Source organism: Coregonus lavaretus (genome assembly GCF_964263955.1).
Source record: "Coregonus lavaretus genome assembly, chromosome: 1".
NCBI classification, from domain to species: domain Eukaryota; kingdom Metazoa; phylum Chordata; class Actinopteri; order Salmoniformes; family Salmonidae; genus Coregonus; species Coregonus lavaretus.
The window spans coordinates 46,186,959-46,311,844 of NC_139988.1; the positions used below are offsets into that span (position 1 = coordinate 46,186,959).

General features: G+C 43.3%; 1 protein-coding gene across 1 annotated transcript; it reads left to right on the forward strand.

Moving 5' to 3' along the window:
• Nucleotides 1-4,405: 4,405 nt before the first annotated feature.
• LOC311135360 (sodium/potassium/calcium exchanger 3-like) lies at nucleotides 4,406-120,353 on the forward strand (the record flags this gene model as incomplete). The annotated part of the gene is made up of 17 exons (XM_084169302.1): nucleotides 4,406-4,598; nucleotides 58,542-58,670; nucleotides 111,019-111,095; nucleotides 111,464-111,538; nucleotides 111,719-111,803; nucleotides 114,912-115,015; nucleotides 115,193-115,267; nucleotides 115,464-115,489; nucleotides 115,585-115,638; nucleotides 115,800-115,927; nucleotides 116,024-116,184; nucleotides 116,313-116,583; nucleotides 116,775-116,941; nucleotides 117,019-117,133; nucleotides 117,659-117,771; nucleotides 118,587-118,652; nucleotides 120,204-120,353. 17 exons carry the CDS (start codon nucleotides 4,406-4,408, stop codon nucleotides 120,351-120,353), a joined length of 1,989 nt encoding a protein of 662 aa, XP_084025428.1.
• Nucleotides 120,354-124,886: the final 4,533 nt, after the last annotated feature.

The following is a 124,886-nucleotide window of genomic DNA, read 5'->3' on the forward strand; positions in this document are numbered from 1 at the left end:
CTACACTGGACAACTTGTTACAGCTGTTGATAAGTCATTGATGATAATCTGCCAATTTTTTTCATGTCATTACATTAAGATATAATCGGGGATCATAGCTATATTCAATCAAATTCATGAGTTTATTTAAAAGCTATGTTTAACCCTTTATCATGATTGGTGTCTTGACGGATTTGTCCAAAATCGTGTAACAGAAAACATTACTTTTCTGTCCTCGCATTTATGGCAGCGTAAGTTGTTGTTATGTCATGTATTACGTATGAATCAGTTAAATTAGACATTGAACTTGAACCCTGTAAGAATCCTGGATCTAGCTGTCGGACAGTTTTTTGTATAGAGATCTCAGAAATGCAGTGTAACTACGTAACATTTCGTGTAACATTTCGTGTATCTTTATGTTACTGGTTGAAAACAGTTTTCATGGGCACACAAATCCAAAATAATACATGCGATTACAAAATCGAATGCTTCTTACCGAAACAGTCACCTTACCTTAATACTTAAAACCTAAACCTGTCATTAATGTGGTTCTTCAATAATTATGCATAATACTTGTTGGATGCGCATTTGGTGTCCAGCTGATTAGTTAATCCATGATATTTTCACACATCATCATCAAATCCAGGAAGGAATTTTCCAATAGTGTGCAACTGCAGCCCGCAATTTGGGGCGTTCCTGCATGTGGGCATTCCTGCATCTGCAGAAACTCCCCTCAAGCATCTCATTGGTTCCTTTATGAACCCCCCAGCACATCTTCATACATGTGACACTTTTGAATGTGGGTCAAAAGGGAAATAAAAGTATTATCTGAGTTTTTTCGCCCCCTTCTCCTGGAGTCCTCCTTGCTAGCTAGCAGGGTCGACACCAGTAGACATTGTATTTTGCTCCCACATGCCGTACACCTGCCTGTGTCGTTAACAGAACTGCGGGAAAACAGTGTCTGACAGGCGGGGATGAAGGACACTGTCTACTGGTCGCCCCTACCTCCCGCTAGCACAGTAAGTGGGAGGCTGGGGCGATACCATGTGCTAGCTTGCTAGTTAGCTAGCACATGTAGCTACCTAGCACCCGGTGTAGCCCACGCCCACCGTGTAACGGACTAGCTGGCTAAGCTAGCACAGTGTCCTTCGCTCCCGCCTGCCAAACACCTGCCCTTGCCGTCATTAACAGAACTGTGGGAAAACAGTGGCCGAAAGGCGGGGGCAAAGGACACTGTCTTCTGGTCGCCCCTGCCTCCCGCTAGCACAGCAGGCTGGAGACTGGGGCGATACCATGTTCTAGCTTGCTAGTTAGCTAGCACACATAGTTTACCTAGCACCGGTTTAGCCCCCGCCTGCCATGTAATGGACTAGCTGGCTAAGCTAGCACAGTGTCCTTCGCTCCCGCCTGCCGAACACTTGCCCTTAACATCATTTACAGGACTGTGGGAAAACAGTGGCCGACAGACGGGGGTGAAGGACACTGTCTACCGGTGTATGGCTAGCTAGCTACCGTTGTCACATCCGCCCCTTCTTCTGTGGGGGTTTATTGGCGGCTGGCATCCAACGTTATTGTGCATTAACACCACCTACTGTACTGGAGCGCCCCCACCTCCCGCCTTTGTCCTAGCTTAAAAATTAACCAATATAAGTATAAAGAGTAATTCCTGCAGATGCAGGAATGCCCACATGCAGGAACGCACAAATTGTTGCCCACAGTTGCACCCTTCTCGAATTTTCCGAATGACAGTCAAGTGAAGAACAGCTGCTGTTAAGGCGCATGCCCAAGGGCTGGAAAAAAGGTGTTTGTGAGGAATGTCCAGAATATTTTGGTCTCATTCATTATGCTGCTGAGACAGTTGTGCCTGGATCCACGTAGGATCTAATATCCCTAGTGAATTGAGGTTGATCATCTGTTGTTGTCTGCTTGATTTACAGCAGGGTCTCGTTAGAGTTAACAGATAAAGTATCAAGGTAATGTGTTAATTTTTTCATATGTTATTGTGCCCGGATTGGACACCAAGTCTACAGTGCGCAATTGTGTAGGATAGACTATAGTGCAACACCCATCACAATTCATATGAATTATTCTGGATATAATTACCAAAAATTACTTAGCCTAGTGGGCTTATTCCAATATTATCTGGTAATGAAATAACATGATAAATTAATGTTGTTTTCAATGTTACACCTGCAATTTTAAACAATACAATGGCATTAAAGTAGCCTACTTGAACTTTAATTTGGAGCTCAGAAAGTAAGTTAAAGTAAAAGTACTGGAATACCTTGAAAATCATTTCCTCAATTTGGTGCATGAAAAGTCCTTGTAATTATTGTAGCCAATGTATAAGCTCTCCTAATTCCTTATACTTATCCGTGCTTTCATTGTTGATCAGTTTTTGTGAGAGATGAATTTTTATTTAACCTTAACTTTAACAGGGATGACAAATTAAGACCTAGATCTCTTTTACAAATGCGCCCTATATATGCAACATAAATGTACACATTATACCCAATATATACACTACCAGTCAAAAGTTTGGACAGACCTACCCATTCCAGGGTTTGTCTTTATTTATACTATCTTCTACATTGTATAATAATAGTGAAGACATCAAAACTATGAAATAACACATATGGAATCTTGTAGTAACCAAAAAAGTGTTAAACAAATCAAAATATATTTTATATTTGAGATTCTTCAAAGTAGCCACCCTTTGCCTTGATGACAGCTTTGCACACTCTTAGAATTCTCTCAACCAGCTTCACCTGGAATGCTTTTCCAACAGTCTTGAAGGAGTTTCCACATATGCTGAGCACTTGTTGGCTGCTTTTCCTTCACTCTGCTGTCCGACTCATCCTAAACCATCTCAATTGGGTTGAGGTCGGGGGATAGTGGAGGCCAGGTCATCTGATGCAGCACTCCATCACTCTCCTTCTTGGTAACATAGCCCTTACACAGCCTGGAGGTGTGTTGGGTCATTGTCCTGTTGAAAAACAAATGATAGTCCCACTTAGCCCAAACCACATGGGATGGCATATCGCTGCAGAATGCTGTGGTAGCCATGCTGGTTAAGTTTGCCTTAAATTCTAAATACATCACAGACAGTGTCACCAGCAAAGCACCCCCACACCATAACACCTCCTCCTCCATGCTTTACGGTGGGAACTACACATGCGGAGATCATCCGTTCACCCACACCACGTCTCACAAAGACACGGTGGTTGTAACCAAAAATCTCCAATTTGGACTCCAGACCAAAGGACACATTTCCACTTGGTCTTTTACCAAATAGGGCTATTGTCTGTATAACCCCCCACCAGCCCCACCCCCCACCAGAACATCAAGATGAAATGTATTTTTTATTTTGTTCCAGCAATATGGTGCATTAAAACTAATGGGTGCCTGCTATTCTCATGTAAAGGACAATTACAATGTTGAATTTGCCATTCTTTGCCAGGTAGAGGTCTGCAAAACACATAATTTGTCTATAGCTTACTTTAGTTTATGTAGAGTCGGAGTAGTTGGTATAGGTAGGCCTATCTACTGCAATAGGCTACTGAAAGAAATTATGTTATATACTACATCCAAGAGAGGGCAACGATGAGCGTGTAGTTTGGCGTTCAAAATTAAGCCTGCTACTTGAAAAAGGTATCCCACTGGGCACAGACTTTCAGTTCAACGTCTAGTTTTGATTTACATTTGATTGAGTTGTCAACTAACGTGAATTCAACATGAAATCAACACAAATTTGAAGCATGTTATTGGATTTAAGTTAAAAGTTGGGCGCACAAAAATACATAAAAATCCCCACAATTCCTTAACATTGATGACTTTGCGAATCCAATCAGTTTTCCACATTGATTCAAAGTCATCCCATTACATTCTTTGTTGAAATATAATATCTGTTGAAATACAGTTTATGCACAGTGGGATTTTTCTCTTCGCTCTGTCCTTTCTCCACATCTAGCTGCAATGTTCAATGACTATTTCTATATACTTTTATAATCTCTCTCTCTCTCTCGCTCGCTCGCTCGCTCGCTCGCTCGCTCGCTCGCTCGCTCGCTCGCTCGCTCATATAAACACACACACCCCTCCCCATCCTCCTTTCAGCGCGCTGTCTTCTACATCCCCAGCCTCGAAGCAGACCGTGTCCTGCGAAAACTGGCACAGAACTGACGCATCCATGGAGCGCTCCATCCTATCGCAACATCCACGATGCACAGCAACACTTCCGTGCGTAGTGATATAGAAGACAACATCGCAACCGACTCAAGATAGCATACCAACATCATTTTTGTTCACGTCGACAACCCACTTCTCCCGTTGTGTAACTTTCCGAACACGTCTTTCTCCCCGCTTCCTTCCACTCCTCCGCGTTCCCTGTCCGGGTTTCCAGAAACTCTGTCCCGGTGAAAACGTCTCCATGGATGGGATAGCCTTTGGCATGATGCCCAGGACCGTCCGGGTACGGAGTCGGCCACTTCAAGTGATGCTGAACCAGCGGAAGACCAAAGCTCAACTGAAAAAGCGAAAGGAGTTGTTCGGTGGGCAGATGCTCTTCATAGGGGTGCTGCTCGCTCTTGTAACGGGGCTCTCGTGTTTGGCGGAGAAAGCAGGTGAGATGCTTCTTGTCAGAATGTCTTGTTGAACAGTTGATTATTTGCGAAAATTTGCGAGAGGTATGTTTTTTTTCAGTTTCACTATTTTGTGAGGCTCCTAAGAAGGGACATAAAGCTATACTAGACAATGTTGTTCACTAATATCCGTATATAGGCTATGATGTTTTTTAGTGTATTTCCTCTCAGGGAGTTTGCGCTTCATTATCTGAGTGTGACCTTTTAGTTTTCATAGAAAGGGTTGTTGTTATGTTGGCCTAAAGCAAGGATTGTCCATAAATGAGTTGCAACAAATCAAATCGTATTTGTCACATGCTTTGTAAACAACAGGTGTAGACTAACAGTGAAACGCTTAATTACGGCCCTTCCTAACAATGCAGAGAGAAAAATATAATAATAATAATAATAATAATAATAATAATAATAGAAAGATAATAACAAGAGGAATAAATACACAATGAGTAAGGATAACTTGGCTACAGTGCATTCGGAAAGTATTCAGACCCCTTGACTTTTTTCACATTTTGACTTGTCCCGAAGCCACTCCTGCTTTGTCTTGGCTGTGTGCTTAGGGTAGTTGTCCTGTTGAAAGGTGTACCTTCCAGTCTGAGGTCCTGAGCGCTCTGGAGCAGGTTTTCATCAAGGATCTCTCTGTACTTTGCTTCGTTCATCTTTCCCTCGATCCTGACTAGTCTCCCAATCCCTGCAGCTGAAAGACATCCCCACAGCATGATGCTGCCACCACCATGCTTCACCATAGGGATGATGTCAGGTTTCCTCCAGATGTGACACTTGGCATTCAGGCCAAATAGTTCAATCTTGGTTTCATCAGACCAGAGAATCTTGTTTCTCCTGGTCTGAGAGTCCTTTAGGTGCCTTTTGGCAAACTCCAAGCTGTCGTGTGCCTTTTACTGAGGAGTGGCTTTTGTCTGACCACTCTACCATAAAGGCCTGATTGGTGGAGTGCTGCAGAGATGGTTGTCCTTCTGGAAGGTTCTCCCATCTCCACAAAGGAACTCTGGAGCTCTGTCTGAGTGACCATCAGGTTCTTGGTCACCTCCCTGACCAAGGCCCTTCTCCCCCGATTGCTCAGTTTGGCCGGGCGGCCAGCTCTAGGAAGAGTCTTGGTGGTTCCAAACTTCTTCCGTTTAAGAATGATGGAGGCCACTGTGTTCTTGGGGACCTTCAATACTGCAGAATTGTTTTTGTACCCGTCCTCAGATCTGTGCCTTCGACACAATCCTGTCTCGGCACTATACGGACAATTCCTTCGACCTCATGGCTTGGTTTTTGCTCTGACATGCACTATCAACTGTGGGACCTTATATAGACAGGAGTGTGCCTTTCCAAATTATGTACAATCAATTGAATTTACCACAGGTGGACTCCAATCAAGTTGTAGAAACATCTCAAGGTTGATCAATGGAAACAGGATGCACCTGAGCTAATTTCGAGTCTCATAGCAAAGGGTCTGAATACTTACACTACCGGTCAAAAGTTTTAGAACACCTATTCATTCAAGGTTTTTCTTTATTTTTACTATTTTCTACATTGTAGAATAATAGTGAAGACATCAAAACTATGAAATAACACATATGGAATCATATAGCAACCAAAAAAGTGTTAAACAAATCAAAATCTATTTTATATTTGAGATTCTTCAAATAGCCACTATTTGCCTTGATGACAGCTTTGCACACTCTTGGCATTCTCTCAACCAGCTTCATGAGGAAGTCACCTGGAATGCATTTCAATTAACAGGTGTGCCTTCTTAAAAGTTAATTTGTGGAATGTCTTTCCTTCTTAATGCGTTTGAGCCAATCAGTTGTGTTGTGACAAGGTATGGGGGGTATACAGAACATAGCCCTATTTGGTAAAAGACCAAGTCCATATTATGGCAAAAACAGCTCAAATAAGCAAAGAGAAACGACAGTCCATCATTACTTTAAGACATCAAGGTCACAAATAAAAAGGTTGAAAACTATATTTACGTGCATTTGCAATCCACTACATTCCTGTTTACGCAGCTTGTTGGCCATTAGCCAATCAGCGTTTCTCATGGAGTTCAAAGCACGTGAATGCATCCAACTGATATTTACGACTTCACAACTGGTAAATTTCCACCTCCCACTTGGTTACGAACACAGCTTTAGGCTTGTGTGGCACAAGAACTGGAACTACACATTGTCACGGTCGTCTGGGTAAGGAGTAGACCAAAGCGCAGCGCGTTGAGCGAACATGACTTTATTAATTCAAAGTCTGGAACAAAACAACAAAACAAGAACGACTCGTGAAGTCCTCTGCAATACTGACAGAACATGGAACAAAAACCCACAACACCCAAAGGAAAACATACAGATAAATATGGCTCCCAATCAGAGATAACGAGCCGACAGCTGACACTCGTTACCTCCGATTGGGAGTCACATGACTACACAAGAACTAACCAAAACCACACACACCCAAATGAACACACCCTATTCCCAACCTAACCAAAACAAACCCCAACAACACGAATACACCCTGGCTCAAATACAAGTCCCGGAGCCAGAGTGTGACAGTACCCCCCCCTAAAGGCGCGGACTGCGACCGCGCCTCAACTAGGGCTAACCAAGGGAGGGCTGGGTGGGCATACCTCTTCGGCGGTGGTTCTGGCTCTGGTCGTGGTCCCCACCCCACCATAGTCACTACCCGCTTCCGTAGCCTCCTCCAACTGACCACCCTCCAACTTAACCCCACCGGATAAAGGGGCAGCACCGGACTAAGAGGCAGCACCGGACTAAGGGGCAGCACCGGACTAAGGGGCAGCACCAGGATAAGGGGCAGCACCATTCTAGGACCAAGCGGCGTGTCAAGCGGCAACAGGATCCACCTACACAGGATTCATGGACATGGGAGGAGATACTGGATGGAAGGGGTCCTTGGGCACAACCGGGAGAATATCGCCGCCCTCGTGAAGAGCTGGAGGCAGCTAAAGCCGAGAGGAGGCAATATGAGGAGGCAGCACAGAGGCAAGGCTGGAAGCCCGTGAGCACTAGCCAAAAATTTATTGGGGGGGGCCTTAAAGGGAGTGTGGCGAAGTCAGGTAGGAGACCTGCGCCTACTCCCTGTACTTACCGTGGAGAGCGAGAGTACGGGCAGACACCGTGTTACGCAGTAGAGCGCATGGTGTCTCCTGTACGCGTGCATAGCCCGGTTCGGTACATTCCAGCTCCACGTATCGGCCGGGCTAGATTGAGCGTTGAGCCGGATGTCATGAAGCCGGCCCAACGCATCAGGCCACCAGTGCGTCTCCTCGGGCCGGCTTACATGGCACCAGCCTTACGCATGGTGTCCCCGGTTCGCCTACATAGCCCGGTGCGGGTTATTCCTCCTTCCCGTACTGGTCGGGCGACGGGGAGCATACAACCAGGTAAGGTTGGGCAGGCTCAGTGCTCAAGGGAGCCAGTAAGCCTGCACGGTCCGGTATTTCCGGCGCCACCTCCCCGCTCCAGCCCAGTACCACCAGTGCCTACACCACGCACCAAGCCTCCTGTGTGTCCCCAGAGTCCTGTGCGTCCTGTTGCTGCTCCCCGCACTAGCCCTGAGATGCGTGTCCTCAGCCCGGGACCACCAGTTCCGTCACCACGCACCAGGCCTATAGTGCGTCTCGGCCGGCCAGAGTCTGCCGTCTGCCCAACGGCGCCTGAACTGCCCGTCTGCCCAACGGCGCCTGAACTGCCCGTCTGCCCAACGGCGCTTGAACTGCCCGTCTGCCCAACGGCGCCTGAACTGCCTGTCTGCCCAACGCCGTCTGAACTGTCCGTCTGCCAAGCGCTGCATGAACTGCCCGTCTGTACTGAGCCTGCAAAGCCGCCCGTCTGCCATGAGCCTTCAGAGCCGTCCGCCAGACCGGAGCCGCTAAAGCCTTCCGCCAGACAGGAGCCGCTAGAGCCTTCCGCCAGACAGGATCAGCCAGAGCCTTCCGCCAGACAGGATCAGCCAGAGCCTTCCGCCAGACAGGATCAGCCAGAGCCTTCCGCCAGACAGGATCAGCCAGAGCCTTCCGCCAGACAGGATCAGCCAGAGCCTTCCGCCAGACAGGATCAGCCAGAGCCTTCCGCCAGACAGGATCAGCCAGAGCCTTCCGCCAGACAGGATCAGCCAGATCCGTCAGCCTGCCATGAGCAGCCAGATTCGTCAGCCAGCCATGAGCAGCCAGATCCGTCAGCCTGCCATGAGCAGCCAGATCCGTCAGCCAGCCATGAGCAGCCAGATCCGTCAGCCAGCCATGAGCAGCCAGATCCGTCAGCCAGCCATGAGCAGCCAGATCCGTCAGCCAGCCATGAGCCGTCCAGCCAGGATCCGCCAGAGCCGTCCAGCCGGGGTCCGCCAGCCAGCCAGGATCCGCCAGAGCCAGCCAGCCAGGATCCGCCATTCAGTCCGGTGCTGCCCCTTAGTCCGGTGCTGCCCCTTAGTCTGGTGCTGCCCCTTATCCTGGTGCTGCCCCTTAGTCCGGTGCTGCCCCTTAGTCCGGTGCTGCCTCTTAGTCCGGTGCTGCCCCTTTATCCGGTGGGGTTAAGTTGGAGGGTGGTCAGTTGGAGGAGGCTACGGAAGCGGGTAGTGACAGAAAAACCCACCATTCTAGGACCAAGCGGCGTGTCAAGCGGCAACAGGATCCACCTACACAGGATTCATGGACATGGGAGGAGATACTGGATGGAAGGGGTCCTTGGGCACAACCGGGAGAATATCGCCGCCCTCGTGAAGAGCTGGAGGCAGCTAAAGCCGAGAGGAGGCAATATGAGGAGGCAGCACAGAGGCAAGGCTGGAAGCCCGTGAGGACTACCCAAAAATGTCTTGGGGGGGGCCTTAAAGGGAGTGTGGCGAAGTCAGGTAGGAGACCTGCGCCTACTCCCTGTACTTACCGTGGAGAGCGAGAGTACGGGCAGACACCGTGTTACGCAGTAGAGCGCATGGTGTCTCCTGTACGCGTGCATAGCCCGGTTCGGTACATTCCAGCTCCACGTATCGGCCGGGCTAGATTGAGCGTTGAGCCGGATGTCATGAAGCCGGCCCAACGCATCAGGCCACCAGTGCGTCTCCTCGGGCCGGCTTACATGGCACCAGCCTTACGCATGGTGTCCCCGGTTCGCCTACATAGCCCGGTGCGGGTTATTCCTCCTTCCCGTACTGGTCGGGCGACGGGGAGCATACAACCAGGTAAGGTTGGGCAGGCTCAGTGCTCAAGGGAGCCAGTAAGCCTGCACGGTCCGGTATTTCCGGCGCCACCTCCCCGCTCCAGCCCAGTACCACCAGTGCCTACACCACGCACCAAGCCTCCTGTGTGTCCCCAGAGTCCTGTGCGTCCTGTTGCTGCTCCCCGCACTAGCCCTGAGATGCGTGTCCTCAGCCCGGGACCACCAGTTCCGGCACCACGCACCAGGCCTATAGTGCGTCTCGGCCGGCCAGACTCTGCCGTCTGCCCAACGGCGCCTGAACTGCCCGTCTGCCCAACGGCGCCTGAACTGCCCGTCTGCCCAACGGCGCTTGAACTGCCCGTCTGCCCAAAGGCGCCTGAACTGCCTGTCTGCCCAACGCCGTCTGAACTGTCCGTCTGCCAAGCGCTGCATGAACTGCCCGTCTGTACTGAGCCTGCAAAGCCGCCCGTCTGCCATGAGCCTTCAGAGCCGTCCGCCAGACCGGAGCCGCTAAAGCCTTCCGCCAGACAGGAGCCGCTAGAGCCTTCCGCCAGACAGGAGCAGCCAGAGCCTTCCGCCAGACAGAATCAGCCAGAGCCTTCCGCCAGACAGGATCAGCCAGAGCCTTCCGCCAGACAGGATCAGCCAGAGCCTTCCGCCAGACAGGATCAGCCAGAGCCTTCCGCCAGACAGGATCAGCCAGAGCCTTCCGCCAGACAGGATCAGCCAGAGCCGTCCGCCAGACAGGATCAGCCAGAGCCTTCCGCCAGCCATGAGCAGCCAGATCCGTCAGCCTGCCATGAGCAGCCAGATCCGTCAGCCAGCCATGAGCAGCCAGATCCGTCAGCCTGCCATGAGCAGCCAGATCCGTCAGCCAGCCATGAGCAGCCAGATCCGTCAGCCAGCCATGAGCAGCCAGATCCGTCAGCCAGCCATGAGCAGCCAGATCCGTCAGCCAGCCATGAGCCGTCCAGCCAGGATCCGCCAGAGCCGTCCAGCCGGGGTCCGCCAGCCAGCCAGGATCCGCCAGAGCCAGCCAGCCAGGATCTGCCATTCAGTCCGGTGCTGCCCCTTAGTCCGGTGCTGCCCCTTAGTCTGGTGCTGCCCCTTATCCTGGTGCTGCCCCTTAGTCCGGTGCTGCCCCTTAGTCCGGTGCTGCCTCTTAGTCCGGTGCTGCCCCTTAATCCGGTGGGGTTTAGTTGGAGGGTGGTCAGTTGGAGGAGGCTACGGAAGCGGGTAGTGACTATGGTGGGGTGGGGACCACGACCAGAGCCGGAACCACCGCCGAAGAGGTATGCCCACCCAGCCCTCCCTGGGTTAGCCCTAGTTGAGGCGCGGTCGCAGTCCGCGCCTTTAGGGGGGGGTACTGTCACACTCTGGCTCCGGGACTTGTATTTGAGCCAGGGTGTATTCGTGTTGTTGGGGTTTGTTTTGGTTAGGTTGGGAATAGGGTGTGTTCATTTGGGTGTGTGTGGTTTTGGTTAGTTCTTGTGTAGTCATGTGACTCCCAATCGGAGGTAACGAGTGTCAGCTGTCGGCTCGTTATCTCTGATTGGGAGCCATATTTATCTGTATGTTTTCCTTTGGGTGTTGTGGGTTTTTGTTCCGTTTCGGTCGGTGTACCGTGGACTTCATGAGTCGTCTTTTGTTTGTAGTTCGAAACTTTAATTAATAAAGTCATGTTTCTTGCACACGCTGCGCCTTGGTCTCCTTCGCTCTTAGACGACCGTGACACACATCTGCATTTGATAATCCTCTTGAGTTGGTAGCTGCGTGTCTGTTGCTCTGTCACCAAATTACTTAACCCTTGGTGCAATATGGGTCTATTGAAAGAGGAACTGAACATAATATGACCTTAGTATTTTCACCTGAACATAAAGTGTAGAAAAGTGAAAAAAATGCACGTTCTTGTAAGGTCTAAAGATTTTACCAAGAGGGGAGTGGGACACTGGTAAGATCTTCCTGCATTATTCCCCTTACACACTGTGAAAGCAAGAGATATCATAAAACAATAAATAATTTTCACATAATGCTACTTACCAACAACAGAATGAAGTTTTATCTTATAGGGAAGCAAGCTCAGAAGATTAATGTTTGTTGTGACTGAATGTGTCAAAGAAAAATCAATGACTGACATGACAATGGTGTGCCTTGATGTCTTATCACTTATAGTGATAGCAAACATTTTTGGTGTTCGCCAAAAGGCATGTGGGAGACTCCCCAAACATATGGAAGAAGGTACTCTGGTCAGATGAGACTAAAATTTAGCTTTTTGGCCATCAAGGAAAACGCTACGTCTGGTGCAAACCCAACACCTCTCATCACTCCAAGAACACCATCCCCACAGTGAAGCATGGTGGTGGCAGCATCATGCTGTGGGGATGTTTTTCATTGGCAGGGACTGGGAAACTGGTCAGAATTGAAGGAATGATGGATGGCGCTTAATACAGGGACATTCTTGAGGGAAACCTGTTTCAGTCTTCCAGAGATTTGAGACTGAGAAGGGGCTTCACCTTTCAGCAGGACAATGACCCTAAGCATACTGCTAACGCAACACTCGAGCGGTTTAAGGGGAAACATTTAAATATCTTGGAATGGCCTAGTCAAAGCCCAGACCTCAATCTAATTGAGAATCTGTGGTATGACCTAAAGATTGCTGTACACCAGCGAAACCCATCCAAGTTGAAGGAGCTGGAGCAGTTTTTCCTTGAAGAATGGGCAAAAATCCCAGTGGCTAGATGTGCCAAGCTTATAGAGACATACCCCAAGAGACTTGCAGCTGTAATTGCTGCAAAAGGTGGCTCTACAAAGTATTGACTTTGGGGGGGGGGGGGGGGGGGGGGGGGGTGTCCCCTCTACTGCCATTAATTCCAATTAGACTGGTTTGGATTTCTCCCTGTGCAATATGGCTGCCATTTTCATCCCGTTCTGGAACTTTATGACATATCCCCACTAGTAATCTAATTGGATCTCTATGCCTAGATGTCACTGATACAAAGGACACACTCAATGTATGGAGTGTCATCTGGGCACTAATGTGCTCTTCTGGTCTGCTAGATCATCTCATTGTGTAACATGGTTGTGTTGTGGTGACGCTATGCATGATGGCAGAACACTTACGAACAGCGCACAGAGCAAAGGAGTACTTTATGACTATGGACCCTGAGGTTGGTATGACATTGCCAAAGCAAGTAAATAAACTAGAAAACAAAACTGAGAAGAAACACATTTCACAACATCAACAAAAAACGATTAGAAATTAACAGTAAACATCGCGCTCAAAAAGGTTTTAAAAAGATAGACATTTAAAGTGTTATATTATCAGCTATGTACAGTGTTTTAGCAATGTGCAAATAGTTGTAGCACTAATAGTAGGGGAAGATAAACAGATAAGTATTGGTGGTATTTACAATGTTCTCTCTCTCTGTGTGTCTCTCTCTGAGGCTGTCTTTAATTCAGCTGCATCTGGGTCAGCCGGTTTGAACAGAGAGCAGCGCTCTGCTCAAGTCTGACTGGGAGAACACAGACGCAATCAACGTCTTCTTTCCTCCATTACTCACTCTGTCTGTCTCCATCTCTCTCAAACTTTATCACATCCTTCGCTTTCACTTTCTGTCACTCTCTTACTTTTTCTATTTTCCTCTCCCTTTCTCAAATGATCTCTCCTTCTTCTTTTGTTTATCTATCACTCTCTTATGCTCTCTCACTACCTCTGTCAGACTCTTCAACCTACAATGCACAATCTACCTCATCAGTAAAGTGGAGGCTGTTATGTGATAGACAAGGCCCTGGACAGGTAAACAGGGATTATCTACATCAAATCTATTTGAGTGTACCTACCTGGTGGGGTTTGTTGAACAGAAGAGAAGGACAGACTAGGGTAAAGTTGCCCCCTAGAGACGCTGATCTAAGGTTTTGAATTTTCTCCATTCCTTAATGGTTAAGGTTTAGGACTGGGGAATGTACGCTAATTTTAGAGAGAGCACTCTACTGTCACTTTTGAATCCACTCACACAGTGCAGCTAGAGATTCCCACCATCATGCTTTATATATTGATATAATAACCAGTGATAAGAACAACACCTTTATCTCCTCCACCAAAGAAGAGAGCAGCCTTTGCCGTACACACACACACGCATGCCCGCGACATACACACACACTATCTCTCTTCTATCAAACAGATATTACACACATACCCCCATCCGCAAAACTACAAAATATAATAATTGGCTATTCTCTTTGAAACATGGTAGAGGGAAGGATGTGGGCTTGGGTAAGGACATACCTTGTTAGAGTGCTGTACCTGCCTCTCTGTCAGAAAAAGGCTGGCCCTCTGATACAATATAGCCTCTGGCCCAGAAACAAAGACAGCAGCTAGCAAGAATACCTGTAGAAGCTGACATACTCACAGAGGTGGGGTAGTGTGAAAGAACACCCTGGGGGGTTATGTGTAGGTGGATGTAGGTGGAGATGCGTACTTGAGAAAGAACTCCACAAGGTTCCTAGTGAACGAAGCAGTATCTTTGTTTCCTCTATATCTTGACAACATCATTCACCACACACACCAACCTGTCTCAGGTTGCTCTCCCTCTCTCTTTTTCCTGGTCAGTTCAGGTGGTCAGGAATAACTCTTGACCATAAGTACGGAGTAAGATAGATTCATGGAACCCGAAAGTATATGGGTCAGTGCATTGACTAGATTACAACACAAGGATGCTATAGAAACAATTCTCAGACATTCTACAGTCCACAACATAATATTAAATAATAGAGTAAGGACTTTCTTAGTTGGGGTTGACATCATAAAGTTAGCGTTGTTCCATTACAGTAACATAAAAAACAGTTAAAGGACCCCCACCCCCCTGAGGAAGTTGCCGCCACTATTTCGACCTAATTCCTGTCCTAGCGTGGAAATGCTTGTTTAGTTCCACCCTCCGAACACCAAATTATTTTACCTGTTCAGGCACCGAAAAATCATTGTGCTTCTTCACATGAAGGTGACATATCTGAGCATACATTTGACCATATTCAGTAGAAGGCTATACAATGCACGGAAAGGCAAACATCGTCATATTTAATCAAAGTTGCTATTTCCAAAGCACATCTCTGCTATTTCTGTTTTTTAAAATGCAGCATAGCAAATCCAGAGCTCCAATCACAACACATGTTTTATGTAAAGATGCAAACATAGGCCAATCTTTGCCAAAAATGTATTTTATTTATTTAACTGAAAATAAAAGCACACCCTCAATACCCCTGACTGCCCTGTTTGTTATGGATGATGGATGCGATGGGTGCATATTGGGTAGTCAGTGGCGATCCCTCGCAGTCCACACCCAACGTGGTGGGAGTGTTGGTCTGTGATCCACTCCAAACTGTCAATGCATAAATCATTAATCAAAATGGTGTCGATATTGCAAGAAAATATTGTAATTTCACATAACCATACCACTCTACCTGCTTCATTCATGACGAGAAAACTAACTGGAACAAGCTAGTTAGCTAGCCAAGTTGCTAGTTAGCTAGCTAGTTAAGTTAGTTAGGTAGCTAGCTTTTATTAACCAGTAATACAAAATATGCCTAAGCATTTTAAAATGTTAGCTGTCACCTTGATAGGGGGCAATAATGTTTTTCCCTGAAGGGAAGGCAATTTCGTTATTAGTTAGCTAGCTAGGCTACCCCTTAGCTTTTACCCCCCATCGAGCCTAGCTAGTTAGCACTACTGGCTGCTGGCCAAATTAGCTAACGTTCTTGATTGTAGTTACTACGATACGTAAATAAAACATCTCAAATTAGCAACAGACTTTAGCGTTAACTTCTTTTAGGTATTTTCTGAACAGATTCTCACTTCTTTGTTTCTCCAGTTGTCAGGTCGACCACACACTGTTTACACACTCATTTGTGGCGCCTAAATAGAAATATTAAAGTTGATTCTTGTTGCTAGGCTACCAGTTACAGTGCCTTTATCCAGATGGAATATAAAAATTATAGCTAGTTTCTGAAAGAATGATATAGATTTAATATTTGTCAAATTATTGAGCATGTCCTCAAAGCTAAAATAAGCATCAGAAATTGTCCTTATTTGACCGGAAGACCCATAAGGCGGCACACAATTGGCCCAGCGTCGTCCGGGTTAGGGGAGGGTTTGGCCGGCTAGGATGTCCTTGTCCAATCGCGCTCTAGCGACTCCTTGTGGTGGCCGGGCACATGCACGCTGACTTCGGTCGCCAGCTGTACAGTGTTTCCTCCTACACATTGGTGCGGCTGGCTTCCGGGTTAAGTGAACAGTGTGTCAAGAAGCAGTGCGGCTTGGCGGGGTCGTGTTTCGGAGGACGCATGGCTCTCGACCTTCGCCTCTCCCGAGTCCGTACGGGAGTTGCAGCGATGGGACAAGACTGTAACTACCAATTGGATATCATGAAATTGGGGAGAAAAAGTAAATAAATATAAGACAGAAAAATAAACTAAAATAAAGTCCATATTTAAATATCAAAATGCATATCAAGATCCTGATATGGACCTCAGTCAAGAGCATATGCATTGTATGTGCTGAGAAAATATACTAATTTATGTAGGCCTACTGTCAGTATTTGTCATCATACAGAGAAAATAAGATGTCCACATACAGTGGGGAGAACAAGTATTTGATACACTGCCGATTTTGCAGGTTTTCCTACTTACAAAGCATGTAGAGGTCTGTAATTTTTTTATGCAAATTAATTACTTAAGAATCATACAATGTGATTTTCTGGATTTTTGTTTTAGATTCCGTCTCTCACAGTTGAAGTGTACCTATGATAAAAATTACAGACCTCTACATGCTTTGTAAGTAGGAAAACCTGCAAAATCGGCAGTGTATCAAATACTTGTTCTCCCCACTGTAGGCCTATCTCAGGATAGCTTATGAGTCAATATCTGGCCATACCATGTATGATATCTGGAGGGAATCCAAAAATGATTTGTGCATGAAAGAAAAATATGGATTTCATATTTGTCAAATTATTGAGCATGTGCTGAAAACTCATAAATGCATGATAAATCGTCCTTATTGTCAGCATATCAAGATCCGGATATGGACCTCAGCCAAGAGAGGCATATCTGAAATGAATATAGCTTCATATCTGGAATGTGCTGAGAAAACACAGATGCAATGTATACAGTCAATATTTGTCAACATGAAGAAAGAAAATAGGATGTCACATATCTCAGGATATTGAATGAGTCCATATCCTGCCATAGGAAATGTCCATCCATGTGTGATATTCGGAGTAATCCCAATATCATATATGTCTAAAAGACGCATCTGGATTCAGAATTTGTCAGGATAAGGTGCAAATCCACAAAACTCAAAATATGCATTGGAAATGGACCTTATTCTCTAGAATATTAAAAACGTGTAATGTAAAGATATCCCCTGATATGGACCCGTTTTGCCCAGTGTATGGTCTCTGGCACAACCCACACTCCGCGATTTGTAAAGGCGGAGGAACATCCACTCTCCTCGTCGCTCTTCTGCAACGGAATTGAATGATCAAGAATGAATACAGAGTTTTACCGATGAAGAGTTTTACCGATGAAGCTAGAGGCTAGCTGACCTACTCCTTAGACCAATAAAGCTAGCTAGCCAGGTAGCTAGCTACCGGTAACTATTAGCAACTGTGGATAATTGGTTCCAAAGTTGTTTCAAGCATCAGAGTACCTGTAACTATGCTAGCTAGCTACCATTCAGCTGTTATTCTGATTATCTGAAGAGTAAAGGTTAGGTAGTTACTGTAGCTACTGTACTAACAATTTTGCTAGCTTGTTAGCTAGCTAGCTACCTGGCTAGCTAACTAAACAACAGCTGGAATGACCTAGCTGTAATGTTTACAAGTATCCCCGCTAGCTAGCTACTAGATGACCAATATAACAGTTGGCCCTAAAGCTTTTTGTGATGGACTCTAGCTAGAATATGGATCAATACTTTTATAGCAATATAGCTAGCTACTACAATAGCCCAACTCTTTGCACATTGTTTTGTTTGCATGTTTTTATATCACTTTGCAGCATTTTGTATCACATTGGCCAGCAAGCACATTCCATTTGACAGCTAGGTTTATTACTGTAGAGACACCATGAAGTTTTGGAGACACTGAGCTATATATTAACTTACCTCATATGGATTTACTTCACCGCACAGTTAGCTATGTTAGTTATAGCTAGCTAGCCAGCCAAATGTGTATAGTTAGTGAGCAACTGCTACTTGCTTGCTAGATAGCTACACTCTTGCAGTAGCGCCGCCGTGCACAATATGTCTCCAGAAACGACGAGGTGTTCCAGTTGTGTTGGCATTTCACTTATCCACTTAACCCACTCATCAGAATAATATAGTTATTTTCTTACTCCCTGTTTCACTGGTGTCCTTCCAACATCTCCCAACAGTCGAAGTGCATTGCAGACCACAGCCACAGTAGCTGTGTAAACATGAAGTAAGGAGCCCACACGTGTTCTCTAACATGTTTGTAGGTAGGTGGTTCCAAATTAACTAAAGCCAGCCCTATAACTGACACGTAAGTCAGAAAAAAGTTACACGTCATTGACATGGATTTCCACAAAGTTCCCACTTCAGATTTCCCATGTCAAGCCCAAATATATCGTACTGTGACTAAAACTATGACTTCTTTACTTAAATCAAGTTTCAATGTCACATGCACAAGTACAGTGAAATGCCTTTCATGCAAACTCAAAACCCAACAATGCAATAATCGATAACAACGTATTACTAGAATAAAAACACGAGAAATAAGAATAGGAAATATGAAATACACAATAAAGTAAGTAAGTAAGCATACTATATACAGGAAATATGATTCCACCTTATTCCTATATTGTCCTTTTGCTCGTTTGATGACTCTGCGGAGGTCATAGTGGGCCTTCTTGTACTTATTCCTGTCTACGATAGCTCTGTGTGCTGTAGCCCTGTTCTTCAGTTTAGCACCAACCTCGGTGTTAATCCAGGGCTTTTGATTGGGGAAGCAGCGAACCCTCACCGTGGGTACAACGTCGGTGATGCATTTTCTAATGAAGCCGGTGATGGAGGTGGTTAGCTCGGCAGTTATTGGCGGAGTCTCAAAACATATTCCAATCAGCGCTAGCAAAGCAGTCCTGTAGCATAACCTCTGATTCTGGTGACCATTTCTCAATGGAGCGAATTGCGGGTTCTTCCTGTTTAGCTCAGTTGGTAGAGCATGGCGCTTGCAACGCCAGGGTTGTGTGTTCGATTCCCACGGGGGGGCAGTATGAAAATGTATGCACTCACTAACTGTAAGTCGCTCTGGATAAGAGCGTCTGCTAAATGACTAAAATGTAAAATGTAAATGTTTAAGCTTCTGCTTGTAAACAGGAAGCAAGAGTACGGAGTCATGATCTGATTTGCCGAATGGCGGACGAGGGAGGGCCTTGTATGCTTGCTTGTGGGTAGAATAGCACGTTGGAGACGTATTGATGGAAGTTGGGCATCACGTGTCTTAGTGACGCCAAATCACGATAACAGCTGAAAACTCCCTCGGGATATAGAAGGGTAGGTATTTTACCATCAGGTATTCCAAGACGGGTGAACAGTGGGTTGACACTTCCACGTGCTTGAATTAGCATACCAGTTGGAGTTGATGAAGAGGCAAACACCTCCCCCCCTCGATATCCCTGATTCCACTGTCCTGTCCGCCCGGTGAATGGAGAATCCATCGAGTTGGATAGCCGTGGGGTGTATATTGTCCAAGAGCCATGTTTCTGAAAAACAAAGAATATTGCAGTTCCAAGAATCCCGTTGGTAGCAAATCCGCAATTGGAGGTCATCCATCTTATTATCAAGTGATTGTACATTAGCCAGTAGAATGGAGGGAAGAGGTGGCCGGTTTTCCTTTCGCCTTAATCTCACCAGGATCCCCCATCTCTTGCCTCTGTAACGCTGGCGTTACAACATCGTTGTACAACATAATGGGTAAGCTCTAGGCATCGTCTTCCAGCTGAAAAAGGTGGAGATGTAAGAGAGAGATATTCTGTGTATTCTGTGTAGTCCACCACTTTGTCTGCTTTTGCTCCGGCACCATGCTGTCCTGAAACCTGGCTCGCAGTCGGCGAATTCATCCCAAAGGTGTTTGATGGGGTTGAGGTCAGGGCTCTGTGCAGGCCAGTCAAGTTCTTCCACACCGATCTCGACAAACCATTTCTGTATGGACCTCGCTTTGTGCACGGGGGCATTGTCAAGCTGAAACAGGAAAGGGCCTTCCCCAAGCTGTTGCCACAAAGTTGGAAGCACAGAATCGTCTAGAACGTCATTGTATGCTGTAGCGTTAAGATTTCCTTTCACTGGAACTGAGGGGCCTATCCCGAACCATGAAAAACAGCCCCAGAGCATTATTCCTCATCCACCAAACTTTACAGTTGGCACTATGCATTGGGGCAGGTAGCGTTCTCCTGGCATCCGCAAAAACCCAGATTCATCCATCGGACTGCCAGATTCCTCACTCCAGAGAATGCGTTTTCACTGCTCCAGGGTCCAATGGCAGTGAGCTTTACACCACTGCTACCCACTCTTGGCATTGCGCATGATGAATTTAGGCTTGTGTGCGGCTGCTCGGCTATGGAAACCCATTTCATGAAGCTACCGACGAACAGTTATTGTGCTGACATTGATTCCAGAGGCAGTTTGGAACACGGTAGTGAGTGTTGCAACCGAGGACAGACGATTTTTACGCGCTGCGCGCTTCAGCACTCGCCGGCCCTGTTCCATGAGCTTGTGTGGCCTACTACTTTGCGGCTGAGCCGTTGTTGCTCCTAGACGTTTCCACTTCACAATAACAGAACTTACAGCAGCTCTAGCAGGGCAGAAATTTGACAAACTGACTTGTTGGAAAGGTGGCATCCTATGACGGTGCCACGTTGAAAGTAACTGAGCTCTTCAATAAGGCCATTCTACTGCCAATGTTTGTCTATGGAGATTGCATGGCTGTGTGCTCGATGTTATACACCTGTCAGCAACGGGTGTGACTGAAATAGCCTAATTGACTAATTTGAAGGGGTGTCCACATACTTTTGTATATATAGTGTATCATTATTTGAATATGTTGGTAACCCAATTGTATAAAAGTGATAATGCCCAAAAAGCCGGTGTTTGAAGGATATATTGGCACGGGTGTTGTTATACAGGAGGCATATATAGGTCTAAAAAGGGCATAAAATGGCCACTTTCATCATACTTTTCTCGAAAATGGTTTGTGATACAAAAAATAGCATGTCAAACATCCTTCCTCCCAATGAAGTTTCTATGTGAGAATTGCCAGAAAAAACTGAGATACCTAAAATATTTTCCGCCTACACTAGTGTGGAATCGCCCAGTGCCCTCCCCTTCTCTTGCTCTCTCACAGATGCACACTCACATACACAAACTTATGCACACACACACACATGCACACACACTCTTTTTATGTCTCTCTTAAGCACGTCCACCCTCTCTGATTATGTTCAGTCAGCTCCAATGTCATTACTATAAGAAGCCTGTTGATTCTATGGAAGTCCCAGATTATTACTAATTCGGTCCCCGATATGGATAATGAATACTTATGGGAGTTGGTGTGTAAGAGAGCGTGTGGGGAAACTATGTTGGTTTCTGTGCTTGCTGAATTCACAAACAGTAATTGACTCTGAGACCTGTGTTTGGTTGAAGTCAGGGAATTGGACTGATTTGAAATGGGAGTAACATTTCTGTAAATCTTAGATAATATTAGCTATAGAGAAGAGCATTCATTTCTGTCACTGCGCGAGCAGACACACACTCACACACACACACACACACACACACACACACACACACACACACACACACACACACACACACACACACACACACACACACACACACACACACACACACACACACACACACACAGTCTATTGAGTCTATTTATGCTCTGCAATACAGTATTAGCTCTGGCTGTGATTAAACACTGAACTATTCTGCTCCCAGCTCCCCAAATACACCCTGGCTAATTCATCACCCCCACCCAGATTTAGACTATATTCTGTATTCTGGGAACCCACAGGACCTGGAAAATAATAGAGGGAGAAGAGGAGGACAGGAGGAGAGAGGGATAGGAGGTGGGGAATAGCGTTCTGTACCTGAAGACTTACAGTAGATGAGGTGGGAAAGGGGTTTATCCTCCTCTCCTCTCTGCCTTCATCTCCTCTCTTCTTCCCCCCTTTCACACCAACCCTTGATGGGGAGAGTAGTGGGCTTGTACCTCGCACCAGTCATTCCTGAGAGGGGTGGTGGTTTGTTGGCTGTGAGGTCCATCCCATATCCCCGCCTGTTATATATAGAAGTCCCATAAATGTCCTCATTAAGCAGGTGATGATGAGATTGGGTGAGTCCTGCTATCCCTCTCTATGGGCCTCTACATCCATCCTCATCTAATGGGCCATAGGAGAACAGACGGCTCCCCACACATCAGAGGAGTACAGATTCCTGGGCTTACAGTACTACGCCTCCACTATCCACCATGTAGGGCAGAGTCTGCCCAGATATAGCCTGATTCACATGATGTCATGGTCACCCAAATTACATTTTATGCAGTTTGATATTGGACTGACTCCCAGGACTCGAAACAGCTTTACAGAACCAGCCACGACTCTATTATGGTCTCTGTTGGTTTAAACCTGGACCTTTAACCTTGGTAAGAGTTGTCATGAGAATTTATATCTCTAATTCAACCTAAGCTTGAATCATTACCAGGGGTTATAAGGCTCTGGTTTTAATCATAAATGATTCAAGGTCCACAACCAGCAAAAATTATCTGTATTTTTAATCATGGAGAGCTCTGCCGCCAAAAAACATACATATAGCTTTATACCCCTTGACACACAAAGGCACTTTGCTCCGCCCACCTTTAGGAGGCTTTTTTTAACCCGTTTTCTCAATCCCCTTCACCCTGGAATGTTTAGTCCCACCCCCTCTGTTAGTGGGTTGCCACTACATTATAACTCTAACACCGTTCACACATTTATACTGTATTTGGGGTGAAATCCTTTAGTCATTATTCTTAAAATACAAATTAATATATCAAGAGTGCTGAACTCTTTTAAGTCTGAGGCAAAGTAGGGATGGATGGCAGGCAGCTGGTTTGAATAGCTCTGACGCTACAGAAGGAGAAACAGGACGGAACTGTAATTGTGTAAAGATGTGGTGCGTTGAGTGTAAACACAGACACACACACACATACGCATAGACACACACTCACGATATCATGAGTAATGTAACAAGCTCCCTGACTACATGCCTGGGATCAGATGTGCAAGGCTTTTATTCACTCAACACAGACACAGAAACAGATACAGTGAGGGAAAAAGGTATTTGATCCCCTGCTGATTTTGTACGTTTGCCCACTGACAAAGAAATGATCAGTCTATAATTTTAATGGTAGGTTTATTTGAACAGTGAGAGACAGAATAACAACCAAAAAATCCAGAAAAACGCATGTCAAAAATGTTATAAACTGATTTGCATTTTAATGAGGGAAATAAGTATTTGATCCCTCTGCAAAACATGACTTAGTACTTGGTGGCAAAACCCTTGTTGGCAATCACAGAGGTCAGACGTTTCTTGTAGTCGGCCACCAGGTTTGCACACATCTCAGGAGGGATTTTGTTCCACTCCTCTTTGCAGATCTTCTCCAAGTCATTAAGGTTTTGAGGCTGACGTTTGGCAACTCGAACCTTCAGCTCCCTCCACAGATTTTCTATGGGATTAAGGTCTGGAGACTGGCTAGGCCACTCCAGGACCTTAATGTGCTTCTTCTTGAGCCACTCCTTTGTTGACTTGGCCGTGTGTTTTGGGTCATTGTCATGCTGGAATACCCATCCACGACCCATTTTCAATGCCCTGGCTGAGGGAAGGAAGTTCTCACCCAAGATTTGACGGTACATGGCCCCGTCCATCGTCCCTTTAATGCGGTGAAGTTGTCCTGTCCCCTTAGCAGAAAAACACCCCCAAAGCATAATGTTTCCACCTCCATGTTTGACGGTGGGGATGGTGTTCTTGGGGTCATAGGCAGCATTCCTCCTCCTCCAAACACGGCGAGTTGAGTTGATGCCAAAGAGCTCCATTTTGGTCTCATCTGACCACAACACTTTCACCCAGTTCTCCTCTGAATCATTCAGATGTTCATTGGCAAACTTCAGACGGCCCTGTATATGTGCTTTCTTGAGTAGGGGGACCTTGCGGGCGCTGCAGGATTTCAGTCCTTCACGGCGTAGTGTGTTACCAATTGTTTTCTTGGTGACTATGGTCCCAGCTGCCTTGAGATCATTGACAATATCCTCCCGTGTAGTTCTGGGCTGATTCCTCACCGTTCTCATGATCATTGCAACTCCACGTGGTGAGATCTTGCATGGAGCCCCAGGCCGAGGGAGATTGACAGTTCTTCTGTGTTTCTTCCATTTGCGAATAATCGCACCAACTGTTGTCACCCTCTCACCAAGCTGCTTGGCGATGGTCTTGTAGCCCATTCCAGCCTTGTGTAGGTCTACAATCTTGTCCCTGACATCCTTGGAGAGCTCTTTGGTCTTGGCCATGGTGGAGAGTTTGGAATCTGAGTGATTGATTGCTTCTGTGGACAGGTATCTTTATACAGGTAACAATCTGAGATTAGGAGCACTCCCTTTAAGAGTGTGCTCCTAATCTCAGTTTGTTACCTGTATTAAAGACACCTGGGAGCCAGAAATCTTTCTGATTGAGAGGGGGTCAAATACTTAACTTCTATCAGATTTGACCATTTGGAGAATGAGCTTTGAGACAATCCATGATGTTTTGCAGTTCATATCATCGTCCATTGGAGAGGCATTGTATTGGAAGGGAAGATTAAGAAAAATATTGGAAGGAAAGATTAGGAAAGAGTTTCCCAGAAAAGTCCCATCTGTGTGGAACTCACTGTGACTGGATTGTGCACACAGTGGGTACCACAATCAGAGAGGGAATGTTTGAGGACCTGTGTGTGTGTGTGTGTGTGTGTGTGTGTGTGTGTGTGTGTGTGTGTGTGTGTGTGTGTGTGTGTGTGTGTGTGTGTGTGTGTGTGTGTGTGTGTGTGTGTGTGTGTGTGTGTGTGTGTGTGTGTGTGTGTGTGTGTGAGAGTGAGTGTGTGTGTATGATACTGTCTGTAAGTTGGCTGATCCATTAAAAGGCCTGTTAAAGGCCCGCTATTCTCTAGAGCTGTAGAGGATTCATCTCCTCATCTGTTGTGGGGAGCCACAGGACAGATACAACATGGGCTTTCACATGTTCCCTGTGTGTGTGTGTGTGTGTGTGTGTGTGTGTGTGTGTGTGTGTGTGTGTGTGTGTGTGTGTGTGTGTGTGTGTGTGTGTGTGTGTGTGTGTGTGTGTGTGTGTGTGTGTGTGTGTGCTCGGGACGGAGGGAGGGAGGGAGGGAGGTGGTGTGCATACTTTATACAGCCTGAGCCAACAGACACTTATCTCCCAATCATCATCACTCCGTCTCTCTTCCTCACTTCCTAAGTCACAAGTCTCTCACTGTGTGTGAAATAGCCGGAGCTCTCCAATAGAGATTAGCCCGGAGCCTTTGTTCACTTGAACAAAGCAAACACAATCAGAGAGCTCTTCACCTCCAGGGCTAGAGGAACCCATTAACTTTTTAATTACTCAGAGCACATGAATCGTCTGATTAGAGTCTTGGAGGGAAAATGAAGTGTGTGAGTGTGTGCGTGTGAGAGAGAGAGAGCGAGAGAGAGAGAGAGAGAGAGAGAGTGTGCGAACCTGTGTGCTCGCGTGTGTGTGTATAGTTCACTACTTTACTGTAGGGATTAGAAGGGTTCTCTACCAGCAATCTCCTCCCTATGAAAATACAAAATGTGCTCATGATATCAATCTCTATAATGGAGGGACTCGTCTTATCTTCAGACTGCTCCTTATTATTAGAATCCACGTTTAGATATGCAGATTGCACCAATCTATTGTCAAGCTACCAAAAGTCATAATTGGTTAAATATGTGTGTGAGCCTACAAGATAAGATAAAGCAGTGCTGGGGTGTAGTGTCATTTTGGAAAAGTAGAATTCAGGTAATCCCTTTTTGGATGTCCTGCTTGACTGCATTCATCTATTGTCTGAAGTCATTTTTGTATGGGGAGTTGTTTAAACAGAATTAGCTGTGCTGGGGTGTGGTGTTATTCTGTGAGGTCAAGGAGACATAACTCTCTCTGGGAAGTGAGGTGTGACATTCTTCATCACGGTCGTCACCTGGACATGTCACGTCCCATGAATCTATATGATTGGTTGTTGAATCTACAGTGTGTGATTGGTTTGAGCCCAGATGTGACATCCAACAATGGAGTATTTTTGGAATTGCAGGAAAGAGGACCTCACCTCTCTCTCGCTTGCTCACACACACACACACACACACACACTCTTGCGCGTGTGCACACACACACATACACACTATGTGCCTGTACAGGACCAGTAAAAACTGCCTACCCACAGTCCTAGGCCATGGAGTGGTCACTATATGCTGTCAAGGCAACAGTCCAACCCATCACTGCTCCGGTGTCTGCTCTCACCGTGACTAAAATCATCTGACATCATCTTGATTGCTTGTGGACATTTAATTTGATTAGTGCTATTGTCAGAGAACAAAACAGGGAGAAAACAAATCTGCTTGGACAGTATGATACTGTCTGTAAATTGGCTGATCCATTAAAAGGCCTGTTAAAGGCTCGCTAGTCTCTAGAGCTGTAGAGGATTCATCTCCTCATCTGTTGTGGGGAGCCACAGGACAGATACAACATGGGCTTTCGCATGTTCCCTGTGTGTGTGTGTGTGTGTGTGTGTGTGTGTGTGTGTGTGTGTGTGTGTGTGTGTGTGTGTGTGTGTGTGTGATGTGTGTGTGATGTGTGTGTGTGTGTGTCTGAGAGACAGAATGAGATAAGAGGCAGCAAGAGTGTATGTTTGTTTGTAATAATAATAACAATAATAGTGTTTAACATGATTTTTGAATGACTACCTCATCTCCGTACCCCACACATAAAATTATCTGTAAGGTCCTTCAGTCGAGCAGTGAATTTTAAACACAGATTCACCCACAAAGACCAGGGAAGTTTTCTAATGCCTCGCAAAGAAGGGCACCTATTAGTATATATTTTTTTTTTTTTCAGGCAAAAAAAGCAGACATTGAATATCCCTTTGAGCATGGTGAAGTTATTAATTCCATAGAGGAAGGAAACCGCTCAGGGATTTCATCATGAGGCCAATAGTGACTTTAAAACAGTTACAGAGTTTAATGGCTGTGATGGGAGAAAACTGAGGATGGATCAACAACATTGTAGTTACTCCACAATACTAACCTAATTGACAGAGTGAAAAGAAGGAAGCCTGTACATAATACAAATATTCTAAAACATGCATCCTGTTTGCAACAAGGCACTAAAGTAATATATGTGGCAAAGCAATTCACTTTTTGTCCTGAATACAAAGTGTTATGTAATCGTTAAGGACTGGGGAGTTTTTCAGGATAAAAAAGAAACGGAATGGAATTAAGCACAGGCAAAATCTGAGAGGAAAACCTGGTTCAATCTGCTTTCCACCAGACGCTGGAAGATGAATTCACCTTTCAGCAGGACAATAACCTAAAAGACAAGGCAACATTTTGTACACTGGAGTTGCTTACCAAGAAGATGGTGAATGATCCTGAGTGGCCGAGTTACAGTTTTGAATTAAATCGGCTTGAAAATCTATGGCAAGAATTGAAAATTGTTGTCTAGCAATGATCATAAACCAATTTGACAAAGCTTGAAGAATTCTGAAAAGAATAATGGGCAAATATTGTACATTGCAGGTGTGCAATGCGCTTACAGACTTACCCAGAAAGACTCACAGCTGTAATCGCTGCCAAAGGTGATTCTAACATGTACAGTGCCTTGCAAAAGCATTCATCCCCCTTGGCTTTTTCCTATTTTGTTGCATTACAACCTGTAATTTAAATGGATTTTTATTTGGATTTCATGTAATGGACATACAAAAAAATAGTCCAAATTGTTGAAGTGAAAGGAAAAAAATTACTTGTTTCAAAATATTATAACAAAGTAAATAACGGAAAAGTGGTGCGTGCATATGTATTCACCCCCTTTGCTATGAAGCCCCTAAATAAGATCTGGTGCAACCAATTACCTTCAGAAGTCACATAATTAGTTAAATAAAGTCCACCTGTGTGCAATCTAAGTGTCACATGATCTGTCACATGATCTCAATATATACACCTGTTCTGAAAGGCCCCAGAGTCTGCAACACCACTAAGCAAGGGGCACCACCAAGCAAGTGGCACCATGAAGACCAAGGAGCTCTCCAAACAGGTCAGGGACAAAGTTGTGGAGAAGTACAGATCAGGTTTGGGTTATAAACAAATATCAGAAACTTTGAACATCCCACGGAGCACCATTAAATCCATTATTAAAAAATGGAAAGAATATGGCACCACAACAAACCTGCCAAGAGAGGGCCGCCACCAAAACTCACAGACCAGGCAAGGAGGGCATTAATCAGAGAGGCAACAAAGAGACCAAAGATAACCCTGAAGGAGTTGCAAAGCTCCACAGCGGAGATTGGAGTATCTGTCCATAGGACCACTTTAAGCCGTACACTCCACAGAGCTGGGCTTTACGGAAGAGTGGCCAGAAAAAAAGCCATTGCTTAAAGAAAAAAATAAGCAAACAAAAGCCATGTGGGAGACTCCCCAAACATATGGAAGAAGGTCCTCTGGTCAGATGAGACTAAAATTGAGCTTTTTGGCCATTAAGGAAAATGCTATGTCTGGCACAAACCCAACACCTCTCATCACCCTGAGAACACCATTCCCACAGTGAAGTATGGTGGTGGCAGCATCATGATGTGGGGATGTTTTTCATCGGCAGGGACTGGGAAACTGGTCAGAATTGAAGGAATGATGGATGGCGCTAAATACAGGGAAATTCTTGAGGGAAACCTGTTTCAGTCTTCCAGAGATTTGAGACTGGGACAGAGGTTCACCTTCCAGCAGGACAATGACCCTAAGCATACTGCTAAAGCAACACTCAAGTGGTTTAAGGGGAAACATTTAAATGTCTTGGAATGGCCTAATCAAAGCCCAGACCTCAATCCAATTGAGAATCTGTGGTATGACTTAAAGATTGCTGTACACCAGCGGAATCCATTCAACTTGAAGGAGCTGGAGCAGTTTTGCCTTGAAGAATGGGCAAAAATCCCAGTGGCTAGATGTGCCAAGCTTATAGAGACATACCCCAAGAGACCTGCAGCTGTAATTGCTGCAAACGGTGGCTCAACAAAGTATTGACTTTGGGGGGGTGAATAGTTATGCACGCTCAAGTTTTCACTATAAAAAAAGTTTGTTTCACTATAAAAAATATTTTACATCTTCAAAGAGGTAGGCATGTTGTGTAAATCAAATCATACAAACCCTCCAAAAATCCATTTTAATTCCAGGTTGTAAGGCAACAAAATAGGAAAAATGCCAAGGGGGGTGAATACTTTCGCAAGCCAATGTATTGACTCAGGGGGTTGAATACTTATCTAATCAAGATATATTAGTGTTTTTTCCATTCATTTAAAAACAATGTTCACATTTTTCTTCCACTTTGACACTACAGAGTATTTTGTGTAGATCCATTTTAATACAACAACATTTGAAAAAAGTCAAGGGGTTTGAATACTTTCTGAAGGCACTGTACCTAGCCTTCCATGAGCTCCACAGGAGAGAGAGATTGGGGACTTCACAGAGCCTGTATAGCCTATGAAACTCCTCTCTCTCTGTGGGAAGCAGCTCTTCAAAGCCTGCTTGTCCTAGAGCTTCTGATGGAGAGATAGACGACCGTTAGACAACACACTCTCACACACAGTGGGAGGGCTCCTGACACCGTCAGCTAATGAGCCTATTAACGTACCCATTAATTAACTGTCACACTCGTAATCTGTCAATTATCGAAGACCTCAGATGGGCATTTATTTTTTACTCACTGTTGATGTGATATGTTTTTTTGGTGTGTGTTCAGGCTCATCCTCGGCCACCTGTAGTGACCTCATTTAAGGCAGAGGTGGCCTAGAAGGACGCTTGCACAATTTTTTTCCAACATCATTCATCCCACAAATTCTTATGATTAATAACACTAATATGTGAAAACAATAATTTTTGTGAACAAATATTTAATTTTGTCGTTATAACAAGGTTGGTAGAAACTCATCTTTTGGAAATCTGTTGCAGCTCAAGTGTACTACAAAAACCACAATGCAATGCTCTCTCTCTCTCTGGGCTGGCTGGATAGCTAGCTAGAAAGCATAGCTACACACAATAATACCAAAGTCAATATCAGCACGTGAAGTAGCTAGCTGTAAAATCGGCTAAACAAACTACACTATCAATTTAGGAGTCTTACTCACCAACTTGCAGTTCCTTCTCTGCCACTGAGCTATAAACAGCGTCTCTGCCCAGAGTGAGAGCAGAGTAACGTTGCTTTCTCACAGAGATAGTTTTGAGGAGATGGGAAACTCCATTAGAATCGTATTAAAGCCCATTGTGTATGTTTCCCATAAGTATTCAATGAACCGCCTGGTGCATTCTGGGTGATTCTGGGACAAGGAGAGCTCTCCTTCAAGAAGTGAATGGGAGTCAATTGAGCGCTAGCTCAAAAACTGAACATTAGCATACATTTCGTGAACAAAAAGAACAACATTGCAAATATTTTCTAAGATGTGAGATAATGAACTTGTTCTCTGTAATATCGTATATCTTTAGAATCGGGACATTACGTACTTTCGAGGAAAATAGGCTGTTTATTTTACTCATACCCTGACTTTGAGAAGGAATTATGTGACGATTAGCTTAGCAACCATGTGACGCAGCATGACAACGTGAATGCAGTGGGTTGACAGTCAGTTGGGGGCATTTCTCCATTCTCCTCCTTTCTGTAATATCTCTGTTTCCCACAGAGACAGGGCGCATTGATACATGGTACTTAAAGGAAAAATGGAGTTGAATAATTTGGTACAATGTATAGATTAAGCACATCTAAGCAAAATATATACTTTGTCATGACGATATAAATGGATGGATATGTTCTAGACAAGTATGCCCATACCATCTATTGGCTGATTTGGCGATCTGGAGTGCAGGTAATTGTATTAAAAGCTTTATGAAATGTGATAGCGTGTTATCCCCTATCTCCGGTGACGAGAATTATGTAGCTATGACACGTTCCTACACGATTTCCTGATATTCACAGACAGACCGCTTAGAAGTTAAATCATGGTGAAAAGTTGTATTTTACCCACTGACAGAACATAGGCTTTCACCAAATTGACAGGAGTTTCATGATTTTTATTTCTGGGGGTGGATTATCCCTTTAAGCCCAAATTGATTTATTGATGGAGAAATGGTGAGCAATGGCTGCTGATGATTCCTAGAGACATACAGTGAGCCATGTAGCTTGTTAAGAAGCTATGTTGTTTTTTTCATATTCAAGTTCAAGGTTCGTTTCATGTTTTATAAATAATTACTGTATAAATGAACATGCACAATGTGGTCATGTACGTTAAAGTATGTAAAATGTGAAGGTTGAAAACACTATGTTAAAAGCACTGTGTGAGTACCCCTAGCCTTGACAACAGACAAGGAGCTATGAATGGATCAGTGGTTCACCATTCAGGACCTTGATTGGCTTGGCAACAGTAACAAGGTGTGATGTGTAATGATTCATTTTTTGGGACCATCAGGTGGCGTCCTGACAACTGATACACAGAAATGTTCTTGTAATGTTCCCATGAAACATGTCTAGAACATTAATATTGGATATTCTGAGAACATGGTAACCACATTCTGTGTATGTTCTGTTTTCCTAACTATAATGCCAAAACATGCTAAAAAGGTTCTTAGAAGGTTTTTGCTAACATAGATAGAATGTTCCCCTAACTAACGGAAAACTGGACACTCAAACATTAGGGTAACATTACAAAAACGTTCTCTCTCCCTAGAATTGTTAGCTGGGGACATGCACTGTATGCAGCTCTTCTCTAACTAGATGTGGCCCAAATGAAGACACACATGCCTGGGTTACTAATTAATATAAACTACCTGATTAAGCATGGCAGGACAGGAGGCAGCAGGGGGGGCACCAAATAAACTGTTTTGTGGTCAGTCTAAATCTATAGGACTGTGTGGGGACACTATAGAGATCTGGGACATGATTGCTTGTTGATTGTGTGTGTGTGTGTGTGTGTGTGTGTGTGTGTGTGTGTGTGTGTGTGTGTGTGTGTGTGTGTGTGTGTGTGTGTGTGTGTGTGTGTGTGTGTGTGTGTGTGTGTGTGTGTGTGTGTGTGTGTGTGTGTGTGTGTGTGTGTGTGTGTGCGGGTAAAGTGAGACGATCAGTCAGACAATGGTCACAAAGCACAGAGGGAGAACACATACAGCTTGCCTGCTGACACAAATAGTACACACACACACACACAGCTGGCCCAGATTCCTATTGGGAAAGACCTGTAGGTTCAGCACATGCTTACATTATAAAGTCAGCAAACAGGCAAATGTAGCACCACCTGTATTCATTTGGTAATCTCCTTACCTTCATTCACGCTGTGAAATGGGGACCTTGTAGCAGTTGTAAGAACGGAAATGTTGCAGGAGACAGGCAGGATCCGGTGCAGAAGTTGTGCTTTTATTTACTTTTGAAGATGGTGGTCTACAGGTGCAATTGGCAATATTAACTAAATTAAATTTACAAACTTCCCATAACTTCATAATGAAAAAGAAGCAAACCTGTCCATTCCATTGAGACTCAGGTTGTCATTAGTCTTGCGTAGCCAAACCTCCAAAAACGTTGTTGTCACGCCTCCTTTGAAGGTCTGGAGAATTTTGTATTATCCGAAAACGGTTTGAATGGGCAAGTTCGTTTTGCATGGCCCGGTGCCCCGGGTGGGTGGAGATTTCACTTAACGACCAATGGAATGGTCTAAAATGTACAAACTCTGCCTGCCTGGGGCACCGGGTCATGCAAAACAAACTCGTGCATTGGCCCGCTGACTTCCAGCGACTACATTTTATTGGATGTTACATTTCAAGAACTCTCCCCCACATGCCAGTTGTAGGAGTGTTGCGTGTTAAGCTCTGCCCAAGCAAGGCATTTGATTGGTTTGACGTGTTTGACTGTGTTTGATTGGTGCTGCGTGTTAAGCTCCGCCCAAGCAATGCATTTGATTGATTTGACGTGTTGCGAGGAGTCACTGATTTACACTGGGTCTCCACCCCTTATAGCTACTTTAGGCCATAGACTTCACCAGGTTACCGTAATAGGAAGTCTGGTTCTCGGCGAGGCTAGGTTGTGGTTTACCAACCAGGCTAGGTTGTGGCTATTCCTGTGGCTCAGTTGGTAAAGCATGGCTCTTGCAACACCAGGGATGTGGTTTTGACTCTCAAGTGGTACCAGTATGAAAACATTTTTAAAAATGTATGCACTCCCTACCAATGTTCCCTCTAAGCTGTGCAGGAGCACAGTTGCTGCACAGAAGGAATATCAGCCTGCGTAGAGAAGCATGAGATAGAACTTCACTCAACTTTCTAGAGTTTCCCCCCTTAACACTATCAACATTTCCCTTTACTGTGGGAATTGTGATCGAATCAATGCAATAGTAGCCACTTTCAATGCAACATACTGAAACAAAATGAAGCAAGCAAAACTATGTAAGAGATTTTCTTGTAGGCAGAACCCATCGGAGTAGGATTCTATTGCATTGACATGTACAACTCAGGCCTTACTCTACACAAACCGGTGCAGCATAACCAATCAGAGCTGCAGTAGGCCTACATGCAAATAGACCATTGCCATACTGTATATGGATCTGTGTCATTCACTTTGAACTGGACTGTGTTTACAGCATTAGCAGTCGTGAGGAGATGCGCTTGTTTTGAGATCAAAGTGAGAGCGGCATGTAGCCACATGGGCACATTTGTTCATATCCTTTGCTAGTTAGTGAGTTATTAGCCCAGTTGTAGATAATTTGTAGTCAGCAATGGGGGAGTGACTGCTTCCTACAAGAGCACTAAACGTGTACATTTCTAGACATCTTTGAAAAGCAAGTCGGGTAAAAAGGGACAGTGTTGTGTTTTGAGACAGGCTTGAATAAGCTAAGTAGCCAATAGGCAGAGGGTAGCATAATTTTTCTGATTCTCTGTAATAATGTTATGGAAATAATAATGCATTTTATTTTGTAAAGTGGTTTCTTGCGTCAAAGAACACAACAACATTTTCAGTCACCTCCTTGTCTGAAGGACAAGTGGATAAGCATGTTCTTTTTCAGAAGTCTCATGGAATGTAGGCCTAGATTGAACACCACAATTTGGCTGCTACTGTAGGCTGAATGATAGAACAGCTATTTCCATGTTCAAATGTTATGGGATGCATTTTGTTTTTGATGGTAGGCCACTCTGGTAGGCCGACTAGGATCAAATAGCCACAGTAGCCTACTTGACTACTGTCTGAAACTGTAACTTACAGTGCCTTGCAAAAGTATTCATCCCCCTGGGCTTTTTTCCTATTTTGTTGCATTACAACGTTTAATTTAAATGGATTCTTATTTGGATTTCATGTAATGGACATACACAAAATAGTCCAAATTGGTGAAGTGAAATGAAATAAATAACTTGTTTAAAAAAATTATTAAAAATAAATAATGGAAAAGTGGTGTGTGCATTTGTATTCACCCACTTTGCTATGAAGCCCCTAAATAAGATCTGGTGCAACCAATTACCTTCAGAAGTCACATAATTAGTTAAATAAAGTCCACCTGTGTGCAATCTAAGTGTCACATGATCTGTCACATGATCTCAATTTATATACACCTGTTCTGAAAGGCCCCAGAGTCTGTAATACCACTAAGCAAGGGGCACCACCAAGCAAGCGGCACCATGAAGACCAAGGAGCTCTCCAAACAGGTCAGGGACAAAGTTGTGGAGAAGTACAGATCAGGTTTGGGTTATAAAAAAATATCCGAAACGTTGAACGTCCCACGGAGCACCATTAAATCCATTATAAAATAATTGAAAGAATATGGACAAGAGAGGGCCGCCCACCAAAACTCACGAACCAGGCAAGGAGGGCATTAATCAGAGAGGCAACAAAGAGACCAAAGATAACCCTGAATCCACAGCGGCGATTGGAGTATCTGTCCATAGGAACACTTTAAGCCATACACTCCACAGAGCTGGGCTTTACGGAAGAGTGGCCAGAAAAAAGCCATTGCTTAAAGAAAAAAATAAGCAAACACGTTTGGTGTTCTCCAAAAGCCATGTGGGAGACTCCCCAAACATATGGAAAATGGTACTCTGGTCAGATGAGACTAAAATTGAGCTTTTTGGCAATCAAGGAAAACGCTATGTCTGGCGCAAACCCAACACCTCTCATCACTCTGAGAACACTGTCCCCACAGTGAAGCATGGTGGTGGCAGCATCATGCTGTGGGGATGTTTTTCATTGGCAGGGACTGGGAAACTGGTCAGAATTGAAGGAATGATGGATGGCGCTAAACACAGGGAAATTCCTGAGGGAAACCTGTTTCAGTCTTCCAGAGATTTGAGACTGGGACGGAGATTCACCTTCCAGAAGGACAATGACCCTAAGTATACTGCTAAAGCAACACTTGAGTGGTTTAAGGGGAAACATTTAAATGTCTTGGAATGGCCTAGTCAAAGCCCAGACCTCAATCCAATTCAGAATCTGTGGTATGACTTAAAGATTGCTGTACACCAGCGGAACCCATCCAACTTGAAGGAGCTGGAGCAGTTTTGCCTTGAAGAATGGGCAAAAATCCCAGTGGCTAGATGTGCCAAGCTTATAGAGGGGGGGGGGGGGTGAATAGTTATGCACGCTCAATTTTAATTCCAGGTTGTAAGGCAACAAAATAGGGAAAATGCCAAGGGGGGTGAATACTTTCGCAAGCCACTGTAAAGCGGGGACAGCCTCAGTGCTGGAAGTTGCACAGAATTTTCACAACCTTCAAGTTTGTAGGCAGACCTGAAATTTGTCAATGTCGCATTTTTTGAGGGAACATTGCTCACTACTGTAAGTTGCTTTGGATAAGAGCATCTGCTAAATGTAAAACGTGACCGACCGCATGGATTCGGTCCTATGTAGCAACATTTGAAATTGTGTTTTTACATTGGATAAAAGTATAGACTCAGAGCTAGAAAATGGTATATCATACACTGCAGTTGAGGAACAATGGGAAAGTAATTCTGCTTTGAAAGTTGATAAACTTGTAACGTCACTTTTGGGAAAATGGTCCATTAATTTTTTGGTACACCTACTGGAGAGCTCTTCTTTGTCTACACCCATTCAGCATCGTTCACACCCTCTTAAGCCTTAGCCCCACCCATCTCTTTAAGGATTCACATGTGAGGCCATGTGCTAAACAGAGTGAATATGGTAGTGTAGTAAACAACCAAAGATTTCAAGACTAACATTTGTGAAAGTAGTAGCAAAAAATAGTAGTAAAAATACACCTTATCTAGTCCTTGGCCTATATCCTAATCTGACTTTGGTGCAGGTCATGTTGTTCTTCACATTACCGTCTCTGGTAAACACACACTATATCAAATGAGTTTAGTTTATTTGTCACATGCACATGATACAGAAGGTGTAAACGGTACAGTAAAATGGTTACTTGCATAGTGGAGTCTTTTGTTTGGACACGTAGCTAGCTAGCTAGCTAAACAATGAACCATAATCCCAACTCATAATACCATGCATGAATCTGCAGGTAGCTAAAGCTAACCAACTAGATTCAATGTTAGCTAGCTAGCTAACATTAGGCTATAACTAGCAATGCAAATAGCTTTCTGAGATATGAATAATATTACTACACAGATCATACACGTACCGTTAGCTAGCGAGCCAGCCTGCTAACGTTAGCTACCTAACAGTATGCTTTAACTTGCAATGAAAATGACTTTCTGACACAATTAGAAACGTATAATATCTGAAAATGTAGCTACATGGATGAACGCTTCTCCCTCTGTCATGCCATCATTGCCCTTAGTTTGAAGATGTAATCCGGAGACAGGTGTTTTATACAACAGCCTCCTGTGTTCTCTTTTCGACTCTCTCCGCTTTTGGGAATCATCTCTCTGCTTCCAACGGGCATTCCACTGATTTGAAAACTCGGTCAACTTCTTCCGTGATAACAACACTGTTGATTGACGTTTCTTCTGATGACAGTGAAGACTCTACAATGTCTGGTTCAATGAAAATGTTTTTACCTAAATCAGGGATTTCCTTATTAACTGATTCATTTTCAGAGTCAGAGAGAGTCAGCATTACATTTACATTTTAGTCATTTAGCAGATGCTCTTATCCAGAGCGACTTACAGTTAGTGAATACATTTTCTTTTTATATATACTGGCCCCCCATGGGAATCGAACCCACAACCCTGGCGTTGCAAACACCATGCTCTATCAACTGAGCTACATCCCTGCCGGCCATTCCCTCCCCTACCCTGGACGACGCTGGGCCAATTGTGCGCCGCCCATGAGTCTCCCGGTCGCGGCCGGCTGCGACAGAGCCTGGATTCGAACCAGGATCTCTAGTGGCACAGTTAGCACTGCGATGCAGTGCCTTAGACCACTGCGCCACTCAGGAGCATGGCACGATCGTCCTCCAGAAAGTAGTCCATCACAACTTTTTCCCACTGATCTTTGACGATAGCGCTATTAACGTCAGGGCAGCAATGCCACACTTTTTTCAGTTCTTCATGATATATATATTTTTAAGCTGCTGTCGAAAGGATTATCCACACATACTGAGCAGCTCGTGTTATAGACAGAAGCATGCTACATGGCAGACCAATCTGAACTCATCTCTCGGCATGTCCAGCCCATCCATTATCTGAACCAATCATGGCTAACGGGAAGGTTCCTGTATTTTCCCGTTACTAAACTAACTAGGCTCGTAATTTAACAATTGTATTCGTATTTACAGATGGCATACAAGTTTGTTATTAAGGCACATGAAAGTTCACATGTTTGCAGAAGGCATTTCTGCCAACAAACTAATTTTTATAAAATAAAATAAAAAATAATTACTTCAAATGCCCAGCTTCTTGAAACGGATCACAAATGTACCAGGCTCAGGTCAGCTGCCCTCCCCCACATTACCAAAATGAATCTGCCCAAGAAGCCCCAAAACAGGTGCATATATTAACTTAGCCCCTCCCTGGCACATACCAATGACAAATAACTGGTGGTAATCAATGCAATAATAATATTCAGAAAAAACGTAATTACATTGTATAATAGGCTAGTAGCCTAAAGCAGGTATAGACCTAGCGCTGGCACAATAACCGTGTAATCATTGGTTATGGATGAATACCGTCATGAAAATAAAATTACCATAATAACAATTTAAAACATTTTAGTAACACATATTAATTTAAATACATTTTGCTGCAGCTTGGTGGTAGTTGAACTAAATTCAAATCTTGATAGTGTTTTCAGTAGTTAGCCATGTAGTGGTGTAGCTAACTACTGGAACTATACACAACTTTTTTTTGAGTGCAAAAATACAATAAAATATGGGTAAAGTAGGCAAGAATTTCCTTTATTTTCTGGCATCAGACCTGCCTAATTTTCACTTGAACATAGTTTCTGTGTTTAATAGGCTAAATTACACATTCTGTTAATGTCACGTTCGTTCATTGACGGGTCAGACCAAGGCGCAGCGTGAAATGCGTACATGTTTATTAAACTAAATAAACACACAACAAAACAATAAACCAACGACACGTGAAGTCCAAGGTAGTACACAAAACAAACCTTACACGGAACAAGATCCCACAACCCACTAGTGCCAATAGGCTGCCTAAGTATGATCCCCAATCAGAGACAATGAGCTACAGCTGCCTCTGATTGGGAACCACACCGGTGGAGCAGCTGACCGGAGCTGGATCAGGCACCGGTGGAGCGGACTGCTCTGGCTCCGGAGTGGAGCAGCTGACAGGTCGTGCCGGACAAATGCACCACTGGTCTGGTGTGAGGAGCAGGCACGGGCCGAACCGGACTAGGAACACGCACCACTGGCTTGGTGCGAGGTACAGGAACGGGCCGGGCCGGACTGGCGACGCGCACCACTGGCTTGGTGCGAAGAGCAGGAACAGGCCGGGCCGGGCTGGCGACGCGCACCACTGGCTTGGTGCGAGGAGCAGGAACAGGCCGGGCTGGGCTGGCGACGCGCACCACTGTCTTGGTGCGAGGAGCAGGAACAGGCCGGGCCGGGCTGGCGACGCGCACCACTGGCTTGGTGCGAGGAGCAGGAACAGGCCGGGCCGGGCTGGCGACGCGCACCACTGGCTTGGTGCGAGGAGCAGGAACAGGCCGGGCCGGGCTGGCGACGCGCACCACTGGCTTGGTGCGAGGAGCAGGAACAGGCCGGGCTGGACTGTGGAGGCGGACTGGAGGTCTAGAGCAGAGAGCTGGCACAACCCGTCCTGGCTGGCTGCCCACTTTTGCACTACACGTGCAGGGTGCTGGCACAGGACGCACTGGGCTGTGCACGCGCACTGGCGATACAGTTCGTAGAACTGGCACAGGATATGCGGGACCGAGGAGGCGTACTGGAGACCAGGAGCGTTGAACCGGCACACCCTGTCCTGGCTGGATGCCCATCTTCGCACGGCACATGCGTGGTGCAAGCACAGGACGTACAGGACTGTGCCGGCGCACTGGCGACACAGTACGTAGCGCCGCATAACATGGAGCTTGCCCAGTCATACGCCTCTTCGCGTGAGTACGGGGCGTTTGCTCTGCTCTAACCCTAGGCTCCGCCAACCACCCCGTGTGCCCCCCCCAAAAAAAAATTCTTGGGGCTGCTTCTCGGGCTTCCTCCTCGACCGGCCTCCTCCGTGTTGCCGTTGCTCCTCTCCTGCCTGGGCATCTAACTTAGCCCATGGTCCTTTCCCCGCAAATATCTCCTCCCATGACCACAAATTGGCCACCTGTGACATGGCAATTCGCTCTATTTCTGGGCACGCTGCTTGGTCCTCGTTTGGTGGGATCTTCTGTCACGTTCGTTCATTGACGGGTCAGACCAAGGCGCAGCGTGATATACGTACATGTTTATTACTGATAAACACCACAACAAAACAACAAACTAAACAAAACGTGAAGTCCAAGGTAGCACACACAACCTACCTTACACGGAACAAGATCCCACAACCCACTAGTGCCAATAGGCTGCCTAAGTATGATCCCCAATCAGACACAACGAGCTACAGCTGCCTCTGATTGGGAACCACACCGGCCAACATAGATCTACACATAATAGATCGAAACATAGAAAACACACAACAAACAATATACACACCCTGACTCAACATTTAAGCGTCCCCTGAGTCAGGGCGTGACAGTTAACATCTGACTCCAGAGTGATCTCTTCTTGCAATTTGTAGTCTATGCCATTTTAGTTTTAGATATGATAATTTTTCACAAAGTAGTTACTTTAGTTAAATAAACTATGTTTCTTAAGGGAAGCTTTATTGTATCTTAACTTCATCCAGTGTGAAGTAATTGGTAGCTTGGTAAACTGTATTTTCAGAGTAGCTTCCCCAACACTGTTGAAACTTTGTTGCTCCTTGTTGCAACAAGAAACTGGTCCGCACAATGCAGCAGCAGTACACATAGAAATATAATGAATAGGACAGGCTTGGAGCCTCTAACCCTGGAAATTTGACTGGTAAACTCATGGGTACACTTGCAATGGCTGTCTGGTATTGTGATACAATAATTTCCATGGTAATGTAGAATGTTCATTCAAATTATGTTAATAAGGATCGGACCCTTTTTTTCAATTTTTGCCTAAAATGACATAACCAAATCTAACTGCCTGTAGTTTAGGATCTGAAGCAAGGATATGCATATTATTGATATAATTTGAAAGGAAACACTTTTAAGTTTGAAATGTGAAATTAATGTAGGAGAATAGTACACATTAGATCTAGCAAAATATAATACAAACAAAAAAACATACCATATTCTTTGCTTGATGGTATGTGTGATATTAACAGAGAGTTACCTATCTAACAGGTGTTCTTTAATGGAAGCCTCTCTAACGTAAACCAGGTAGAGTTTGGCATACATCAAGGTAGCTCTCTTGGCCCCTTATTTTTACTAATGACCTACCACTAGCATTGAGTAAAGCCTGTGTATCTATGTATGCTGATGACTCAACATTATATATACGTCAGCTACCACAGCAAGTGAAATCACTGCTACACTTAACAAAGAGCTGCATTCAGTTTTTGAATGGGTGGCAAGTGACACCTTCCTATTATTCAGGGTATGCACAAATTAAGAAGTGGGGCTTTAAAAGGTTTAAGACCAGTAGCCAATCCATTTCTACCTTTGTAACCTATGAGGGTTTCATGCAAATGTAAATAAGTATAATTAAATAGCAATAGTTTATCAATTATAAATAGCATCAGAAAGTTGCCATCACATTTTAAAGTTCAACATTAGCTAGGTTTCCATCAATTTATAGAAAGATTTTCAAGCGAATATTGTAATTGTAATTTTTGCACAAAATAAATATGCAACGTTTTACCTTTTGTGTGCTTCCATCAAACTGGCTTCTTGCGAATTAAAAGCTGTGCGTAATGACATAGTGCCCCCAAAAAGCACATTGTCGTATAACTTTTCATTTACTGAATAAAAAACAGAAGTACAATGTGTTTCCATCCCATCTTTAACTCTGATTATGGACAGGTACTTTACTTGCATAAAAATGGTTGGATGGAATCATGGTTAGTGTAACATACAGCATAGGCATTTGTATGCGTTTTTATGCAAATGTAACCCTAGTCTGGCGAGCCATACTCGAAGTATTGCGCTACATGTAAAGTCGACCAGGAGAGACTAGTTTAACCCTAACCCGAAAACCCCCACAAAAACTAAAAGCATTGCATTTGGGACAAATCATTTGCTAAACCCTAAGCCTAATTTAAATATGATAATGAGTAATGTGGTAATTGAACACGTTAAGGAGAGTAAACTTCTTGGTGTAACCCTAAATTGTAAACTGACATGGTCAAAACATATTGATGCAAAGGTAGCTAAAATGGGGAGAGGTCATCACAATCAGCTAAACAAGTCCTACAGGCCTTAGTTTTATCACACCTGGACTACTGTCCAGTTATATGGTCAAGTGCCACAAAGAAGAGCAAATTACAGTTGGCCCAGATTACAGTTGGCCCAGAACAGAGCAGCACGGTTGGCCCTTAAATGAACACGGAGGGCTAATATTAATAATATGCATGTCAATCTCTCCTGGCTCAAAGTAGAGAGACGACTGCATCACTACTTGTCTTTGTGAGAAGTATTGACATGTTGAAAGCGCTAAACTGTCTGTTCAAACAGCTAACACACAGCTCAGACATCCATACATACCCCACAAGACATGCCACCAGGGGTCTCTTCACAGGAAAGACTCTGAGAAATGCACAGTACTTCATAGAGCCATGACTACATGGAACTCTCTTCCACATCAAGTAACTCATGCGAGCAGTGTTATGATGAGTTTCTAGGGTATCAAGTTATTACGAATGTAAGGATGTACTTAGATACTTCTGATGGGGAGTTCATATAAGGTATTTAATATGGTACCATGGTTAGTTATAACAGACATTGCCCTGCCTCTTCCAACTTCCTAACTCTAGAACAAAGATCCACTCTCTCTATATATACACTCTGTTACAAGTCTCTCCACGAACATCTGGTACCCCTCCATGGGCACTCCCATTCTTTGATGTTATTACTCTTTACCCCTGTCAGTATATCCTGTCCATCAATTATTCTAAGATCAACATCGGTAATCTACTTTGACATAACGGAATGTAGACTCCATGGCAGCAAACCACTTATCTACTAACTCTCCCCTGGTCCACACAATACTATGACATGACACCATTACAAGCAGTAAAATCAGATTTAAAAAAACTGATAAAACAACACCTCACGACACAATGTGGACTGTGAAGAGACACACACACACACACACACATTGTAATGTTGTGGTATTGTGGATTTTATATTGTACATTTGTAATATTATAGTAATAATGGCTTGTATGATTTATTGTTTTATTTATGATGTAGGCTGTTGTTGTGTTTTGTTGTGATGTAACTGTTTTATCCCTGTTTGCCATGAAGACTAGCTGCGTAGGATCCTAATAAATACTAAATCTGCACATACATTTACATTTTAGTCATTTAGCAGACGCTCTTATCCAGAGCAACTTACAGTTAGTGAGTGCATACATTTTTCATACTGGCCCCCCGTGGGAATCGAACCCACAACCCTGGCGTTGCAAGCGCCATGCTCTACCAACTGAGCTATAGGAGGGACTTCCTGACAGATGTCTTGAGATGTTGCTTCAATATATCCACATAATTGTCCTTCCTCATGATGCCATCTATTTTGTGAAGTGCACCAGTCCCTCCTGCAGCAAAGCACCCCCACAGCATGATGCTGCCACCCCCGTGTTTCACCGTTGGGATGGTGTTCTTTGGCTTGCAAGCCACCCCTTTTTCCTCCAAACATAACGATGGTCATTATGGCCAAACAGTTCTATTTTTGTTTCATCAGACCAGAGGACATTTTTCAAAAAAGTACGATCTTTGTCCCCATGTGCAGTTGCAAACCGTAGTCTGGCTTTTTAATGGCGGTTTTGGAGCAGTGGCTGCTTCCTTGCTGAGCGGCCTTTCAGGTTATGTCGATATAGGACTTGTTTTACTGTGGATATAGATACTTTTGTACCTGTTTCCTCCAGCATCTTCACAAGGTCCTTTGCTGTTGTTCTGGGATTGATTTGCACTTTTCGCACCAAGGTACGTTCATTTCTAGGAGACAGAACGCGTCTCCTTCCTGAGCGATATGACGGCTGCGTGGTCCCATGGTGTTTATACTTGCGTACTGTTGTTTGTACAGATGAACGTGGTACCTTCAGGCGTTTGGAAATTGCTCCCAACAATGAACCAGACTTGTGGAGGTCTACAATTGTTTTTCTGAGGTCTTGGCTGATTTCTTTTGATTTTCCCATGATGTCAAGCAAAGAGGCACTGAGTTTGATGGTAGGCCTTGAAATACATCCACAGGTACACCTCCAATTGACTCAAATGATGTCAATTAGCCTATCAGAAGCTTCTAAAGCCATGACATCATTTTCTGGAATTTTCCAAGCTGTTTAAAGGCACAGTCAACTTAGTGTATGTAATCGTCTGACCCAGTGGAATTGTGATACAGTGAATTTTAAGTGAAATAATCTGTCTGTAAACAATTGTTGGAAAAATTACCTGTGTCATGCACAAAGTAGATGTCCTAACCAACTTGCCAAAACTATAGTTTGTTAACAAGACATTTGTGGAGTGGTTGAAAAACGAGTTTTAATGACTTTTAATGGACTACTTTCAGAACTACTGGCTAAAAAGTATACAAAGGTACCTGAGAATCTCTTTAACTGATGTGGCTCACAGAGGTGGCACCACAGGTTCAAAAGTGGAGTGGCAAAATGTGTACATGTCCTTTCTGGTGCCTGAAGTTTTTCCTGATCTCATGACCTGGTCAGGTAAAACTGGGTCCTATTCGTAGGCTATGACTAAATAGTATTGCTATAGATAGCTCCTTTTCATTTGTACTATGACTATAGGGCTGTTTTTTTCCCTGTCGGGTCATGTGAATTGGAGACACTCCTGGCCTAAGGTGGACCAAACCCTTTCAAACTTCCACAAACCTTGTTATTATTCATTCTGAATCTAGTATTAACAGAGCCAGAGATAACAACTTCAGTGGATAACATACTCTGTAGTTTAGTGAAATACTATAGCAGGGCTGAGCGTTATGCAAAGAATGTTACAATGTCTTTAAATATGAATTTCTCTCTATACACAATGTCAAGCAGTGGACTTTGAAAATTACATTTACATTTACGTCATTTAGCAGACGCTCTTATCCAGAGCGACTTACAAATAGGATGCAGTGGACTTTGTCATAAACCTATTATTTGTTCATCTGATTACAGTGCTCTTCTGCAATTATTAATTCTGTAAGCTTTATGTAAGGCAGGGTTACATTTAACACTATACACAGTAGACTTTATAACAACAATAAAAAATGTGTCATGAAACCTATTATTTCATCATCTGATTAGTGTTCTTCTGTAATTATTCATTATTTTAAGTCCTACTCCAGTGTCCTTTTCATCTCATTTAACACCTGATTTACTTAACAAAAGGCACATCTCAATAGGTCCAGGTATCCTCATGACATGGCACAAGTGGCCTCTTTTGCTCCTCTATTGTTGAATTTGTAAATTTCTTACCACAAACATTTGTGAATAATCACCAGCAGTGGAAATAAAATAATATGCCAACATTACTGGACTAACAAACTGGCCTTTTCAGGAACTTCAGTATCCCTTGGCCTTGGGTAGCAACAACAGATTGTTTCATCTGATTTATCCTGTGCCAAGCATATTTATTCAGTGAGTCAAAATTATTATCGTTAGCTGCTGGCTTGCACCATCCTAGCTAGCTAGGCTACTAAAGACAACGTTAGTATTTTTGTTAGCTATAGATTGACTCATTCTAGATAGTTTTAGAGGATGACTAAACTGCTTTTATTAACTGCCTTTACTAACACATAGCTACCTTGTTTTCCATGAAAAGGTGTGTCCTCTCATGAGGAAGGCAATCAGGCAGGCAGGAGAGGCGGGTTGTCACTAGTTACCACAGCCACAAACATTTGTTAAAAGGGCTCTGTAGCTGGCTGTAGCTAGGAAACCACTGTGACTGACAAGTGAATTCACCTGTCGCAGAGAGTGGGGTACCGAGTGAAATCACAGGGACAGGGTTGTTTTCACTACACAAAACAAAGGCAAACGGGCTGAATTTGGGGGAGGTACTATGTCAACTTATCCAATAAGAATACCCGATGCTGCCGATTTGAAAGTGGTGTGGCGACTAACACCAGATTGAAAAGTACTGGGGCAAATGCTGTCTCGTCACACTTTTTTGTTATGTCAGATGAGTTGAATCAATGAATCACAGCACATATTGATGGGTATATTTCCTGCTTTTACTTCCTGCTTTGCTCCTACAGTGAGGGAAAAAAGTATTTGATCCCCTGCTGATTTTGTACGTTTGCCCACTGACAAAGAAATGATCAGTCTATCATTTTAATGGTAGGTTTATTTGAACAGTGAGAGACAGAATAACAACAAAAAAATCCAGAAAAACGCATGTAAAACATGTTATAAATTGATTTGCATTTTAATGAGGGAAATAAGTATTTGACCCCTCTGCAAAACATGACTTAGTACTTGGTGGCAAAACCCTTGTTGGCAATCACAGAGGTCAGACGTTTCTTGTAGTTGGCCACCAGGTTTGCACACATCTCAGGAGGGATTTTGTCCCACTCCTCTTTGCAGATCTTCCCCAAGTCATTAAGGTTTCGAGGCTGACGTTTGGCAATTCGAACCTTCAGCTCCCTCCACAGATTTTCTATGGGATTAAGGTCTGGAGACTGGCTAGGCCACTCCAGGACCTTAATGTGCTTCTTCTTGAGCCACTCCTTTGTTGCCTTGGCCATGTGATTTGGGTCATTGTCATGCTGGAATACCCATCCACGACCCATTTTCAATGCCCTGGCTGAGGGAAGGAGGTTCTCACCCAAGATTTGACGGTACATGGCCCCGTCCATCGTCCCTTTGATGCGGTGAAGTTGTCCTGTCCCCTTAGCAGTAAAACACCCCCAAAGCATAATGTTTCCACCTCCATGTTTGACGGTGGGGATGGTGTTCTTGGGGTCATAGGCAGCATTCCTCCTCCTCCAAACACGTTGAGTTGATGCCAAAGAGCTCAATTTTGGTCTCATCTGACCACAACACTTTCACCCAGTTCTCCTCTGAATCATACAGATGTTCATTGGCAAACTTCAGACGGGCATGTATATGTGCTTTCTTGAGCAGGGGGACCTTGCGGGCACTGCAGGATTTCAGTCCTTCACGGCGTAGTGTGTTATCAATTGTTTTCTTGGTGACTATGGTCCCAGCTGCCTTGAGATCATTGACAAGATCCTCCCGTGTAGTTCTGGGCTGATTCCTCACCGTTCTCATGATCATTGCAACTCCACCAGGTGAGATCTTGCATGGAGCCCCAGGCCGAGGGAGATTGACAGTTCTTTAGTGTTTCTTCCATTTGAGAATAATCGCACCAACTGTTGTCACCTTCTCACCAAGCTGCTTGGCGATGGTCTTGTAGCCCATTCCAGCCTTGTGTAGGTCTACAATCTTGTCCCTGACATCCTTGGAGAGCTCTTTGGTCTTGGCCATGGTGGAGAGTTTGGAATCTGAATGATTGATTGTTTCTGTGGACAGGTGTCTTTTATACAGGTAACAAGCTGAGATTAGGAGCACTCCCTTTAAGAGTGTTCTCCTAATCTCAGCTCGTTACCTGTATAAAAGACACCTGGGAGCCAGAAATCATTCTGATTGAGAGGGGGTCAAATACATATTTCCCTCATTAAAATGCAAATCAGTTTATAACATTTTTGACATGCATTTTTCTGGATTTTTTTGTTGTTATTCTGTCTCTCACTGTTCAAATAAATCTACCATTAAAATGATAGACTGATCATTTCTTTGTCAGTTGGCAAACGTACAAAATCAGCAGGGGATCAAATACTTTTTTCCCTCACTGTATAGTCCCAGTCGGTATTCACATAATAATAATGAATTCCCCTCGACCACGCCCACAAATTGGGCAAAACCAACATTCTTTCCTATTGACCCCCATTGTAAAAGAGGCAACTTTGACGTTGATTTTTTGTTATACAGAAATAACAAAACATGATGAAAAGCTGCTCTGTTGTTCAATGTACATGTAGCCAGGTCAAAAATCCTGACCAATGGTTTGCAATTCTCCCACGTAGGGAAATAGAGCCTGCGAGAAGAGCCCTGTGGCTTCAGGCTATTCGCTGTGGGAGAGTGGGAAATGTGGGAACACGGTGTCCAGGTAGACACCACTATGTGTGTGGGAAACATTTAATCACAGGTAAGATATTTAACTTGTTTAGTACAGTCTGTTTATAACTCCACTTACTCCACTCAACGTTCTATCTAATACTAGGGCTGTTGCGGTGACCATATTACCACCATGCCGGCAATCATGAGTCATGATCGCAGTAAAATTCCACGTGACCATTGAGTCACGGTAATCTCCTTTTATGTACTCTGGATATGCTTTGGTAGTACCCAACTTGCTAACTACCATCAGGTCCTATTGGCCTAGTACTCAGGGCTCTATTGTCCCTCTAACCACTCTGACGTAAATGCAAATGCTATTGAAAATCACATCAAACTCTTATCATCAAAACAGTAGGCCTATCATAATTTTAAAACTCACCTCACTGTGATGACCAATTTGAAGAAAGTTCAACAGCAGGTTGAAACAGTGTAAAACATGGTTGTTGTGGATGTTGTTTCAAAGCCTAACAACGAAATGGACAGCGCTTTCTAAGTTGATGATTAATTCAAAACACCCAGAGTGACTTACATGAGCAATTAGGGTTAAGTGCCTTGCTCAAGGGCACATCGACAGATTTTTCACCTAGTCGGCTCGGGGATTAGAACCAGCGACCTTTCGGTTACTGGCACAACGCTCTTAACCACCAAGCCCCCCCCCCCCCCAAAAAAAAAAACGGAATTAAAATGACAATTGCGCCGTTATACAATAAATAGCCGACCACATATTACGCATGGCAGAAAAACATAAAACAAAACTGATTTAAGATGTCTTTGGTACATAATTGGTCTAGCCTTTGAGTTTGGACTGTATTATTATGCATACTGGATGGACTGGTTACCTTATGCTATGCTCCAAAATGTATATCCATGAGTCTGGGAGAGAACGTATATCCCCGGGCGATGCTGTTGGTTCATTGAATGTGCAGGGCAGCTTACAATTAGCCTACAATTAGTGAATTTGTATTTGATTTTGAAAATCTAGTAATATTGAATTTTTTATATTTTCATTATTAATTGGGGTGACACATTACCTTTAGCTATACAGAATATCTCACCACCATACGTTTCCATCTCCTCCTCTCTCTCCTTTATTCCTTTCTCAAGCACGCAGACAGGCTGTCAACAGTTTTGTGAAATATGTTTTGTTGCGAAAACATGTTACTATCGATGTTTCCGAACAGATTTCACTTGGTTTCCCAAATTAAGCACTGGGTAGCTGCAGGAACAAGGTTGGAGAGCCCCTGGCATACGGAGTTTAGGCGGAATATATCCTGTTGGGTAGCAAGAGCATGCCCCTCAAACAGTGGTTGATGCGTGGAGTGAAATAAGTGTTCTTATATTTATGTTTTATGACCAAAAGTATGTGGACACCTGCTCGTCGAACATCTCATTCCTAAATCATGGGCATTAATATGGAATTGGTCCCCCCTTCGCTGCTATAACAGCCTCCACTTTTCTGGTAAGGCTTTCCATTAGATGTTGGAACATTGCTGCGGGGACTTGCTTCCATTCAGCCACAAGAGCAGTAGTGAGGTCGGCCACTGATTAGGCCTGGCTCACAGTCGGCGTTCCAATTCATCCTAAAGGTGTTTGATGGGGTTGAGGTCAGGGCTCTGTGCAGGCCAGTCAAGTTCGTCCACACCAATCTCGACAAACCATTTCTGTATGGCCCTCGCGTTGTGCACGGGGGCATTGTCATGCTGAAACAGGAAAGGGCCTTCCCCAAACTGTTGCCACAAAGTTGGAAGCACAGAATCGTCTAGAATGTCATTGTATGCTGTAGCATTAAGATTTCCCTTCACTGGAACGAAGGGGCATAGTACCGAACCATGAAAAACAGCCCTAGACCATTATTCCTCCTCCACCAAACTTAACAGTTGGCACTATGCATTGGGGCTGGTAGCGTTCTCCTGGCATCCGCCAAACCCAGATTCGTCCCTCGGACTGTCAGATGTGAAGCGTGATTCATCATTCCAGAGAACACGTTTCCCCTGCTCCAGAGTCCAATGGCGGCGAGCTTTACACCATTCCAGCCGACGCTTGGCAGTGCGCATGGTGATCTTAGGCTTGTGTGCGGCTGCTACGCGCTTCAGCACTCGGCGGTACTGTTCTGTGAGCTTGTGTAGTCTACCACTTCGCGGCTGAGCCGTTGTTGCTCCTAGACGTTTCCACTTCACAATAACAGCACTTACAGTTGACCGGGGCAGCTCTAGCAGGGCAGAAATCTGACGAAATTACTTGTTGGAAAGGTGGCATCCTCTGACGGTGCCACGTTGAAAGTCACTGAGCTCTTCAGTAAGGCCATTCTACTGCCAGTGTTTGTCTATGGAGATCGCATGGCTGTGTGCTCAATTGTATACACCTGTCAGCAACGGGTGTGGCTGAAATAGCCAAATCCACTAATTTGAAGGGGTGTCCACATACTTTTGTATACATAGTGTATCTCCCCTGTCGTGAGCATTTTTCAATACAGACTCCTTTTGTCATACAGTATTCCATATAAGGCATCCAGACCTTATGAAAGTTGCACAGTATACCCTTAATCTTGTAATAAAACAAATCTAGTGATACATAACTTGACATTTCTTCCGTTGTGGGAGGATAACCAACCTTCCAATTAATGGCAATGCATTTCTTAGCCGCTATAACTGATAGGTTACACAATTTCTTCTGATAACTGTCTCCAGTATCAACATTTCCAAGCAAACAAAAACAAGGAGAAGGGAGAATCTGTAGACATGCTGACATAAAATAGCATACTCTTTGCCAGATCTCAGGCAGCCTTCACAAGACCATAACATATGCAAATATGTCCCCTTTTGTGCTTTACACCTCCAGCAGAATAATAACATTTCTGAGTGCATGATATTCAGTTTCACTGGCATATAGTACATTCTATGGATGTTCTTAAACTACAGTAATGTATGTCTGAGATTATATGAACATGACTGGGCATTCTAACATATCTGTATCCATTCATCATCATCAATAGCATCTCCCAGGTCTTCCTCACATGTTTTGTGTCATCAGGAAAAGCCTCTATCAACCCTTGATACAGTTTGGAAATCAACTTTAGAGGTTTGTCAGAATAATATAAACTCACATTGTGCTGAAAAAACTTCTGAATATCAGTCTTCAATCATTTGCCAGCTGGTTTCATTGTTTGATTCAGGTCAACTTTTGGCTAGCTCTAGCTAATGGTACATAATCAAATTTCCTTCCGTTGAAACGGGACAAGACAAAGGCTACAAAACATTTCCATACACACAACAGCTGTTAGATACTGCTACCTGACAGATAGCTAGAGGCTAGCTAGAGCTGAAGTGACTGTGGTAGCTACTAGCTAGCTAACTAGCTGCTAGTAGTTCATTCACTTCAGTCGAGAGGGGATGAAACATTGGCTAACGTAACATGTCAGTTACACTACTAGCTCAGCACTGGGAATAAAACAAAATGTTTCTGTCAAACAGCAGTTACCTTGCCAGCTATATCAGTCAACTAAAGAGTAGCCAGTTTATGCTCTGTTTGCTTTTACAATTTGGAGAAAAAGCGCAACACAGACAGCAGCTGCCTCTGTTCAGTTCTCCCGTGCTGGTCCTATTCGCCAGCCTTTCAGAAGCTTTACCTTCACACAGCCTGTCGGCACGCTATGTGGTATCCGTGCTGTCCTAAATCCAGCTTTTGTGATTGTACAGTGAGCATTCTAGGCTATTTTGGCACCGTGTTTCTAGGGCTAGCTCCGAAAAGTCGGTGCTAACCCTGCAGGGCCAGCTAGCCCTTGGCTAAGGTTAGTGCTAGCCCACTTTAGAATGTGTGAACACTCGCTTAGTCCTGTGCTAAAATCTCCCTTAGTCCTGGGCTAAGGGGTGAATGTGCCTTATGTAAACTCCTCTATATGCTGTGTAGGCGGATGTTGTCCATAGACACTGATAGGTCACTATCAAGCACATGTCTGATGATAGCAAATATCTCTGTCTAGTGTAAAAGAGAACCTTCCATGTAACTGATACGATTTGAGTGAGGCTTTATTGTTCTCTGCTAAGATGCCACCTATAAATACTCTCTCAGCTCAGCCCGCATGTGCAGCAGGGCAGTGGGGTCCACACACTGTGGGTGTGTGTGTGTGTGTGTGTGTGTGTGTGTGTCATCACTACTCTCCCTGGTTCCAGCATTGGCAGTTATGTCACATCTAGGCCTGTGAAATTTTGTCAGCAGGTTATTGTCATGCAAAAGTTGCCAGTGTCATGGTAATTGCCAGTTAATTAACATAAACATGTTTAGCATCTCCAGGCCCCAATGCATACAAGTAGCTGATGCGCACCTTCAGAACATCTACATTTTAAAAAGTATAATAAATCAATTTAATATACACCATCACAATAAATCCATTATTTATTTTAGTCAGGTCTAAAGAAACATTATGATATGAAGAAAATGTATTTCAGAACGACAGAATATGAGTTGGCCTACTGTAGGCCTATGTTATCTGGCTATGCTCCATGCCATAGGTTGTAGGCTTGTTCATTTAGCTGACAAGATATGCTTATAAGTCCCGTGCCATTATTTTACTTTATATGATTTTATAGTAAGAATAATATAATTAAACTTAGCTGAATGAAATAGAAAGGATATTTTCCCAATTACTGAGCGAGTGCGCATATGAAGTGGCTATGTAGAGCTTAAAAGTGATCATTTGAAACAGGTCCTATATGCTAGATTTAGAGTTATTTGGGAACTTTAGTTGTGAATGATAAAAACCTGCATGGTGCGACTATAGGCTGTTGATGATTTGAGAGAGTAGAACAAAAATAAGCTTGTGCCGTTGCACAGGTGTTTTCTCATCAAGTGATCATATTTTCACCGATCAGACTATTCTCAATGTAATCTTGTCTTTACTAATATGTACAATTTGTTTCGATTTATAATGGCCCATTATCACGAAACAGGGGGAAAATACATGTTATCTGTATGCACTCGAATAGCGAATGGAGGCCGCGCGCTTTCCCACTGGTCCGTTTATGAGCAGCTGAGAAAAAATATATAAGAACACTTACTTCACTCCACGCATCAACCACTGTTTGAGGAGCATGCTCCCGCTGCCCACAGGTGATATTCCGCCTAAACTCTGTATGCCATGGGCTCTCCAACCTTGTTCCTGCAGCTACCCAATGGTTAAAATTGGGAAACCGCGTGAAATCTGTTTGGGAACATCGATAGTAACATGTTTTCGCAACGAAACATATTTCACAAAACTGTTGACAGCCCGTCTGTGCGCTGGAGAAAGGAATAAAGGAGAGAGAGGAGGAGATGGAAACGTATGGTGGTGAGATATTCGGTATAGCTAAAGGTAATGTGTCACCCCAATTAATTATGAAAATATGGAAAATGCTATATTACTAGGTTATTCAAAATAAAATAGTAATTCACTAATTGTAGGCTAACTTTAAGCCGCCCTGCACAATCAATGAACCAACTGCATCGCCTAGGGATATCCGTTCTCTCCCAGACATTTTGGAGCGTAGCATAAGGTAACCAATCCATCCAGTATGCATAATAATACAGTCCACACTCAAAGGCGATTACTCTAATTTGTTTAATTTTGGAGCATTAGCTAGACCAGTTATGTACCAAAGACATCTTAAATCAGTTTTGTTTTATGTTTTCCTGCCACGCATAAAATATGCTGTAGGCTATTTATTATATAACGGCACAATCATATTTTTAAATCAGTTGTTTTTTTCGGGCTTGGGCTCATAAGCCTATGCATATGCATAAGCTTTAATATGTGTATGGGGGTTTTGAATTAATCATCACCTTAGAAAGCGCTGTCCATTTCGTTGTTAGGCTTTGAAACAACATCCACAACAACCATGTTTTACACTCAGTTTCAACCTGCTGTTGAACTTCTTTATTCAAATTGATCATCACAGTGAGGTGAGTTTTAAAAGGACGATAGGTCTACTGTTTTGATGATAAGTGTTTGATGTGATTTTCGATTGCATTTGCCTTGATGTCAGAGTGGTTGGAGGGACAATAGAGTCCTGAGTACCAGGCCATTAGGACCTGATGATCGTTAGCAAGTTGGATACAACTAACACGTGTCCAGAGTTCATAAAAGGAGATTACCTGAATGGTCACGTGGAATTTTACTGCAGTCATGACTCAGTATGGTCACAGCAACAGCCCTAGTCAAATCTCCATAGTAACTCCAGCTCCTGCGTGCATTCTGGCTCATTGAACAGGCATCTACTGCCTCTACACCACAACAGAAAATCACAAGATGTAGTGTTTTGTGTGCAAATGTGTAGTTGTGTGTTTGTGTGTACAGTGCATTCGGAATGTATTCAGACCCCTTGACTTTTTCCACATGTTGTTAGGTTACAGCCTTATTCTAAAATTGATTAAACAATTTTTACCTTATTTACATAAGTATTCAGATCCTTTGCTATGAGACTCGAAATTGAGCTCAGGTGCATCCTATTTCAATTGATCATCCTTGAGATGTTTCTACAACTTGATTGGAGTCCACCTGTGGTAAATTCAATTAATTGGACATGATTTGGAAAGGCACACACCTGTCTATATAAGGTCCCACAGTTGACAGTGCATGTCAGAGAAAAACCAAGCCATGAGGTTGAAGGAATTATCCGTAGAGTGCCGAGACAGGATTGTGTCGAGGCACAGATCTGGGGAAGGGTACCAAAACATTTCTGCAGCATTGAAGGTCCCCAAGAACACAGTGGCCTCCATCTTTCTTAAATGGAAGAAGTTTGGAACCACCAAGACTCTTCCTAGAGCTGGCCTCCCGGCCAAACTGAGCAATCAGGGAGGTGACCAAGAATCCAATGGTCACTCTGCAGAGCTCTAGAATTCCTCTGTGGAGATGGGAGAACCTTCCAGAAGGACAACCATCTCTGCAGCACTCCACCAATCAGGCCTTTATGGTAGTGGCCAGACGGAAGCCACTCCTCAGTAAAAGGCACATGACAGCCCACTTGGAGTTTGCCAAAAGGCACCTAAAGGACTCTCAGACCAGGAGAAACAAGATTCTCTCGTCTGATGAAACCAAGATTGAACTCTTTGGCCTGAATGCCAAATGTCACGTCTGGAGGAAACCTGGCACCATCCCTACGATGAGGCGTGGTGGGAGCAGCATCATGCTGTGGGGATGTTTTTCAGCGGCAGGGACTGGGAGACTAGTTAGGATCGAGGCAAAGATGAACGGCGCAAAGTACAGAGAGATCCTTGATTAAAACCTGCTCCAGAGTGCTCAGGACCTCAGACTGGGGCGAAGGTTCACCTTCCAACAGGACAACGACCCTAAGCACACAGCCAAGACAACGCAGCAGTGGCTTTGGGACAAGTCTCTGAATGTCCTTGAGTGGCCCAGCCAGAGAACTTGAACCCGATCGAACATCTCTGGAGAGACCTGAAAATAGCTGTGCAGCGACGCTCCCCATCCAACCTGACAGAGCTTGAGAGGATCTGCAGAGAAGAATGGGAGAAACTCCCCAAATACCGGTTTGCCAAGCTTGTAGTGTCATACCCAAGAAGACTCAAGGCTGTAATCGCTGGCAAAGGTGCTTCAACAAAGTACTGAGTAAAGGGTCTGAATACTTATGTAGATGTGATGTTAAAGTTTTTTATTTTTAATACATTTGCAAACATTTCTAAAAACCAGTTTTTGCTTTGTCATTATGGGGTATTGTGTGTGGTTTGATGAGGGGGGGAAAAACAATTTAATCAATTTTAGAATAAGGCTGGAACATAACAAAATGTGGAAAAAGTCAAGGGGTCTGAATACTTTCCGAATGCACTGTATATGTGTGTATGTGCGTGCGTGCATGCATGTGTTTGTTTGTGTGAAGTCTCTGGTGTCAGCTGTGTTTGAGTTGTTGTGTTCCTGTTACCCGTGGCTGTGTCCAGTCGTGGAGAACACCTCTCAGTCCCCTAACATGTCAAATCTGCTCTGACTGTTCAGTGGTCAGTCGTCCAGCCTAATGGCACATGTGTCTTCAAACAGAGAGAGCCTCTTCAGTGTTTTGTAATGGGAAGTGAAGGAGAGGGGCAAGAAAGGGAGAGAGACAGAACGAAAGAGAGGAGAAAGAGGGAAGGAGAGAGACACAGTGCGCCTTTCTGATATAACCAAGGTTGAAATAAACATTTCAGATCATAAAATAGAATATTGTCCTACAAAGACATAAACACACAAGGACAGACATATTAAATTATATTTATTTCTAGGCTCTGTATTCATTTCTATGGTTACAGTCACACAACATGGACCCTTCCTAGGTTCCCTGGTCAGCATCCACGTGTCTTCATCCTATCCACCTGCACCTCAACATTTAGACAGGCAAGCAAAGCTATGATTGTTTTTATTCCCAGTTTTGATCAATATAGTAAGGGCTATTATTAGCAAGCATCGCCAAATCCTAATGTAATGCCCTGTTGCATCTTGGGAGCTGCGTTGAATTGGAGGTGGTGGCTTGAGGACATGGTGACCCAGATAAATGAGCCACCGGAATTGTCACCCCAGGGCCTCTGGGGCATGCCACTGCGGACTGTGTTGCAGTAGGACCGCTCCTAATAATGTCATAACTACTGTGTCTTATCTTATTCTGACATACCAGGCTAGGATCGGTTGGAATTTATATTTTCTGAGTTCTGGTATCTGAGAATGGGAATAGGCCCCTAAATAAGATCTGGTGCAACCAATTACCTTCAGAAGTCACATAATTAGTTAAATAAAGTCCACCTGTGTGCAATCTAAGTGTCACATGATCTGTCACATGATCTCAATATATATACACCTGTTCTGAAAGGCCCCAGAGTCTGCAACACCACTAAGCAAGGGGCACCACCAAGCTAGCGGCACCATGAAGACCAAGGAGCTCTCCAAACAGATCAGGGTTGGGTTATAAAAAAATATCAGAAACTTTGAACATCCCACGGAGCACCATTAAATCTGTTATTAAAAAATTGAAAGAATATGGCACCACAAGAAACCTGCCAAGAGAGGGCCGCCCACCAAAACTCACGAACCAGGCAAGGAGGGCATTAATCAGAGAGGCAACAAAGAGCAAAGATAACCCTGAAGGAGCTGCAAAGCTCCACAGTGGAGATTGGAGTATCTGTCCATAGGACCACTTTAAGCCATGCACTCCACAGAGCTGGGCTTTACGGAAGAGTGGCCAGAAAAAAGCCATTGCTTAAAGAAAAAAATAAGTAAACACGTTTGCTGTTCGCCAAAAGGCATGTGGGAGACTCACCAAACATCTGGAAGAAGGTACTCTGGTCAGATGAGACTAAAATTGAGCTTTTTGGCCATCAAGGAAAACGTTATGTCTGGCGCAAACCCAACACCTCTCATCACCCCGAGAACACCGTCACCACAGTGAAGCATGGTGGTGGCAGCATCATGCTGTGGGGATGTTTTTCATTGGCAGGGACTGGGAAACTGGTCAGAATTGAAGGAGTGATGGATGGCACTAAATACAGGGAAATTCTTGAGGGAAACCTGTTTCAGTCTTCCAGAGATTTGAGACTGGGACGGAGGTTCACCTTTCAGCAGGACAATGACCCTAAGCATACTGCTAACGCAACACTCAAGCGGTTTAAGGGGAAACATTTAAATGTCTTGGAATGGCCTAGTCAAAGCTCAGACCTCAATCTAATTGAGAATCTGTGGTATGACTTAAAGATTGCTGTACACCAGCGGAATCCATCCAACTTGAAGGAGCTGGAGCAGTTTTGCCTTGAAGAATGGGCAAAAATCCCAGTGGCTAGATGTGCCAAGCTTATAGAGACATACCCCAAGAGACTTGCAGCTGTAATTGCTGCAAACGGTGGCTCTACAATGTATTGACTTTGGGGGGGGGCATGAATAGTTATGCAGGCTCAAGTTTTCAGTTTTTTTGTCTTATTTCATGTTTGTTTCACTATAAAAAATATTTTGCATCCTCAAAGTGGTAGGCATGTTGTGTAAATCAAATGATACAAACATTTACATTTTAGTCATTTAGCAGACGCTCTTATCCAGAGTGCATACATTTTTATTAAATTTGTTTCAAACTGGAATCGAACCCACAACCCTGGCGTTGCAAATGCCATGCTCTACCAACTGAGCTACATCCCTGCCGGCCATTCCCTCCCCTACCCTGGACGACACTGGGCCAGTTGTGCGCCGCCCCATGGGTCTCCCGGTCGCGGCCGGCTACGACAGAGCCTGGAACGCTGTAATTATTTTAATAGGGATTATTCCTGATTTTCTGCACAAAAGAGCCTGTCTCATCTATCTCTCACTGTCTCACTCCCTCTTGATCATTCTCACCCCCCCCCTTCTCTCTATCTCTCGCTCTGCTTTCCACCCTTCCTTCAATCCAACGTCCTTGCACATCTCTCAAACCCCCCAAAATCAATTTTAATTCCAGGTTGTAAGGCAACAAAATAGGAAAAATGCCAAGGGGGGTGAATACTTTCGCAAGCCACTGTGTCCACATGTTTATCATGAAAAGCATTAGCTCAATTGTTAACATTTGTTTTGGTGGCCCACTCTTTTATGGTATGTAAAACTTACAGAGTGTAATTTTAACTCTTAACAATACTCTCTCTTTCCATCCCAGGTTATGACATCTCCAGCCTTACTACTGAGGAGGGTGCCAGATGGGAGAGTCGGAGGCTACTACAGGAGTCCTCGGACAACGAGACAGACCTTCTGTTGAACCCCCCGTCCAAAAACTGCACTGAGCCAGGTAGGTCAGGCTCCATTTGAAAGTTGTGATTCAACTTTTGGTTGCCAGGTTGATGAAACTATTGGCCAAAAGGTAAGGTTGCCAGCAAGTCTTGTCCTAAGACCTAATAAGGAGGGAAAGGTTACACAGTGTGGAAATCTTCTTTCCCACACACACATACACACGCACGTGTACACACACACACACACACACACACACACACACACACACACACAGGACCGTCTCCTATTCCCTCATTCCCACACTGACGAAGTGTATGTTTACAGAGATATGCCTGCTATATTGCATCGTGTATTTGTCCTGCAGTTGCTGAAATTTGTTGTGTTTGGTGTAGTATTCCCCCTCTGTGTAAAACCAATTGCTCAGATAGCAGGAAGCGAGAGGTATTGTAGAAGAGTCAAATTGAAGCTTTGGAATGAGTATACATGGGAATTCAGAAAGTGATATGATTTTTTAAATTATATTTTATAAATACACTTTTTAGAATTTTTATAAATAGCTTCTGCTTTTCTTTCTTTCTTTCTTTTATTTTTTATTTTTGGGAGGCTTCTACTTTTCAGTTTCTGGAGAAGTCAATGAAAATAAAAGCTGTATTTTATTTATTTATTGTAATTTTAGTTTATTTACTTCCCGAATTGACTGCCTTCAATTCGAATTGAGCCCAACCTTGGTGTGTATTGTGAGGATGTGCAGATATGTAAGCTGTATTCTAACTCTGATCACGGCACTCTGTGTGTTTGCATTGCCCGTGGGCGTGTGTGTTTTTCCGTGGGCGTGTGTGTTTTTCTGGGCCCTTGTATGTGTGATGGTTTTCCATGTGGAATCCTGGGGCTTTATGAGACTGCATTCTGCCAAGCAATCTCTTGATCTCACTGTTAACACACTGCCTCCCAAAACTCTTCCCTGTCCTAGATACAACGCACGCACACACACACACACACACCAAACCCACACCTAAGCCGAATGCACACACTCACTCACACAGATGCTCATACGGTCTAGACAGTTCTTTATCCTATTGCCTGCTCCCAAGCCCTGCTCTCTCTGAGTAAGCTATATGGGAGTTATATTTAGACAGAAATACTTAATATCCTGTTTTCCGCTTAATCACGCTTTGCATCCTGAAACGCTGTAATTATTTTAATAGGGATTATTCCTGCTTTTCTGCACAAAAGAGCCTGTCTCATCTATCTCTCATTCTCTCACTCCCTCTTGATCTTTGTCTCTGTCTCTCTTTCTCTTCCTCTCTCACTGTCTCACTCCCTCTTGATCATTCTCACCCCCCACTTCTCTCTATCTCTCGCTCTCCTTTCCACCCTTCCTTCAATCCAACGTCCTTGCACATCTCTCAACTTGGGCAAGTAGACCAGGCTATGTATGCATAGAAAGCGAGAGATCAGAGATTCATCATCACAGATTAATGTGAGCGTCCATTCGCTTAATTAGTAATGATAACACATTGACGATGATCTCACAGTCTATCAGATCTCATTCTACTCACTGGATCCAGTCAAATGTCAATTCTCATTGAGTCGGTTATAGCTAGTGGCCTTATTCCTTCCAGAACTTTCCCATTGTAGGACACAGAAGGACACAAAATCAGATAATGTACAGTAACACACATACTCACGCACACACGCACACACGCACACACACACACATACTCCGCCTGCCTGCTTGACTGCCAGTGTGTGAGAGTTTTCCTGTGTCTCAGCTGTAGCCATGCTGACCGGGGGAATTGAAAGTGCTAATTGTTCAGGTCTTATTTCCGTTGACCCGTGTGGACATGGAGCATTAAAAGGAGATTTATTTTACTCTGGACCTGATTCAGAATTTGGGTTTATTTTCAGTGTTATAATCAGGGTTTTGTCTATATTTTTGCTGTATTTGCTACATGAAACTGTCACTCAACACACAAACAGTAGCACACATTTTTCTAAGTGTCAAATGCATTCCTGTTGACTTGTAAGCATCAGCAATAAATGAATTCCATAGAGACTCATCTGATTCAAATCAACTGCATGTCAACAACAGACAGGAGGCTATCAGCTGTAAAGCTCTACTTCTTGCCTTGCGGATGGCAAGGGTAGGTACTATGGCCCTATGAAGAAGAGTTTGAGGAGCAGGATGGTGAAAGAGAATTCTACTTTTCAGTTCACATTACATCCTTGTCTTACCTTTCGTTGTGGCTGGCAATGCAACATTTGACCGTAAATATCACAGTAGCCACTCGCCAGTAAGCACCAACTATTTAACAATGACAGAAACTTTTCTTCTAAGACATATTACACTATTGAATAATGCAACCAAACCATATTACACTCTTGAATAATGCAACAATTCACAAGCATGTACTGTAAGTGAATTCACCACGATAAGCTGTTTTATATGGAAGCCCATACCCGCCATCAAACAAATGTTTTTTAGAAAATAAAATGCCTCATGATTTGTCAACGTGCACAATTTGTCTGTGCTTCAGTCTGATCAACTGTAGCCTACTGATAACAACCACCGCTGCAGGTAGCCTAGACAAGCCTATGTGCTCTGATTCCATCTGGGCCTGGCCAAGGGAAACATAACGTCATGTTTTTATATGCTAAGCTATGTATTTATAGCCTAAAATAGGCCCAAATAATGATTGTCTGGAAATAATCAATCAACACAATTGTGATTACATACTGTATGAGTATCTTTTAATTACAGATGCAAAGACCTACAGAAGGCAACCCTGAATACAGCGAGCTCACCTCTGTTAGTTTTTGTCCAATCGCAGTTGTTGTCTCTTTGTCTGTGTAAAGGGTTTTAATGTTTTCATCCTCCCTATGACCTGATTAGAAACATAATCTGGTCCCATCATAGCCTATATAAAACCATTTTTTACAGCTGATTTATTACTATGTCAAATGCTACAACTAGAGTCTGGAGTTAGTTAGGTTAGCCTACTACCAGATCAGGAAAAACTCTGGGCCCTAGGGTTTTCCACCACTCTGGGACCTGTGGTGCCACCTCTGAAAAAGCATAACCTATTTGTATGATCTACATTGTACATGTTTTTGGTGGTGGGGATGGGCTTCCATAGTTTTAAGTGGCTCAGTGAAACGTGTAGTAAGTGTGAAGAGGCTCTATGTTAGACTCTCAGAGAGTTGTGCAGTGACTCTGCTCTGTGCTGTGTTTCCCTGTAATTATCCTCACAGTGGCTTGATCAATGACACCCTTTTCTCCTCTAGCATATCTCACAGACCTCTACAACATACAGAGCCCCCAACCACTGTGCCTTCATTATGCAGGATCTCAGTGTGGTCTTTCGGATTAGAGATAATAATATTTACATCACCTAGAGTCTCCTCTCCTCATTTACTCCAAACAAAAAAGAGGCAGACACCTCATTAGAATGCCTGTGTGTGTGTGTGTGCGCGTGCGTGTATACTCATTCAAGGGTTTTTATTTTTCTTTATTTTTAATATTTTCTTCATTGTAGAATAATAGTGAAGATATCAAAACTATGAAATAACACATATGGAATCATGTAGTAACCCAAAAAGTGTTAAACAAATCAAAATATATTTTATATTTGAGATTCTTCAAATAGCCACCCTTTGCCTTGATGACAGCTTTGCACACTCTTGGCATTCTCTCAACCAGCTTCATGAAGTAGTCACCTGGAATTCATTTCAATTAACAGGTGTGCCTTCTTAAAAGTTCATTTGTGGAATGTATTTCCTTACTAATGCGTTTGAGACAAAAAGTTGTGTTGTGACAAGGAAGGGGTGGTATACAGAAGATAGCCCTATTTGGTAAAAGACCAAATCCATATTATGGCAAGAAGAGCTCAAATAATCAAAGAGAAACGACTGTCCATCAATACTGTAAGACATGAAGGTCAGTAATACGGAACATTTCAAGAACTTTTAAAGTTTCTTAAAGTGCAGTCACAAAAACCATCAAGCGCTATGGTGAAACTGGCTCTCATGAGGACCACCACAGGAATGGGAGACCCAGAGTTACCTCTGCTGCAGAGGATAAGTTCATTAGAGTTACCAGCCTCAGAAATTGCAGCCTAAAGAAATGCTTCACAGAGTTCAAGTAACAGACACATCTCAACATCAACTGTTCAGAAAAGACTGTGTGAATCAGGCCTTCATGGTCGAATTGCTGCAAAGAAACCACTACTAAAGGACACAAATAATAAGAAGAGACTTGCTTGGGCCAAGAAACACGAGCAATGGACATTAGACTGGTGGAAATTTGTCCTTTGGTCTGGAGTCCAAATTTGAGATTTTTGGTTCCAACCGCTGTGTCTTTGTGAGACCCGGTGTGGGTGAACGGATGATCTCCGCATGTGTAGTTCCCACCGTAAAGCATGGAGGAGGAGGTGTTATGGTGTGGGGGTGCTTTGCTGGTCACAATGTCAGTGATTTATTTAGAATTCAAGGCACACTTAACCAGCATGGCTACCACAGCATTCTGCAACGATACACCATCCCATCTGGTTTGTGCTTAGTGGGACTATCATTTGTTTTTCAACAGGACAATGACCCAACACACATCCAGGCTGTGTAAGAGTTATTTGACCATGAAGGAGAGTGATGGAGTGCTGCATCAGATGACCTGGCCTCCACAATCCCCCACTTCAACCAAATTGAGATGGTTTGGGATGAGTCGGACCGCAGAGTGAAGGAAAAGCAGCCAACAAGTGCTCAGCATATGTGGGAATTCCTTCAAGACTGTTGGAAAAGCATTCCAGGTGAAGCTGGTTGAGAGAATGGCAAGAGTGTGCAAAGCTGTCATTTGAAGAATCTCAAATATAAAATATATTTTGATTTGTTTAACACTTTTTTGGTTACTACATGATTTGGTTACTAATGTAACTTTAGTTGTTCTACAAATGTTGGGCGATATGTTTTGATTTTTAATACATTTTAAGGCTGCATGATGAGACTCTAATGATGATTTGAAAAAAGTTGCTTGAAAGGCATGAGCTCTGCTTTGTTTTTTTGATCAGGCTGTACACACTCCAATAATAGTCTCTCTTTCACAATTTGACAAACATTTGATAATGCCTAGAATTTCACGTCGGCATCCCCTTTGTGGCCGTAATGGGACAGTTGTGGGATGTGATAGATCCCAAATTAATACAATCACTTGCATCAAAAAACCTTTTTTATTCAATGTGTCTGACGCAACATATCAGAACGTTTAGCTTAAAATGTTGATAAACGATTAGGCTATTTCTTCACATTATAAGCGCAGCAATGCGCACATAGTAGTAGGCTATAAGCGCGAATGTTCCATTAGCGGAAAACACCATTATCAAAAGTGACCACAAATGCAATTATGCATGTAATGCTTTTATTATAAATGTGCATTTTTATGGTGAAAATTATCTTCCCCAAACTTGAAACTCACGCGCTGCTTATATATGCCAGTTAGACTTTACACCCCTTGTAAAGCGGATTAATGTGCTTCATTTTAAGAAGTTATTTGGCCACTTTAGTTGTGATACAGACCTTATTAAAACATATAGGCCTATGGGCTAGGCTACATGAGGTGTAGTCTTATGCTGGGCGTCATTCACAAGTGGTAATATATAAGTCACAAGTGATAGGCTAATATTGTCAACCATCAGACGATTCTTGATTTAATATTGTCTTTACATATATTAAATAATATATGTGTTACATTTGTTTTGATTTAGAATGGACCATAATCATGCACCTGTTTCAAAACAGGGGCAGTGGGAAAAAAAACATGTCATCTATGCACTTAAATAGCGAATGGAGGACGCTTTTCCCCGTGGTTTATTTTCATGCCAGCCAGGTAGGCTATACACCTGTTGTAAAGAGAAGCAATGTGCTTAATATTAGGAAAGCTGAGTAATAAATATAGTAGGCCTAGCCTATAGAAAGCTGATGGGATACTCCTCTTTTTATTAGCGGCCATCACTCTGTTTTCTCCCGCAATTGCATAGCCTATAGAAATGTTAAACAACATGAGCTCATGGGCTCATGTTCCATTAGATTTTCGAATACATTTGCATTGATGTCAGAGTGATTAGAGGGACAATAGAGTGCTAAGTACCAGGCAGTTAGCAAGTTTGGTAGGCTACTAATGACCAGCAGCAGCATCAGAGTTTGGAGAAGCCTAATTACCGTGACTTAACGGTCATGTGGAATTTGACTGACTTCATGACTTGTGACCGCCGGTGTGGCGGTAATCCGTTCACCGCAGCAGCCCTAGTCTCGTCCCCCCTACTTCAGACAAAACAAAATTATCTGTAATTTCTGCTAAAATTACCATAAACGGTAAGTGTCTCCAAAGGTGTCTCCAGTATCAAAATGACACATTCACTTTCAAAGTATAGTAAAGATACCTTTCTTCTCACATCTCCCTATAGCAGTATATATACAGTGGGGAGAACAAGTATTTGATACACTGCCGATTTTGCAGGTTTTCCTACTTACAAAGCATGTAGAGGTCTGTAATTTTTATCATAGGACCACACTTAGTCTCCCGAGTGGCGCAGTGGTCTAAGGCCAGAGATCCTGGTTCGAATCCAGGCTCTGTCGTAGCCGGACGCGACCGGGAGACCCATGGGGCGGCGCGCACAATTGGCCCAGGGTAGGGGAGGGATTTGGCCGGCAGGGGATGTAGCTCAGTTGGTAGAGCATGGCGTTTGCAACGCCAGGGTTGTGGGTTCGATAAAATAATGTATGCACTAACTGTAAGTCGCTCTGGATAAGAGCGTCTGCTAAATGACTAAAATGTAAATGTAAATGTACTTCAGCTGTGAGAGACAGAATCTAAAACAAAAATCCAGAATATCACATTGTATGATTTTTAAGTAATTAATTTGCATTTTATTGCATGACATAAGTATTTGATACATCAGAAAAGCAGAACTTAATATTTGGTACAGAAACCTTTGTTTGTAATTACAGAGATCATATGTTTCCTGTAGGTCTTGACCAGGTTTGCACACACTGCAGGAGGGATTTTGGCCCACTCCTCCATACAGACCTTCTCCAGATCCTTCAGGTTTTGGGGCTGTCGCTGGGCAATACGGACTTTCAGCTCCCTCCAAAGATTTTATATTGGGTTCAGGTCTGGAGACTGGCTAGGCCACTCCAGGACCTTGAGATGCTTCTTAAGGAGCCACTCCTTAGTTGCCCTGGCTGTGTGTTTCGGGTCGTTGTCATGCTGGAAGACCCACGCACGACCCATCTTCAATGCTCTTACTGAGGGAAGGAGGTTGTTGGCCAAGATCTCGCGATACATGGCCCCATCCATCCTCCCCTCAATACGGTGCAGTCGTCCTGTCCCCTTTGCAGAAAAGCATCCCCAAAGAATGATGTTTCCACCTCCATGCTTCACGGTTGGGATGGTGTTCTATGGGGTTGTACTCATCCTTCTTCTTCCTCCAAACACGGCGAGCGGAGTTTAGACCAAAAAGCTCTATTTTTGTCTCATCAGACCACATGACCTTCTCCCATTCCTCCTCTGGATCATCCAAATGGTCATTGGCAAACTTCAGACGGGCCTGGACATGCGCTGGCTTGAGCAGGGGGACCTTGCGTGCGCTGCAGGATTTTAATCCATGACGGTGTAGTGTGTTACTAATGGTTTTCTTTGAGACTATGGTCCCAGCTCTCTTCAGGTCGTTGACCAGGTCTTGCCGTGTCAATGACGCCCCATGAGGTGAGATCTTGCATGGAGCCCCAGACCGAGGGTGATTGACCGTCATCTTGAACTTCTTCCATTTTCTAATAATTGCGCCAACAGTTGTTGCCTTCTCACCAAGCTGCTTGCCTATTGTCCTGTAGCCCATCCCAGCCTTGTGCAGGTCTACAATTTTACCCCTTATGTCCTTACACAGCTCTCTGGTCTTGTCCATTGTGGAGAGGTTGGAGTCTGTTTGATTGAGTGTGTGGACAGGTGTCTTTTATACAGGTAACGAGTTCAAACAGGTGCAGTTAATACAGGTAATGAGTGGAGAACAGGAGGGCTTCTTAAAGAAAAACTAACAGGTCTGTGAGAGCCGGAATTCTTACTGGTTGGTAGGTGATCAAATACTTATGTCATGCAATAAAATGCAAATTAATTACTTAAAAATCATACAATGTGATTTTCTGGATTTTTGTTTTAGATTCCATATCTCACAGTTGAAGTGTACCTATGATAAAAAGTACAGACCTCTACATGCTTTGTAAGTAGGAAAACCTGCAAAATCGGCAGTGTATCAAATACTTGTTCTCCCCACTGTATCTGTATTATAGCTACACTATATATACAAAAGTATGTGGATGCCCCTTCAAATTAGTGGATTCGGCTATTTCAGCCACACCCGTTGCTGACAGGTGTATACAATTGAGCACACAGCCATGCAATCTCCATAGACAAACATTGGCAGTAGAATAGCCTTACTGAAGAGCTCACTGACTTTCAACGTGGCACCGTCATAGTGGTAGAGAACGGGACCGCCGAGTGCTGAAGTGCTTACCGCGTAAAAATCGTCTGTCCTCAGTTGCAACACTCACTATCGAGTTCTAAACTGCCTCTGGAAGCAACGTCAGCACAAGAACTGTTCGTCGGGAGCTTCATGAAATGGGTTTCCATGGCCGAGCAGCCGCACATAAGCCTAAGATCACCATGCACAATGCCAAGTGTCGGCTGGAGTGGTGTAAAGCTTGCTGCTATTGGACTCTGGAGCAGTGGAAACGCGTTCTCTGGAGTGATGAATCACGCCTCACTATCTGTCAGTCCAACGGATGAATCTGGGTTTGGCGGATGCCAGGAGAACAATACCTGCCCGAATGCAGAGTGCCAACTGTAAAGTTTGGTGGAGGAGGAATAATGGTCTGGGGCTGTTTTTCATGGTTCGGGCTAGACCCCTTAGTTCCAATGAAGGGAAATCTTAAAGCTACAGCATACAATGACGTTCTAGACAAATCTGTGCTTCGAACTTTGTGGCAACAGTTTGGAGAAGGCCCTTTCCTGTTTCAGAATTCAGCATGACAATGCCCCTGTGCACAAAACGAGGTCCATACAGAAATTATTTGTCGAGATCGTTGTGGAAGAACTGGACTGGCCTGCACAGAGCCCTGACCTCAACCCCATCAAACACCTTTGGGAAGAATTGGAACACCGACTGCGAGCCAGGCCTAATCGCCCAACACGACCTCACCATTGCTCTTGTGAATGAATGGAAGCAAGTCCCCGCAGCAATGTTCCAACGTCTAGTGGAAAGCCTTCCCAGAAGAGTGGAGGCTGTTATAGCAGCAAAGGGGGGGGGGGACCAACTCCATATTAATGGCCATGATTTTGGAATGAGATGTTCGACGAGGAGGTAATGTAGTGTACTTTCACTAAAAGATGGATGACAGAGATACAATTCTCCACAGATATTCTCTCCTCTTTTTCAGTCTGTTTTATTAATGATTTATTGGACTGTGGGACGAAGATATTAGTTTTCTTCTCCATGGTGCATCTGACAGAGAACAAACACTGTTTTAAAGGCACACAAGTCGAGGAAGAAGGTGAGAGAATGGAGTGCTGGAGGTGCTTGTGCTATGTGTGTACCAGCATGAAAATGTGTGTGTGTTTGTGTGTCTGCTCGGTCTCCTCCTTGCCCTGGGCAAACTTGTTACTCCGGTAAACGTCACTGGCATGTCACAGAATGGGGTGGGGTGGGGTGGGGGGGGGGGTGGGGGGCTACAATGTCACTTCCCATCGCATCACATCCTGCAAGAAATCACCCCAGCAGGAAATAAAAAGAGACAGGAAAGACACACAGACAGCATGCAGAAACTCCAAACTGGATGATCTGATTGTGCTTTACCATTGCATGTTGTGTGTCTGCCCTTCACTGGAATAGCCAGGGGCATGCTAACAGTGCTAGGTGGCTTCTTGTTAGAAATATAGGGTTCTATAGCTTGCTTCATATATGGACCCCTAAAAGATCTATATATTTCTGTACACTTTTATGGGGTTCTTTGATCAGAACCCTATGTGTTCTTCTTCACTAAACCAAATATAGAAACCGAGGGGTTATTCTTCACTGAACCAAAATTGGTTCAATATAGAACCCTGTATGGTGCCATTAATGAATTATGACCACTATAAAAAAAAAAGGTAATATTTCCAGCTAAGAATATAATATAATGAACAATTATATGTGCTTCTACATCTGTATTGCTTGCTGTTTGGGGTTTTAGGCTGGGTTTCTGTATAGCACTTTGTGACATCTGCTGATGTAAAAAGGGCTTTATGAATACATTTGATTGAATTAGATAATGGACAAAAGAATACCAGCATAATTTTTAGATTTAATTGTCATTATATACAGTACCAGTCAAAAGTTTGGACACACCTACTCATTCAAGGGTTTTGTTTATTTCTTACTATTTTTTACATTGTAGAATAATAGTGAAGACATCACAACTTTGAAATAACACATATGGAATCATTTTAACCAAAAAAGTGTTAAACAAATCAAAATATATTTTATATTTGAGATTCTTCAAATAGCCACCCTTTACCTTGACGACAGCTTTGTACACTCTTGGCATTCTCTCAACCAGCTTCACCTGGAATGCTTTTCCAAGAGTCTTGAAGGAGTTCCCACATATGCTGAGCACTTGTTGGCTGCTTTTCCTTCACTCTGCGGTCCGACTCATCCCAAACCATCTCTATTTGGTTGAGGTCGGGGGATTGTGGAGGCCGGGTCATCTGATGCAGCACTCCATCACTCTCCTTCTTGGTAAAATAGACCTTACACAGCCTGGAGGTGTGTTGGGTCATTGTCCTGTTGAAAAACAAATGACAGTTCCAGTAAGCCCAAACCAGATGGGATGGCGTATCGCTGCAGAAATGTGGTAGCCATGCTGGTTAAGTGTGCCTTGAATTCTAAATAAATCACAGACAGTGTCACCAGCAAAGCACCCCCACACCATAACACCTCCTTCTCCATGCTTTACGGTGGGAACTACACATGCAGAGATCATCCGTTCACCCACACGCGTCTCACAAAAACACTGCGGTTTTAACCAAAAATCTCCAATTTGGACTCCAGACCAAAGGACAAATTTCCACCGATTTAATGTCCATTGCTCGTCTTTCTTGACCCAAGTAGGTCTCTTCTTATTATTGGTGTCCTTTAGTAGTGGTTTCTTTGCAGCAATTCGACCATGAAGGCCTGATTCACAGAGTCCCCTCTGAACAGTTGATGTTGAGATGTGTCTGTGACTTGAACTCTGTGAAGCATTTATTTGGGCTGCAATTTCTGAGGCTGGTAACTCTAATGATCTCATCCTCTGCAGCAGAGGTAACTCTGGGTCTTCCATTCCTGTGGCGGTCCTCATGAGAGCCAGTTTCATCATAGCGATTGATGGTTTTTGCGACTGCACTTGAAGAAACTTTCAAAGTTCTTGAAATGTTCTGTATTGACTGACCTTTATGTCTTAAAGTAATGATGGACTGTAATTTCTCTTTGCTTATTTGAGCTGTTCTTGCCATAATATGGACTTGGTCTTTTACCAAATAGGGCTATCTTCTGTATACCCCCCCTATCTTGTCACAACACAACTGATTGGCTCAAACGCATTAAGAAGGAAAGAAATTCCACAAATTAACTTTTAAGAAGGCACACCTGTTAATTTAAATGCATTCCAGGTGACTACCTCATGAAGCTGTTTGAGAGAATGCCAAGAGTGTGAAAAGCTGTCATCAAGGGTTTTTCTTTCTTTTTAATATTTTTTACATTGTAGAATAATAGTGAAGACGTCAAAACTATGAAATAACACATATGGAATCATGTAGTAACCAAAAAAGTGTTAAACAAATCAAAATATATTTTGCCACCCTTTGCCACCCTATTTTGATTTGTTTAACACTTTTTAGGTTACTACATGATTCCATATGTGTTATTTCATATTTTTGACGTCTTCACTATTATTCCACAATATAATAAATATTAAAAAGAAAGAAAAACCCTTGAATGAGTAGGTGTGTCCAAACTTTTGACTGGTAGTGTATATGCAGACATAGTTTGGAAATATGCAGTGGTGGCCAGGAAGGCATCTCTTTGTTTGAATGATGGCCCACTTCAATCTTGGTACCAACCAGGGGAGAACGACTGCCCCCTCTCATTGGAGCCACGGAAGTTCAAGACCGACCGTGGTACTGCAGGCATTGTTAGCAGAAAACAGGATCCCCCATTATAGTGAATGGAAAATGTAAATCTTCGTGGTCAATCTTCGTGTACACATTTTTTTAAATATTTGAAGTCAATCATTGTACCAATAATTGCTTCTAATACACCAGATGTATGTCCTTGAACCGATTCTTTTAAAATCACACGCAGAAGTTATAAGGATAATTTAGTTGTTAATGGCAGCCAGCATACCCCGGTCGGCCTCCAACTTGAGTTACTCAATGAGAGGGGGCAGCACTGAGCTAGCCTGCAAAGTAACTTCCTGGAGTAGCTCAAACTGCGCATGTTATGTCTCAATGAGACGCCATCTTAACCGACTTCATTTGGCTTCAATGCACTATTGAGTCTTCACATAGGAATGAATGGTGTCAAATGATAGATGGCTTTGTCCATTCATATATACAGGCATTGGCACCAACTCTGGCTGACTTCTTTATGGAACAGTACAGTATGGGTTGTTGCCTGGCTGGTTGCTGAGAAGAAGAAAAAAGGAACAAAAATAGGAGTTAATCTGCCAACATGAAGACAAAATGCTATGTGGACATATCATTATTATGATGTAGAAGAACAACTTACATTCAGTCAATGTTGTCATCAACAGCAGCCGAAAGAGTACATCCTCTGCCTCTGATAGTTGGGTTACTGCCAGACTATGAGCAAAACATAGATAGTATTTTAAAAGTCATGTAATGATTAACTATTGAATCACCAAGACTTATTTAGATACAGTACCTCCTCTTAGTCAGCCCACTGCCCATCACATGCATTCAACAGAGGTCAGCAACAGTCTTGTAATGGCTTCATGAAACATAACACCCTCATCTGACTCCACACTGAAATACTGAAATAAAAGTAACAATTGGCTAATTGCCAATGTCAGTTTAGTTTCCAACAGCACAGGTTTGTATTAACCTTGCTGTTTGCCACTCAAACCTCTGCAATAATGTTGCAAAATAAGAATTTGATCTCCCCCTGCCATAGTGAGTGAACGGTGTCGGACGAGACAGCTAGCCATTTCTCTGACCAGGTGAAATCATGCAGCAGCATCATTAATATGGATAGCCTATAAATGTCAAAGCAAAACAGCTAAAACAAATGAAAAGGCACCTAGCTATGTCTGCATATACACTACCAGTTTGACGTGACTATGTTAGCTTTTGTTAGCTGTCGTTGGCTAAAATACACATTACACTCTGGGGTAGGGATAGAACCCTAAAGGGGTGTGTGCGCGTGCGTGCGTGCATCAGAAAGCAAGGCAAACTATTATGAGATGTGTCACTGTGAGGTGTGTGTGTGTGTGTGTGTGTGTGTTGTTTTATTGCAACAAATAAACACAGAACAACAAAAAAATACAATCATCACAAATACAGCCAGAGAGGTACAGTGGGGAAGAAAAGTATTTAGTCAGCCACCAATTGTGCAAGTTCTCCCACTTAAAAAGATGAGAGAGGCCTGTACTTTTCATCATAGGTACACGTCAACTATGACAGACAAAATGAGATTTTTTTCCCCAGAAAATCACATTGTAGGATTTTTTATGAATTTATTTGCAAATTATGGTGGAAAATAAGTATTTGGTCAATAACAAAAGTTTCTCAATACTTTGTTATATACCCTTTGTTGGCAATGACACAGGTCAAACGTTTTCTGTAAGTCTTCACATGGTTTTCACACACTGTTGCTGGTATTTTGGCCCATTCCTCCATGCAGATCTCCTCTAGAGCAGTGATGTTTTGGGGCTGTCACTGGGCAACACTGACTTTCAACTCCCTCCAAAGATTTTCTATGGGGTTGAGATCTGGAGACTGGCTAGGCCACTCCAGGACCTTGAAATGCTTCTTACGAAGCCACTCCTTCATTGCCCGGGCGGTGTGTTTGGGATCATTGTCATGCTGAAAGACCCAGCCACGTTTCATCTTCAATGCCCTTGCTGATGGAAGGAGGTTTTCACTCAAAATCTCACGATACATGGCCCCATTCATTCTTTCCTTTACACGGATCAGTCGTCCTGGTCCCTTTGCAGAAAAACAGCCCCAAAGCATGATGTTTCCACCCCCATGCTTCACAGTAGGTATGGTGTTCTTTGGATGCAACTCAGCATTCTTTGTCCTCCAAACACGACGAGTTGTTTTTACCAAAAAGTTCTATTTTGGTTTCATCTGACATTCTCCCAATCCTCTTCTGGATCATCCAAATGCACTCTAGCAAACTTCAGACGGGCCTGGACATGTACTGGCTTAAGCAGGGGGACACGTCTCGCACTGCAGGATTTGAGTCCCTGGCGGCGTAGTGTGTTACTGATGGTAGGCTTTGTTACTTTGGTCCCAGCTCTCTGCAGGTCATTCACTAGGTCCCCCCGTGTGGTTCTGGGATTTTTGGTCACCGTTCTTGTGATCATTTTGACCCCACGGGGTGAGCTCTTGCGTGGAGCCCCAGATCGAGGGAGATTATCAGTGGTCTTGTATGTCTTCCATTTCCTAATAATTGCTCCCACAGTTGATTTCTTCAAACCAAGCTGCTTACCTGTTGCAGATTCAGTCTTCCCAGCCTGGTGCAGGTCTACAATTTTGTTTCTGGTGTCCTTTGACAGCTCTTTGGTCTTGGCCATAGTGGAGTTTGGAGTGTGACTGTTTGAGGTTGTGGACAGGTGTCTTTTATACTGATAACAAGTTCAAACAGGTTCCATTAATACAGGTAACGAGTGGAGGACAGAGGAGCCTCTTAAAGAAGAAGTTACAGGTCTGTGAGAGCCAGAAATCTTGCTTGTTTGTAGGTGATCAAATACTTATTTTCCACCATAATTTGCAAATAAATTCATTAAAAATCCTACAATGTGATTTTCTGGATTTTTTTTTTCTCAATTTGTCTGTCATAGTTGACGTGTACCTATGATGAAAATTACAGGCCTCTCTCATCTTTTTAAGTGGGAGAACTTGCACAATTGGTGGCTGACTAAATACTTTTTTCCCCCACTGTACATGTAAAATGTACATACATATTGGTAGAATAGGCCTACAGGTTGTTTTTCCTAACCTTGAGCTTATAAGACAAATCCAATTTGGAGTATGAGCAGCCAAAAACACTGATTTACATCCAATACATCTCACCACATTAAAGGAACAATCTGCTGCTTACATTTCCAGTTCAAGGTTTTGCCCCTGCACTTGTTTGTAAACAGTGGCGGTAGGTCTTGTCTTGGCAAATGGAATCGCTACTATACTGAAACAGATGATACCTTTAACATATCAAGTAGAGTTCAGCAGAATTCTACTATAAAGCTTTTCACCCATGAACACAAGCTCAGGCCTCTGCTGTTGAATGTAGTTATTTATCACATTCATGCATGTATTAATGATTAAACATCCACCATCACTCTGGTAGGTGTATTACATCATGTGACCTCGGCCTATATACCGGCAACACACCAAGGTTATCTGAAAAGACATCTCGGCCACTGGAGTGTCTAATTAGGATCTGCTATTAAACTAGAGCAATACATCTCCCCTCACACACACACACACACACACACACACACCTGTTCCTGCACTGTTGAACATTACGGCTCCCTGACAATCCATTCTTCTGCTTCTGTCCACACTCAGTCAGGATTTCTATGTCTGTTGAACTTTAACACCTCATGTTCTTGTCAGAATGACCTATACACTCTCTTTCTATCTCTCCTCCTCTTTCACTCTCCCTCTCTCTCTTTTGAGGACTTGTGAGTGTTTTTTCTTCAAATTGCCATGTGCTGCTTGCGTGTTGCTGTGACTGATCTAAGGACTCTACCGTATATTCTGTTCCCTTGCTCAGACGAGTCAGCATCTCCCATCAGGTATGCACACGGGCAGCCTGGCCGATGCACTGAACAATCCCCTCAGTCCCCTCCAGTTACCATGGCAACCTTCCATAACCCTAGTCTCCATCTAGTGTGTGTGTGTGTGTGTGTGTGTTTGTGTGTGTTGGCACAGCAGTTACTGGACACGACCCTCACGCCACTGAAGAGTGCCAACTGTGCACCAGCTCAGCTGTGTGTGTGTTGCTCACGCACCCAGGCATTCACTACCTCTCCCTCTCCCTCTCGCCGGCCCTCTCCTTTTTACATTCCACCTCCATGCTGGCCTGCGGGGGATGTTTTCATTTCAGCAACTCACAACTGCAGAAGGGAGGTAGAACTGGAGAAGGTAGAGGACCCAAGACAAAAGAAAAAGGGATCTCCCTATAACGAAGGTTAAGACTAGAGGATTCTAATAGGTAGGTAGCCCAGCGCCTAAGGAGTTGGATCTGAAGGGTGGCCGATTCAAATCCCGGGCCGGGCACTGGAAAAAGGGGGGAATTGCTCTGGCAACAGGAGGGCAGCTGGGTTCACATCCTAAAAGACATTCCACTACCGTTGGGCCCTTGACCAAGACCCTTATTCCCACAACATGCTCTCCATCCAGGGGCGCTGCACTGCAGCTTGACCCTTTGCTTGTCTCAATCTGTGCATTTTAAGACATGTTGTACTGTACATGTATTTGTGAAGATGTGTCTCGCCTGTGGCAGATGTTTTCATTTCAGCAACTCACAACTGCAGAAGGGAGGTAGAACTGTAGAGGGTAGAGGAAAGGGATCTGTGCATTTGAAGACATGTTGTACTGTACTTGTGAAGATGTCGCTCTTTATTAGTCTCTACCTGTCCATCCCTCTTGTTCTCTCCTCATTTTCTCCATCTCACCCCCTTTCTCTCTCTCTCCCTCTCCTGCTTTCTCTCTCTCCCCCCCCCCTTCTATTTTAGGGTTATTTTCAGTAGCCCTTATAAGATCCTGTCCTTCAAATCACCTGTGCGTTTGTTCATTGCGTGTGCGTTACCAAGACAACCAGCTCTAGTAAGATGTCATCACCACCGCAGCTCTGTTTAAACCATCTGTGCCAAGTAGCCAGATCAGATCACTGTGATTACGCAACACACCGAGGCTCAACATTAGGATGATGTCATCATTAAGAGAGAGTGAGGACGGGAGTAGGGAGGGACTGCACAGTAATCTAATCCAGTGGATTAAAAAGCACATTAGATATGATTATTATTATGTAATAATACGAAAAAATACACAAATGTATGCATTCACTACTGTAAGTCGCTCTGGATGAGAGTGTCTGCTAAAATGAATACAATTTCAAATGTAATATATTTAACTGGTAATATCAAATCAAATCCAATTTTATTTCTCACATGCGCCGAATACAACAGGTGTAGACCTTACAGTGAAATTCTTACAAGCCCTTAACCAACAATGCAGTTTTAAGAAGAATAAGTGGTAAGTAAAAAATAGATAAGTTAAAAATTAAAATAACAAATAATTAAAGAGCAGCAGTAAAATAACAGTAGGGAGGCTATATACAGGGGGTACCAGACAGAGTCAATGTGCGGGGGCACAGGTGAGTCGAGGTAATTGAGGTAATGGTAAAGTGATTATGCATAGAAAATAAACAGAGAGTAGCAGCAGCGTAAAAAGAGGGGGTGGGGGGGTGGGGGGTGTCAATGCAAATATTCCGGGTAGCCATTTGATTAGCTGTTCAGGAGTCTTAGTCTTGGGGGTAGAAGCTGTTAAGAAGCCTTTTGGACATAGACTTGGCGCTCCGGTACCGCTTGCCGTGCAGTAGCAGAGAGAACAGTCTATGTCTAGGGTGGCTGGAGTCTTTGACAATTTGTAGAGCCTTCCTCTGACACCGCCTGGTATAGAGATCCTGGATGGCAGGAAGCTTGGCCCCAGTGATGTACTGGGCCGTACCACTACCCTCTGTAGTGTCTTGCGGTCAGAGTCCGAGCAGTTGCCATACCAGTCAGGATGCACTCGATGGTGCAGCTGTATAACTTTTTGAGGATCTGAGGACCCATGCCAAATCTTTTCAGTCTCCTGAGGGGAAATAGGCTTTGTTGTGCCCTCTTCACGACTGTCTTGGTGTGTTTGGACCATGATAGTTTGTTGGTGATGTGGACACCAAGGAACTTGAAGCTCTCAACCTGCTCCACTACAGCCCCGTCAATGAGAATGGGGGCGTGCTCGGTCCTCTTCTTTTTCCTATAGTCCACAATCATCTCCTTTGTCTTGATCACGTTGAGGGAGAGGTTGTGATCCTGGCACCACACGGCCAGGTCTCTGACCTCCTCCCTATAGGCTGTCCCATCGTTGTCGGTGATCAGGCCTACCACTGTTGTGTTGTCGGCAAACTTAATGATGGTGTTGGAGTCGTGCCTGGCCATGCAGTCATGGGTGAACAGGGAGTACAGGAGGGGACTGAGCACACACCCCTGAGGGGCCCCCGTGTTGAGGATCAAATTGGCAGATGCGCTGTTACCTACCCTTACCACCTGGGGGCGGCCCGTCTTGAAGTCCAGGATCCAGTTGCAGAGGGAGGTGTTTAGTCCCAGGGTCCTTAGCTTTGTGATGAGCTTTGAGGGCACTATGGTGTTGAACGCTGAGCTGTAGTCAATGAATAGCATTCTCACGTACAGTTGAAGTCGGAAGTTTACATAAACCTTAGCCAAATACCTTTAAACTCAGTTTTTCACAATTCCTTACATTTAATCCTAGTAAAAATTCCATGTCTTAGGTCAGTTAGGATCACCACTTTATTTTAAGAATGTGAAATGTCAGAATAATAGTAGAGAGAATTATTTATTTCAGCTTTTATTTCTTTCATCACATTCCCAGTGGGTCAGAAGTTTATACACTCAATTAGTATTTGGTAGCGTTGCCTTTAAATTGTTTAACTTGGGTCAAACGTTTTGGGTAGCCTTCCACAAGCTTCCCACAATAAGTTGGGTGAATTTTAGCCCATTCCTGATAGAGCTGGTGTAACGGAGTCAGGTTTGTAGGCCTCCTTGCTCGCACACGCTTTTTTAGTTCTGCCCCCTTCTTCCTTGCTGAGCGGCCTTTCAGGTTATGTCGATATAGGACTAGATACTTTTGTACCTGTTTCTTCCAGCATCTTCACAAGGTCCTTTGCTGTTGTTCTGGGATTGATTTGCACTTTTCACACCAAAGTACGTTCATCTCTAGGAGACAGAACGCGTCTCCTTCCTGAGCGGTATGACCGCTGCGTGGTCCCATGGTGTTTATACTTGCGTACTATTGTTTGTACAGATGAACGTGGTACCTTCAGCCATTTTTGAAAATGCTCCCAAGGATGAACCAGACTTATGGAGGTCTACCATTTTTTTTTTTGAGGTCTTGGCTGATTTCTTTTGATTTTCCCATGATGTCAAGCAAAGAGGCACTGAGTTTGAAGGTAGGCCTTGAAATACATCCACAGCTACACCTCCAATTGACTCAAATGATGTCAATTAGCCTATCAGAAGCTTCTAAAGCCATGACATCATTTTCTGGAATTTTCCAAGCTGTTTAAAGGCACAATCAATTTAGTGTATGTAAATTTCTGACCCACTGGAATTGTGATACAGTGAATTATAAGTGAAATAATCTGTCTGTAAACAATTGTTGGAAAAATTACTTGTGTCATGCACAAAGTCTAGTGGTTGAAAAACAAGTTTAAATGACTCCAACCTAAGTGTATGTAAACTTCCGACTTCAACTGTAGATGTTATTTTTGTCCAGGTGGGAAAGGGCATTGTGGAGTGCAGTAGAGATTGTATAATCTGTGGATCTGTTGGGGCGGTATGCAAATTGGAGTGGGTCTAGGGTTTCTGGAATAATGGTGTTGATGTGAGCCATGACCAGCCTTTCAAAGCACTTCATGGCTACAGACGTGAGTGCTACGGGTCGGTAGTCATTTAGGCAGGTTACCTTAGTGTTCTTGGGCACAGGGACTATGGTGGTCTGCTTGAAACATGTTGGTATTACAGACTCAGTCAGGGACAGGTTGAAAATGTCAGTGAAGACACTTGCTAGTTGGTCAGCGCATGCTCGGAGTACACGTCCTGGTAATCCATCTGTCCCTGCGGCCTTGTGAATGTTGACCTGTTTAAAGGTCTTACTCACATCGGCTACGGAGAGCGTGATCACACAGTCGTCCGGAACAGCTGATGTTCTCATGCATGCTTCAGTGTTGCTTGCCTCGAAGCGAGCATAGAAGTAATTTAGCTTGTCTGGTAGGCTCGTGTCACTGGGCAGCTCGCGCATGTGCTTCCCTTTGTAGTCTGTAATAGTTTGCAAGCCCTGCCACATACAACGAGCGTCAGAGCCGGTGTAGTACGATTCAATCTTAGTACTGTATTGACGCTTTGCCTGTTTGATGGTTCGTCGGAGGGCATAACAGGATTTATTATAAGTGTCCGGGTTAGAGTCCCTCTCCTTGAAAGCGGCAGCTCTACCCTTTAGCTCAGTGTAGATGTTGCCTGTAATCCATGGCTTCTGGTTGGGGTATGTACAGTGGGGAGAACAAGTGTTTGATACACTGCCGATTTTGCAGGTTTTCCTATTTACAAAGCATGTAAAGGTCTGTAATTTTTATCATAGGTACACTTCAACTGTGAGAGACGGAATCTAAAACAAAAATCCAGAAAATCACATTGTATGATTTTTAAGTAATTAATTTGCATTTATTGCATGACATAAGTATTTGATACATCAGAAAAGCAGAACTTAATATTTGGTACAGAAACCTTTGTTTGCAATTACAGAGATCATACGTTTCCTGTAGGTCTTGACCAGGTTTGCACTCACTGCAGCAGGGATTTTGGCCCACTCCTCCATACAGACCTTCTCCAGATCCTTCAGGTTTTGGGGCTGTCGCTGGGCAATACAGACTTTCAGCTCCCTCCAAAGATTTTCCATTGGGTTCAGGTCTGGAGACTGGCTAGACCTTGAGATGTTTCTTACAGAGCCACTCCTTAGTTGCCCTGGCTGTGTGTTTCGGGTCGTTGTCATGCTGGAAGACCCAGCCACGACCCATCTTCAATGCTCTTACTGAGGGAAGGAGGTTGTTGGCCAAGATCTTGCGATACATGGCCCCATCCATCCTCCCCTCAATACGGTGCAGTCGTCCTGACCCCTTTGCAGAAAAGCATCCCCAAAGAATGATGTTTCCACCTCCATGCTTCACGGTTGGGATGGTGTTCTTGGGGTTGTACTCATCCTTCTTCTTGCTCCAAACACGGCGAGTGGAGTTTAGACCAAAAAGCTCAATTTTTGTCTCATCAGACCACATGACCTTCTCCCATTCCTCATCTGAATCATCCAGATGGTCATTGGCAAACTTCAGACGGGCCTGGACATGCGCTGGCTTGAGCAGGGAGACCTTGCGTGCGCTGCAGGATTTTTATCCATGACGGCGTAGTGTGTTACTAATGGTTTTCTTTGAGACTGTGGTCCCAGCTCTCTTCAGGTCATTGACCAGGTCCTGCCATGTAGTTATGGGCTTATCCCTCACCTTCCTCATGATCATTGATGCCCCACGAGGTGAGATCTTGCATGGAGCCCCAGACCGAGGGTGATTGACCGTCATCTTGAACTTCTTCCATTTTTTAATAATTGCGCCAACAGCTGTTGCCTTCTCACCAAGCTGCTTGCCTATTGTCCTGTAGCCCATCCCAGCCTTGTGCAGGTCTACAATTTTATCCCTGATGTCCTTACACAGCCCTCTGGTCTTGGCCATTGTGGAGAGGTTGGAGTCTGTTTGATTGAGTGTGTGGACAGGTGTCTTTTATACAGGTAACGAGTTCAAACAGGTGCAGTTAATACAGGTAATGAGTGGAGAACAGGAGGGCTTCTTAAAGAAAAACTAACAGGTCTGTGAGAGCCGGAATTCTTACTGGTTGGTAGGTTATCAAATACTTATGTCATGCAATAAAATGCAAATTAATTACTTAAAAATCATACAAATGTTATGCTTATGGCCTTATACAGCTCATTGAGTGCGGTCTTAGTGCCAGCATCGGTTTGTGGTGGTAAATAGACAGCTACGAAAAATATAGATGATCTATAACTACACACTTGCATCGGCTTAGTAATTATAATCATGTGAAATGTATGAGTGCAAATGCTAAAGTACAATAGGGCAAATGGTATAGTATAGGGAGGACCTACTTAGTGATGTCATTCGTTGTCAATAATAATCTCTTGGTTTGACCGTGTTTTTAAACCTTCAACGTCAATTTAATAACGTGTAAAAACAAATAATGTTGTAGATTAGACCCTATTTCACATCATCTGAGGTTTTTGTGTTATGCCCGCCATCGGTTGAGACACAACATGCTCTTGAATACAGGGTGGGTGTCATTTCAATCATAGAAATAGAATTCATAGAATGGACCTATCCCTTCAGACCATTGCAATTTTGCTTTTAACTTCTAATTACTACCACAAAGAAGAATGTCAACTTAAATCGTCATGTCTATTCTATTATCTATATTTCTGTGATTTCAATAGGTTTCCTATGGAGGATTGATAGTATAATTTAAAACAACAGATATTCCCATTCATCAAAAATTATCTGATGTGTGTATCATCTTTGTGGTACCATTTTAAAGTTGACATTTCGATTTTATTCCCATTTTAGTACATTTATCAGCCTAAACATGACACCCACCCTGTATTCAAGAGCATGTTGTGTCTCAACCGATAGCTGGCACAACACAAAAAACTTAGATTATGTAAAATAGGGTACAACGTGCGAATATGAACACAAACCAGATTTTACACATTTGTAGATCATTGATATTAAAGGTTAAAAAAAAAGTACATCATTTTTATTACAAAGATTATAAAATAGTTTGACAACCCTGTTTGTAAGCTTTTAAGTGATCTCAACCAATTATCCTTTCCAGTGATGGATGTCTCATAGTATGGTGGGTTATGCAATATGGGTAAACTTTGAGGACATTTATCTCTTGAATGTTTTGGCATTCAGGTCCAAATAGTCATTTTCTGAGCACTTCTGCAATGGTCAAATATGTATGAAAGGTTTTGTTCAAGTCAAAAGGGGTGCTGTCAAAATGTGATTGAATTCAAATGGATTTACACTGTTCAGGGGTTCGATTATTGCAGCCTGTCTTAGAGTAACACAGAGTATATGCACTGACACACACAAACACACACACACACACACACTGCATGGGCTGACTGCAAAACTCATCATGATCTCTCTAACCAGTATGGTGAGAGCTGCAAGGGCTCAGCTGTAGTGGAGTGTTGGACTGTAGCTACATGATTTGAAATTAAAACAATGCTTCATTATTAACACCTCTGAATTATGAACTGAGTCTTATGGGGACACTGTTCTTCCTGCTCCCACTGTGTGTGTGTGTGTGTGTGTGTGTGTGTGTGCGTGCGTGCACATACATATGTTTGTGTGTGTGTTTGTCTGCGTGTGTGTGTGTTTACTGTATGTTCTAGCATTATGTGCTATGCATGCGTTACATATGTATGTGTCTATGTCTATCCACGTTAGTACACACACTTTCATCCTCCTCTCCATTATTACATGTACTCTTAGTCCCTTAGGATTCCTTAATTTCCATTGTAAATGTCCCTGTGAAAACCAACATAGCTCTCCAAGCCCCAAACCCCCTGCCCAGAAGAGAACTGCAGCCTCTTAATAATCAATGATATGTAATGCTCCTAAGTGGCTTTCAAACAAGCCAGACCCATTTTCAGCTGATTAAATCATGTCATGAGTGTGCGTGCATGTGTATTACTAATTCACTAAGGGCTATGCGTGCTATATTTAAACTGCAGGGATTGATTGGGATGCTTGTGGGTTCCTGAAGACCGTGTTTATTGATGCTCCCATCTCTCTGCAATGAATTAGTGAGTGGGCCACACGGTAGAGAGGGGATAGGTCAGGAGACAATGAGAGATTTCTGTTAATTACTCTCCCACAGGGAAATAAATATAAGATGTTTGTGTTTAGGATGTTTTCTGAATGCTTATTTCTAGAAGTTAGCACAACACACAAAGTCGCGACAGAATAACACCTCTGCCACTGCCACAGATACAGTCTCTCTCGCTCTCTCTCGCTCTCTCCTTATTTTCCAGCACAAACTTTTCTTTACAAGCATTCTACCTCCTTAAATGTGTTTGCAATTAAGCACTAGGACTGTCACGTGATTTCTCCAATCCCCCAAAACAACTCAGACACAATATGGTAAAGTAGCACGCCCCCATCCAAAATCTGTGTCCCCTTCACAGTCCCCACACTCCACTGGGGCCCCCTTTGTATGGAGTAGCCCACTGGGCACACTACGTAATTTCAACATGGAAAATTGGGTAATATTTGGTTTAGACGTTGATCAATGAGTTAACAACCCACACAAAAAGAGAGCCAAAAGTTAGTTGAATTTCCAATGTGTTATCACTATGCTTTCAACCATCTAAAAGCACAATGCAATTCCAATGGAAAAACAATGTCAGATGTTTGGTTTAGTTGTCACCCAAATGTCTATCACTGTGCTTTCATCAATTTAAAAGCACAGCAAAGTTCAAATGGGAATACAATGTCAGATATTTTGCTTATTTGTACAACAGATGAATGTGTTATCACAGTTCTTCATCTAATAGCAGAACCAAATGACCTGGATTGCAGTTGCTATTACATTAAAAGTATATGATGCAAGTGACCAATGACATTTGAGATTCTGCACAGATTATTACAGCAATTGTGAAGATCTCCACAGACCTGCGATGACCTATGCATGCTATCATGAACATGCACACTTTATATGACGACACAAGAAGAAATGTATAGTTACAGTAACCTCAATACATTTAAAGGAGATGTATCTACTGCTTGGATAGTTCCATCTGAGCCACTGGCTTAATCCCATTCTTGAACCTTTATTTTTGGTTGAGTTGAAGACATGAATCCAACATGTCTTCAACATATAAATCCAGGAACTTGTCATCTCCCGTCTGGATTACTGCAACTCGCTGTTGGCTGGGCTCCCTGCCTGTGCCATTAAACCCCTACAACTCATCCAGAATGCTGCAGCCCGTCTGGTGTTCAACCTTCCCAAGTTCTCTCACGTCACCCCGCTCCTCTGCACACTACACTGGCTTCCAGTTGAAGCTCGCATCTGCTACAAGACCATGGTGCTTGCCTACGAAGCTGTGAGGGGAACGGCACCTCCGTACCTTCAGGCTCTGATCAGTCCCTACACCCAAACGAGGGCATTGCGTTCATCCACCGCTGGCCTGCTGGCTCCCCTACCTCTGCTGAAGCACAGTTCCCGCTCAGCCCAGTCAAAACTGTTCGCTGCTCTGGCACCCCAATGGTGGAACAAGCTCCCTCACGACGCCAGGACAGCAGAGTCACTCACCACCTTCCGGAGACATTTGAAACCCCACCTCTTTAAGGAACACCTGGGATAGGATAAAGTAATCCTTCTACCCCCCCCTTACCCCACCCCAAAGAAAGAAAGAAAGAAAGAAAAAAAAACATATTGTAAAGTGGTTATCCCACTAGCTATAAGGTGAATGCACCAATTTGTAAGTCGCTCTGGATAAGAGCGTCTGCCTAATGACGTAAATGTAAAAATGTAATATAATTTGTTAACAGGTATAGGCTAGTTATTGTATTTCAAAAGTGATATTGAATTATGTTTGGTCGTCAACACAAACAAATATCTACATTTGAAGGAGATATATCTTCTGCTTGGATAGTTACATCTGTGCCACTAATTAGTCTGGCTTTAATTCTAGTTTGACTACAAATTAATAATTTATATGTTGGAATCACGTCTCCATCTAAATCAAATCAAACTTTAAATGCACTTTAAATAAAGTTTGATTTGATTTAGTCCTATTCATTAATTTTACATTTTTGGTTGAGATGGAGACGTGAATCCAACATATCATATCCAACATATTAGGCGGCAGGTAGCCTAGTGGTTAGAGTTTTCTTAACGTTTAAACTGCAATTTTTTATCTTTTAAACGTTCGTTAAAACATCATAAAATTACGTGAATTTACAATCCAGATATGGTTCTGCATATGACCGTTAGGGGGCAATGCAGTTCAATTTACCGTAGTCCTGGCTACCTACCTACCGGTTGTCACTAGTTACCACAGCCACAAAGTCATAAAGCCTATTTCTACAATTTCCCTTCTTAAAATGTGATTTTAAACCTTACCTTAACCACACTGCTAACCTTATGCCTAACCCTAACCTTACATTAAGACCAAAAATATCATTTTTGTTTTCATGAATTTTTATGATAGCCAACCTTACTGCTGTCCCCCACCCACTAGGCAATGATAGTAGTAATGCCTTTTTAGGTTCTCTGTTGTGTGCCTCTCCTCTATGTTCTCAGTTGTTAGTACATACTGTCCAACTTCTCATCAATGTGATGGCTCATTGCAGTGATGTATGACAGTGTGTTCATAGATGTCCAACAATCTGGTGTTTGAGAGCTCGCGCTTTGTACTTGCAGAGCAATCATTGTACTATTTCTCCATAAGGGCCGTCACGTTTTTTCAACATGGCATCTTGTAACTGGTTCTAAATATGCCATTAGGGTATTGAAGCCGACATCCTCTACCATTGACAATGGCTGCCTATCAACTGCAATAATTTCTGTAATCAGCGCTGTGATTTTCTCACTCCGTCCCTTATCACACTGCTGCCAGCAATGGGTTGGATCTCACTGTGACTCTCTTTCAGCATTGCACCTGTACTGCCAGTGTAGATCAATTCCACCTCGCAAAGGTTGCATTTCATCACCTTCACATTTAACTTCTCAACAGTGGCAGCCGCTGATTGGCTGAATACCCAGGGTGCATGACAGAAATATGATGCCAAGTTTTCGAACTACCGGTAGTTTCTTTGAGAAGCTATATAAAGCAATCTGTGCTTTTGAACAACAGCATAAATACACCTATTTCACTTTTGCATGTCAAAAACCAAATGACCACTGCTGCACATGCTGCCACTGTTTTGAACAGATTACATTATACTATTTAGAACGAACAGCCAGCTCACGAACGACTAAGTGCCCAGAGAGAACGCAACAAGCATGCAGATGCAATAGGTGAAAACACATTATCTAACTGGGGATAGCTAGCTAACATAATGCCACAAAGCATGATGCGCTATCCAGTTAACTTTTATTCTGAAATAACGTCATATTTCCAAGATAGTCAAATATTAGTTTAGAAAGACTTGAAATTGGCATGGGATCTAACTAGCTAGCAAGCTACCAGCTTGACCAAAAAAATTGACCAAGCTAACCACTAGCTATAGCTAACTAGCTGCTTATCAAAGGTAGATAACTGGTTAATTTGACCAAAGAATTGACCAAGCTATTTCTCAATGTTTTTCAGAATTACTGTAGCTGGCTAATTAATTTGATCATGCTTAAGTATACACCCAGTTTTATGTTGTTTTAGTCCACACATGTCACCCTGTCACCTACAGTAGAACTTGATGAACACCATGGGGGGAAACAATACAATTGGCCAGTCACAGTCATGCTTTTTTGTCCTACCAGATACGCGATGAGAAGGTTCTAGCTAGTGTATCCCTCTGTCCTTCGACTCTTGTTGGATGTAGATGTCCAGTTTATCAGGTCCCAGGCTCCCATGACTGTTATGATTATTTATTTTCAAGTTAATTACAATTAGCTTTTTGCTATAGCGCCATCTGTACCTGATAGAGCAGATCTAGTCTCATGTGTGGAAGTAAGCAATCTGGAGCGAGAGACATATTCGGAGGGAGATTAGAGCAGACCCAGAAGTTCTGATTGAATGCACATTTGAGCACCCCAGGACAATCCATTTACTTTGTGCTGTTAGAATGTATGCTACATTGGGACAGTTCTCCCTCATAGCAAATAGCTGGCAAAACAATCCAAGCAATTTCCGCACGGTGTCACGATCATTGAGAGACAGGTCAGACCAAGGTGCAGCGTGAAAAGCGTACATGTTTGTTTAACTCGTAACGTGAAGTCCTCAGGCTATACACATACAAGCCTAACACGGAACAAGATGCCACAACTAAGGTAGGCAAACAGGCTACTTAAGTATGATCCCCAATCAGAGACAACGAGCGACAGCTGCCTCTGATTGGGAATCACACCCGGCCAAACCTAGAAATACACATCTAGATCCTAAACATAGAAATACTAACATAGATCCTCACGCCCTGACCAAACCAACAAAAGACAACCGGCCTCTCAAGGCCAGGGCGTGACATACGGCCTATGTGCCCGCGGAGGCGGAGCTGCTGCTGCTGGCAGTCATTGAGGGGTAGAGTAGTAAGTAACTGAATAGGTTGTTTAGAACAATATATTTTTGAAAAAGGAAAATGTACACATTTACCGCACTTTTATTAGCATTTAAAACATAATCCATGATACAAAAAATCATATACACAACCAGTCGTTAACAGTTGGAAAAATCGCAGAGAGTGAGACAGGGAAGCGACAGCAGCGAAGTCCTTTATAGTAATACTTTAAGAAGCAGCGGCGGCCAGCATATTAGGGCATTAGGGTCGGCACCCCACTTGTGATTGGCCCAAAAAAACATGAAAAAATCATATATACAGTACCAGTCAAAAGTTTGCACACACCTACTCATTCCAGGGCTTTTCTTTATTTTTTCTATTTTCTACATTGTAGAATAATAGTGAAGGCATCAAAACTATGAAATAACACATATGGAATCATGTAGTAACCAAAAAAGTGTTAAACAAATGAAAATATATTATATATATAAGATTCTTCAAGTAGCCACCCTTTGCCTTGATGACAGCTTTTTACACTATTGGCATTCTCTCAACCAGCTTCATGAGGTAGTCACCTAAAATGCATTTCAATTAACAGGTGTGCCTTCTTAAAAGTTAATTTGTGGAATTTCTTTCCTTCTTAGTGCGTTTGAGCCAATCAGTTGTATTGTGGGGGTATACAGAAGATAGCCCTATTTGGTAAAAGACCAAGTCCATATTATGGCAAGAACAGCTCAAATAAGCAAAGAGAAAAGACAGTCCATCATTACTTTAAGACATGAAGGTCAGTCAATACAGAACATTTCAATAACTCTGAAAGTTTCTTCAAATGCAGTCGCAAAAACCATCAAGCGCTATGATGAAACTGGCTGTCATGAGGACCGCCACAGGAATGGAAGACCCAGAGTTACCTCTGCTACAGAGGATAAGTTCATTAGAGTTACCAGCCTCAGAAATTGCAGCCCAAATAAATTATTCACAGAGTTCAAGTAACAGACACATCTCAACATCAACTGTTAAGAGGGGACTGTGTGAATCAGGCCTTCATTGTCGAATTGCTTAAAAAAAAAAAACACTACTAAAGGACACCAATAAGAAGAAGAGACTTTGCTTTGGCCAAGAAACACGAGCAATGGACATTAGACAGGTGGAAATGTGTCCTTTGGTCTGGAGTCCAAATGGAAGATTTTTGGTTCCAACCGCTGTGTCTTTGTGAGACGCGGTGTGGGTGAGCGGATGATCTCTGCATGTGTAGTTCCCACCGTAAAGCATGGAGGAGGAGTAGTTATGGTGTGGGGGTGCTTTGCTGGTGACAATGTCTGTGATTTATTTAGAATTCAAGGCACACTTAACCAGCATGGCTACCACAGCATTCTGCAGCGATACGCCATCCCATCTGGTTCGGGCTTAGTGGGACTATCATTTGTTTTTCAACAGGACAATGACCCAACACATCTCCAGGCTGTGTAAGGGCTATTTTACCAAGAAAGAGAGTGATGGAGTGCTGCATCAGATGACCCGGCCTCCACAATCCCCCGACCTCAACACAATTGAGATGGTTTGGGATGAGTCGGACCGCAGAGTGAAGGAAAAGCAGCCAACAAGTGCTCAGCATATGTGGGAACTCCTTCAAGACTGTTGGAAAAGCATTCCAGGTGAAGCTGGTTGAGAGAATACCAAGAGTGTGCAAAGCTGTCATCAAGGCAAAGGGTGGCTATTTGAAGAATCTCAAATCTCAAATATATTTAGATTTGTGTAACACTTTTTTGGTTACTAGCTGATTCCATATGTGTTATTTCATAGTTTACATTATTTTTTTATGTTTTTTGGGGCCAATCACAAGTGGGGTGCCGACCCTAAAGCCCTAATGTGCTGGCCGCCGCTGCTTCTTAAAGTATTACTATAAAGGACTTCGCTGCTGTCGCTTCCCTGTCTCACTCTGCGATTTTTCCAACTGTTGATGACAATGACGTGGCAAATCATCTGAAAGATGCATATCTCGTCCTACACAGCATTGTTGTGTTAGGTATTTGTTAAATTAGTATTTTTGCCTTTATGATGATGATCAGGACCTGTTAATTGTAGTTTTGTGATAACTGCACTGTGATTTAAATTTTGTAAAAATACCAGAGCCGATAAGGTGAAAAATCTGTCGATGTGCTCTTGAGCAAGGGACTTAACCCTAATTTGGTCCAGGGGCGCTGTACTACTATGGCTGACCCTGTAAAACAACACATTTCACTGCACCTATCCGAGGGGCACAGATGGAACTATCAAAAGATACATCTCCTTCAAATGTTGATATTTGGTTGCATTAAATGTTCCCTCTAAGGTGCTGCGCACTTCCTCCAGGACTGCCACGCAGAAGAAATGCCATGCTGCGCAGAGACGCAAGAGATTGAACTTCACTGAGTTCGCCCCATTAGTTTACAATATATAGATCCATTTTTTTTCTGGGATCGAATCAACATTATATCAGCCCCTTTTCAATGCAACAAACCAAAACAAATCTAACTTTGCAAGATTGAGTCTGTGATTTTGTTGTAGGCAGAGCCAGAGTGCAACGGAGTAGAATTCTATTGGCAGGGTAGCCCACGAGCTGTCTTTCAATTACCCGCAAGTGAATGCGCTTTTCAGATCAGTTCAGATCAGAGCCTCCGCGTGTGCACATTTGTTGATATTCTTTGCTAGTTAGCGAGTTATAAATAAGCCAATAGGCAGAGGAGTAGCTTAAATTGTCTAATTATCTGTATGGTAATAATAATAAATTGTATTTGTAAAGTGGTTTCTTTTAATACAATGCAATTTACAGTTACCTATTTGGCCCATGGTGTTACAGACCAAGTAAAAAAATCATCAAGCCCTTCATAATGTAAAAACGTTTTTAAAAGTATCATGCAATGTAGGCCTGCATTGAACACCACATATAGGCTACTGTAGGCTATATCATAGAAATCAAAAGCTATTTCCATGTGAAAATGTTATGATATTTGCTCCATTGGTTTTGTTGGTAGGCCACTCTGATAGGCCTACATTATGCTCAAATAGCCACAATAGCCTGTTGGCTACTGTCTAAAACTGTAAGGCTACAGCCTCAGTGTTCTCTGTAAACGCATGCCGGACGTTGCACAAAAATCTCTTAATGTTCAAGTTTCCGCTCACAAAACCTAAAATATGCTCAGTCTCCTGAGTGGCGCATTGGTCTAAGGCACTGCATCGCAGTGCTAACTGTGCCACTAGAGATCCTGGTTCGAATCCAGGCTCTGTCGCAGCCGGCCGCGACCGGGAGACTCATGGGCAGCGCACAATTGGCCCAGCGTCGTCCAGGGTAGGGGAGGGAATGGCTGGCAGGGATGTAGCTCAGTTGATATGGCATTTGCAACGCCAGGGTTGTGGGTTCGATTCCCACGGGGGGCCAGTATAAAAAAATATGTATTCACTAACTGTAAGTCGCTCTGGATAAGAGCGTCTGCTAAATGACGTAAATGTGCCCCAAGAAATTTGAGCTTCAAACCCTAGGCCTATTGTATTGTCTATTTTTAGTTGAACTCTGGATTGGATTGAAACAATTGCTGTTGATGACTTTGCAAATGCTATAGGCCGAAATAGCCTCATTGATGATATATGAGTGATAAAGTATGGTCACATTTCATTTGCTCAGTTAAACCTATCCTTTGGAATGACTTCAATAGCAACAGTGAATCTATTTCGTTTTTAAGTGGAGATCTCGCAATAATCATTCTCATGATAGCACATTGGTAAATGTCAGTGACATCATAGCTAAGCAGGGCTTGGTTAAAACCTTTGGATGGGAGACCAAAGGGTAGCTGTAGATAGATCAATTCTCCAGTAGGAAGTGCTGCCCAGCCTATTTTATTTTCTGATAGTGGATAGAACATTGAAAATCTGACATTGTTTTAAAGGTACAAATTCAACATATTTTATACAAGGTTTGTCTATGTTGAGTTTGGTTACCATGATGACATAATCCTGTGATTGAAATTTCACCCTCAAAACAACAGTTAACTTTTTTCAAATTCAACGAATTTCCCCAAAGATTCCACGTCACAATACGTTGACAAATTACGTTGAAACAACGTTGATTCAACCAGTTTGTGCCCAGTGGGAGGCTAGTGTAGAATTATGTACGTTTCCCCTAGATACTGACCTAAGGTCAGTTTTGTGTTTTCCCTACTGGTTAAGGTTAGGATTGGGCTTGCACTGATTTCTATCTCTGTCATATTATTCTGTTGTATCAATTAAACATCTATGCAAACAGATTATATTTGCAGTTTAATTTCAGGGTAAGCCGTTTTTCATAGGATGGCAGTCTTGTTATCTTTTATGTTATTTTATTCACCACTACAACATTTTCTTTATTTTATTATTAGCTGCACTCTTGTCTGAGAGTTACTGGATTTAGAGGGCTTACTCAGTAATGTGATGCATTCATAATTTACATACTTTCATTTAGCCGCCCTTGATCCTACATGGTAGACTAATACTATGGGATGTATTCTGAATTTAGATCGATTTAGATCATAGAGCAGTATTTCCTCTATCATTACTTAGGCTGTTGGGACTTCAGTGGAGAGAGACCACCGGTATACTAGTGACGTCACTCACCTGCAGGAAACCCCAAAGCGATGTATGCTAATAAGGACAACTAAATCATGCAGTCAAGACAAAATCAATATTGTCCATTGAAACATAGGGGTTTGCATCCTATAATGTTTTGTCAGGGGCCTGTGTGCCCTGCCAGGGAATAACTCTGGGAAATACTGCTAAAGATACCTGTCATCACACCACTGAGCAACAGCATTTAGCAGGGACTCTCTTTATGAGACTGCACTCTTCAACTGTGTTCCTTTGGCCTGGGTCAGTGGAGTGACCTTGGCACCCTGATTTCTTTCTGCCCACGTTGGCTGGCGTTCTGATTAAATGCCACCATTACCATGTAACCTTTCGCTGGTTGATGGTGCCACTAAACAAAGTGCCTTCTCCTCTCCCTCTCCCTCTCTAACCCCTGCTAAAATAGCTTTTTTTCACACAGTCAACCTGTTTCTTCATACGCACACAAGCATGTGCACACAGATACAGACTCAATCCCTCTCTCTCCCTCTCTATTTCTTTCTCTCTCTAAATCACACGCTTACACACACACACACACACACACACACACACACACACACACACACTCCCTCCTGGTGCGATGCTGCTGACCTGATCCCAGTGTTGCATAATTTATGCTCTCTCCCTTCTCTTGAGTCAGAAATAGCCGTGTTCCCATGAATATGACGTCTCTAGGGAACAAGCCTCCTTGGAGACCGGAACGCTGTAACTTCCGACGAGGAGTAGTGCCTATTTCAGGCTGTGGCGCAGGAGCGGTCTGGAGCTGTAAACCTGTCGCCACGGAGACGCTGATAATTGACTGAGAGGTTGTGTTAAAAATCATATGACGCACTACTCTAATTTAGATGTTAGCTGTTCCATTGAGGACGATGTGGAGAAGTGAATCATAATGAGTGTGGAACATTAGATAAATATGTTGTTGAGCCTATGATATTGTACATTAGATTAGATCACAAATGGTGTTATCCTCAATGAGGAAATTAATTTTGCAGCATATGCAAACAGAACAATCAATAGAAAAATGAAAACGTTGAATTACACACTTGCTTTAATTAGTTCAGGAAAATGGGTGTTATATTATTTGAAAACCTCACATGAGAGATTAACATCCAATGTTTCTCAGCTGGGTAGAAAATATCAAAACATAGCTGCCCACTGCATTGAATGAGTGACTAAATGATTGACAGGAGCTAATTGAGGAGTGATGGTTTTGGCATGGTCTGCGGTCTGGATGGCTGAGTTAATGAGCAGGGCTGTGTGAGGTCAGTAGTGCTGAGCGATTAACCAAAATGTTGGTTATTTTTTAAACAACTAATTGACCGATATCGTGAGCTCTATTGTGCAGTTTCTCTAGAGAGAAATCAGATCAAGCCCGAACTGTGTGATATAGTAGGTAGTTGTAGCTTCCAACAGGCCAATATTCTACATAGTTTAGTGTAGAAAATGTGGTAATTAACTACAATTACCATAATCCATTGAATGCCTACTTGTCCGGTCTGTGTGGGGCAGAAACTGACAGGGAGAGAAAAGAGAAGAATGCGCGATCGAGAGGGAGACCAGTTGCTTCGCGAGGTATCTCTCTACCTGAAAATACATGATCTAAGTGATTAATAGTTGGTATTCAGCAGTCATAAAAGTATGTCTTATTTACTTTGAAGAACTACTAAAATAGTGATTTTATCAGAAAGTCATCAAATAAAACAAATGAAATATACACAACTGAAATATTTTATTAAAGTAAAATAATGTAAATACATTATGGTTAATAAGTGATAAGCAGTAATGGGCAGTCACTACCATCACGGGACTTTTATTAATTGTTTTATTCTGTGTTGTTACAGCATTCAACCCACATAATGCATTGTGCATTTAATGTTTAAAAAAATAATCGAACCAAAACCGAACTGACCTCAAAAAGCACTAATCGCTCAGCACTAGAGGTCAGTAACCCAGCCAGAGGAGCTCGGAGGTGGGCTAAGATGATCCATCTCACCCCCTCTCAGAACCACCCCTGGTGCTAATTGCAGCTCATAGTTGGAGACACTCATACTGTAGGAGCACTTTACAGAGTGGTAGAACCTGAAGCTACTCAACCTGTGTGGCTGCCCCTCTCTTCTCCGTTTCCCTTTACTCTCATTTCATTCCTTTCCTGAGGGATGAACAGGCTCATGTCCTAATGTCACAACTAGACCACACCATCACTAAACTCACTCAGTCACTCTTTCCCATATTATTTTCCCCCTATCCTCTTCCCGTTTCTGCACAATTAAATGAATGTCCAACACATTAGGTAATGCCACCCAGTTGTTTTTAAGGACTTGTGGTGAAAATGAAATGCAACCACATGTTTCCGTTTGCACATGTTTTCAGGAGCGCTATGGAGAGTGGTGGGAAATTTAAAGGATGGGAGACTTTGATCCGTTTTTGGGGGTGACTATGTGCGTGTGTGTGGCATGGCTGCCTTGGTTCAATTACCTTGGCTATTTCTTTGTTGGCGGTCGCTCTTGTCCCATCTGGGAGCATAAGGACCACATGGTCAAAAGTATGTGGACACCTGCTCATTGAACATCTCATTCCAATATCATGGGCTGCTATAAGAGCCTCCACTCTTCTGGGAGGGCTTTCCACTAGATGTTGGAACATTGCTGCGGGGACTTGCTTTCAGTCAGCCACAAGAGCATTAGTGAGGTCGGGCACTGATGTTGGGCGATAAAGCCTGGCTCGCAGTCGGCGTTCCAATTCATCCCAAAGGTCAGAGCTCTGTGCAGGCCAGTCAAGTTCTTCCACACCGAACTCAACAAACCATTTCTGTATGGACCTCGCTTTGTGCACGGGGGTATTGTCATGCTGAAATAGGAAAGGGCCTTCCCCAAGCTGTTGGAAGCACAGAATCGTCTAGAATGTCATTGTATGCTGTAGCGTTAAGATTTCCCTTAAGTGGCCTAGACCGAACCTTGAAAAACAGCCCCAGACCATTATTCCTCCTTCACCAAACTTTACAGTTGGCACTATGCATTGAGGCAGGTAGTATTTTCCTGGCATCCACCAAACCCAGACTCATCCGTCAGACTGCCAGATGGTGAAGCGTGATTCATCACTCCAGAGAACGCATTTCCACTGCTCCAGAGTCCAATGGTGGTGGTCTTTACACCACTGCAGCCAACGCTTCGCATTGCACATGGTGATCTTAGGCTTGTGTGCTGCTGCTCGGCCATGGAAACCCATTTCATGAAGCTCCCAACGAACAGTTCTTGTGCTGACGTTGCTTCCAGAGGCAGTTTGGAACTCGGTAGTGAATGTTAGAGGATAGAGGATAGACGATTTTTACGTGCTACGCGCTTCAGCACTCTGCGGTCCCGTTCTGTGATCTTGTGTGGCCTACCACTTCGTCGCTGAGCCGTTGTTGCTCCTAGACGTTTCCACTTCACAATAACAGAACTTACAGTTGACCGGGGCAGCTCTAGCAGGGCAGAAATTTGACGAACTGAATTGTTGGAAAGGTGTCATCCTATGACAGTGCCACGTTGAACGTCAGGGAGCTCTTCAGTAAGGCCATTCTACTGCCAATATTTGTCTATGGAGATTGCATGGCTGTGTGCTCAATTTTATACACCTGTCAGCAACGGGTGTGGCTGAAATAGCCGAATCCACTAATTTGAAGTCGTGTCCATATACTTTCCGCCATGTAGTGTATATTTTATACTTTTTCAACTATTAAGCTTTTTGTCCTTCTTTTTGTCCTCCATCCACTTTCACAGGATTGCCTCAACATTCTAAAGAGTCCATTGTGATATCATGACTCCCAACATTCTATTCTATTAACTGTAAAAAATTTAACTTCTGACGCAAATCAACTACTTTGACCACTTTCCCAACAACAAAAGTTAGAGCATATGAAATCTTCCTCTACTTCTCTGCTATTCAAATCTGAAAGATCAAGCAATACAGCTGTTTTAGTAACCGCATCAACAACATTTCAACTTCAACTTCAGCTGAAATTTCGACCACTTTCCTAACAGGATAGACAAAAACGTAGATAGTATGACATCTTTGTCTATTTCCCTGCTATTCAAATCTGAAATCAGAACATAAATATCTTCTACCAATCAAACGGTACAGCTGTGTTAGTAACTGCATTAACTGCTTTTCTTCCTAACTTTTTGGAACAACTGCCCTTTTGACCACTTTCCCAACAAGTTAGACAAAAACTTAGAGCGAATGATATCTTCCTGTACTTCTCTGCTTTTCAAATCTGAAATCAATCAATGAAGAGGTAGAGCTGTTTTAGTAACTGCATCAACTACTTTCATTAAAGATGCTGTAAGTCATGTCAGAAGCCAGCAGATTCATTACTTACTAACAACATCTGCTAATTCCAATAAAACTGCATCACATTTTGAAGTTCACTTTCCTTGTTTTGTATAAGAAAACTATCGTGAATCTAGCAAATACGCTTTGTGGGTCAGAGTGCAGTATTTAGGTAGTTGGCCGGTCTTCCAGTTTTTGCCATCATGCCCCTGTACTGCCCGCATCTCAGTGATTGAAGTGGGGAGAACAGGGTATGGCTTGGGTGGCTGGGGTCCCTGATGATCTTCTTGGCCTTCCTGCGACACCTGGTGTTGTAGGTGTCCTGTAGGGTGCGTTCGGCTGCATGTATCACCCTCTGAAGTGCCTTGCGCTCCGCAGCGGTGGAGTTGCCGTACCAGGCTGTGATGCAGCCCAACAGTATGCTCTCGATGGTGCTCCTGTAGAACACTGTGAGGGCCCTCGGGGACAGGCCACATTTCTTCAGCATCCTGAGCTTGAAGACTCGCAGTCATGCCTTCTTCACCACGGTGTCCATGTGGTTTGACCATTTCAGCTTCTCTGAGATGTGTACACAGAGGAATTTGAAGTTATTGACCGTCTCCTATTGACGCTTTGATGACTTATGATTGGCCAACAACAACAACAAGCTACACGCGCCACACTCCACATTCTAAATAACGTCACGGGTCTGGGTCGGATCTGATTGTCACGGATCTTGGGTATGTGTAATTTTAATTGACTTGTCCGGAAAGGCCTGTACAGCAACATAAATTATAAAATGTCTGCAGCAGTAGAAAGACAGAGAGAGACATTTTATAATTTATGTTGCTGTACAGGCCTTTCCGGACAAGTCAGTTAAAATTACACATACCCAAGATCCGTGACAATCAGATCCGACCCAGACCCGTGACGTTATTTAGAATTCTGGATCTGAACCCGCTTGGGTCCCGGATCAGGTCTCGGGTATTCGGGTACAGGTGGATCCGTGAAGACCTCTAATGTGCACTAATAGCCCTGCTACCTCAGTCTGTTTGAAGTGCCACAGTTATTGTTTTCTACAGGTAAGAAATCACAAACACATTGAAACCAGTACACACACACACACACACACACACACACACACACACACAAACTCCTTCCATAGTTATAGTTTAAAGGCACTGAACCGATCATCGTCTGTGGCGACTTCAAAGAGGATCTGCTGTCCAGGTCGAGCAAGCTCATTTTAACGTTGTTTCAAGAGAGAGAGCAGTTGATACAAGCTGCTACCACAGAAAATATTACTCAGGCTGTATGGTCAATTTTGGGCCTTATTGTTAACAGTAAGTCTTCCATATGATTTCACCACAACATGTTTTTATTGCTTTTTATACTTCAATTGTCAACAAAATAATAATAATTTTCATACATACATTCAAAAGGCATCACACCAAAGGACTAAGAAACTGACCACTTTTATGGGAATGACAGAGAAGTGCAATATTTTGATAAATATTCCTGATACAGCTTACAACCTGTTCAGGCAGTGTGCTCCAGCCATGTCTTCTGTACTTCCTCTTTGCAAGAGAACCCTCCCTAGCGCAATGTTGCCCAAATGCTGCCTCGTTGTTTAATCACAGAATTGTGTCACACCAAGTGGACATTGCTTTTAGGTACAAAATGTAATCATGATTTGGTAAATATCATGAATAGCCTTGGGGACTATTGTTTCTTGAAACAAACTTCTGTGTATAACTACAAGAGTAGGTGAAGGGAATTGTATTCTTTTTTTCAGTAATTTAGTTAAGTTCAAAGTTCTACAAGCTTACCTGGGACAGTCACACCATTGGACAACTGTCACGTTTGTTTAAAAATTGTTAGAAAACAAATTATACACTGCATGAATTATCTCAGTTAAAAAACAAAGCTTTTATTCTTATATCACAATTTCTGCCAATTTAAGTTAAGTTGTATTTGTGTTTGCCATCATGGACAAAAAAAGGGGCATCATGTCAACTACCCTATTACAGTTTGCATATACTATAGAATTTTAGTAGGAGTGTATAAAAATGTAGTAGTCTGAGTGTAGTTATTTCTGTAGAAATGGGTGATCTAACTGCCCCACAATCCAAAGAAATAAGGTTGATATAGTAGTCTATCAAAGTAATCAGACCAACTATTTTACTAAATTGAACATTGACTATATTTAACTGCTACGCTTAAGTAAAACATTTTAAACTTCTTCCATTACCACAAAAATACTTTTAAAGAGTTAAAGCAAGTCCCCAAATGTTTTATTCATGGGAAATTAATCTAGTTCATATTAATGATGTACTTCAAAAGCCACATGGAACCCTGGATGACTCTGCTAATGCAACATGCACATGTATACATAGACTTTAAGCACACATTTAAGTAATATTTGAACATTAGAACAGTGGTCACCAACGTTCGATCTCCAAGGCATTCCTAGTCGATCACCAAACATTTCTGTAAAAAACCCAATGATAAAGCGTTGCGTTCCTATTTTTTTTTATTCACTTCACGCTGTTGGCGGTAGGTGCACTTGATTCAGCAGCCCTAGCACCTGGAAGGCAAAGTGTTTCCATTTTTAACCATTTAATGTGTCTGAAGGTAGAACTCCGCCTACCCGACAGGCCCAGAGAGCAAATCAAGTGCACTTATAGGCGTACCGCTGGTCAATCCGATAGCTAAGATCACCGTGTCTGCACAGTTTCCTAGCACCATAGACAGTAAATAGAAGTCTCGAACGCACAGTAAAGTTGATAATGGAAGATTTCAAAACATTTAAAACCATGACTAGAGAGAGACTCAACGAATACAGCAAAGAGCTGCTGTTTCTATGAGTAAGTTGTTATTCAGCACTGTCAACACCTTGTTCAACACTGTTAAAAGCCATAAAATGCGCGTTCTCCCTACTTCCACTCATGATTTGCTACAACCAACACTGCAGCTGCAATGAATGAGTATAGCAAAATCTTTCAATAAGCTTGCGTTGTTATTATTAGTGGCTTGTGTCTTTTTTAACCTTTTCACTCTTGAGTTCCAAATATCTCTAACGGTCGTCCCAGCGTGAGTTTTTTTTATGCGCGTGATGTCAGAATGCACTCACTGTTCCAAAATGTGTGTGTTACGCAACAAGACAGTTAACCCACGCTTCCCTCAAACCAAGGCATGCTGGCTGCTAATTATCTATAGGTTATGATTCAACTTGTCAATTTCAAATTATTTTCTAACAAGTTTTATTTTCTAACAACAGTTTGAATTGAGGTGTGTTCCGCCTCCTCGTTAATTCACATGAGAAGTTGCCCATTTCACTTTTGTGGACAATTTATGTTTAAGGCTTTACTGAGCTGGACAAACTTCTCTCTTCAACGAGAGCCCAACCACTTCCCCAGTGTTTCCCCAGATCAAGTATGAAGACATTGTGCATCTCTAGTCAGAATAGGCCTAGCACAAACGTTTTCCCCCGGCACATTTTCTGGCTGACGCCCGCATTGCCTTACAAATTGGACTTTGGATATGTGTGCATTCCTATCAAAGTAAGTGCCTCATTTTCTGTATATCATGTTGTCGTTTCTACTGTAGCATACCGTATGTATGGATCATAATGTATTACTGTTTTATTCACGTTTTCAAGTACTGGTGACAAATCATGCATTCCGATTCCTGCATAGATTGTAATGGACACATACAGTGAGGGAAAAAAGTATTTGATCCCCTGCTGATTTTGTACGTTTGACCACTGACAAAGAAATGATCAGTCTATAATTTTAATGGTAGGTTTATTTGAACAGTGAGAGACAGAATAACAACAAAAGAATCCAGAAAAACGCATGTCAAAAATGTTATAAATTGATTTGCATTTTAATGAGGGAAATAAGTATTTGACCCCCTCTCAATCAGAAAGATTTCTGGCTCCCAGGTGTATTTTATACAGGTAACGAGCTGAGATTAGGAGCACACTGTCATGCCCTGACCTATAGAACTCTAGTTAGTTTGGTCAGGGTGTGAATATATATATATGTGTGGGGATTTCTATGTTTCTATTTCTATGTTTGGCCGGGTGTGATTCCCAATCAGAGGCAGCTGTCGCTCATTGTCTCTGATTGGGGATAATACTTAGGCAGCCAGTTTTCCTGCCTGTGTTGTGGGATCTTGTTTTGTGCTCGGTGAGTTTAGCTTTTGTGCGTGCGTGCGTGCGTGCGTGCGTGCGTGCGTGCGTGCGTGCGTGCGTGCGTGCGTGCGTGCGTGCGTGCGTGCGTGCGTGCGTGCGTGCGTGCGTGCGTGCGTGCGTGCGTGCGTGCGTGCGCACCTCGTGGAGTTGCAATGATCATGAGAACGGTGAGGAATCAGCCCAGAACTACACGGGAGGATCTTGTCAATGATCTCAAGGCAACTGGGACCATAGTCACCAAGAAAAAATTGGTAACACACTACGCCGTGAAGGACTGAAATCCTGCAGCGCCCGCAAGGTCCCCCTGCTCAAGAAAGCACATATACAGGGCCGTCTGAAGTTTGCCAATGAACATCTGAATGATTCAGAGGAGAACTGGGTGAAAGTGTTGTGGTCAGATGAGACCAAAATCGAGGTCTTTGGCATCAACTCAACTCGCCGTGTTTGGAAGAGGATGAATGCTGCCTATGACCCCAAGAACACCATCCCCACCGTCAAACATGGAGGTGGAAACATTATGCTTTGGGGATGTTTTTCTGCTAAGGGGACAGGACAACTTCACCGCATCAAAGGGACGATGGACGGGGCCATGTACCGTCAAATCTTGGGTGAGAACCTCCTTCCCTCAGCCAGGGCATTGAAAATGGGTCGTGGATGGGTATTCCAGCATGACAATGACCCAAAACACACGGCCAAGGCAACAAAGGAGTGGCTCAAGAAGAAGCACATTAAGGTCCTGGAGTGGCCTAGCCAGTCTCCAGACCTTAATCCCATAGAAAATCTGTGGAGGGAGCTGAAGGTTCGAGTTGCCAAACGTCAGCCTCGAAACCTTAATGACTTGGAGAAGATCTGCAAAGAGGAGTGGAACAAAATCCCTCCTGAGATGTGTGCAAACCTGGTGGCCAACTACAAGAAACGTCTGACCTCTGTGATTGCCAACAAGGGTTTTGCCACCAAGTACTAAGTCATGTTTTGCAGAGGGGTCAAATACTTATTTCCCTCATTAAAATGCAAATCAATTCAAAACATTTTTGACATGCGTTTTTCTGGATTTTGTTGTTGTTATTCTGTCTCTCACTGTTAAAATAAACCTACCATTAAAATTATAGACTGATCATGTCTTTGTCAGTGGGCAAACGTACAAAATCAGCAGGGGATCAAATACTTTTTTCCCTCACTGTATGATGTGTGTAAAAAAATACTTTTTTGAAGGTTGTACTGATTATGATGAGCTAATGCTAAGCTATTTGCCAGCTGTGTGTGGCACCATGTTTGTTGACATCATACAATGCATTCTGGTTGTCACGTAAGCGTCTGTCAGACCAAAGATGTTATACCAAGGGATAGTTCACTCGACTGACTTACGGTGCTTTCAAGAGAACTGGGAACTCTGAAAAATACAAGGTCAAATCATGACGTCAGTGATCTTCAGGTCAGAAGGTAGGAGCTCTAGAAAGAGGCCAGAGTTCCCGAGTTGGAATTCCGAGTTGGAGGACCGTTCAATACTATTTTTCCCAGTCGGAGCATGTTTTTTTTAGAGTTCACAGTTGTCTTGAACACACTGAAGTCGGAAGTCGGAGATTTCAGAGTTCCCAGTTGTTTTGAACGCTGCATCAGATTGTAACTATGGTACCTCAGGGTTGCCAGCTCAGACTTTCCAGGGATTTTATTTTTATTTAGCGTATAAACTTCTCCTGTGTTTGCCCCCCATTTATTGATAAATCCCCCATCATAGTAATATTTCCTGCATCATATCCCCCCACAATACCTTCCCCCTTTTCTACCCCCCATGGACTTGAAAACTCCCCACACATAGCTGGCAACCTAAAATGGTTTCATCCCTGTTTAGCTTTTGTGCTACGGTTAGGCTAGGCAGTAGGTTTGTATTTGGGGTGATGATCTGTGAGGTGATAACATTTTATTTGCTTTGTGGTTTGTCAAAAACGGTAAACGACTTGTCAAGTCATGTGCTCCGGTTCTTGTATACACTGTAACAAGTACATTGAAGATTTGTAATATGCTGAAAAGTGGCCAAACTAAGTTAACATTTTTCAGGCAATGGGCACTGCCATCTTTGACTTTGTTTTTTTGCGTCTTATAGTAAATGGCATTCTGGGATTAGGGAATTTTCGCTTGTCTAACATAAACAAACATGGCTGCCATCATAAAGAATTTAGCTGCTGTTAGCTTAGCTGACACGCATCTCTTTTCTAAACAATATTACATTTCTCCCATGTTTTTTAATTGGTAATGATGCATAGCCTTACATTTTAAAGTCATGATTTAAAAGAAATCTTAGCGGTAGATCTTGGCTTGCATTTTGACTCAGAAAGTGATCTTGACTCAGAAAAGGTTTGTGACCACTGCATTAGAATGTTGTGTTTATAGATGTTGAAGACAACATTTCCCAGCTGCCCCACCAACAACATCAGCTGTGGTGAAAGCAGCTGTGTGACCCAAGACTGGCACTACAATGCCACTGTGATAGGTGCGTGCGTGCATAACTGCAAGCCTCAATCAAGTTAATCTGTACTCATATAGCACATTTCAAACAAACAAGTGCAATCCAATGTGCTTCACATGAAAGGAGGAAACTATGAACAGGTGTACAGGGTGTGTATGTGCCTTCTGTGATGTAGACAGCTAGCTCAGTGCTGTCTCTCTAACAACATACACTCTATATTACCATCACAAAGGAAAACAAACTACACCTCCAGCTGAAAACCATCAATTGTGTGGTGTCTGTCTGCACTCAGTGTGGTTGTTCCTACTGCTCTCAAAAGGATGCCCCTCCTGAGATCTCTTTAATGATGTAGAGGATTTGGAGTACTCGTCCTACTCTCTCTCTCCAACACACAGCCTTATGTAATTATTGTGATGCTTACGTAAGCAGAGAGAGAGTAGTCAAGTCTCTGTTGTTCCTCAGCAGCCCTCTGCCACCAGCAAGCAATCGCAGCTCCCAGAGCTCCCAGGTCAGGTCAATCCTGCCTGATCCAGTCCAGATTTAAAAGTCAGGGATTTTAGGTGTGCGTGTGTGCGCGAGCACATGCGTGTGTGTGTATTTGTGTGTGTGTGTACGCACAAGCATGGGTGCATGCTTATGTGTGTGTCAGGTTTGGCTTAAGACTGAATAGATGGGCTCCCGAGTGGCGCAGCGGTCTAAGGCACTGCATCTCAGTGCTTGAGGCGTCACTACAGACCCCCTGGTTCGATTCCAGGCTGTATCACAACCGGCCGTGATTGGGAGTCCCATAGGGCAGCGCACAATTGGCCCAGCGTCGTCGAGGTTTGGCCGGTGTAGGCCGTCATTGTAAATAAGAATTTGTTCTTAACTGACTTGCCTAGTTACATTTTTTATTTATTTTTAAACAATAAAGAACATCCTGTTTGGTGTTTGAGTATCTGAGTTATGTATAGAGTTCATCTGAGATATGACCGTCCACCAAAGCCATGACAACGACCAAAGCCCTAAAGGGACAGATGAGTGTGAGGGTCTCATTGGTAACACGCCATCCACTTAGGTCACACTTTGATGTCATACACAGAGGTGAGAGGTTATCTTAAGGTCACATACTGTCAGTGTCACATGAAGTGAAGTTAGCTCCACACACGTCTCACACACACACACACATACTCTCAGTTGTTAACACGTTTGGACCCAGAAGTAAATAAGGAAGCTGACCAAATTTCACGAGATTTTACTTATATGTTGTGTAATGTTCTTTTGAGTAAAACCAGATTGTATTCTACCCCGCTTAATGTTTTTGAACAGTAGCTACAACAGCCGTAGCTCCTCTAACACCCTTAAAGCACTTATGTTGTCCTAATACTGTGTCATTCTCCCTAGTCTTACCAATCCATAACAGAGGATCACGCTTTTTCCAGTATGGTAATATGCACTTATCCAGACTTCTGCATTATGTTCAGTAGTAGATTATGTATTTCCAGTAATGGCTTATGCAGCCAAAAACAGATTGTTTTGAGCCGTCAGAAAGAACATGGAGTAGACTTTAGCGTAGGGATTTAAACATGAGGATGGCTAAATAAGGGACAGAGCACTCAAAGCATCAGAATATTCACAGAATCTATGCTGAGATTACTCTATGAATGACCTCATCCCCATGCTAGCAATATCACTTTTTCACGTAGGGGGCATGGGTTAGATAGTCTCTAAACTGGCAGTACTTACTGTAATGCATTGTTTAGCAACTCCAGTCCTCGAGTACCCCCAACGTCACACAATTTTGTTGTAGCGCGGATAAACTCACCCTATTTAACTAATTGAAGGCTTGATGATTAGTTGAGAAGTTGAATCAGGTGTGCTTGTCTGGGGCTACAACAAAAATGTGTACTGTTGGGGGACCTCTAGGACTGGAGTTGGGAAACACTGCTCTAATGTACAGTGGGGAGAACAAGTATTTGATACACTGCCGATTTTGCAGGTTTTCCTACTTACAAAGCATGTAGAGGTCTGTAATTTTTATCATAGGTACACTTCAACTGTGAGAGACAGAATCTAAAACAAAAATCCAGAAAATCACATTGTATGATTTTTAAGTAATTAATTTGCATTTTATTGCATGACATAAGTATTTGATACATCAGAAAAGCAGAACTTAATATTTGGTACAGAAACCTTTGTTTGCAATTACAGAGATCATACGTTTCCTGTAGGTCTTGACCAGGTTTGCACACAGTGCAGCAGGGATTTTGGCCCACTCCTCCATACAGACCTTCTCCAGATCCTTCAGGTTTCGGGGCTAACGCTGGGCAATACGGACTTTCAGCTCCTCCAAAGATTTTCTATTGGGTTCAGGTCTGGAGACTGGCTAGGCCACTCCAGAACCTTGAGATGCTTCTTACGGAGCCACTCCTTAGTTACCCTGGCTGTGTGTTTCGGGTCGTTGTCATGCTGGAAGACCCAGCCACGACCCATCTTCAATGCTCTTACTGAGGGAAGGAGGTTGTTGGCCAAGATCTTGCGATACATGGCCCCATCCATCCTCCCCTCAATACGGTGCAGTCGTCCTGTCCCCTTTGCAGAAAAGCATCCCCAAAGAATGATGTTTCCACCTCCATGCTTCACGGTTGGGATGGTGTTCTTGGGGTTGTACTCATCCTTCTTCTTCCTCCAAACACGGCGAGTGGAGTTTAGACCAAAAAGCTCTATGTTTGTCTCATCAGACCACATGACCTTCTCCCATTCCTCCTCTGGATTATCCAGATGGTCATTGGCAAACTTCAGACGGGCCTGGACATGCGCTGGCTTGAGCAGGGGGACCTTGCATGCGCTGCAGGATTTTTAATCCATCTAATGGTTTTCTTTGAGACTGTGGTCCCAGCTCTCTTCAGGTCATTGACCAGGTCCTGCCGTGTAGTTCTGGGCTGATCCCTCACCTTCCTCATGATCATTGATGCCCCACGAGGTGAGATCTTGCATGGAGCCCCAGACCGAGGGTGATTGACCGTCATCTTGAACTTTCACCAACAGTTGTTGCCTTCTCACCAAGCTGCTTGCCTATTGTCCTGTAGCCCATCCCAGCCTTGTGCAGGTCTACAATTTTATCCCTGATGTCCTTACACAGCTCTCTGGTCTTGGCCATTGTGGAGAGGTTGGAGTCTGTTTGATTGAGTGTGTGGACAGGTGTCTTTTATACAGGTAACGAGTTCAAACAGGTGCAGTTAATACAGGTAAAGAAAAACTAACAAGTCTGTGAGAGCCGGAATTCTTACTGGTTGGTAGGTGATCAAATACTTATGTCATGCAATAAAATGCAAATTAATTACTTAAAAATCATACAATGTGATTTTCTGGATTTTTGTTTTAGATTCCGTCTCTCGCAGTTGAAGTGTACCTATGATAACAATTACAGACCTCTACATGCTTTGTAAGTAGGAAACCTGCAAAATCGTCAGTGTATCAAATACTTGTTCTCCCCACTGTATGTGGACGTGGAGCTTTGTCATTCCTGCAGGGGTGTTTTATCCCAATGCCAGGCTGAGGAGAGTCTCTGTGGGCATGACCTGTCAGTCTGGCCTCCTCCTCTCCAGCCCTCCACACACCCCTCTCCTCTCTAAACCTTCACACTCACACCTCTTAGGGCTTAATCCTAACTGGGAAACCAGTGGCTGCTGCTGATTGGCTGAATACCCGGGGCGCAGGGTGGTTGGAGTTATCAACAAAGAAATATGATGCCAAGTTTTCGAACTACCAGTAGTTTTTTTGAAAAGATAAATAAAGCGATCTATGCATTTGAACAACAGCATAAATACACCAATTTACTTTTGCATGTCAAAAACTGAATGACCACTGCTGCACATGCTGCCACTGTTTCGAACATATTCAATTATACTATAATGAACAAAAATATAAACGCAACATGCAACAATTTCAAGATTACAGTTCACTGGGGAGCCAGGCCCAGCCAATCAGAATTAGTTTTTCCCCACAAAAGGGCTTTATTACAGATAGAAATACTCCTCAGTTTCATCAGCTGTCCAGGTGGCTGGTCTCAGACGATCCCACAGGGGAAGAAGCCAGATGTGGAGGTCCTGGGCTGGCATGGTTTTTAGTCCGGTTGGACGTACTGCCAAATTCTGTAAAATGACGTTGTAGGCGGCTTATGGTAGAGAATTTAAAATTAAATTATCTGGCAACAGCTCTGGTGGACAATCCTGCAGTGAGCATGCCAATTGCACGCTCCCTCAAAACTTGAGACATCTGTGGCATTGTGTTGTGTGACAAAACTGCAGATTTTAGAGTGGCCTTTTATTGTCACCAGCACAAGGTGCACCTGTGTAATGATCATGCTGTTTAATCAGCTTCCTGATATGTGACACCTGTCAGGTTTCTGCCTCGACACAATCCTGTCTCGGAGCTCTATGGCTTGGTTTTTGCTCTGACATGCACTGTCAACTGTGGGACTTTATATAGACAGGTGTCTGGCTTTCCAAATCATGTCCAATCAATTGAATTTACCACAGGTGGACTCCAATCAACCACAGGTGGACTCCAATCAAGTTGTAGAAACATCTCAAGGATGATCAATGGAAACAGGATGCACCTGAGCTCAATTTCGAGTCTCACAGAAAAGGGTCTGAATACTTATGTAAATAAGGTATTTCTGTTTTTTAATACATATAGTTTAATATAGTTTAATATATATAGTTTAATACATTTGCAAAAATTTCTAAAAACCTGTTTTCGCTTTGTCATTATGGGGTATTGAGTGTAGATTGATGAGGATTTTTATTTATTTAATCCATTTTGGAATAAGGCTGTAACGTAACAAAATGTGGAAAAAGGGAAGGGGTCTGAATAATTTCCGAATGCACTGTATGCTTTCATACTGCTTCAAAACAAAGTGCAAAGGGCCATACTAGAAAGAGCTTGATCCTCTGTTATGTGGTAAGACTAGGGAGAATGAGATGGTAAAAGATGCCCCAAAACATGAAACAGTGAGGGCTTTATTCAGTGGATTCATGGACTAAATTGACCCCAACCCTCGCCACTACCAAGAATCACTGAACTGAACTAAGCTGAAGTGAACTCCAACACAAAAGCCCTCTCTGTATTGGTGGAGGGAGCTATCTTGTTTATCTAATCATCTTGCCAGCTCTTGTTATGCTGTTGTTTGTTGTTGTTGATGTAGTTATTTGTTGGTTTGTTTTTGCTGGTTGGCGTGTGGTTGAGGTATTTGTAATTACTCGCACCGAGTGTGTGTGCCTTTGTATGTGTCTGTGTGTTTGTGTGTGGAGCTCTGAGTAGTGAAGCCATACTTGTTAGTTGCGCTGTTGGCAGCAGAGTTGGTTGGGTGAGTGGCTCCCTGAGTGATTGCCCTGTATAAGAGTAGGCAGCACTGGGTACAGAGTGGACAATAGCCCTGGGCCTGCCTGCTTTGGCTGCAAAGCCATTGTGTAAAATGCATTCCGGTTTGTTGCTGACCTGCCAGCTGAATGGTACAGTGGTGCCTACTCTGAGAATGTGTCTGTACTGCACTGAAGGGATGGTGATAGGAAGGGAGGGATCAACCTCATTTTATTTGTCACATGCTCCGAATACAACAGGTGTAGACTTTACTGTGAAATGCTTACTTATGAGTCCTTCCCAAAAATGCAGAGTTAAAAAAACAATACAAATGAAAAATAGTAACACAAGAATAATAAAATACACAAGAATGAAGCTATACTGAACAAAAATATAAACGCGACATTTAAAGTGTTGGTCCCATGTTTCATGAGCTGAAATAAAATATCCCGGAAATCTTCCATATGACCAAAAAGCTTATTTCTCTCAAATGATGTGCACAAATTTGTTTACATCTCTGTTAGTGAGCATTTCTCTTTTGCCAAGATAATCCATCCACCTGACAGGTGTGACATATCAAGAAGCTGATTAAACAGCATGATCATTACACAGGTACACCTTGTGCTGGGGACAATAAAAGGCCACTCTAAAATGTGCATTTTTGTCACACAACACAATGCCACAGATGTCTCAAGTTTTGAGGGAGTGTGCAATTGCCATACTGACAGCAGGAATGTCCACCAGAGCTGTTGCCAGAGAATTTTACGTTCATTTCTCTACCATAAGCCGCCTCCAACGTCGTTTTAGAGAATTTGGCAGTACGCCCAACCGGCCTCCCAACCGCAGGCCAAGTGTAACTACGCCAGCCCAGGACCTCCACATCCTGCTTCTTCACCTGCGGGATCGTCTGAGACCAGCCACCCGGACAGTTGATGAAACTGTGGGTTTGCACAACTGAAGAACTTCTGCACAAACTGTCAGAAACTGTCTCAGGGAAACTCATCTACATGCTCGTCATCCTCACCAGGGTCTTGACCTGACTGCAGTTTGGCGTCGTAACCGACTTAAGTGAGAAAATGCTCACCTTCGATGGCCACTGGAATGCTGGAGAAGTGTGCTCTTCACTGATGAATCCCGGTTTCAACTGTAATGGGCAGATGGCAGACAGCGTGTATGGTGCTGTGTGGGCTAGCGGTTTGCTGATGTCAACGTTGTGAGCAGAGTGCCCCATGGTGGCGGTGGGGTTATTGTATGTGCAGGCATAAACTACGGAAAATGAACACAATTGCATTTTATCTATGGCAATTTGAATGCACAGAGATAACGTAACGAGATCCTGAGGCCTATTTTCGTGCCATTCATTCACTGCCATCACCTCATGTTTCAGCATGATAATGCACGGTCCCATGTCGCAAGGATCTGTACACAATTCCTGGAAGCTGAAAATGTCCCAGTTCTTCCATGACCTGCATACTCACCAGACATGTCACCCATTGAGCATGTTTTGGATGCTCTGGATCAACGTGTAGGACAACGTGTTCCAGTTCCCTCCAATATCCAGCAGCTTCGCACAGCCATTGAAGAGGAGTAAGACAACATTCCACAGACCATAAATCAACAGCCTGATCAACTCTCTGTGAAGGAGATGTGTCACGCTGCATGAGATACCTTTTTTTTAAGGTATTTGTGACCAACGGATGCATATCTGTATTCCCAGTCATGTGAAATCCATAGATTAGAGCCTAATGAATTTATTTCAATTGACTGATTTCCTTATATGAACTGTAACTTAGTAAAATCTTTGAAATTGCTGCATGTTGCGTTTTATATATTTGTTCAGTGTATATACAGGGAGTACAAGTACGATATCACTGTTCAGGGGTACGAGGTATTTGAGGTAGATATGTACATACAAAGGTAGGATCTTAATCTGATCACTCTTTTGTTGCTGAGAATTTCCCTTCACAGCAGGAAATGCAAACGTAATTTATTTGAGGTTTAAAAAGGCTTCTAAAATTTTCAATTCCTAATTTCAGACTTGATTTGCCCTAATGAAAAATATATCAACACCTACGAAAATGTCCCATAATTATAATCCACATAATAATTGCTTCAGGATTATTTTCTTGCTTTAGTGTTTGCATCTGTAATGGTAGGTGACTAGGCATCAGGATAGATTATAATAATAAGAGTAAAATGTGGTGCAACTGTAGAACTTTTTGAGGATCCGAGGGCCCATGCCAAAGCTTTCCAGCTTCCTGAGTTGAAGGGAGTGGGGGAGGGAGGGGGCGTTTTGAAGCACGGTTTTCTAACCATTATAGTACTATGTAGTTGATTCAGTTTACTGGAACAAACTCTTTGAAAGCCACTCTGGATAATAGTGTCTGTGTCAACCCTCCATAATTCACTCACTTCCCCACCCACCCACACATCTCATCTAACCACCCCTTTCTTTTCCTCTTTCTCTCACCATGTCCTTGTCTTTTCCCTACACCAACATCCGTGCTCCTTCATCTTTTCTCAAATCTGGTCATATCCCCTTGTTCCCCGCTCCCACCCATGGCTTAGCTCTCTCTGCCACTCATCCAGCTCTCCTCTCTCTCTATCTCTCTTTCTCTTGCTCGCTCCCTCTCTTCAAATCCCCCCTCTGTCTCTCTCTCTCTCTCTCTCTCTCTCTCTCTCTCTCTCTCTCTCTCTCTCTCTCTGGGACCTTGTCAATTCCTATGAGTTCAGATGGCTGTGTTGTGTTTGGGCACTGAGGGCAGACTGAAGCTGGCTGACTCACACAACCTCTTGGGTGTTCAGAGGGAGAATGTCACCGCACATTGTGCCGCCATCAACACGCGTGCACACACACACTGCTCCACTCACAAATACACACAAACAAACACACAATCATGGCGAGGCTATTTTTAGGTCCTGTCACTCAAATAGACTGTGTATGATTGTGCCAGTGCACGTGTCTCTGCTGCACTAAATGAGACCGTGTTTCTCCCTGTTTAGTAATATATGTGTGTTTTCTGTGTGTGTATTTGCTGTGTGTGTGTTTTCTCTCCAGCGTTACATGAGTTCCCCACAGACCTGTTCACCAACCAGGAGCGCACAGAGGGAGCGGTGGCCCTACACGTCCTGTTTGTGAGTGTCCACCCCCCCCCCCCAACACACCCACCAACACACTATCTACTCTACACACACCAACACACACCTGTACACACACTCTACTATACATGCACTTTTGCCACGCTACCTGCCACTGACTGTGTGATGCGCTGACCATACATCGAAAAGCAGGATTGTTTTTATCTCTGGCTGGCTGGGGTGCTAGATGTTGGACAGAGGCTTAGCTGGTATACGAGGCCACTGGCACAGAGAGTGTCTTGGCTTAGCATACTTTCGCAGAAAAGACAGACGCATTGAACTAAGGGACACTATCTGTGCATCACATGGAGAAACTCAAGGTTCCATATATGTGTTCTGGTTTGTTTTGTGCTATTCCTCTGTAGGCCATGTACATGTTCTATGCGCTGGCTCTGGTGTGTGATGACTACTTTGTTCCCTCTCTGGAGAAGATATGTGAGGTAAGAATGTTATACACTATTCTATAACAGGGTCGGGGTCAATTCAATTGGAATGAATTTCAAGGACACAATTCTTCTTTTCAAGATGTGCTTTCTACTCTCTGTCTCTGTCTCTGTCTCTGTCTCTCTCTGTCTCTCTCTGTCTCTCTCTGTCTCTCTGTCTCTTTCTCTCTCTTTCAGCGTCTCCATCTTAGTGAGGATGTGGCAGGTGCAACCTTCATGGCAGCCGGCAGTTCAGCTCCTGAACTCTTCACCTCTGTTATCGGTGAGACATGTACAGACACACAGATGGACACATCTTTGTCATTTATTAGACACATTCCACTGGGCACAAACTGGTTGAATCAATGTTTTTTCAACGTAATTTGTCAACGTATTGTGATGTGGAATCTACGTGGAAAATACATTGGTTTATGTCATCATTGTAACCAATTTTCAACTTAGACAAAGCTTGTATAAAATATCTTGAATTTGTACCTTTGATACAACGTCAGATCTTCAACGTTATATACACTATCAGAAACTGAAAATAGACAATACATATACAGTGCATTCGGAAAGTATTCAGACCCCTTGACTTTTTCCACATTTTGTTACGTTACAGCCTTATTCTAAAATTGATTAAATAAATAAAAATCCTCATCAATCTACACACAATACCCCATAATGACAAAGCGAAAACAGGTTTTTAGAAATTTAGCAAATTTCTTAAAATTTAAAAACAGAAATACTTTATTTAAGTATTCAGACCCTTTGCTATGAGACTCGAAATTGAGCTCAGGTGCATCCTGTTTCCATTGATCATCCTTAAGATGTTTCTACAACTTGATTGAGTCCACCTGTGGTAAATTCAGTTGATTGGACATGATTTGGAAAGGCACACACCTGTCTATATAAGGTCCCACAGTTGACAGTGCATGCCAGAGAAAAAACCAAGCCATAAGGATGAAGAAATTGTCCGTAGAGCTCCGAGACAGGATTGTGCCGAGGCACAGATCTGGGGAAGGGTACAAAAAAATGTCTGGAGCATTGGAGGTCCCCAAGAACACAGTGGCCTCTATCATTCTTAAATGGAAGAAGTTTGGAACCACCAAGACTATTCCTATAGCTGGCTGCCCGGCCAAACTGAGCAATCTGGGGAGAAGGGCCTTGGTCAGGGAGGTGACCAAGAACCTGATGGTCACTCTCACAGAGCTCCAGAGTTCCTCTGTGGAGATGGGAGAACCTTCCAGAAGTACAACCATCTCTGTAGCACTCCACCAATCAGGCCTTTATGGTAGAGTGGCCAGACGGAAGCCACTCCTCAGTAAAAGGCACATGACAGTCCGCTTGGAGTTTGCCGAAAGGCACCTAAAGGACTCTCAGACCATGAGAAACAAGATTCTCTGGTATGATGAAACCAAGATTGAACTCTTTGGCCTGAATGCCAAGTGTCACGTCTGGAGGAAACCTGGCACCATCCCTACGGTGAAGCATGGTGGTGGCAGCATCATGCTGTGGGGATGTTTTTCAGCGGCAGGGACTGGGAGACTAGTCAGAATCGAGGGAAAGATGAACGGAGCAAAGTACAGAGAGATCCTTGATGAAAACCTGCTCCAGAGTGCTCAGGACCTCAGACTGGGGGCGAAGGTTCACCTTCCAACAGGACAACGACCCTAAGCATACAGTCAAGACAACACATGAGTGGCTTCGGGACAAGTCTCTGAATGTCCTTGAGTGGCCCAGCCAGAGCCCTAATTTGAACCCGAACTAACATCTCTGGAGAGACCTGCACCAGTACTGAGTAAAGGGTCTGAATACTTATGTAAATGTGATATTGCAGTTTTTTATTTTTAAAGCATTTCTACAGATTTCTAAAAACCTGTTTTTGCTTTGTCATTATGGGGTATTGTGTGTAGATTGATGAGGGGAAAAAATGATTTAATCAATTTTAGAATAAGGCTGTAATGTAACAAAATGTGGAAAAAGTCAAGGGGACTGAATACTTTCCGAATGCACTGTATATGTTCCGTTGCCATGCTCGCTGGCAACGTTCTTGTCCCTTGCTTGCTAGCTAGCCAACTAGCTACAGCTAACACAGTCACAACCTCTGTAGCCAGAATAACAACAAAGTCACAGCATTTGCTTTTGTTTAAGCTGTTTTCTATTGACATTCATTTGGATACATCCATAACAATGAGCTGATGATGCCCGATTTTGCCTGGCATAGCTAGAAAAGTTTATCTTCTTGTCAGGACACTCGACCCTTCATTACGAGGACATTGCATTGCATATCAAACACTAGGCTAGAAGCTAGCTAAATAGTTTGTTGCTAGAAAACCTGCCAATATGACAACCAAATAAAAAAATACCAGTTGCTGAAAACATCTGGTCAAACTAGAAACGTGGGAGGATTTGACAGCATAGTGCCACTTGCGTCATGACTGCAACATAGAGACCGGAGAAATTCATGTTCATCACTCACCACATTAGGTCATCAGAAGCTCAAAAAAATAAGTCTCTGCAAAAACAAATCAATAGCTGTTTGTTAGGTTTTTCCTCATTGGACCTGCATTTACAGTGTATCCAATTTTGGTTTGTGTGGTTGTTGGTTTAGCTTTCTGTAACTTTGTAGCAAGTAGGGTCTGCGTGTGTAGGTGCATATTGCGTCATGATTGCAAGGTGTCCCGATATCTATTTCAACTGTCCCGTTATCTGGTTTTAATGTCCATTCTAGAATGCCCTTCTAACCAATCAGAAAATGAGTATTCAACAATGCTGTGGTATAAATACAAAATATCTGACATTGTATTCCCATTTTTAACTTAGCTTTGCTTTTAGATGGTTGAAAGCATAGTTATAACACATTGGTAATTCAACAAACTTCTGGCTGTCTTTTTGAGTGGGTGAATACAGGTTGAAATCTCATTCATCAACCAAATATCATCCAAATGTCCACGTTGAAATGACATGGTGTGCCCAGCGGGATACCTTTTTTCATCACTTTATCAGCAGGCCCAATATATTTTATGTCTTAGGGTGGCAGGTAGCCTAGTAGTTAGAATGTTGGGCCAGTACCCGGTTCAAATAGTCACTGGTTCAAATACCCAAGCCGACAAGGTGAAAAATCTGTTGGTGTTCTCTTGAGCAAGGCACGTAACTCTAATTTGCTCCAGGGGCTCTGTACTACTATGGCTGACCCTGTAAAACTGTACCTATCCGGTGTATGGGACAATAACACTTTTGATTTTATTTTTAATGAGTGGCAACGATATACAATATAACTGTATACATGTTAGCCATGTCAATAGTTTACATGTACAAGCGTGTAACCCTCCATTCCTAACCATTGTATAACCCATGGGTGTTCTGTCTTTTCTCTGTCTCTGTGCAGGTGTGTTCATCACTAAAGGGGATGTGGGGGTGGGCACGATCGTGGGCTCAGCTGTCTTCAATATCCTCTGCATCATTGGAGTCTGTGGAATATTTGCTGGCCAGGTAGGTTTCTGTACCTTGGCTTGCACAGACACACACACACACACACACACACATACGCACACACATAGGAAGGGATGAATACCTGGGGGTGAAATGTTGGCTCTTCCACTCTTACAGACCGTTCCTCTCTCTCCCCCCTCTCCCCTTCTCTCTCTGATCTCTCTCTCTCTCTCTCAGGCAGTGCATCTGTCTCGTTGGTCTCTTATGAGAGACTCTGTGTACTACACCCTGTCCATCACTGCTCTCATAGTGGTGAGTGGAGCCTGACCATTGCAAACCAGTGAAGTGGGCCTTAGTGTGTTGCCTCCTGCTGATCAGATGGTGTATCTACAGAGTGGATCCATATACTAATGTTTACATCAGAGAAAAAGTGAACCACAAAAGCTAATACTGTACTTCCAATCATTCTTCCAAGTTTTCAGTATAATTATTTTTTGTCTCCTTACAGTTCATATATGATGAAAAGGTTTCATGGTAAGGATGACTTTCACTTTCTTATGTATACAGTACATACACCTATATGTTATGTGTTGCATTGTATAGCTGTTAAAAATTGATGTGTGTTCCAGGTGGGAGTCTCTGACACTGGTTCTGATGTATTTTGGCTACATTTTGATAATGAAGTAAGTCTGTGTCTGAAACCATCAATACCACACACAAACAAATACACACACTTCAAAACAATTTAATGTATCCTGAGTAGAGGTATAAAGTTGTATCCACATCCTTGTGCTGTCCCTCTTTGTCTTGGTTTAACTCTCACATTGTTCATTTATGTGTATAGGTTTAACTCAAACATTGTGCATTTCCTGGAGAGGCGTAAGAAGAACTCGTCCAGCCTGGGGAACGGCACAGCCAGTAACGCTGACCTGGATGACAACTGTGATGCAACCGCTGTCCTGCTGAAGAAAAGTACAGTCTGACCTTTCTGCCATACATGTGTCTGTGTGTGTTCGTCACATCTCTCTCTCTCTCACGTCTCTCTGTCTGTCTCTCTGTCTCCTGTAGCTAACTTTCACAGAAAGCAGTCAGTGTTGATGGTAGATGAGTTGCTGTCAGCCTACCCCCACCAGCTGTCCTTCTCTGAAGCCGGCATGAGGATCATGATCACCAGCCACTTCTCCCCTCGCACACGCCTCTCCATGGCCTCACGCATGCTCATCACTGAGGTATGACCACACGCCTTCTGCACACGTGGCCGTGTTTCTGTTTTCTGTGTGGGTGTGAAGAAATTGTATATTTATTTTGAAAATATTTGTACAGCATATGACATGTGCGTGTGCATGTATTTGTAAAGAGACAGCGTCTGATTAGCACCCGGCCGTTCACTAACGGAGACTCAGAGGTCACGGTGAAGGTCGGCAGTAGGCGGGGCCTGGAGAACGGACTGGGCGGGCCCGAGAGGGGAGTCAAAGGTCGCCTTGGTCACCATGGAGAGGACGACAGGGGAGGGGTGGAGGCCGGCAACGAGACGGAAGACAATGAGAATAATGAGAACGATGAAGAGGAGGAGGAGGAGGAGGAGGAGGAGGCAGAGGAAGGACCTTTTGTGCCTTTTCACGCCCCAGGTAAAAACAAATATAACATTACAGGGTTTCAAAAATGTTCAGTCTCTCTGAGCTCTCTTTATTGTGTTAGTCAACACTCGCCTAAAGGTATTTTTTAAAAGCATCACTTAATGTAAACCCAGCAAAGAACACAAATTGAAACTGCATCTCTTCTTCTTTCCCTATCTCTCTTTCTCCATCTCTCTCTCTAGCTGGGTGCTGTAATAAGATCAAGTGGATGTTAGCCTGGCCTCTGTGCCTGCTGTTGTTCTTCACAGTGCCTAACTGTGCCAACCCTCGCTGGGAGAGATGGTTCATGGTCTCCTTCGTCACCTCCACCCTCTGGATTGCTGGCTTTTCCTATGTCATGGTCTGGATGGTGAGGACACACACACACACACACACACACACACACACAGAGAGAAACTCACTGATGTGTGTGTCTCTTCCCTTCAGGTGACAGTGATCGGGTTTACTCTGGGTATCCCTGACGTCATCATGGGCATCACCTTCCTGGCAGCTGGCACCAGTGTCCCTGACTGCATGGCCAGTCTTATAGTGGCACGGCAAGGTGAGGACACACACAGAGTACTTTCTCTACCAGTGCTGTTTGCCCTGCTGCTCCCCCGCCCCATGAACAGACACCCAGGAATCAAAGAGCTCCACACTCTGTGTACATGGTCAACAGAGAGAAGGGATGAGGAAGAGGGGAGCGCTTGTCATCTGTCACTGTGACCGAGTCGTGTGGGAGTGACGGGGACGGGTGGACTGAAGAGAACCCAGCGTGGTTCCTTCCTCCATCCTTGATTTCTTTTATGTGTTAATTCTCGTTCCCCTTTCATAAATCAGAGTTTGTCGGAGAGAGGGAAATGTAAAACACATTCCATGACAGTCTGCTTGTTGTTGTTGTGTTTGTTGTTTGTGGCGACCTGATTACCTCAGCAAGTCAGAATTCTTTATCGATGTTACCGATGTTGACCAACTTCTCAGTCTATTGATTTCTCTTTCTCTCTCCCTCTCCTCTTTTTTTTCTCTCTCCCTATTTCCATCCCTTTCTCTCTGTCTCTCTCTCGCTCCCTCTCGTTGTGTCTCTCAGGTTTTGGGGACATGGCTGTGTCTAACTCTATAGGCAGTAATGTGTTTGATATCCTTATTGGACTGGGCCTACCCTGGGCCCTGCAGACTCTGGCCATCAACTACGGCTCCTATGTAAGTAACAAACACTGTTTCTCCTAACCCTGGCTGTGTAAGGTCTTTAGTAAACCTCTATCAGAAATGCACAATAAAAACTGACATCTGACACTTATACGTGATAGGCTGTTCTGTGAAGGTAATATTGATGTTGCTTTTTAATGTGAGAGATGACACAATTGATCTTCTGTCCAGAGCCCTCTGCTCCTGTCAAATGGCACCAATGTTATGTATGTTTACTTACAGTATTAGTCAGTGTCATGCCATGTTTACGTAGCCATTGGCGCATCTGTTATTTGTGATCGCTGTAGATAAACGTATATCTTCCAGTTTGACATGAGAGATTGGGTCCTAACAGCTGAAAGAGATAGGAAAAAAGTAGCTGTCAGCAGTCCAAGAGAAATACACCTGTAGCCCAGTGTTCCATAACCCCACTAGATCAAACGCACGTGGGGGTGCTGTGGCCGTGAAGGAATGCCTACATTAATCTGTTCCCAGGAGCAGACAGACAAGCTTTGCTGCTTTTGGAGTGTGGCGTGTTACATGATTATTCTCAATGAAGGCTTTGACTGTGTATTAGGGAATTGAGTTGTGTATTGAGGGTCTAATGTAGGAATGAGATACACAGAGAACAGCTTATGGATACTGTATACATTTCAAAAGGGCCCAAATAAAGAAGAGCTGGCATAAGACCATATAATAAATCAGTTTGGCGGTGTAACTTTGGTGAAATAGCAGGTGTACACTTTATACTGGTGCAAAAGTGTTGGAAATCAGTTCCCAACCCCATGGTTTAACTTCTTCTCCTGTTTAATAACCCTTTCTTCTCTTAGATTAAACTGAACAGCAAAGGGCTCATCTTCTCTGTGGGACTTCTGTTGGGGTCTGTTTTCCTCACAGTGAGTGACTCTATCATGTAAACTCAGCAAAAAAAGAAACGTCCTCTCACTGTCAACTGCGTTTATTTTCAGCAAACTTAACATGTGTAAATATTTGTATGAACATAACAAGATTCAACAACTGAGACATAACTGAACAAGTTCCACAGACATGTGACTAACAGAAATTGAATAATGTGTCCCTGAACAAAGGGGGGGGGGGCCACCAGCTGCATTAGGTACTGCAGTGCATCTCCTCCTCATGGACTGCACCAGATTTCCAGTTCTTGCTGTGAGATGTTACCCCACTCTTCCACCAAGGCACCTGCAAGTCTGGGTGGGGAATGGCCCTAGCCCTCACCCTCCAATCCAACAGGTCCCAGACGTGCTCAATGGGATGGAGATCTGGGCTCTTCGCTGGCCATGGCAGAACACTGACATTCCTGTCTTGCAGGAAATCACGCACAGAACGAGCAGTATGGCTGGTGGCATTGTCATGCTGGATGGTCATGTCTGGATGAGCCTGCAGGAAGGGTACCACATGAGGGAGGAGGATGTCTTCCCTGTAATGCACAGCGTTGAGATTGCATGCAATGACAACAAGCTCAGTCCGATGATGCTGTGACACACCACCCCAGACCATGACAGACCCTCCACCTCCAAATCGATCCCGCTCCAGAGTACAGGCCTCTGTGTAACGCTCATTCCTTCGACAATTAACGTGAATCCGACCATCACCTCTGGTGAGACAAAACCGTGACTCGTCAATGAAGAGCACTTTTTGCCAGTCCTGTCTGGTCCAGCGACGGTGGGTTTGTGCCCATAGGCGACGTTGTTGCCGGTGATGTCTGGTGAGGACCTGCCTTACAACAGGCTTACAAGCCCTCAGTCCAGCCTCTCTCAGCCTATTGCGGACAGTCTGAGCACTGATGGAGGGATTGTGCGTTCCTGGTGTAACTCGAGCAGTTGTTGTTGCCATCCTGTACCTGTCCCGCAGGTGTGATGTTCAGATGTACCGATCCTGTGCAGGTGTTGTTACACGTGGTCTGCCACTACGAGGATGATCAGCTGTCCGTCCTGTCTCCCTGTAGCGCTGTCTTAGGCGTCTCACAGTACGGACATTGCAATTTATTGCCCTGGCCACATCTGCAGTCCTCATGCCTCCTTGCAGCATGCCTAAGACACGTTCACGCAGATGAGCAGGGACCCTGGGCATCTTTCTTTTGGTGTTTTTCAGAGTCAGTAGAAAGACCTCTTTAGTGTCCTAAGTTTTCATAACTGTGACCTTAATTGCCTACCGTCTGTAAGCTGTTAGTGTCTTAACGACCGTTCCACAGGTGCATGTTCATTAATTGTTTATGGTTCATTGAACAAGCATGGGAAACAGTGTTTAAACCCTTTACAATGAAGATCTGTGAAGTTATTTGGATTTTTACAACTTATCTTTGAAAGACAGGGTCCTGAAAAAGGGACGTTTATTTTTTTGCTGAGTTTATTTGTCTTTGATTTTAAAGAATGAAATATACTTCTAAATAAATATAATTTCTTAATCTCTTCCCACCTCTCTCTTAGGTCCTGGGGGTACATCTGAATGGGTGGAAACTGGACCGTCGTTTGGGCCTGGTGTGTCTGCTCATGTACTCCATCTTTCTCTGCTTCTCCATCCTCATTGAGTACAACATCTTCACCTTCGTCAACCTGCCCACCTGCAGAGACCGCTGAGACCCAGTTCTCACTCTCCCTTCTCGTCCTCCTGCTCCCTCTCTCCAGGAGATGGTCCGGCTTGTGCGGGATCTGTCTGCACCTCAGATATTTGCATTATTATTCAAAGCATCAGTTTTTTAATTTTGTTCTTTTCTTTATGGTCGGTGCAATATGGAGTAGCGTGTGTGTGGTTTAAACAGGAGAGGAGATAATTGGGCACACATGCAGGAGCACAAACTGACTTGTAAAAAGCTCTCACACAGGACTCGTGAACAAAGCAATTTTTGTCGACTACTGCCTGCTTTGATGTGAAGATTTTTTTTTGTTTGGGTTTTTGTAAAGGTGACTGAAACTGCATTATATTCTACCTTGTGATCTTGATGATAATTTATAATGTAATATGTTTATTAGCTGCTAACTGGCTTTGATGAAAGCCGGTCTGATAAGAATTGATACTGTCTACTGGAATAGTGTTCTTTGAACAATATTAAATTAAATGTTTTCTGCTTTGTAAATACACGCAGGCACATATTCTATTTATTAATTTATTGAAGGTTATTTATTTTCAATCCAAACCAACCCACATTGGTCTCAAAGATTAGCTCATTTTGGAGATACTGTCTGCAGAGCTTAGTGACACCAATACCCCTTGGCATTTTATGAGACTCCAGTCTAAAGTCACTTTTAGGGGAAAAATCCTTTCAACAATCTTTTGTCTCTTGCAAAAGAGGAATCTCTACTAAAGGTATTCTGAGCATTTACTTTATGATGGACTTGATTTAGAGAGTCGCAATTTATGGAAGAAAATGTGTCCTTAGCCAAGTCAAACCTCTTCAGTGAAACTGCACTGAAGTATATTATATGTAGTGTCTGTCCAAGGTGGGAGACGGTCTCTGTTTCAATGACCATGAGTGTCCCTACTTGCTGATTATTAAGGCAGCTGGTCAAATGAAGCAAGCTTTGTGAAACAGTAAACTCATTTTTTCCACTCATGGAGCTCAATAGAATGTGCTGCCACCTAGGGGCACAACCATGAACTACAGCACAATATTGGATTCCTACAGACTTTCTTGTTCCAAGTAACTTTGACCAAATGTACATTGCCTACATGGACTTCCTGTTTAAAGGATGGATTTCCTGTTCCACCGACACACAGAGGAAATTAGGCATTTCTGTACTAATGAGTACTCCCAGTGTTATGATTCATAGAGGTAGAGATGCACAAGGAAGCAGAGTATTTAAAAATGTCAAATAATTTATAATGCAATAATGATGAGCTTTAAAATGTAAATATGTTGTTTCTTTCTGTTTGATTGAAGGCACATTTGGCAGATTTCTAGGATGGTATGTACACAGTTGCACATCCCTCTGTCAATAGAGGTAAATGTATCTTGTAGGGCAGACTAAAGCGAAGTGGTTTACAGAAGTCTGCACTGGAAGCTTGTAATGAAAAGTGACTTATCTACATATCTACCAAGCCTATAAGTCGGACTCCTAACTTTTTTCTTTGGGCAATATCATACAAATATCCCCATGCAGCATTCAATACATTTAGGTTGAAAAGATATCTTCAGTGGCACATCTAACTGAAATGTTTACCAGTGACATAATACCATGCACAATATGGACAGATGTCATGTTGTGCTGCTGTGCATTTGTCGCTGTATGACAGCTTCTAGGTTTGATGAGGATTATGATCTGAAAACAGGTACAACACGACACAGGAGGTTGGTGCCACCTTAATCGGGGAGGACAGGCTCGTGGTAATGGCTGGAGCGGAATTGGTGAAATGGTATCACATACATCAAACATATGGTTTCCATGTGTTTGATGCCATTCCATTTCCTCCGTTCTGGCCATTATTATGAGCCGTCCTCCCCTCAGCAGACTCCACTGCTATACCACCATGTGCTTGAAATTCACCAAACTATCGCCAAGACTCATATCTGCAGGTGAACGGTCTTGAAGAAAGGAATAATTTGTGACGTTCACATGGAGATATATTACTGATGTACATAGATATACATACATGTAAATGTATTTATATATTTTGTCTTATATTTGTTGAATATATTTTCATAGATATGATCGTAGGTCCCCCTCGGTACCCTCCTTAGTCCTTTGTTTTGTTGTGTTTGAGATTTTGATATCACCTTGTCCTTTGTTAACTTGCATGGATATATTTTAATATAATACATTATTTATGGTAATTAAATGTAATTTGAATCAGAATTATATACCAGTCAAAAGTTTGGACACACCTACTCATTCAAGCATTTTTCTTTATTTTTACTATTTTCTACATTGTAGAATAATAGTGAAGACATCAGAACTATGAAATAACACATGGAATCAGGTAGTAACCAAAAAAGTGTTAAACAAATCAAAATATATTTTAGATTTTAGATTCTTCAAAGTAGCCACCCTTTGCCTTGATGACAGCTTTGCACACTCTTGACATTCTCTCAACCAGCTGCATGAGGAATGCTTTTCCAACAGTCTTGAAGGAGTTCCCACATATGCTGAGCACTTGTTGGCTGCTTTTCCTTCACTCTGCGGTCCAACTCATCTCAATTGGGTTGAGGTCTGGTGATTGTGGAGGCCAGGTCATCTGATGCAGCACCATCACTCTCCTCATTGGTCAAATAGCCCTTACGCAGCCTGGAGGTGTGTTTTGGGTCATTGTCCTGTTGAAAAACAAATGATAGTCCCACAAAGCGCAAACCAGATGGGATGGCGTATCGCTGCAGAATGCTGTGGTAGCCATGCTGGTTAAGTGTGCATTGAATTCTAAATAAAATCACTGACAGTGTCACCAGCAAAGCACCCCCACACTATCACACCTCCTCCTCCATGCTTCATGGTGGGAACCACACATGCAGTGATCATCCGTTCACCTACTCTGCGTCTCACAAAGACACGGCGGTTGGGACCAAAAATAGCACATGTCCATTGCTCGTGTTTCTTGGCCCAAGCAAGTCTCTTCTTATTATTGGTGTCCTTTAGTAGTGGATTCATTGCAGCAATTCGACCATGAAGGCCTGATTCACGCTGTCTCCTCTGAACAGTTGATGTTGAGATGTGTCTGTTACTTGAACTCTGAAGCAGTTAACTCTAATTAACTTATCCTCTGCAGCAGAGGTAACTCTTGGTCTTCCTTTCCTGTGGCGGTCCTCATGAGAGCCAGTTTCATCACAGCGCTTGATGTTTTTTGAGACTGCACTTGAAGAAACTTTAAACGTTTTTGAAATGTTCCGGATTGACTGACCTTCATGTCTTAAAGTAATGATGGACTGTCGTTTCTCTTTGCTTACTTGAGCAGTTCTTGCCATTATATGGACTTGGTCTTTTACCAAATAGGGCTATCTTCTGTATACCCCCCCCCACATTGTCACAACACAACTGATTGGCTGAAACGCATTAAGGAAAGAAATTCTACAAATTAAGAATGCACACCTGTTAATTTAAATGCTTTCCAGGTGACTACCTCATGAAGCTGGTTGAGAGAATGCCAAGATTATGCGCAAAGCTGTCATCAAGGCAAAGGGTGGCTACTTTGAAGAATCTCAAATATAAAATATATTTTGATTTGTTTAACACTTTTTTGGTTACTACATGATTCCATATGTGCTATTTCATAGTTTATGTCTTCACTATTATTCTACTATGTAGAAAATAGTAAAAATAAAGAAAAGCCCTGGAATGAGTAGGTGTGTCCAAACTTTTGACTGGTACTGTATATGAAAGATGGCACTGAACTTGGCTGTTGAACTGGACCTCCTAGATGACTGCATGTTGTTTCTCATAGGATTGCTGAGTTTGATGATGTAATGTTAATCAAATGACCTGAAGTGCGCCTCCGGAACAGGGAGATCAAAACAAAATGGTTTACTTTGTGTGCCGATGTTTCAGATGTAATTTAGAATACTTTTGCTACTTCCGCATAAATAAAGTATATTTGCTTAAGGTAATGCATGTATCCTTGTGTTGCTTTTTCCACACTACATCCAGAAAAGCTTTTATCTTAACAAAGTCTATAACGTAACTTTAGATGTGAAAGGAAAAAGAGAGGAGAAAGAGACAGAAAGTGAAAGAGAGAGATACTCACAAAACCTGTATTTTCATGAGTCAATTATCTGATATCACAACACATACTCCCCCTTTATTGTGTAAGTGTTGTGGCATTATTTGGGGTATTAACAATTGTTGAAGCTCATGCACTTGGCAAATTAGCAGAGAAAGTGACCATGCAGCTCACTCTGGTCTTCTCTTGACATTATTCTACAAAAATGCTGTCAGACTCTCAAAATCCTGATCTTGATAGGATAAAGCTTATTTTAGCTAACCCTTTTCCTAACCTTAACCTAAATTATTCTATCCTGCTACGTTAATTCTCCTAACCTGCTGCGCAAGTTAGTTTTCATAAACTGTAGGCCTATACTATCTAGGGGTCAAGATCAGGTGGGACCATTCTAGCCCGTAAGAAGGCAGATACGCGTGTGAACAACAGGCACAACAGTTTTGACCACAGCCAAAGTCAAAATTGGCCAT